The following is a 144,179-nucleotide window of genomic DNA, read 5'->3' as shown; positions in this document are numbered from 1 at the left end:
TCCTTCACCAGCAGGATTTTTATGGTCAAAAAAGCCTTAAAACTGAGAAACAAAAATGGACATTAAGAGAGCTACAAGAATATGAGAACAGAAGTTACCTGTGTACTTTTCCATTTTCCCAGGAAAATCACTACCTAGGAAGTAAAAATATAATTCTTTTCACACCCAAACTGGCCTGTGAATGTGTATTCACAAGTGTTGCATGTGGGAACAGGCATCTGTGTTCTATCTTCATTTGTAATTTTAGAGTCTATTTCCAGGAAAACTGAAAAATGATTTGCAAAATTTGGCCCCTCAAAATAGCAAAAAGAGATCGAGCGCTCACAGTCTGAACTATGCTGGTCAGCAGTTATTTTCAATCATCATGCAAAAAAAGTTTTGCACTATGTCTATAGAATGATAATAAATTATTCAAATTATCCTGAAGAATCTGTTGTCTCTAGTTCAATTTACAGGTCAGTCAATAAAGATGCATTTCATGTGGTTATTGATTTCCTATTAATTTACTGAGCAACGGGTGTTTGCTGAGGAGAGACTCCATTTCAAGAGTTGTAGTCTTCCTTAAAAAAATGTCCTGGGGGGGGGGAAAGATAGTGAGAAACATGTTGTTATCTCTTGGGCAACTTTAAATCTTTCTAGTAAGCACAGTTTTTAAATGGGATCTTAAGTAGTTTTGATTTGTATTATAAGTAATAATGAGAAGACCCACATGCAACAAGAAATCTTACCTTGGTAGTTCTAGAGATCTATGACTGTACTTACAGTGATTATAGCCACAGAGAAACCATACAGAGTAAACTGAATTTCAGAGACAAGGATAATTTCAGACCAAACCTATTGTAAAGGTATATAACAAAATAACAGAGACAAACTTCACTGAAAACCAAACACTCGTGAATACTTGTTTACAGGCACACTGAATAATCCAAAAGGAAACTTGTTCTTTGGACAAGCCTTCACAAGAAAATAATTTGTAGTTGCTTATATACTTATGAACTCACAAAGCCACAGCAGTGGTCCACAGATAAGGAAAATTAGGTTAATCCTACTTGTTTAGACAGGGCCTATTTATTTAATACTCTGGCAGGTGATAAACCAATTCTGCAGAGGATCTCTGAGGGCCTTTATGAAGTAGAAACTAAATACTTATATTTTAATAGCACAGACATGGCAAAAGCCCAAAGAACACTCCAGCTCCAGCATGATAAGAACAAAAGCAAGGATGGCAAGCAATGCACAGGCAGGCACATGCTGAAAAAAATAACACAGCCTCACAATGGCCAGTCATGTTAAGCCAGGTGTGCTATTCACCATGAGGGACACTGCAGTGGCTACAGCTGCAGGAGATACCCTTGTCTGTACACAGGTGCACTGCCTTCAAAAACCTTTCTGTGTGTGTTGGGACTGACTGCTGATGAGGGAATGCTAGGGCTACATATACAAGATATGAAAACAAAAATAACAGTGACAGTTATTTCCTTGCCCATTAATCCCATTCATTTATGTGCATGTATTAAACAAAATTTCACATCAACCTACAGTTGGTGTTATCCAGTAAAACTGATTTACAGCAACTAATACTCCAGTATTCTGCATAGAACAAGAGCCAGATTAACAGTGACTACAAAACCTTGCTCTGCCATTTTACTTGGTAGTAAGGATATCTTCAAATCTCCTTCAATCAAACTTGAAAATATGGGTCTTGCTTTTGAAACTGTTTGTCCAAACCAAAGCAAGTTGTATAAACTTGATACCTCTATCACACTTGTAGCTGTAGATTCTTCTTTTTCACACCTAAGCTGATTATCTTTAAAACAAGGATTCTGTGAGCATTGCCAAGACACCCAAATCCCTTAATCTCTTTTGAAAATATTACATAAACTTGCTTAGACAAGAACAATAACTGCAATCTAATAAGAAAAAAAAAAAACAAAAACAAAAGAACAAACCAAACAATACAATTAAGTGTCTGGTTATGATGCAGAATGTTTAGAGGGATTTGTTTCCCTAAATTATGATCTATGTGAATATAGCAAATGATTCAGATTGAAGTTAAGTGTCGCTTCTAAAAAAAAACAAATCCCAAATCCTCAAATTTTAAACTGAAAGTATGAGTGTGTAGTCATGTACAGCCAATTCTGAGAAACACAATTTTGCAGTCTGGGAACCACTGCTGTAATGCATGACAGCTACTTATAATTATCAAATTAACAACCATGTAAAGCAGGAGGTTATATAGTCCATAAGAAGAAGGAGATACTTGAAAAATGTGTGACCAAAAAAAAAAAAGCAAACTGGCTATTGTTACTCAGCTTTTAATCACCAGAGAAAAAAGCTTATACACTTACATTTCATCATCATATTCTTTTGGAGGTGATGCTGCAATGACTAAGTCAATCCAATCCTGAAAAAGAAAAGCAGAGGCAAACATCTGCTACTAAATACTGCTTTTAGAGGTGGCCAGTGGAGCACCATGGAATGTCAGATAGAGAATCTGGGAGGTAATCTATTCCTGGAAAACCACAGAGAGAAGGAGTAAGGTCTGTATTAAAAATTTTTATAGGAAGACCATTTAAAGATCGAGCTGTTCGGTTTTTATCTTGAAATTAAAGAAAAATCTACTGTTGCAACAACATTTTTTTAAAAAAAAGTTATTCTAAGAATCATGCTGTATTGGTCCTCTGACAAATGAGAACGTTCTTGCTGTGGAAACACTCGCTGTAGCTGAAGGGCAATGTTGCCTATACATCAAGAAATCAAAGATAAGCTATTATCAGAAAATTCCAATCAGCTTGCAAGTAATTTTCAATATCAAAGAGTGGTTTTACATATAAAGGTACTATAAACACTCAGAATGGAATGTGTTTAAATACCAATCTTGACATGTGTCTAAATCCCATGAAATTTCCCAGTAAGTTACACACATGGTTTTCAGAGATACTACATACTAGCATCTTCTGCAAATTTTAGCTTACTTTGACGGCACCTGAAATACCCACTACTCTTGATGTTCGTAACTTTGTGTTGATGTGACAATGCTATGATAGAAAAGTAGCTCTCATATGAGCTCTGCAGGTAGAACGAAGTAGTATTCCAGGTTACTTACCCCACCCATGTTCCAAGCTTTTGCTAGAGTTGCCTGTGCTTCTGCCAGCTTGCTGTCAATTAATATCTTGCCATTTACAGCCAGTATTTCATCCCCTTTCACTATGCCTCCTGGGGAAAAGACAAATGTGTCAAATACACATAAGCAAAACAAAATTCTAGGAGCCTTTTCTGTGTCATATTTGTGCAGTACTGACTATAATGAAAAGTTCTCACTGGATGTGAAGGTTTGCACTAAAAATGGTAGTAAGTTTGCTACTGCAAACACAAAAGGAATTTTTAAGCACAGCAAAGCCAAACTAATCTCTTATTGATCATGACCAGTAAGAAATTAGTTCAATATGATTTTCTACAGCTTGCCTGTTTGGGTAATCCAGCTGTACAGCTGACAAATTGTGACTGACTGCAGAATGTTACTACTATGCCCCAACCCTGGGGAAGTGTTCAAAGCCAGGCTGGATGGGGCTTTTGAGCAACCTGGTTTAGGGTAAGGTGTCCCGGCCCATGGCAGGGGCTTGGAATTACATGATCTCTAAGGTCTCTTCCAACCCAAAAAATTCCATGATTCTATAAAAATGGCAAAAATTAATTAAATTCCTGAAGGAATAAAATAGCATTTGTCAAGGGTTTGCATGATGGTCATTTCTTTGCAAGTGTATGTGTAGTGTTTGTTCCTTAGAACTGATTTTGACTTGCCAATCTGGAATGAAGCACAACCAGTTAACTGGAACTGGATTTGAAGAGGATGATTAGAGGACAGCCTTAGTTATGAGAGATCCTAAAAAGAATGAAGGGCTGCTGTGGCCAAAAAGAGCACTGAGGAGATCAAATGACTGAAATGTTTCCACAGCAATGTTTTCATTTGAACTTAGGTGCAGGCAGGGACAAGGACAGCAGACAGTGTAAAGGAATATTGCCCTCTCTTTGACCTGGTCATCACAGGAGCTCTCAAGAAAAGGATGGCAGATACTTCCCACCAGGCGCAAAGCCCAGATGTATTGAGCATGTTCTTGTGCCTTCGAGAGCTAAGCTTCAGAGGCTCTGGCCATTAGCTGGGTTTTAGGAGATGGGTTTCAGTTGGGTTTTTAACAGCCAGCTGCTTAGCTGGACAAATTACTATTTATAGTAGCATAAAGAACAAAACTAAGCAGTGTAGTGTAGCTATGGTCAGAAAAGTGCTTTGCATGTGGAAGTATTACAACTGTCATTGGAAATTGTGAAATAACAGAGAACACATTCCTTGATTAAAGAATACAACAGAGAATCAGGTATTGGTTTTTACAAATTTTACATAACGATTAATTTTAGCAGCACATGTGGGCTGCCCTTGAACTTGAGACAGAACTTGGGTCCTTGGGCAATCTAAGTGAGCCTTTCAGTACCACGCTGTGAAATCAGCCAACCATTCTCAGCAAGTGTAAGGAAACACTTTGCAGCAGCATTCAAATTCCCCATTGTTGCTCACCATGTTTGTCTGCAGCACCATCCTCATAGATGGCAGACACAACTATCTTTCCAATTGGAGAATCAATTCCTCCCTCGACTGCAAGGTCCAGTGATCCTTCCTATGAGAAAAAACAGTTCTAGTTCATAAAAGTCTGTTGATTTTTGGCATTAACAGGAATTTAATCTTTCCTTCTTCCTAGTACATAAAATGCTTACACGAACCTTTTAAATATCAATCAACCAACATAGTAATTACCTTTTTTATTCGTAATAGCCTTACATCTTTTCCCATAATCTGGTCTGGGGTAAACTGTGAAAAGATATAACTATTAATCATTTCCACTTTGGAAACAAAAAACAATTAGGCTGATCTATGTAATTTCTGGGGGAAAAGGGACCTTTTCCTCCTCTAAAATAGTGTAAGAGGAAGATCAGAACACCACATCACCTTTTCCTGTAAGAACGCTCCTTATCAACATGACTAGAAAAGAAAAATACACAAGACCCAGAAAAGCAACAAGCGTCTTACCTACTCCCAGCCCTCAAAATCAAGGATTTTGCTTTTTTCCAGACTATTTAATATTAAACAGTCAGGCATGTTTAAATTCTCTCCTTACCATTGAATATGGATCAAAATCTTCCACATACTTCTGGAAGCCCTGAGAATAAAATGATATTTAATTGCAAAAGCAGCAACTCACTCACACACTTAATACACAAATGCCATCTTATTTATTAGTGAGAGAACATGTAATTCTGTAAGCTATGAAAGAAGAGAGAAACTGAAGAAAAGCCCAGAGAGACAGCAAAGAGTCCATCCTGACAGTCAGAAGACATTTCAAAACCTCATGACAGATCAATAATTTGAGTTGGTCATACCATGGAGCATTTCTGAGGAAGAGTTTACCACCTGTCAGCTCCACAGTTCCTCTCTACACCTGACAGAACAGAAGCAAATTTTGAAAGCACCATAGACAGGTATGTTCTGCCACACTCTTTGGAGCAATATTTTTTGGGATTATCAACATATTGGATGGTAACAGGTAAAAATGACAGGCTCCAATTCACCACACTCCACTCCACACTGTCTGGGTTTTAGGATTCTTTTTCAGCCCCCATCTCTCCCTCTTGATGTGGAGTTTCAGGGGATGGCTCCATACCACAAGCAAGTGCAGGACAACAGTTTGTTAGACAATTTGCAGGACAACAATATGATTTTTGTTTTCGTATGGTTCTGTGAGGACTTAAAAGTTTGTCAGGGAATGTCTGGAATGCAGAGGATGATACTGCAGTTAGGCACAGCAAGATTTTTAAGCTTTGAGAGGATCCACAAAACGTAGTGCTTAACCCTTGTCAGACCAAGACTGTAGGGAAAGCAAGAGTTACCTTTTCTGCAAGGGTGGGAGTTCTTGCACCAGCAATCAGGATGGTGTTTGAGTACAGTTTCTTGAGAAGTATTAGTAGCTACTGAGTGAGACTGTATGGCCAGTGTTGGGGATTTATGAAAGCTCTGCACTTACCCTGCATGCTAAAGTAAGGACTTCAGACCTTCAGAAAGGCCTCTTTACTGAGGCACCTAGCTCCCACTCCTGTGGCCTGAAGCTGCAATAACCTGGTGACAGGGGAGCACAGAACCACACAATCCTTGGCAGACACACAGCAGGCAAGCCAATACCTTACACAGACCAGTGGTTCAGTGCATGATCAAGCTTGATATGTTCATTATTGCCCTCTTTTCTATTGGATCCATTTGACAACGAAGACTATTCCACTGTCCAACTCACCTAAGCCTTTTTCTACTTGTAAACCAAACACACAGCTTAAGATTCCTGTGCTGTATTTAAGGGCTGGCTGTTAAATGGCAAAGTTGCAGCAGAAAATACTAATGCTTCCTCTGCTATACTCTTTATCACCTCTTTTGGTTGCCTAATTTTGATGTGACTAGAACCCAGAACTTTCTGGGTTCTGATCTCACCCATAACAGTACTGCTTTACATTAAGTTTGTTACAGTGCATTACATTTGTTAACCAGATAAATGGGAATTTCATCACAGATATCAACAAGGGCAGAATTTCATCCTGGGGAAAAAACTTCCATCAATCATTCATTAACTTACAAGTGTATTAAAATTATGAACCATTTAACTAAAACTGTAAGAGAAACATTTTACAATGAAATCCACTTAAACAATTTACACTTTGAGTAACTGAATTAGTATTGCCTTTTGGAATCATGGCTAGAGTAGATATCTATGGGTTTGGAGCAAGTAATTTAGATAAAAGGACTCCAATCTCAGCCAAGTCACTAAGTCATTATGTAGTCTAAAGGAAGCCAGTGAACTCTTTGTCCCAGGTTGTCCTCATGAAAAACACATGTTGCCCTTGAAGGAAGTTTTCCTGGGAAAATCATCTTTAAACAAGAAAAAAACCAAAAAACTCCACAAAAACAAACACACACACACAAAAAAAAATCACTAAAACAATCTGCAAGCAAAAGTCATAGAAACACAGAATTTCCTGAGTTGGAACCCACAAGGATCATCAAGTCCAACTCCTGGTCCTGCACAAAGTAACACCATGCACCTGAGGGCACTGTCCAAACACTTCTTGAGCTGTCAGGCTGGTGCCTCTGGGAACTTCTTCCAGTGCCCAACCACCCTGTGGGTGAAAAACCATTTCCTAATATTCAACCTAAACTGTTTTCCCCTTGGGTTCATATCACTATGTATCAGAGATATGATCTGGATCCAATAATGTACAAATATTGCTAAGACAGAAAGAAGACATGCACTGAACTGTAATAAATCTTCCCTGAAATGGACACCACAAATTCAGAGATCAGAGAGTGCACTGCATATCCAAGCAGGGACTAATGAACCAAGGAGAACCAAGTGAAAAACATAGTCCCAAACCTACCCTCCCAGCACTCAGGACGTTTCAGGTGAAAAGAGTTAAGAGCATTCAAATCCCTTCTTGACTTACAAAAACATTCAGAAGACTGAGCATAAATTGAAGATGGAACACTAAAATATTTGATTGCACTGAAACAACTCTCTGTCTGGACTTCCAGGTGAAAGCTGAAGTTACTGTTTAAAGAAAAAAAACCTCCAAAACACAAGCACATATACTAATGATGCTGGTTTCTAACAACAATAGTCAAGAGCAATTGAGACCAGAAATAACAACAAACCACAAACAAACAAACAAAACCCAAGCAACAAAAACAAATAATTGAAAAAGAAATTCATGACCAGAAAAAACAAGCTTTTCAAAAAACACCTCTTTTGAGAACACAATTATTATATATTCAGAACATACTGGCATTTACTGGCAAATAAATAATCTCAAAGCTGGATCTTCTAAAGTCAATTTTCCCTTCTAGCTATAGATTGAAACTGATTAAAAGAAGAAAAAAATTAACATTAATCTTAATGTTTTACCACTCAAAATCTCACTATGAGGTCACTACTATGTGCCAACTTTTCATATAACGTCAATGCATCTAACTTAGCTTGCACTACCAAAGGGGTTTTGTACAGAAACTGGCACATTTTACAGCAGCAGAGAAGTTTAGCATAAAGTTCACTTCTTCAAGGAGCCATCTATTGAACCACCAGCCAGACAAAGATGAAGAGATGAAAACTTCATCATTATGACAGATGAAAGCAGCAAAAGTAAAACTGCAGCAGGAAAATCCTACACAATACAGGAAGGCTGAATGAACAGGGCTTTCCACCACTAGTTCCTCTGATTTCCTACCAGTAACTATGTTATGATGATAGCTGTATTTGTTAATCTGATAAAGTATTTTATCACTGAAAGCATTGCAGCTGAACACTAAAAGAAACAAGGAAATCTTAGGAATATCAGTATCACATCAGTTATCAGTGTTCAGCTATCTTAAAGGTCACATTTAACCATATAGGTAGTTACAGATGGTTCAGCCTGAAGGAATTTATTCTCATTCTTCTTCTGCCTAGACTATCAGGAGCCACAGGCACACACTTAAATCTTACAAAAACTAGCAGTTCTCATGCACTAAGGCTGTCTTGCATCTTCTGTTTTAGAAACTGAGCAACAGAGTTAGGAAGAAAAGTTTTAAATCTATGATCAGTCAAACAAGAAGTACCACACAAAACACGGAAAATGTTATATTACTTGTTTTTTGTTAGATCTAAATGATGAATTGTAAACCACCATCCTTTTAAACATCTCTTGTGGCTGAAAAAGAAAGAAAATCGCCAAACCAGGTGTTAATTTTTTGCTGTAAATAAGTATCACCTACTCAAATTATCTTACTGCTTATTTTGCTCTCCTAGGGACTGAATCACACTTGGACTTGTTAGTGTTGTTCCCTATATAATTTCAAAATGAAAGAACACACAGAGTGAAATAGTACTGAATGCAAAGTAGAAAGAATTCTAGAGAAACGGCATAAATAATGCACATTTCTATACCACAAGATATCTTAAAAATATTTTCCATGACTGCTTTTACAAATCATTTCTACAAAACAGTGCTTGGGTCTCTCATCCATGATATACGAGAAAAGAAAATTGAAAAAACCCAACCCTAAACATGGACAAAATGAGAGACAATGATTTCCAAAATATTGAGAAGTCATGGTAAAAATATGTTTATGCATTTAAGGTCTGCTTTCCTACTGAGGATTTCCTATACTTGAATTGTGGTGAAAAATTAAGACTTTATAATTTTAATACAGATTTGTAGGGGCGGTATGTTTATTATAGTGCTGGGCACACTTGGGGGTTGTTTTTCTTTAAAGGACATGTATGCCCTTGAGGATTTCTGATCTTTGTTTATTACTTTTTACTAATTTACATATACATAGAATTTTACAATAGGTTTATGTATATTTATTTTGTTGATTTCGTGTTACAATTTGTAGTTGGCTTTGTACAGAGAATTCTCTAATATTTTTGTTTATCTCTTGCAGACTTTGTTTTGTTTTTTGTTTTTGCTTTGGTTTTTTTTTCCTTCATTTCTGAACTTAAGGGACTTCTCTTATCTTTTCACTTTGGAGATAGAATTTTTTTTCTTTGGCTGGGACAGTTTTACAAGTACAGCAGAATTAACAGACTAAACAGCATATTTTACTTATGTTAGTAAGCTACTACGTGGTACATTTTACTTAAATCTAAATGGACTTTTACTCCATTAAATTTTTACTTTGTTTCATCCCCCTCTTGCTTACATATAAGTAAATTTTTTTACTTAGTGCAAATTATTATAAAAATAAGTGTCTCTTAATGCTTTACTATGTACATTTGATAAGGAGGTTAGCACAGTTATTTGTTGTAGTATTCTCTAATTTTAAATTAGTAACTTAAAGGATAATTTAAAATTTATTCTAACTAATATTAATAAAGCTATAATGGGGTGACAAAACTTATTAAAAATTTTATTTGCAGTTGGTGACTATTTAAAGATTATATTTTACTGGTGATGATTTGTATTTTGTTTTATTCTTCGTAGAATTTTGGTTACCATTTTTTGGTATGATGATGGACAGTAACTTTAGAGATTGTATTTTTTTTTTCTGTAGCTGGGACAGTTTTACAAGTACAGCAGAGTTAATAGACTAAACAGCATATCTTACTTATGTTAGTAAGCTACTACATGGTACATTTTACTTAAATATAAATAGATTTTTACTCTGTTAAATTTTTACTTTGTTTCATACTGAAGAGGTGAATTCTATTATTAAATGGATTTTATTTTATTGTGTTTGGCTTCAAGGTCTTAAATTCCATATTCATTCTGTTTTTCTGTCACTTCCACTATTCTAAGAAAATAGTACACAGTAGTTTGGAATCACTTAAAATACAGAATATCTTCTTAGTCGACAAAAATTTTCAAAAATGAAATGGGCTAACCCTTATTATTAAAAACACTACTGACAGTTCCCCAGCCTCCACTCAAAACCTTGCAGCAAATCAGGTAATGTATCTGAGTCTTCTGAAACAAGAAAAACTTTCTATAGACTGAACTCTGGCATTTGCCTTTTCAAACTCAATTTGCTTTAAAACCAATTACTGTGCAACAGCTTCACTAATGTTCCTTTCAGTGTCCTATAGTCCTGCCATTAACTGGAAAATATATTCCAGAGTTGTTAAAATATGATTTGTGTTTAATTAATACAAACTATACGTTTTTGTATTGGAGGACTTAAGGGCAAGTTTGGAAAGACTGTCCACAAATTAAAAACCCCTCTTAAAAAAAAAAAAGAAATTCAACACAGATTGTTTTGGTATGGCTATAAACAATACTAACTGAAATTTCCAATTCTCCCCCATCTTGCCACATGGTATCTAAGCACCTATCTTGACTTCAGTCCTGCAGAACCAGGCTTCAAATCTTGCAAATTGGAGGAAAGCTTAAATATTATTTTTTTTCCCTTCAGAAATTCTCCATCCAGCTACTAATGAATAAGGTAGGAAAAATCTTTCATAGCAACAAGTGTAGCAGAGCCTTGTAACTCACACAACAGGATGTTTTTGATAGATAGGAGAGCAGAGACTTTTGTTCCTGGTGGTTTTGCATCTATGACAATCTCACCACTAAATCATAACAGTCCCCTCCTGTTCTCTGAGCCAAAATTTAATTGGCTTTGCCATGAATGTATTACAGTTCACTCTAGCACAGCTCACCCTGATTTTCACTCAGGGCAGCCCTCAGCGTTCAAGGCCACACTTAAGGTTTAAACATCTCCCATCATTTTCCTATTTATAAGTGAAAACAACTTCATTTTCATCAGCTGTTAAAAGACCTGGTAATTCTGACCTGAATTTAATTAATAAGATTACTTAAGTCACAACAGAGACTATCTGGCCCAACTACCTTCCAGGTAACAGGAGAATTTTATCAATTCTCGCATGCCTATTTTATTCTTAAGTGCATGCTTTTTAATCTTTACTAGTCAATTGCTTGAATATAGGCCAAATGGATTAGCTGCTTTTATCAAATAAATCCATCAACCTCAGTTTCTTGAGCTTGGTACTCAGAAAAGTGAAATTCAGGTAAAAACAAGGTAGAAAAAATGGTGTGCATTATGTCAAATTAAGACACAAAAGCTGGAGTTCCATAAGTTCTGTGAAATCTAAGAAGATGAGAAACCAGACAGCAAAAGGTTGTCTTTGGTGATACTTTCCTCCACTAAAACAAGTGGAACTGGTCCTGTATCTGAACAACAAACTTCAACGCACACTCACAAACCCACACATAGCAACCAACCAAACTTCACTGCCCTTTTACATGAAATCTAATTATAATTCTTATTCAATTCTGGAGACAGGCAGGCACTGTCTTGTTTGGTTTGTCATACACTAGCCTTTTCTTTTTTTTAACTAATAGGAGTGTCTCCCTCTTCAGTATCCATGCAGGTTTTACTTCACATGCCACTTGTGACTTCATTGCAATGAAGATGAATAAATATCCTTTACTGCAGCAAGTCATCAATAGAAGTAAGAGGTATAAGGTCTACTGAACCAATTTATAGAATGATCTTTCTCTCAAAGGCCTACCAGAATGTTGTTCCAATGGAAATGTTGATCTTCCTACTACTATAAGGCAGTTTGGGAAGGAAGATGATTGAATCTGAAAGATTTTAGCAGACTTGTGATTTGGAAAATGTGCATGCATGCATAACAAATCAAAAGACATTTCCCATGGAGGTGGATCTCGTTGCCAGTTTCTTAAACTAATTGTAGGTAGTCAGTAAGAAAAAAAAAAAGCCTTTTAAAATTTGTACCAAGATTGTTTGATCACACATAAAGGTATTATTCATTTTGCAAACTAGTTCACATATATACACTTTTTCAAGAGCTAGATGATGATAACTGCATATTATGACTTTGTTCTTTCTTGTCCTAAGAGATTTCATATTGCTTAGAGATGTTAAATAACTGAACACAATCAGAATGAGAGCTCCAACTGAAGGAAACATCTCCACTGGAGGGATCTGAATTTATTTTTAGCTCATGTGCCTGCCTTCTCTTAAGCAACTTATTAAAACTGCTTCCAATTACCATTCAATTAATTTATAATGTAGAAGTGTCAAGATGACTCTGGCTGTGTGGAAAGTGGTTACTAAGTATCACTTAAATTTGTTCAAAGTGTAACAGGGGAAAATAAAGAAACAAGAGTATCTAAATTATTAAAGCAAAAAATGATAAATCCATCATATTTTATTGAAACACAGCTAGGAATATTGTGCACATTATTTACTGCCAGAAATAGCTTTTAATAAAATAAATACAACACAAATTCGATGGGTTTTCTGTCACTTGCTGTCTTACAAATGCATATATACATGTATCCACACACATGCATGCAACAAACACAGAACTCTGACATAAACAGCTTAAGTCATGATGACCTTCAAGAATAAACACTACCAACTAGTTCACCAGCTATTTTAGGTGAATTTCAAAGACTGTCAGCTGGGAGTTATCACCTGTCTGAGCAATATTTCTCCTTTTTTTGCTCAGTAAGCCTTGGCTCACTTCCCTCATAAACTATGATTCCCAAGGATGCTTCATGGTTGGTCCTAAAATGTTTAGCCTCTGACTTTCCCATTCACTTGCATTTTAAACAGAAATGGAAAAAAAATAAGAAAAATAAGCTGATTGTGAGTGATTTTTGCAGTAACACTGTGAGACTGTTATATTGGAGTCTAATATAACGACATACTTTTTCCCTCTGGAAATTAAAAGATACATTTAAATTACATATATATGATGAATTATATCATAAGGCATATATCTTCAAGTACGTTCATGACTGTTTACAAAGGAAAAAGGAAATTGACTTAATTTTTATTATTTCATTTCTGGTGGATTCAGAATTTATAAAAATAAAACCCAGTATCTGAATAAATGAGAAATAAGATGTACAAATTCTAGGGCTTTACACTACTCTGGAATTATGCACTCCTGTACAAAAATTGTCACTAAAAGTGGCTTTTCCACCTTGGAAAAAAAATGGAAAAATAATGTTTTGCACTTACCATTATTGACTGCTTGAAAATATACAGGAATTTTAGTTAGCAGGAAATGGGACAAAGACTGATTCTTTCAGGACATCTCAAAGAACAATGTCAAAACCAAACCCCCACAGTACTGGAGCACTCAGAAAAAGGATATTAGAAGGCTTACCAGGGCCTCTGATTTGATTGTTGGCCTGACCATGAAGTTTGGGTCAGGATGCAGCATAACTGGTTTAGAGACTATTGGTACCCCTGGATGACGCTGGGTAGGTGGACTTGGAGCAAGTTGCTATGGAGTTAATTTAAGAAAATTACAGTTTACAACCTAATTTGTGCAAATCCATCATTTCACCAAGACTCCTCAATTCAAATAGTTTATTGTAATGAATTTAATGACAGTAACACAAAACAGAGCTGACACAATTATTTTAACTAAAGCTTACAAAGTCAACAAACAAAAATACAATTTCTCTTATATCCAAGTAGTAGCTTTTCACCTAAATTCTGGCTCCACCAGCAAGATTATGGAAAAATCTGAGCCCTGCTTTTGGCATTTTCCCACAAAGGCAACAAACTGAATGAGAAGTTAGAGGAAAAAAACCAAAACTGCTAAAGTTGACTGTAAGAACACAGTGAACCCAAAATAAGATTTTAACTAATCCATGGCTAAATAAATATTTTAAGATGAAATTCAGCAGGGCTGCAGCAAACAGCTTTCCATAAGGAATTTCAAGTTAAATTATCTTGATTTAGCAGCAAGGGTTTGTTAGGTTAATACCCTGCCCTTGACTCCACGAAGTAGAAATACCCAGAGGCATCTGAGACGTCATCATTCAGCATGCCCTAGTCCAATCCTACACCTCTCACTCAGCCAAAACTCCCACTGACATCAAGCACAGTTTTATTCAAGAAAAGAGTTCAAAACTGAGCTCTATGGGTTCAGTTTCTGAAGTAACCTCAGCAACTTTTGGGACACTTTTCCCAATGTTTCTCATAGGAAATATGACGTATTCCAGAGATCGGTCTTATAGTACAAGCTGTAACGTCTGAAATTATTTATCCGCTTCCAGCAAATGGATTAAGCCACTTTTTTGGATTTTTTGTTTGTTTTTTTTTTGTGCATGTGTGTCTTTTTTCCCCTGTGGGCTTCCCCCCCGCATCCCTTCCTTTCTTAAATAAGATTTTAAAAAGTTTGAATCAGATATTTGAAAGTCCCTGTGGATATCACTCAACTAATGTTGTTCCACTCTGCAAAATACATTGTATCACTAAGCATTCTGAATTTAGAAGAATCAGAATCAACAGATTCACAGATACCAACTTGTTAAGCTGCACTGGAACTGGATGATTTCTCCTGGAGTTGCACAATTTAGCAACAGATTTTTCTAGAGTGTAGAATGGATGTCTTATCGTTCTGACTCAAAATCAGTGCAAAGAGATAGCAAACAAATGGTGGTTCTTAGATGAAGCTTGCATCTTTGCACCCATTATATTTAAAAGGTAGTTTGAACCGAGCAATTTTTGCCTTGATAGAAGAACAAAGCACATGTACTGTGACATACAGACATTCACAACATGCAAATATTAACTGCATTTTGCCAGACTGTTGAAATACAAAATCCATGGACCATTAGGAGTCACTTCCACTATTTGTGCTTTCAGCACAGCAACGTATCCACACAAATCATTCCATGTGCTGAATTTAAAATAAATTATCCCTGCAGAGTGAAACCCTTGGCAATTCCTTGTCATTAGCACTACATGGGAAGTTCATTAAACTACAGCCATGCTAAACAGCTCGTGACACAGGGGACGCTTTGCCAGTGTGGGAGGTGTTTCTTACAACCTAATCAGCAACATGCTTAGTACTGGGTTCATATAAAGTGTAAAGCTAATTTTTTTCAGAAACAGACAATTTATACCAGATATTTTAACAACTAGCTCTCAAGAATGTCTCTGACAGGATTTTATTTCTTTTGTCAGGTTTTGTTCAAGCTGAATTGGAAATTAAATTATCTGAGTTAAAACCAAAAAGGGAGCAATGTAGAGATGTATCAGCTTGAGTAATATTAGAAAAATGAACTTATGGGACAACTACAGTTGTCTTATTTTTTGGCTTTAGCAGGCATAAACATGAGATCTTTAATCCACAGCCACACAAATGCACTGCTTTTGGTTGTCTGTGGGGTTAAAAACTGACTTTGTAAAGGGTAGCAAGAATAAATTGTCAAGCTTTGGATTTTTGTTCCATTTCTGAAATGGCATCAGATATACTGAATTACCTATTTTTAAACAAAGCAGCTTTGGCTCAATTAATTTTACTGAGAGCCTAGTTATTTCCTCATATACAGTAATTATATTCAGTGAAAACTGACATTAATTTCAAAGACTAGGTTATTTGTTGTTATCTAAAATATTTTTCTTAATTATTAATTTATTTTCTTTAACATAGCTAGTAGTGACAAACTGCCAGAAACAGATATTAGATTATATTGATTTGGGGTCAGATAAGTGTGGCAGTTCCTGTATTACTCCTATCTGAATAGTCTCTGTTCTCTTTAGAAGAGTGTATTTCTCATCTCAACAAAAGTATTTTGTACACTTGTGTTGTTTCATGTCATTTTAATTTTGCAAATAACTTGGGAAACCTGCTATCCATAAGAACATATGATATTTCCATTTCAGTAGATCTAGCACATTCTTGGCACTTCCAATGTATGAACCACATAGATCAAGCACTATCAGAGGTCCACATAAGTTTACAAGAGATTCATGGGTCACATCGGGGTAATTATTCACAGAAAGAGAATCTACCAGTTTCCACCAAAAGGGACAAATTTGCATGTCCTTCCCCACCCAAGGAGAATCATGCAAATAAAAAGAATATTTGGTAAACATGCAAAACCCCCAAAACCCAACAGTGCAGTCAGTCAACCCATGCAGAAAACTGTGTAGGAAAGAAGTGACCATATGGGATCCTTTTCTGCTGCTTGAAACAAATAAGGAGCTTTTGCCAAAAGAACTAGTACATGATTCTCTCACTACAGTGCTTAGCAAAGGGAATTATGATGAGTCAGCTGCCATTTCTTTCCTAAAGTGAGATTTGGCACAAGATTTATTTTATTTGATCCTCTTTTGGACTCAAATTGCAATAAGGAGAAAGTCAATGTTTTCTCAAAGTGCAAAAAGTCAAACCAGGTTACCAGCTCTTGCTTTTTTGTTTTACACTTTTAAAAGTTTGACCTTCTGACTTTAAGCCAGTTTTCTTTGTCTGCTCTTCTCACCTACCAAAGCAATTTGATGACACATTTAAAGCACTTCTACAAGTCATTTTCACTACAGGGATACTTTTCTCAAATTTAACAATTAATTAAATCTGCTGCCTGCAATAGCTTTTTCAATCACTCAAGTCTAAATCATCTTTTTTTAACTGATACATTCTGCCTAGGACATCTGCAGGTAATAGGGTTACAAGGTATGTAAGCAGGAGAGCAAACTCCTCCTGATTTATATTTTAAAAATATTAAAATGAAACTACCTCTGGACTGCATTCACTACTGAAAAAAAAATGAAGAAACCACCCCATTCCCTCTTTTAACATTGCAAGGGGCAGAAGGGTAGGTCCAGTGGACAAAGAGGGTGTTGGATCAGGGCAGGGAGGCATGCAGGGGAACGGTAAAGCAACATGCATCCAAACAGATTCTGAGGTCACCTGGGAAGCTGGTGTTACCAAAAGGACTGGACCTCGTGGAGCACTTGAGGCAGTAGGTGGATGAGCTGGTGGTGCTGGGGTAACAGTGGGGGGCGGTGGCGGAGGTGGCGGCACACGCTGTTTGGGTTTGTCAACTTCATCTAAGTTTATGTCATCGAGATCTGTGGTGTGCAGCTGCAGGCCCCCCGCAAAGCACCGCATCGAGGTGGTAGAGGGAGAGGCAGAAGGACGTCCACTCGCCAGCTACAGGCGACAGAACAGAAACTTGCCTCAACACTTCTGAGGAATGGGCAGCCCTAGAACACCGCTCAACCTAACTGCTTCTCCACAGAAAGATGTTTGCTTCTCCCACACAGAATATACACAAATGTTTTCTCTGAAAGCCTTTCCAAAAGCACTCTTTGGGATTCCAGTTTAAAAAGAAGAAAAATGGGAGCGGTGTGACAGCAGCCATTGGGGTAAGGGGGTCGACAAAAGAAACCCCACAAAACCCCAATGGCATGAAGTTTTCAGAAGGCAAAATCACAGGACAAACCAAGATAACACAACTTTACCTCTCTGGCTCTTATGAGGAGGAAGCAAGAATTACTCCTCACTAAGGTGATTATTTGAAGGAAAATAATCAAAGACAGGCCTTGAGACTCTACGTCGTTAAAAAAGGGAAAGGGGTTAAAGTTGTGTAAACATAACTACACATTAGTAGAAGGAAGGAAACTAAGCTTAAGCAGCTATCAAAACAAAAATTTAGTGTGCTATAAATTCAGAACCTCAAGGGGCTTGATATCTTATAATTTATGTTAATCCACACCATATCTATTGGGGTACTAAACAACTGCAGAGTTTCAATGCAATGAGAAGCTCATCCAAAAAAATAAGGATATGTGTGAGGAAGGTGTCTACATATGCTGTTAGAGTTGCTAACATTTCTTTTATCAGTGATTCAACTGAAGTATTTCAGAAAATTCAGTCATTTTTCTGTTTTGTAGACTTAGCTGAGGAAACCTTACATAGATAAGCTGTCTGACAGACACATTAATCTTACTCTAATATGGCAACACTTCCCTCAAGTGAGTAGCACTTTTCACATTCTCCTTATCTAACATGCTCACCTCCTTGTGCTGAAAAATTGCTATTTCTTTGGCAGAGGTTGAGATCTTGGATGCTCTTGTTCCCAAGAAACAGTTCCAGCCTGTAGCATCTGAGTATCTTTCAGCTGCATTTACCCCTAAGGAGCACTTAGATTTTGTGGTTTACATATTTTAACTACTTGGGTAGAAAAAAATCGTACTAGAGCAATTATATATAATGTAATGGAATTTATTTGTAGAAAAATTGTAGCATGGCAATTATATATAATGTAATGGAAAAATTGATGGCGCAAACACAACACAGAGTGCTGGTCTCAAATCCAGGTAGAGCTCTGAAAATACAACAGTGTTTGTAATCTGTAATGTTCCTTCTTACTTTACAAAGGCCGACAAACTTCTAGCAGAACACAAGCTGCCAAGTTTGGGAAGTGAGAGAAAACCTCTGCATAATCATTCCACTAAAGACCTGTACTGAAAAATCCCATGGATCTGAGCCTTGGGCCATGAAGCACAAAAGATCAGCTGCTTTTTTCAGACCTGTTCCATGCTGACCTGAAGGAAAATCATTTGAGAGTGTTCCCCAAGGTCCCTTTTGTGGTTGCAGTTTCTTGGGGACCCCATGGGAGCTCAGTAGATTGCGGTGTTCCTCTTGGAAGTGGCTTTCCTTGGAAGAGAGCCAGAGAAACAGGATGGTGGGAAAGCCTCACCCCAAGTCTAGAACCATCAGGCTCTAAGGAACAATCACTTTCTGCAGCTCCCCTGATTAAAGGGGACTGCTTAAAGCACAAAACCAAACACTATTCCTTGTGAGTTTCATATCCTTTTGTAATTTTCTTATCCTGTTCCTTTATTTCACATAGTACAAGGAAGCTTCCAAGAGTTAATCATCAATGATGTTCTTATATTTCCATGATACTAATAAATATAGCTGGATCTAGCTTTTGTTACTGGCAACATATCCCACCTAGCCCAAATATTTCATGAGACAATAAAACTGTTAATTTAGTGGTGAAAATAGAGTTTAAAAGGACAATATACAATCAGTTCATTAAAATAATGTTTAAATTTTCATAAAATATAGGAAAAGCAAATTCCATAGACTGTAAGTCATCAATTATTGACTTTTCCCCCTCTCTAAGACAGGACTGAGAGGGAAAGACAAAGAAAGATTTTTTTCAATGGTAAAACCTGTTGCTTTTAGGAGACAACTTTCAGTTATTTAGAGATCATGCAATACATGGAAAAGCTAGAGCTTTACCTCAGGAGACTCATTCTCCACAGAGGAGATCTGTTCTAACCGTGTTTGACAAAGTCTTTCCACCCAGTGCTGCACCTTTTCTGATTCTTCCAGGTCTTCTCGTTCTGTCTCAGATACCTTGACCATAACATTGGTACATTAGAAAAGGTTATAGGTATGGTCATAATACAAATATGTTTCAAAATGCCACCTAAAATAGTTTAAAAAAAATAATAATACTTTTAAGGATTTCCTATTTTGCTGTTTTTCAGTAAATTCATCACTATACATGGACACAACTGCAGAGATATCCTCATTTGGGCAAAAGCCGAGTAGAAATAAGCAAATGTGGCAACAGATTTTTGCAGTAAAACAGTTTTTACAATTTCATTATCTTTGAATAACTAAACAAGTGTCCTGCTAAAATAATTCCACTAAAAATCCATCTAATTTTCTTTCAATATAGCTTTGCACTTGATAGATCACAACATACCTCTTGCACAAGACGATTTATTTTCAATTGTTTTTCTTTCTCCAGCATTCCTTCTTTCTCTTTGGCAAGTTTTTGCTCAAACTCCATTTCCTTTTTATTTTTCTTCTGTTCACAAAAACTATCACTTTTTGACTTCTTTCGTTCTTTCCCTTTCTGGGAAGGTTTTGTAACAAAATTTTTTACATCAACTAAAACCACCACAAACTTCAATCTTGGTACATGAGTATCTGCCTTGAAAAATTAATTACAATCTGTGCAAATATGGGGATGGTTTTTTAAAAGAAAATCCAAAGTCCATTTACCCAGCCATTTGCAGGAAATTCAAACTTTTTGGAGGGCTTGTGCCCCCTAACTTAAGCTGGATGAGATCAGAGAATTCAACTTTTTTGTTCCTCTGCAAAGTTACAACTTTAGGGCACACAGGCCCACTACAAAACTTTGAATATTCAAACAGTTTTGGTTGGGTCTTGATTTGCCATCTCTCTGTTTTGTCATATATATATATATATATATATATAAAAGACTGATTGCTTTCAGGTGACAGATCCTCATGTATAGGTAGATATGTATAGTCCATGTATACAACAGCTTCATGCATATGCTCTAAAATCATCATTGCATCCCCTAATAAAACTGAAATAAATAATTATAAAGGAAAGGTTTAGATCAGTGCAGAAACTGAGTTCCTGCTTCCAAGAAGGAACACTGCATCACAAAGACCATGTAGCTCCTATAAGCACTGGATAAAATCTACTCAGATGAGTTAAATAATACAGCACAAAGTGACTCTTAAAATTTTAGATGCAGGATACAAACAAAGGGAAAAGCTACATAGTCTTTTAGAAGCCTCTGTTCCTGTTGTCTTCAAAACACCCACTGCTCCTTATTTCTACTTTAGTGATGTCACATTTCTGCTACCCTTTCATGTTTGTACAGGTAGGACAGTTCATTTTGGAAATGCCACATTCTCCTTTTATATATGAAAAGTAAAATAGAGGAGCAGGTGGCCACTTATTGACAATTACTGCCACAGCCAGAAAGGCTGTGCTTCAGGTTTGATTTTGTTCTTCTCATCATCAGCTATTGACTTTTCTTGCTTTGAATTCCCAAAACCACCACAAACTGCTTCACGTTAAGTAGCATTTAATGCTTCACATTAAATAGCATTATAATATCACATAAATAGCATTATTCCTTTCACCTTTTGCACGTTAATATTGATAACAAAGCCTTGGAAAACAGACATTTTCCCTGGCAACTACAGAAACCAATTCCCCCAGTCAAGCAGTTAACAGGAACTTTGTACTGCTGAGTTCAGTGGGATGTGGTCTATTGCTTCATGGTTACATGGTGGTGGTGTTGTAGGGAGGGGAGCAGGGGGAAAAGGAACCCCAAAAACATCAGAGATAAAGCTTAACTAAAAAAAATCTAGCTTTTCACACTAATGTTTTAACATAAACCTAATTCTGTGGTCTATTTTATTCAGGGGTAATTAGTTTTTACCTTAACAACAATTGCCAATATCATCCTCTTAAAAATTCACAGATACATTTAGTACTGTCTGCTAGATGTAACATCAGGCAGGTCAACTTGCTAGGTGTCAACATTTGAAGAATTACTGAATTCAAAGGCACACTAAGTAGTACACAAGCCAAAGTCTTCTAGAACATGAACATACATCTGACTGTCTTAGCTGCACTCACAACATTCAGATACAACAGGATGATTCATCCTTTCCTACAATTTTCCCCATGGATTCAGTTTACTTCCTATTATAGACATTTTTAGTACAGAGTGAAATGTTGTTTTTAAAACAAACAAAAAATAATTAGCAATAGGGAGTAGGATAAAAATCCATCACTGCCAAAAGCGAATTATTATAAATAAAATCTTTTCAAACTTCCAGTGCACACAGTGTGGTAAAGTTCAACAGGAATTGCGTTAAGATCATTAGTATATGAAGATGTATTTGGGCATTCTCTAAATTATAGTTGTCAGCAGCAACACCAAATATTACACTCTTTGTGTGAAGAGTTTCCACAGCATGCATTTATAATTTTCAGATAAAAATCCTAACTGCCCTGCTTTTCACACAGGTTACAGATCCATGATGATTTTGTTCTAGTACTACAAAAGGGTATTGGAATGCACCATCTTCTCCTGATCTCTTTTAAGGGGAACAGGTATATGCTGGGCACACAAAGGTCAAAGTAATAGTTCTAAACAGTGACACAAATACTTTATCTAACAGAAACAATCCTGACCTCCTCTGAAACCTTGAGTTCTTGCCTGATACACACACAAAATCTTCATGGCAATTTTACCACAGTTAACTAACAAAAAACCCACCACTAAAGCACAGAACACAACACAACAGCAATCCCCCTATAATATGGCTAATATACATTGCAATAAATAGAGAAGAAAGCAACAGCAAGTAAAAAATATTATTTGAAACTCTCATAAATTGAAATATCAATACTTCAGCAACATCTCCACAGACACAGAAGTAGTCTATCAGCTTAAAGATTGTTAATTTTTTTTTTTTTTTTTTTTTGCTCATATATGCATGCCTAAAAGCCTTTTGTATTCAGCACTCCTACAGGGAGATTTGCAAAAGTATAACTAGATAATTTTTGTCTCTACTGTTTTTATACACACATGATTCTGAGGACTTCAGGAGAACATGAAGACATGCATTGCCCACCTGTAATAAACACCTGCAATGTATTGTTATACAATTCCCTCTGCACATGGCAGAACTCAGAGCCTGAAGGACTCAAAAAGACAAAGTCCTAGACACACACATCCCAAAGGCATCTTAATTTGTGCACACGTTAAAAGACGGAGTATTTGAGTATAAAGAATGTTTACTAATAGCAGAGAAGAAGAAAAACAAGAAATTCCAAATCAAACATACACACAGCAAACAAATTCACATTTCAAACTTTGTACCTTACGGATTGTGGGAAATTTTCCTTCATACCGATAAAACCATCCAAAAGCTACAAAAGGTAAAGGAAAAGTTGTTTTTTGAAGAAAAGCCAAGGACAGGCTCATACTCAGACCAACCCATGCTGATATGTGTAACTCATTGAAATTTATTTGAAGATGCAACACCAGAGGTTTGATATTACATGACAAGTTCTTAGCTAAATTCTTGATAAATGGTTCTAGAACCTTTAGTCATAGGCTTCCCTTATTTTAATGATACACATTTTATGCCAAACAAAGAAAATTCAACAAGTAATCTTCATACAGAACCACACAGGCATGTGCATTGCTAAGATATCTATAGTCACACTCCTACTTTACAGAAGTTTTAGCAGGCCTTATGAAAATTAAACAGGCATTCAAACTTGTGGCAGAACATGGCTTTTGAGGAGACATGAAAAGCTCCATTTCCCAAGATAAAATATTTGAAGCCAAGTGCATAAATGTTATAAAATATATTGCTAAGTAAAAACATACAAAATAATAGATTACCATAACTTTATATAAGAAAAACTGCTAACGCAGAGCGCTCAATATAGTCCATGTTTCTGTAGGGTTGTTAAATTTCATATCAAGCTATCCTTAGATGCAATGACAGCAGCAGTATCAAAACCTTTCATCATTTACTAAAGGACCACACATATTGCCCTAGGAAAGCCAAATGATCAGTTGAATGTCAAGACTGACTGTCAGGAGTAAGTGAGACACAGGAGGAATCTGAATCAGGATAGGAATTCAGGGCTGTGTGGCAAACCTGATTGTCCTGCTTCATGTTCACTTCATCCTTGTCATCTGTTTCAAGTTGGTCATGTGCAACTCCCTTTAAATCTTCTAGAGAAACAAAGGAGGAAAGGGGTGAGGGGACAGAAGTGGTAGTAACTGGGGGTTCCCATGAAATGAAAAAGAGAGCAGTAATGTGTGACTAGAAGTTTCCGTGAAACAAAAAACGTAGTTAGTGATGGGATGTTTTCCTAAAGAATTGTTAAATAAAAAAAGGCCCTACTTAAAACATTCTCCAGTCTCCTCCTGAAGAGCTATTAGAATCTACACGTGGACAACTGGTCTGCTATGTGGCGAAGGGAAGCCTGAAGAGTTTGGTGGCTTTTTCTCTAACAGAACCATCAGCAGATTTCCCCAAAGTCACACACAAAATAATATAATAAAATAGCATCAGGTTAGGAATCGGCCCAGGTCTCCTATATACAACAAGAACTTTCCACATTTTTCTTTGTACAATACAATTTTAGTACACACTCCACATACAATTTGCAGCTTCTAATTTAGCTTCTTAACTGCCAGCTTAGCTGCCAACTAAGCCCCAACTGTCTTAATTCCCTTTGGACAAGTAAGTCAGAAAGCCAGCAGCATCCTGGGCTGCATCAAGAGCAGCATGGGCAACAGGGCAAGGGAGGGAGTTCTGCTCTTCTACTCTGCTTCCATGGGACCCCTCCTGGAGTGCCGCATCCAGCTCTGGGGCTGCCAATATAAGATGGATGTGGACCTGTTGCAATGGGTCCAGCAGAGGGCCATGAAGATGATCGATCAGAGGGCTGGAGCACCTCTGCTATGGGGAAAGGCTGAGGGAGTTAGGGCTGTTCAGCTTGGCGAAGAGAAGGCTGTTGGGAGATCTTAGGTCAGCATTTTGGTACCTAAAATGGGCTACCAGAAAACTGAAAAGGAACTTTATAAAAGGGCATGTAGTGACAGGACTATGGAGAATGGCTTTAAACTAAAAGAGGAAAGATTTAGATTAGATGCTAGGAAGAAGTCCTTCACTGTGAGGCACTGCAACAGGTTTCCCAGGGTAGGTGGTGGATGCCCTATCCCTGGCAGTCTTCATGGCCAGTCTTGGATGGGGCTCTGAGCAACCTAGTCTAGTGGAAGGTGTCCCCAGCCACGGCAGGGGTTGGAACAAGGTGATCTTGAATATCCCTTCCAAGCCAAACTGTGAAAAGGGTGACAGGTGAACACTGAACAGAAACAACATGCAAAACAATGCAAAACATCCAAGCTATGACTTGATGCTTCAGATTATTTCTTATTAAGCCTTATTCTTTTTCTTTTTTCCTGCTGCTGATTGTTAAAAACCATGACTATTTGAATGGATGTAGATTTTGCAAGATAGGTACCTGTTAAGTAAGAGTTATTTAATTAATTTATCATATGCTTCCAGTCTTCTGAAAATAACCAATTCATAGCTAGCTTAATGTGGAGACAAACTGGTGGTATATTCCATAGAGCTCAGTGATGTGTCTGAGACAAATAGAAGTAGGTAAGCTGACATAAATTACTTACTTTTGTGTTTGGAACGAGGGGCAGAATGCACTTCTGCAGTTACAGTTTTTAGAGACTTGGGTGGTTCTTTAGGACCCCACTCTTCTTCCCACTCCTTTTTAAATTTCTCTTCCTCTGCTGTTATCCTAGAAAAAGCAAATGCAGTTAGACATTCTGAGTACAAAACCAACAACATCAGTATACATTCATTAACATTATAATTTTTCAGAATATTTGTTTCTTCTCTTGAATATAAAGCACAATAAACTGCTCCTTCCTCATAACCGAATTCCTTTCAATCTGTTTCATTTACTAAGCTACTAAAATAATTTGTAAAGTACAGAGTAAGAAGATATCCTTATTTAATATTTAGACTTCTAAGGCCTGTTATATAACACCTGCACAGATACTAAGCCATGAGTGACACACTACAGTACTGTCTGTCACCTTGAACAAAGTAAAAAAACATCTCTCACTTAGCAATTTTTAGGAATTGCTTACTAGAAAAACTGAAACAGAGTGACAGAATATCTATCATGCACCTAAATCAGATGTCACAATGGCAAACTATACCTAAAAAACTTGTGACTCCTCTCTATATCTTTAAATCTATTTTGATGATTCCTTCCTAAACACATAGTTCTAGGTGGCCATAAAAAGTGACTCTTCCCAAAAAGAAATAAATATGAAATGGAAACCATATTAAATACAGATTCTAGGGGGAAAAAAGCAGGGGGTGGGAAATAGAGAAGAGGGAAATAGACAGGTACAGATAGAGGATGGGGGCACTGCAGAGAGTGTCGCAATTCAGGAAAAGAGCATGAAAAACAAGTAAATTACCTAGTATGGCACCATGATCAGAGAAAAAAAGTCGTTTCAAACAAAAATTCAGCAAATACCAAGTATGTCACAGCAGAAGTGCTGAATAACCTGACAACATGTAGCTTCATATATGTTGCCTTAAGATCCAAGATCTAATAGATCCAAAATCTATTCTTGACTATTGCTTGCCTTGAACTGATAATGTGGTGTCAAAATTTACCAGGTCTTAGATATCTATGATACTATTTGTATATGGATTATTTTTTGCATCCCTAAATTAGCTAAAGTAAATTGAAATAATATTCACATGGTGTCAAAACACTCTTAAATCTGTAGCTGAGCTCACTATTTAAATTTAGAGGCATTGTCAGGGCATTGTCAGGGAACAATGGACAGAATGTTTTTTCATTTAATTTTAGTTTTAAAAAGTTGGTGTTACAATGTAACTTGCAGTACATAGAGTCAGGGACATTTGCCATTTAGGCACATTGGAAATTTTCTCAGATGTAAGATACCAAAAAAGGGCACAGTGACTTTATACAAGGAACTCCTGCAGAAAGGATTATTAAAAGAATGCAAGGCATGATACTCACAAACAATTAATACAGAAAAATATTGTATTTTAGCCAACCATAACTGCTCATTAAATCTCAGCTTTGGATTTCATCTAGGTTCCTCTACTACTATTCTCCCTCTTCCTCACCCAGGAGATTGACATCGACGTAACAGTTTGGATTGTGATATGGAAAAGTTTAAAAATGCCTGAACAGCACTTAAAAATTCTACAAGGAAGTATAAAGTTCTGCTAGACCTTACACTGAGCAGCCCTCAGGGCATGAAAGCCCTCTCTGAGTGAGTAAAGATGCTCAGTGCAGAACACAGCAGACATCCATCATCTGTTATATCAGACAGGCAATCTAGATTTGGAGAACAGAATCATCCTTCACCTGTGATGGCCTGCTTTTATAGCAGCTTTTGGCTGTTGCAGGAATTTCTATAACAGGCCACAAATGAAGAACAGGATGTTATCAACTCCCTGGGATCAGAAAAGGGAAATGCATAAGAATTCATCCATTGCTGCTGTATAGCCCACAGCAGGACTGCCAGAAGATTTTTCTCTTGTGACAGCTGGGGAATATATTTCTTTTTCCACTTTACAAATTCAAAAATCCCTGATCTTTTTCTATCAGATTCATGCAAAGGGACTTAAATGAATGAAAATCACTTAATATGTCAAAGGGGCAAAGCCAAAGACTTGAGAGTCAATCTTAGCTCTAAAAGGCCAAATCTAAACAGATATTATTCTGCAATTTGCATTTTCATGCAATTTCCCAGCATCATTTAGAAGGAAAGTTAATTACTGTGATAACAACCAGTTAATTTCAAACTTCCATATGTAAAAGAATGCTTAAGTTAAAAATATAGTACTGATCTGTTTCTTAGCAGAACTGCTTTTTTTCTCTTAGAATTAAATGTAGTTTTCAGTGACAACAAAGTAAACAAGTTCTGAGACACAGAATTTCCTTAATCTTAAGTTTCTCTATATATTAATAATATTTTTAAAATAAGTGCATAACTTTAACTTCACACTGAATTTGTTATTGCCTCATGTTTATTTATAATCCTCACGTTTACAGGTGCTGATTTTCAGATCAGTTTCCTATTCTTTAACTGTGGTGTACTTACTGATACATACTGGATCCCACATTTAGCTAAATGGAAATACTACACATTTTACTTGAAAGCAACATGCAGAATATTTTCAGACAGATTTAATACACAAGGAACCCTTTTTCAGGTGACACGTTGCCTGTGTAAGGTTTTTACTCACTGCTCTATTTCTCTGCGATATCTCTCTTCTTCCTCTGCAGCCTTCTGGGAAATCTCCAGCTTTCTTCTATAATAACAGGAATTAGGACAACATGATAAAAACAGTGTTTTCTGAGTAAGAACCTGAACAAAGTGTGTCAGCACATAGTTAGTAAAGACAGTAAATATATTTGATTGGGGGAAAATGCTCTGTTTTAAAAGTCATCTGTAAGATTCCAAAGGTTCAGTATGGTTTCCTAGGAACCCTGAGGACATTCCTGACCATCTGGATAATAAGGGCATATCATCTACTTCATTCTTTAAGTCACAACCTCCTTCTGAGGCAAGACTATAGCGTGTTTCTGTATGAGTATAAAATTTCTGACTGTCTTGCTAAAAATAAAGCATGAGTGAATAGCATCAGGAAAATAATGAATATCACACTGAATCATTGGGGTACAACAGTCAGGGAGTAGAGTGACCCTTCTACTTAACATGATATCAGCTTTGAAAGCCCAGAATATCAAGGACAAACATTTTATGAACAGAGACTCTTCAAAAGCAAAATGAAGTTAATCTAAGTTGAGAATCTTCTCACTTCTGTGAGAAATATCACAGAAATAATAATGTGCTCCTGTCTTCCATGCCCTCTCCAAATCCAAGCTAAATTTTTCAGACTGCCCTATAGAGAGTTCTCACAATCTCTCTTTCTCTTGCTGCTCTTTGATGATTTTGTTGGTCTCCAGTGCAAGCCGCTTCTGATGCATTAGTTCTTGGCGTTCCTGCTCACGGAGACGTGCTTCTCTTTGCCTTTCTTCTTCAGTCATGAACAGCTCCTTGCCCTGCAATCAAAACCACCACCCCAATCAATTGTGAAAATATCTCATGAATGCAGTTCTTCTAGGAAATCATTCAAACCCAGTTACATAGTAGCACATCTGCCATTTCCACATTGCTCTTCCTGAGGAAAACACCCTGAAAGATCCTCAAAGACCTGACCACTTACTCCAAGGAGCTATTCTAATTTCAGCCTCTAAGTTACTATGTACCAAAAACCTCAGACTAGGTTTGCAACTACTGAAGTCAGCAACAACATTGCAGGGGTCATGCCAAACACATGCTCAGTGTGTCACCCAGAAAAAAAATCACATTATACTTCCTTGAAATCTCACTGAGCAATGAAATGCCAGAGAACAGAACACTGAATGATTCCCAATATGAAGACAACTACACTTACTGTGTTTTAGTGCTCTTATGCCTGGCTGCTGCAGAAGTGTGTTATCATTCAGGAACTCAAATGTACAGAGAATGTACATCCCAAAAACACTGTATAGTTTATATATTTCAGTTGATTTTGTTCCTGTTTCATTTGCTTTACAATAGCACTATTTTTTTGTTCAAGAAAGATATCTCCATACTGCTATAGGTAGAACACTTTGATAACATTAATCTAATTTTCATTTCTGAAATTAAAATCCTATGTTAATTAAGAATGTAGGATTTTTCCTGTCTCTAAAGTGCAAAGTAGAGATCTTGAACAAAACCAGGCATTGAGGAATGCTTGTGAACCATAATAGGGAAAGTGTTTCCTTATGCTATCTGTTCTCCAAAGACGTCTATTGAGAAGATGATGCAAGGTAAAAGAGTGAGGAACAGAATAATTTCATAGCAACAATTTGCCATTTTAAGGATACCACACCAGTGATGCATGCTGAGGTAGATCTCGTATTTTTAAAGTTGTTAACATAACTGGGAGTTAACATCCTTAAGATGTTGAATTCCTGGAGCTTAATCAACTAGCCCAGAGTATTTGTTTAAATAATCTCTACAGTGCCTTTGGACAAATTCATCTTTTGTTACTGTAAGAGTAGATCAAATAAACTATTAATTCCTTAATGTAGCTAAACAGTATACATGAGCCCTTAGGAAGTAGCTGAAGTGACTTGTTAAATCTTTTTTTTCCCTATTTAATTCAGTTGCAGGGCAATTAGAAAACACCATCTTTGATTAGTCCATGGAACTTGATTATCCTCTTGTATACAACCACACACTTTCTATAAGAAGGATTAAAGCAGTAAAAACCTTAAAACATTTATTGAAAGTCACACTGAAGTCAGAGATTTAATTAATTTCAGCTGGCTTTAGATTAGACCCCAAAGGCTTATAGTTCTGTTGCACAGAAATGAACTGTGGAATGAAAAATTGAGCAATTTTCAGTGTGTCAATACGCTAATGAGATCAGATAAACAGTTACAAAAGGAATTCATTTGGAATAAGACTAAGGCATCAGCTATTCAGGATTAAAAATTATTTGTCTCCAACCCAATTCACCTTTCATGTTTCAGAAGCAGATATCTATTAGAACAGAAGCTCTCAAACAGAGAGACAACTACAATAAAGCTAATTTGCATTCCTTGTCAAGGGAATGGTTCTGCATTCGCCCACAATCATGTTTCAATTGAGAATACTTAGTGTGGTACTAAAGAATCACATTGCCAGTCAAAACTGTCCTGGTTTGACAGAGGTATAGAACTTATAAAGAAACATAGCTTTTGTTTTTATGCCATTGATTTACTTACATAGCAATTTTCTGCTTACAAATGTTCTGCTTTTACAAATATACTACTTACAGCACCTGCTACCACAGAGATAGTCAAAGTACGGCTGCTCTTGAGCACTCTGACAGCCTGCAAATTAAAACAAAACAAAAATCAGTGTGAAGGAAGGGATAAAAGGCCAGAATAATGCTAGTTGCCAAGGCTGGAATTACCAGAACTAAACAGAGTGGTAGGTATGCGAATATCCAAAATCCCATGTTCAATACTCAACCACTTAAGTCAGTAGCCCAGTATCAAAACATACTTTTTGTGGACAGGAAAAAAGGATAGATGTTTAATAAGCTGACAACTACAAATCCAGGGAATTAAGAAGACTTGATTTTACCTCTTTATGATCCACATTAGAAAAGTCCACTCCATTCACCTCAACAATCTGATCACCAACCTACATAAATCAATGCAAATTTTAGTACAGATGCTAAGTTAGTACATGTATTCAATGCAAACAGAAAGAGATGTGCTCTCTAACAACCTTCACATATCAATCATGGGTACTGGCAGAGTGCAAGGGGAACAGACTGGAAACTGGTCAGGCTTGCATGTACTCCTGCACTGGGATCTGCTATTGCCACTGCTAGGCATCAAATCCTGAACTTAAAAGAATATTGTTCTGACCCAGGTCACTCATGTTAATAAAATTTTGGAAAACTAGCTTTGTTTGAAATGTAACCACCAGGTATTTCTTTCCCACGGGAAAAAAACCCATGAGTCCTTGGAGTTATCAATACAAAACAAGAATTCCTTGTGGTACCTACCTTGGAAGGTGGCAAACTTACCTCTAAGCCCACCTCTGCTGAAAGAGAACCTGGCTTAACATTGCTGATAAAAATACCCGGTTTTTGTGTTGGACCACTGGAAATACTGGAAATGTAAAAAACCCCAAACATTAATTGGATGATATTTTTATGAATAATTTTTATGAGGAATACATTGTAATACAGTAAGTAGTTTTAGTTGTTTCCTTTTTTTTTTTTTTTTTGTTTGCTTAAAGAATATTTATGGTATTAGCCAATTCTGAAACAAACACCAAAACTTACCAGTACACACATAATGTTTTATCATCCCACTTTTCTATTCTCTACACCACAAAACTGGTTTAAAAGAAAAACCTAAAAGAAAAATATTTAAGCTTCTGTATTTTGCCTTACATGCTGAAACTTACATGTATGCTGACCTACACTCTCTAAAGGATCGGGACACTAATGATATTTGAAAGTGAGCAAGGAACACAATGAACAATTACTAATTATTCACTGAACTGCAAGATACTGTATGTATAAAACATTGTCATTTTGTTAGGATTACTTATTAGGAGCAAGAAGGATATTTCATCCAGAGGATAACATCTAGCTCAGGAACTTTAAGCTGCCATCTAAGGTGGGCCTAGATACAGAAACAAATTTTGTAGATTATATATTCTACAAGTGATGCTGAACCACCCCTCCAGGTTTGTAAGTATTTTTTTAAAAATCTTTACATCCTCCAGAAAAAAGGCCTGATAATTACAACTATATATTTCTAAATATATAAGAAATCCTACAATATCCCTTCTACTCCAAAACCACCATAATTACTGCAACGACAGGAGTCCAAGAATCCCAGAATCATATTTCTAAAAAGCCTTTCAAATTCAACATTAATTTTAGGAGCTGGATGTAGCTTTGTGATGGTGTTTTAGTTCTGAAAAGGGTCAGAGAAGGCAGAGAGCAAACCTGAGAGTGGATAGTGCTGGAATTTGCTATATCACGAAACACACTTTTAAGTATTTAAAAATGCAAAAGCATTTAAAAGATCCAATTCCATGACAAGTTGTACTAAAACACTTTCAGTCTGCTCTTATTTTTAAATTTTAAAGTTTTTTTCTTCATGACAGAACTTTTAACACAGGTACTTACAATTTGCCTAAAAATATGTAATATGTGCCACATATTACATATGTTAGTTTGCCTTCCTGATACAGCATGGATCTTTATTTTCCTGACATCATATCCAAGAAGGATGGAAATAAAGTAACATTAAATAAAAAATGTGTACCCACCTGCATCCCATGCCTTTTGTACCAATCAAGCTAATGAAGACTTTCTTCTCTTTATTGTCTCTCCCTCCAGAAGAAGCAAGTCCAGCAACACTGCCCTTTCCTTCCTGTAGAGGGATTAAACAATGCTGCAGATGTTAATTCTGTCTTGAATTCATATCAAGATTACTATAAAATTTCATGTAGCCAGCATGAATCCCAGCCAGTATCAAGATAAGATTCAAGGTCCTATCCTGCTGGAAATGCATGTGAAGCAGAGTCATTTCAGTGGAGCTGCATGGCTGAGGTGAAAGACTGAACTTATCTGTTTGGAGAAGATTACTTAAGAAGATTATTTTGTCTTCAGAAAAGAGTGGAGGAAAATTAGAGGAAAGTGATATGGAAAAATAATAATTTAGATTTTCCCTGACAAAAGGGTTGGAGAAATACATGATAAGGCTCCCTATTTAATTAAGTCTTTCTTGCTGAAAGCAAAAGAACAGTAATTGTGGTGTTTCTTTTCACATCGGCAACCCTTAGAACTCACTTGCATTCAAAGCTGTAATTCCTCCACTAGTATGCCTAAAATAGGCCAAATAATCAGATAAAGATTTATGCAGAACTGTAGCCTGGGAAGCTAATAAGCTCAAGCAAAATGAAGTAGTTAATGAAGAAGCAATTTCATTTGTGTCCTGCCCTTTCCTTACCTGATAGCTCTAGAATAATTTCATATCACAAAAGATATTCCTCACAGAATTCTTTCAACAAGATATTGCAGTGTAGCAATGTATATAATAGCTTCTCTGATAATGTCAGAGGAGAAAGTGTTTCAGAACCATTACAGATTCTCCAGAAGACATTTAACAAAATATTGATCTCTTACCCCAGACTCTGACACAAACTGATCCACATATTGCCATTTAAGGGGTTCATCTGGTGAACTGAAAGGAAAAAATAATTTTAAATAATGGGACAAAATAAATGTCAATGTATTCCAGAACCTACTTTGGAATGGAACTTTCAGTTTTGCATCCACAACTTTCTTTGAATACCATTCACATTTCATTTATTTTCCAGCAATTTAAATAGAACATTAAACAAGCATACAATTATTTGGGCTAGTAAAGAGTGAATATAAAATTGATAAAGCCCTCTCAGGTGAAACAATTTTAGGAAACTCAGAGAAGATGTAAAATGAACTGTAACCACTCAAACATCTTACATAAATGTCTATGCAGAGCAACACCTCCTGTCATTTCTCAAACATTCCACCTAAAGATTTCGCTTTTCAGCAAAAATTGGAAGACCAAAACAATTTTAAATTTATCTAAACTCTGAAGCCATCATCAAATGCTACATACACAAAGAAGAAGTGGAGCTCTCTGCTAAGCTAGATGCAATGATAATTAAATTTCCAGGAGATATCTGTGACAAATGAGGAAATAGAAATTGTTTCATTTAAGTAGGCAATTGGTATAAAATCAGATTCATCAAGCAAGACATCTGCCTGTTCATTAAAAAGGATGTGACATTTTAATCAGCATTCACACATTTTCATAATTAAATACAGATTCTTTGGATAGAAGAGGCAGTGTGAAAATGAATAATCTGTTTTCAAATAAAAAGCCATTACCTTTTAACAGGTATCATGCCAATATCTGAAAAAGAAAAATACTTTGTTAGGTTTCTGCAGACCACAAGCAATCCATTAATAGCAGTCTTTGGTGATACAGGTGATTTTTTGCATTACTTACGTCTAACTTTTATGGACACGATTTTCTTTGTACGAATGAGGTTTATGACTTCTTCGTGTGTGCATGACGAAATGGAATATCCATTTATGCGCACTATCTCATCCCCAACCTCAAAAACAGAAAGGAGAAGAAAAAGTAAGTGTGAGTTAATAATTCAAAAAGTTTTTAAGATTGAATACAATCTGGCAATCATTTTAATGCAAAAGTAAGATAATGTTGATTCATTAATACTTTCTGAATTTCAGGTAATGTCAGATCAGATTTTCCTATATTTGTTTTGAATTAATACCAAACACCAAAAGAGCAAATTAATGGCCAAATAACAATTTTATAAATAATGTCTACTATACATCAGATTTGTACTCCACAGATTACCTTAAAAGCAAGAGTCTGTTTTAATTCCCATAATTTTGGGGTTATTTTCTTCTTTTATACTTCAGAAGTTAAAGTTTGCTTTTACCACATGTTTTCTGAGATACCTTCCTTATTATATTTGATCAATAGGAAACTAAACTTAGTATTATTATCTTGCCTGATTTTGGATTGAGAAAATGCATTATTTTAAGGGATTTTACCTTTTTGCCTTTGTTTGGGGACCCTGCTAACATTTATTGGCAATCCAAGGGCAGCACCCCAAGGACATTCCCTGGCAGTGTTCAATTTAATAGTGTAGAACAGACAAGATGCTTTCAGCCACTTCTATAAAATTTCAAATCTTATTTATCAAAGTATAATCAAAACGTTTCTCTTCCTCTAATATAAATCCAAATTTGATGTGCTATGATGACGAGTGAGAATTTTCCAAGTTTTTATGAGCTCTGCCCAATGATCCTCTTACCTAGCTAGGCTGAGAAAGAATCGGTGATGAAGACATTGCCTACTTCATTTATTATTGCCTACTTAATATCTGCTGAAGATTAGAGTGAAAAATGCCAGGTCCTGGCATTTTTCACCATAAGCAAAGACTTTTACTTGACATGAAGCACATGATGTGGCTGTATGAAAATTAATGCATGATTTCTTCCATTACCAATGCAGATCAATCCACTGCACAGTAAAATATACAAATTATTACCATGAAATTACATTAACAAACCATCAACAATATCATCTTATACCTCTGATCTCCACATGGACAAAGCCAAATACTTTGGGTCCTTTCTAGTACCATTTCCTCTGAACTATTGTGAATATTTGTTATGTAAAATGTATTTGATGAGACTTTTCTCATTAACATCAACAGCACGGGATTTTATTCTCAGTCAATGAAACTTTAGGTTCCTCCTCACAAATGTGTCTGGCAGCATTATCCCCAGTTAATGATTGCCTAAAATGTTCCATTTAAAGAATCAAGAGTCAAGCTTCCAAATTTCACTTTAGGCTTAAGTTTTCCATGCTGGTTTCTGCATTTGGCTGATTTCAAGTTTCAGCAAAGCTAAAGAAACTATATTTTTAGTCAACAAAATTTGGGTGGACTGCATTATCAAGCTTGTTTAAAAAAAAAACTATAATTACTTTATGAGAGGCTCCGTGCTTTCATTTTATATGAGAGGACTGAGAGGAATTGGAAGTAGAAATTCCTCAATATAGCCTGTGTTCTAGAGACTTTACCATACACATAGACACGACATTGGATAACAGGACATTAGGCACACTATCACCTTCTGCCTTTTTTCATATTGTAATAATGCCTTGAATCTTCCTACTGTGATCTGGTGAATTGAAAAAAAAAAAAAAAAAGCACAAACAAAACAAACAACAAAAAAAAAGCCCATAAATGTATCTTTATTTCTTTCACAAGCTTTTATAATGCTTCTGGGAAGTGTCTCTTGCTCTGCAACGCCACACAAAACATTAACGTGTCCACTATACCAGCATTGCTCATGGTCACACTTTCCACTGCAGCTGAGGATTTTTATCTGACACAACACAGCATCAGAAGGCTACAAAAGCAAAGAAAACTGTCCTGCAGAACAGAACACACTCACAGAGGCAAAACAGGACTCTGGTCCCTAGCTCCTGAACAGTGGGACATCCACTCCCTCTGCTGGGCATCTAAAAAAATCTCATCCAGGGCAATGGCCTGCACTCCTAAGAGCTTGACAGTCAGATTTTTAAAATAATCTTTAGTAACAGCAGAAATAGGTCAGTAATGAAGGCTTTTGAACATACCACCTGTGGTAAAAACACAGAAGCAGATAAGAAGAGCAGATGAGGTCTGCAGTTTATAGCTACACCCCTGACAGCTCTTGTTCTCACTCACTTAACCAACTTGTTCCAAGTATTTAAAACCACGTCCATCCACCCTGTCAATTTTCTGTTGATTTTACATACGTGGTGAAGAGGTAGGGTGGTCTTTTTGTTTGGTTTCCTTTTAGTTCAAGATCCCCCCTTACTCACGTCTTCCACATCGTGCAGACTGTAACAGTGCATGGAGCTTGGGTTTGCACAAACCTGACTCTTTAAAAGGATAACTTATCATGCTGTTATTGACTGCAATGCCTTAACACACAGAAGCCCCCCAGTTTTAGGGCTGCAAATGACAGTGTCATCCTGGGGCTTCTGTACCAGCAGAACTCATATTGTTCTGAAGATGTCAGCATTCACTGAGTCAAATCTGTTCTCATCTCCCCAAGAGGCACTTGCACAATTATAAATGCACACAAGAGCATATTTTATTTTCCCCTCCAGTACAGGAATGAGCTTTTCCCATACAGATATTTTTAACACTCTCCTTTAACAGACTGTCATCTTATTTCTGAAACTCAACACTCTTTACTCAACCTAATGACATTTGTATTGCTGACAGACAATGACTGCTTTACAAATAACCCAATCTAGGCTGAGCTACAGGAGATGTATAGGCATATAGCAAACTGCTTCTCTTTAGGATACTTGAACAGTTTTTCCTGAACAATGGTATCTAATATTGGGGCAATTAATAGCTGTTTTCATGTATTTTGTTACTTTTGTACAGATATCACTGTATACCAAGATAATGAATCAGAGCTCTAGAGATAAGTGTCTGCGGGACTGAGCAGAGTAGAACAGTAACAATTATTTTGGTATTATATCACAGTTTCCCCTTTCGCTATCCAACAGAGAGATGACAGACCTTTTAGAAAAAAGATGCAAAGCTAACTTTTCTCAAGTAAAATGCCTATTATTTCTAACTTTTAACATGAGAAATATAATATTTAGTGCTTCTAGGAAGTTGAAGGGCTTTATATAATAACATCAACTGTTTCAAATTTCCCATTTTGTATACTGCTTCCACTTTCATCATTCACACCAATCTCTTTGTATTCAGCAGAATCCTCACACACAAGTATCAAAATGCAGTGAGGGGTGGGAGGGGGAGAGATTAAGTCCATTTCTTAATGGAAGGACAAAACACTTGTGCCTTTTAGAGAAACTGTAGTAAAACAAGGGTCAAACCTACAAGTGCCACAGAGAACCTTCATTATTATTTGGTCATTTTAATGTAACTTGGAAAGTACTTCAAGGAGAACACATGCAATTTGAACTGGAAATTTTAAAAGCAGCAGGCATAAAACTGATGGTGTAATAGAAAATCATTATACCTTTCTCAGACTGCATTTTTGGGATTGAAAATATGTAGAGATTTTGTTAAATAAATCAGGTGAGTGAAATTTCAGAAGCAGTTGGCTTTACTGTGAGACAGCAATTTAGAACAATGGGCTGCCTGTCAGGTCTTGTTATTCAGTGAGGTTCAGAAAGTGCCTAATGCCACCTATTATTCAGACACTTTAGGCTGAGCTTTAACACCACATATCAAAACCCAGAAGCCAGGCAGTTACAGGAGCTGCAAAGCACCATCTGCCCATATAAATTCATGTAATTGAACCCTAACAAATTTAGAGGCAATCTCAAGCATTTTCCCCCTTATTGTCCCTACTTTGTCTGCTAAATCCTAACAATGTTCTGACTTGCAACAGGGTTTGTACACTCCAGCCCAAAGATCCTTTACAATCCCCCTCACTGACACCAACATGTCCTATGATGACCTCAGTCACAGAAAGCCATGGGGCCTTTTTGTGTACAGAGAAAGCAGGAAAACTGACATCCTAATAAGAGCACAACAGCTGAACATCACTCCTCATCCAGTGATGGTGTCAAAACATTAGTCTGAAACAAGCAGAGAAGCAGAGCTGCAACACAGCATTAACACTAATACATTAGAATGGCAATTTAAGGCAGTGGCTATTAAGTCCTTTATTGATCAGCATCATTAGTGCCTTTCAATATTTTCCAGAAGATGTTTACAAAAGCCATATAAGTGACTGGTCTTGATCTTTTTCTCAAGTTTCTAGCAGTTGAGGAAGGAAGCAGAGGGAATCTCTCCTACTGAGCTCACCACAGCCCAGGAACAACTCCCTTGTCTACACTTCCCATTCTTGCTGTGTAATGCAGAAGATGAGGCACAAGAACTTTTGTAGTGCAAACTGAGAGGGTGCATCAGTGTCCTTTTCTGCCGTTGCCCATCGGCAAATCCCATGCTTAAATTAGGCTGACAACACACAGAGCATAAGGTTTGCGCTGAGCTGTAACACCCTCTCAGTTCTAACTACACATAGAACTTGTGGTTTTGTTCCAAGGAGTTTCTAAGACATCCCCCTGGATGCACCTTTCTTGCATGCCAGTCATGCACCTAGGCAGAGCAGGCTGACAGAAGATGGAACTAATTCAAAGGTGATTTTGGATGGGATATATAGGTATGAGTGCACAAACAGAAGAGGAACAGTTTAAATTTTAGAAAGCTTTCAGCATGAGTGAGACAAACATAACTTCAATTGCCTTGTTGACAGATATTTATTTTTATTTTTTCGTCTAAGAGATTTGTGAGGTAATACTGAAGCATATATACAAAAACATGCTAGCTTAATTAAACACTGTAATGACTTGTGCTAGTCTAATATATTTGGAACTAGTGTTAAACATAATCCTTAGCCATCAGTACCTACAGCAAATATTCAGACTTGACAAATTAAAAATAACCAGGCATATTAGCCTTTCCAGTCAGAAATTCAGATCTTTAGTACACCTTATCAGATTCAAAGTCTGATAGAAAGATACAGACATTTGTCACAGCAATTTCTCACTTCTCTCTTCACTAAGCAATGCCACATTCAAAAAGAAACCAAACATCCAGAACTTTATTTATGCAAATGGCATAAGTATTGCAGTGTTTCTACACATAATTATTTTTGCCAACCTTATTGGCAAGTTCACGTATCCAAAATTCAATCACAGAAAGTGCAATCCTATGCAGTACAGAGGACACTGGGAATAGTGAAAAATATATTCTTTCGTTTATTGCATAAACTGAAACCCCCACAATTTATACATTACGTTCAAGTAAATATTTCATTACACAAATTATATCTATGCAAGATGGAATTAACACTTTTAGTATTTATATGTTCTGTTCTACATTTAATCAGAACTTAGCAACCTAAAGCACTCTTCCATAGTCTAGAAATCTTTCTTTCCATCTGCTTACATATAACTGTTGCTACTCAAGAAGTATAAGCATTCCAGAAAAACTTCTAACCTTCAAAAATTAGCAGATCCCAAACAAGGAAAAATAAAAAGTTTACATATCATTAAAAACAGCAAAAATGAGCATTTTAAATTACTTGATTCACCACTGGTATAATGGTATTTACCATGGTATTGCTTTACATATCTTAGGAATCCCATCAGAAGAGACAAAGAGTGTCTTAGCAAAATCAATTTCTAAATGTTAAAGAACAACCTTTAGCATCTAACATGAATAGAAATTTCTTACCTGAAGTCCAGCATTGTCTGCCTGTCCTCCTTTAACTAACTGGGAGATGAAGAGGCCACAGCTGAATTCCACTCCACCTCTTACACTTAATCCAAGCCCTTCAGCATTCAATCGGTCCAATCTCACCTCTTTTAGCTTTCTACAAAATGGAAAACGCTTGAGTGTTCAGCTGCATAACACCTTGTCTCAATAATGTTTCATATGAAAGTTCAACATTATTTTAGTCATAAAAAAGCAAGTTTACTGAAGTTTGAATGGATGTGTGTTAACTAAAGCCATCAAGTTTATTCATATGAAAAGATATTTGTAATCACTGAAACTGCTTTTAGAAGGTTAGAGCTATGAGATTTTTTTATTATTGAAGAAAAATGAGAAAATACAGGTTTTGACTTCTTTACCCTGCTTTTACTAGATTAAACCACTTGACAAACAATTTAAGTACAGTACAGGTAGCTGTAGTTCTAGCAAATATAGCAAAAGTAAAATAACTATGCCCAACTCTACACAGATAAACATTATTTTACTCTGAATTTACCTCAAAACTCAGTATTTCCTGTTTTTATTTAAGTGAACTGCATTGCATTGTTTTGTTGTTCTGCATTTTCTTACCGCGATCGTTTGGGTGTAAGCTGATCATATTCCACCTGGTGTTTTAATGGGATGAGTGGGCGGATAGCATCGAACAGAGGCAACCTGCTTGGTTCATTAATCACGAGTTTTAGGTCCCCCACAAGCACTGGGAGATTCATAGACCTGCAAGAACACAGTGGCAAAACAAACACAGGTAAACAACACACCAACAAAAAGCTTCATTTTTATAAGTTGTTGTGCACATGGCTTCAATATTTGCATGTCCTTTCAAGCTACCAAAAAAGATATTTATGCAGATACTGGTTTGATGAAAGCAAAATAGCCCCTGAGAAAGCAAACCTTCTGTAAATTAAGAATACTTGCTTCAAAACATGTGAAGTCTTCTATACATTCACTTGATCTCTTAAGGTCATGCACATCATGTTTATAGATGACATCACCAATTTCATTCTCAGAGTACCCACAAAATTTATGGAACCATTTGAAAATAACTTTCCAGATTAGACATACCTGCCTAATGGATTTTTGTTTCCTTATTAGTTAGGAATCCTTGTAAGTAAATATAGGCTAGAAGCTCCTTCTTTTCCTGAACTTAGAGGACTAACAAATTGTTGCAATCCAAGAAAAAAAAATCATAATATTCAGCAGCTAAAGCAAAGAGTTTAAGTTCCAATTTTTGTTCGAAATCAAATTTGAAGGGTGATTAACTAATCCACAAAACCTACAGAAGTTAAACTCTTGTGAACATCTCTTTCGTGAGAGCTAACAAAGTGGTCTCCTTGAAACTGTCAGCACTTGAGATGGTTATAGTCTACAAAATATACGTTGTTGTACAGTTGCAAGAGTGGAGGGAATATCTAAAATTCAGTGGAGTTCAGTGGAGCTATTCCTATAAAATATTCAGTTAAACTTTTTCTGTTTTATTTGCTGTTCCCTTTCTTTAAAGTTACATTTTCTGGGACACAATATTTTTGAGGCATGGGCATTGAAAATACAGATCAGGAATACCTATATGGGATTAGAGGTCAAATACTTCTGGAAGTACTATTCACAGTGAAGCAGAAATTAAGTGCTAACTCCAGCAGCAATTGCACATATTTTTGCCCTGGGATATTTCATAATGTATTCCCAGGAAGTGATTTATCATCATCATATGTTCACAGAGATATTGAAAAATTTGCCCAAGACATTGCAATTGTGGAAATTGAAGAAAAGTTGCCATATGCATTGTTAATTTTGTAACTGCAAGAAGATTCAGATCTACTGAACCAGCTGGCTTTCCAAACAGCAGTCTTTATGAATGGAAAAGCAATTAGACAGACCTGAGTGAAACTGAATCAGATATGCAGCTGAATACCCCCATAACTACAAATATCAGACGGAAACATATACATTTCACTCAGCTGATAAACTTTTAATTACAATAGGAATGGAAACAATGTCTATGAGAGCCACTTGTCTATGATTAGTGGAAAATATATTCTCATCTTCTCTGAAAAACAATGGATCATAGGCTGATGTCATTTGCAATGAAACAAGTCTGAGGCAACTGTGGTTTAAATCAGTTCAGCAAAAGGATTGGTAATAGGCCTATCACCTTTCCAATTTTTTACCATTGTGTTATAGTAAGTCAGAGTCATTAAACATGCCAAACAGATTCCAAGACTAAATTTTTCCAGCTTTGTGAAGGACAGTTGCAAAATTGTAATCTGAAAAGTTAGCAAAAAATCTTTGAAAAGTGATGTCAGCGAAAACTTTGTATCAAACAAATAAGCACTATTTGGAAATAGTAATGAATTTTATTAATGCTCTCTTCCTGTTTTCTAAGAACAGTTTTATCATGTAGGAGCTTCCCCCCATATACCTCCAGATATGAATCCACCAAACTCTTATAAAAAAACTGCCAAGTCATAAAACCAAAGTAACTTTATAAGTGATTACAGACATGCTCATTCTTTGCCTGCAGATTATGCTGTGAAAACCACAAGATTTCACTAAACAGGATAAAACCCTCTTATTTCAATTACTTTTCTAGTAGCATATAGAAAGACTATTTAAAATAGTGAATATTAATTCTTCAAATTTAAAAATATTAGTAAAATTCTACACAAACATATATGAAGCTAGATCTTACTGGTGGTACATCCGCAGCACATCATAAAGGTAATCCTTCTCTGCTTCATTGTCAATTAATAGATTGACCTGAAAACTCAAAGACAATATTGTTAATTTCTGATTTAATAGCCACAAATGCTGAACATGAGAGACTTTCACAGATTCTTAAGCCATAGAGCAAGAGTTTCATCAAGGAAAAATATTTTTTTAAAGATAAACATGTTTTTGCAACAGAGCATTACCTCACAGTGTCACACTTACAAAGAGACTTTCTAAAATTAGTATGACAACAATTAGACAAGGTGGTGAATCCTGATGTATTCTGTGTGCTAGATTTCCCCTCAGCAGTAGTATTATTATTACTGTAATATCATATTTTTCTTACCTGATAATCACTGTACTGTTGAATAAATGTCTTCAGAAACCTTTTTGGCCACTCGTTGATGTAGCACATGCTGTCACAGATAAAACCACCACACTGAGATACAATCTCTGTCCTGTCATCCAAACCACCGATTTCAGGAGCTCACTTATAGCATTATGCAAACTGCTACACCTCTGTTCCTCTTTGCTCCAGCTCTTAACTGATAGAACTTGCTAGTTATTCTTTCCTCCCCCACTAATAGTACCTTTACTTAAACCAGTGTCATATTACTATGCCTGCTCTTGGATAATTACAGTAAATTAAAGCAAAAGAAAACCAAACCCAAATTCTTTCATGAGGAGTTCAATTTATATTCAGTAATATCAATTTCAATGTCTTCTAACTCACATAAAGCTGTCACTGATACCTGCATCCCAGCTGTTTGCAGCAACACTGACAATACATAGCGAGACCCTCACTAATCTTACTTGTAGCAAGAGGTCACATTAGTTTTACATCTGGACAAGCCTGATGTTTAGGAAAACAATTTTCATCTGACCTAAAGGGTAATATTACTGTGACATGAAGACTGAGAAGCAATTTGCATACTTAAAGAAAGGCCCTTTCTTTCCAGGTTTGCAATGGTTTGTATTATGTTCTAAACTAAATACATGCTTCATATTCCTTTTGTCCCACTTGGCTCTCTAAAGCCAGCAAGACTTCACATACCAGTGGTTTTCTATTTTGTGTGCCTTCTGGCTCTCTAAAGCCAGCAAGACTTTGCATTCAGGTGGTTTTCTGTTACTTGTCTCCTCTGGAAAAAGACACTTTCAAAACACCTAAAGGCCAGAAAGCTACATGCAGGTCAAGATTGCTTTACAGTTATACCAGTGAATACCATTTGTTCACAGTGAATTTCAAAACACATAGGATAAAGTCTGCCTTAAAAGGAAATAAAATGTTTGCAATCAAAACTTCAGCAAGACTATGCACAGACTCGAGGCAAGGCTAGTTGTAAAGGTAAAACTCAAGGTCAAACTAATTCCAGCATCCATTTTTCACTTCCCTGACAGATAAAATAGAGAGCTCAATCCCCAGTGCTAGCTAAGGTACTGTACAAGCAGTGTCCTACAAAGAACATTAAATGTTTAAGTGTATTAACCCTACACAGCAAAGGGCAAAACCATCATCAACTCTTTTTCCTGACAGAGAAAGCAAAGATTAACAACATTCCATTTTTCTCCTAATGTGCCTGCTGGTGGATACATCCTCATTTCATCTCAGAAAATGGAGGGCCACATCTAAATTCTGCTATTTCTTCTGACAAAATATTCAGTCTTTCTGTTTGACTCCTGCACTTCTCATCCTAACCAGCAACTTCCTTCTCGTCTGATAAAACCCAACACCTAGGTGATTTCTAATATATTCAGAATGCTACAGCTGAGTTAATCATCCTGGGCCACCCCTACTAATGGGCCATTCTCCTCCTGCTGCCTTCTCTTCCATCAATTGTCACTGTATTATAGCCATCTGCATCTCATGCTATTTTCCTAATACTTTAACTCCTTGGGGTAAAGTCTTACTGTAGACATATGCTTTACTTGGACTTATCAGCTTCTAAAAGCTGACTCTAATTTCATAAATCCTAAAATAACATCTCCCCAGTATCTTAAAAAAAAAATAAATCAGCGGTGATGTGGTATAACTTGGATCACAGAAGTATTTTAGTATCTATTTCTCAAGGAAATTACTGCAGAGTCATGGGATAGGTGATTTCACGTGTTTTAAACCAAGGATATTTAAAGAAAAATCATCTGGACACAGCCCTGGACAATTGGCTCTTGGTAGCCCTGAGCATGGGGCAGAGAACCTCCAGGTGTCCCTTCCACCCTCAACCCTTCTCTGATTATTTAAAGAGTCTTCACAGTAGTTGTATAATAGATAATCCTAGACTAAAAAGAGTTGCTTACGCTCTATTTCTCACTACACACATTGCACTGTTTTTCCTAGAAATTAATAAAAAGTCGTCACACAATCTGCACCTACATACATACAAAAAAAAAATGAAGTCTGTCAAGACGTCTACCTAAGTTTATTCCGTGGAATAGAAGCTGTGGAAAAAGCACTTTTTTGGTGTGGAAAACGTTCAGATGACAGTAATGCACTAGGTTAGCACTATTCCAATCTGCCAGATTTCAAAGAAGAGTATGAAGTCCTGTTTAAGCTACACAGATTTTGGAAAAATATTGAAGGAAAGGGAAAAACTGGTTTGAATATATAACATATTTTACATTGCTGCTTGGTTGATAGGAAAACTGATTAAAATTGCCAAGAAAAAAGAAACTAAGAAAAAAAGAAAAGAAGGGAAACAGCCATTAACTGAGGAAATTTAGAGTTTGTAGTGAGCATCTTCACTGGTATATCACAGAAAAAGTAAGTATCCAAGACTGTGGATACTGCAGAGGTCACTAGAAGCAGGATGATACAAAATAAAAAAAAGAAAAGACCCGTTTCAATGTCTTCTAACTCACATAAAGCTGTCACTGATACCTGCATCCCAGCTGTTTGCAGCAACACTGACAATACATCTTACATTATCAGGGGTGGGGCTTGAATGATTTATGAATTATAGCAGCAATGAAAGGGAAAAAGTTTAAAGTTCAAGACAGTAACCACCCACCTAGAAACCAAAGTCTTTACAGAAATGTTGCACAACCCACTGTTGAGTTATACAGTAATATGGAGCAAGGCAGAAACAATGTGCTAGATGGCTACAGTCATTATGGAATATCCAGGTCCTTAATGCTTTTGAACTCCAATTTTTGACATACAGAAGTTTTTTTTTGCAGTCCCTCTAATTCATCCTAACAATCCTTTGGTTAATGTGCTTATTACCAGGAGGCAGATACTTTTATAAATCATTACATTACTTTGTGGAAATTGAGTGTCCTAGCCGATTAAAAAAAACAAAAACAAAAACCCCCAAAAAACCCCAGAAAAAGCCAAATCAACCACAACTTCCTTCACAAAATAAAACACCCCCCCCCCCCAAACACTACAGAAAACCTTAATCTGAGAGAGTCCTAAACGGCTTGGCAAAAACATCTTTTACACACATAAACTATTTCCCTCCTCCTTTCATTAATTAGAGCTTTTTGAGCGCTCTTCGCTCATGCAATTTTGCGCTCTGCCGAGCACTTATTTAACCGGATAAATGACAAGACGACAAAATGCCAAGCAGCCCGAGCCGCTCCATGTATCAAGTGCGTTTGCACATGAGCGCCCAGATGCGCCGGGAAATGTTAAGGTGGAACCAGAGCGGGCCGAGCCCCGCCGGGTGCGCGCAGGGCTGAGCGGGCACTGCCAGCGCCTGGACTTCAGCACCTTCCCCGAGCAGCACCAGCTCCAACGGGACATTAAACAAAAAATAAACTGTTCCAAGCCCTGAAAACGCTCGTGCACTGGGGAACGTTCCTCTTCTCTCCCTCTCTTTCTAAGGGCTTTAACACCCAACCCGTCCCAGGAGGCTGCCACCCGCGCCGGTGGCAGGGCAGTGCAAAGTCCCCGAGCTTCCCCCTTCCTGCCCCGCGGCTCACCGGGGCAGAGCCGTGCCCGGCCAGGGGGGCTGTGCCGCCCTCAGCCTCCTCTCCAGCCGGGGAGGCGGCCCCGGCCGTCCCCGCCGCCTCACCTTGTGCCGGAACTCGCGGGCGACGCGGCGCTCCATGGTGCGGCTGCGGGAGCGGCGCGGGCGCTGCGCGGGTGTGGGGCGCTGCGCGGGGCGGCTGCGCGGGCGAGGCCGCGCCCCGGGGCGGTGAGAGGCGCGCTCGCCACATCCTCCGGCATCCCCGGCATCGCAGGGGACGGGCAGCCGGGCACCGCTACCCACCCTGCGCTAGCGGCCGAAACGGCCGAGAAAGTAAAAGTAGAAAGAAAATAAACATCCATCCGTACACGGCTCCCAGCCCCACAGTGTGCTACCCGCGCTTTTACCCGGGCTGATTTGCACAACTGGCTCTCCTCAAACGGCACTCAGCTCCCGTACAGATTTCTCTCCTGTATTTGTAGGTATGCATGTCAGTAACACTGATAGTTAAGGAAAGCACGAATATGTGAACTTTAAAGCATACTAGCACCCGGGTTAAAAACAAAACAACCAAACAAAAAAGAATCTAAACCCAAACAAACAAAAAAATTGCTTCAATAAATTGCTATACGGCAAATAATCTCAACTTCCTTGGTTTTAGGTAAGCAGAGTGAAGCTAATGCATCATTGTCTAAATCAGACTTCCCCCCAGCCTTTCCCACAATGTTGTTGCTTACAAATAGAGCCTCTGACGTGGCTGCTGTGAGTAACTGCAGAAGAATCAAGCTCGGATCACCTGAAAAGGAACCTATTTCGGACTATTTCATACTATTTTGTCTTGAGCTTCTCCCACTTTCTCAACTGTGGTTCAAGATCATAGACTTCCTCAATCAGGAGGGTAGTGATTGGAGGGCACCTGCTCCTCCAAGTCTTTTTGTCTCCACGCAGAATCACCTTTAACCATATAGCTCCACAGAAAGCAGGGTTTGCTTAAGGACAGGTAACTCACCTCTCTTCCTTCCAACCGAGTGGAAACTTGTATGAATACATATAAAAGTGTGATTTAAAAAAAATCCATACTGCCATACAATCCCCTCTGTTCTATTTCATAATTTCTGTGTGAGAACTTTTGTAAGCTATACCAGCTCCTTAGAAACTGCTCTTAGCCCTTTCAGATGGTTTTGCTGTGTTGGAGCATTTAAGCTACATGTATACTGCCCATTTCTCATAGCAGGTGTCAGGGATATGAGAGGAGTGCATATTAAGCCTGTATACAAATAAATACAGTCATTTTCAGAAAACAGTCTTCTCTTAAAATTGCAGCTATTAATACATAAATCACTTTCACTTAAACTCCATATATATGGAATATATACAATATCAAAAAGCTAGTCTCTCCACACAGATACAGAATTAAACACAGAGATACAGAATTTCTGCCATGTACATGCAAAACAAAACTATATTGTATTTGAAAAGAGAAAGGAGACACAAAAAATTTAAAGCACGCATTATAACTCATGCATGCTGCACCTTTAAATTTACATACAGTCTAGAACAATCATTGATATCTATCACTAGTTTCTAGAAAGTTTTACAGGAATAGATCTTATCCAAGCTCAAAGTTATGTATATTTGAAAGAAAGTATCTGGTTTTGATAATACAGATAAACTTCCCCAGAGTCAGAAACTTATCCATGTAGTAAACAACTGTGGAATTAATTTCGCTTGGTGTTGTGAAAACTGCTCTGAATCATCATGTAAAGGACACATGCAGGAAGGATGACAAACTTGGTGGGCTGTTAGTCTGCTGTTGCATGAATTCCTGTGCTCTACTGTGAGTAAATACAAAGCAAACAAATCCACAAAGCTAACTCATGCTCCAAAACTGGAAGTTGGATAATCAATAAACTTATGAGATGGTTCTGAGCTTTTCACTGCTTCAAATGCACCATATATTAAAAGATGGTACAATTATGACTGTTTAGTATGTTTAGATAATGAAAACTTTCCTAGGAAGAAATCAAATTGCATCTAAATTGGTTCTAAATTAGCTCCAATTCTTGTTTGCTACTTGTGGCATAAAGGGAAAATGAACAAAGTGAGCAGCTCATTTAGTAGGCAAAGAAATACATTAAAGTGTGTGTTGTGTAACCTGATCCCTGTTGCTTTTATCTACTTTCTCTACTTCCATTAAAGTAACTTGGATCAGTGAAAGTGCACCAAATGCTGCACTCAGAGCAGATATAGGCTGAGGCTAGAACATACTTCTAAAATTTTGTTTGGGGTTATTTGGAAAAGGCTGTGTCAAAGTTAAAGGATATTTTTTATTCCTCATGGTTTTTTTCTCTCAAGCACATTCTCCCTCCAACATTTACAGGAGGGAACAGAAATCTCAGTGAAAACATCACTAGTTTTCCCTCATTTCATTAGAAATGAAACGCAAGAAATACAATCCACAGGGACAAATTACAAAGGCAGAAAAGAGATCTTTTTAATGACTTACTGTTAACAGACTTCGCAAAGCAGTCAGAAAAGGCCCCTTTTTTATCTGAGACAGTTTCTCACCTGGTATGGGCAGCTTCTAAAGCTTCTGTCATAAGATATGCAAACCTGAAGAATGATGGGGAGAGAGACAGCAGCAGATGGGAAAGGGAAAATAACAGGAAAGGTAACAGTGAGAGGAGGAGAGAAAAGGGAAGAAACATAATGGAAGGAAGCAAGTTTAATCATAAAGAGTGAAAAAAAGAAAGAAAAAAAAAAGAAGAGGAATAAACATGGGAAAGGCTCCACAGAGAGCTCCAGAGTGTGAATTTATATTAAAAAAAAAAAAAGTAATCAGAAGCTATTAGCTGCATGCTGCATTCAGTGTATGTCTCACTTATGCCTGTCGTTCTTCAAGTCCTGACAGCTCTTTCAGTGGGATCACTGCCCCGTGCTGAGTACGGACAAGATTTGCAGCTCCCGGCAGGAGCTGAGTGTTCGTTCCGTGCTCAACCGCAGGAGCTGCGGGAGCAGCCCCGGCTCCGCTGGCCCCGGAGTGGGCGCTTAGAGAGGCGGTCCCGGCTGCTGCTGCCGAGACACCGGCACACGAACCTCCCAAAACCCCGGAGGGCGAGCAAATGGAAGTGGATGTGTGGAGGCGGCGAGGGTAGCGCCCAAGGAGGGACAGAGAAGGAGAGGCGATGGCGGGGAGCGGCCGGCGGGGCCGGAGCCCGCTGCCGGGCGAGGGGCGGTGTCTGGGGTGGATGCCGGGGCAGGGCAGGGCAGGGCCGGGTGTGGGGGACGGGCGGCGGATAAACCCCCCGGCCGCCCCGCCCGGGGGGGCGGGATGGGCTCGCGGCGCAGGTAGTGGCGGAGCTCCGCGGGAAGCCGCTGCTGCTCGCATGGAGACCCGTCTCCTCCTCGGGGCGCTGCTGTGCGCCTGGCTGTCTTCAGGTGAGTGTCCCGCCGGCCGGGTGAACGGCACGGCATAGCACGGGAGGGCGGACAGGGCATCCGGGCCATCACTAACCTGCCGCCCTTGCCTTCCAGCCCTGTCTCCGTGGGGCGTCCGGGCGCAGCTCCCGGCTGACCGGGACCTGCCGCTCCCCAGGTAAGAGCCGGCCGGGACACAGCGGGGTCTTTTCGGGCTGGCTGGGTGCCTGTGCTGCCCGGGCCGAGCCAACCCTGCTCTTTTCTCCCCCTCAGCCGAGGCAGCACCACGGGAGCCCGGAGTGGGGGCGGCCTCGCCACAGCGGTACAGGTGAGGGTGCGGGCCGGGCTGAGGAGCGGCGGGCGGGCACCGTGGGGCGGGCACCACGGTACCTCACTGGGGACACCGGGCCACTGGCACATGCGGCTCCCCGCCGGGCAGGCCCCGGAAAGAGAGCATCCACTACATTGCATCCAGGGCTCATGAGGCTGATGAGTTCAGGTGGTGCCAGGCTTGCCAGCGCCACTGCCCGGGGAGACCCCTCTGATGGGGACTGGCGATGCGGGACAGAGGGTTGCGTGTTCTGGTTGTCATCAGGATAATGGGCTTCTCGTGTCTTGCCTCAATAATATATCTGTACATTGCTGTGATACTATATGTATTTTGGGTGGCTGTTCTCCCTTGGTAATTCTTCAGGACTTGCCCTCGGATGTGTATTTTATCCCAACCATGAGAACTGTCAATCCTGAATGCAAGTTTAGTGTTAAAACAGCAAGAAAAGGTGTGATTGTAGCTAGAGCTTTAGCTTGTTCAGGAAGTTGTGTGTTATACAAAGCATCCTTGATTGAGGAAAAGCTGAGGTCTGGTCTGGCTCATCAGCAACAATTGCTTTGTGGGAGCCTTTTTGCTTCTCGGTGCAGGTAAATGAGCTGGCAGTATCGGGTCACTACAGCTCAGCACTCAGGTTTTTGGATTTGCTTTGTCTTGGCAACTCGACTGTGTCACTCATGGCACGTTGCTGAAATGTAATTAGGGTGTGTGGTTCCCTCTCCCTTGTTCCAGGGTGGGAAAAGGAGGGATTGCTTTGTAGTCCTTGTTCATGGCTCCTCAGAGGGTTCACCTTTCTCTCTGCTTTCTCCCTGCTCTTTCCGGGAAAAGCTCAACAAAGAAAAAATGTCACATAACTGCAAACAGGTAACCAAATAAACCACCAATAGTAATGGATCCCCTGGATTTGGGTTCTTCCACCAAGAATTCAAGATATAGTAATAAACTTTTTGTTTATTTCTGGGCTAGCTTGCTGAGCAGGAATCTTTAGTAAGAAGTATGTTTAGGAGGATGGAAGAAGAAAAGCTATTGGAATAGAGTCTTTACAATAGAGTTTTTTGAGAACTTTATAGTAAGACAATACAAAGCAATCATCTTACTAAAAATGGTAAATTTACAGATAGACTGAAGAGACTTTTAGGTGTCTTGTTTATAGCTTCTGATTTCTTTGTTCTTTCTGAAAGGAGTCTGGAATGGCAGTTTATAACACTTCACCTACAACAATGTCCTTGTCTCGAAACAGGAGAATTCACAGTATGAAATGTGGATCACCCAGTAAGTTATTTGTGTTTCTATGTAAAGTGACTTACCTTGTCCCTTATTTTATGCGTTGTTTAATTATTCTTAGGAAGGAAAAAAATCCTAAAACATCTAATACAGGCTTTAAGGATAATGAGACTCTACCTTGCTTGGTCTCAAAGGTACCCTGGAGTATAGAAACTTGTCATGGAGCTTCACCTGGCTTTAAGTTTACACCTGGTTCTGATTCGATAATTCGAAAGACTGTTCTTAACTGCAGGTTTTGTAATAAAGAGTTTTCAGAAAGGAAGTCTTCTCTTATAGTGGTACACCTAAAAATGTGGATTGATGTTTAGACACCATTAATTTGCATGTCATGTACCTTTTTTATGCATGGGAGATTGTTTGTTTGTTTTTGCTGAGGTAACCTGCAGATGCTTTTTGTATGGGTTAATGGGATAAGGTCCTTTTGGCCACCAGCTTGCAGTGGTGGGCTTGAGGAATGTGCATCTTTGGTTTTTTGATTTGTCTTATTTTCAGAAGTGAAGTGGACAGGCTTAAAATGCCTTTGCTGAAGGGTGAAGATTTTCTGTGTTAACTCTGAGAAGGGTCTGTGTTATGCTTGTCTTCTACAAAGGAGAAGAATGAGGCAGAATAACTCAGAGTAATTTTAGTTAGTTTTGCAAACGTTCTCTTCAGTCAGCCTGATTGCATTGGATGTGGGACTTAGCTTATAGTGAATAGTCTCAATTTGCATCCCATAGCTTTACAGCCCAAAAGGCAAGATGATGTGTGGGATGGACTCATAAATTGTGGCGAGGGTTTTGTCATCTCCAAAAGCTTTTAATGCCTTTAGTACACACTGTTTTCAGAAGCTTTTGGGAAGTGTGTAGCTGAACACGGAGGAATGATACAAGAGTTTAGAGAAGCATAATGTTACTCAAATAAAAACTATTACCTATGGATCTCTCTCCGGTATATGAAAAAAATCATAGCTGTTCTATGATAAAATTGCTTTAGAAACCTAGCACTCTATAATGATAAAAATTCCTCTGTTTTTAAGGCTTGCACCATCTCATGGACCAAGAATTTATGGGGTTTTTTTAATACTAAATAAAGCACCTGACAAAGGAAAGATATGCAGATCATGCTGAGAAATTTGTTGTCATAATAATTGTTTTTTTCCCCTGGGTTTAGCCTTTGCCCAGTGAAAATTTTCTTAATTAGGACTAGTAGGTTTCATTTTTAGCTTCAGATCCAGAAAAAGGCTTCAAGCATGTGTTATTGTTCAAGTGTGCAATAAAAACCACACACATAAACTTTTTGCAAGACTTCTGTTAATGAGCTTTTGTCAAGGGTTTATGTGCAAATTTATTGCTTCTTAAATAGGTCTAATATTTAAGAAATTGAAGAAAAAATGTGGAGCTAGGGAGAACAAAATATCTACAAATGTCTCATGCTAACTCATCACATGGCTAAGCTTTTAGAGGACGATGCAGTTATGATGACAAGAATTAGATTTTATTGCTCTCTGTACATATAACAGTACAAAGTTTTTGTTTTCTTTCTAATTTGTCTTTTTGTAAGGTGAAAATATTCCCTATGGGTTTTCCATTTCTGATGCACTTGTTTTGGAAAGGCAATGTTGTTGAAGCCACACTTTAAAAATTATCAATGCTTGCCCATACTTAAGGCAAATAAAATCAGCATTATTGAACTCCTTTAAACAGTGGGAATGCATAGGCTTGGAAGTTTCCTTTTTAAATCATAGTAAAGTCTGTGGCAAATGGAATCTGTTGTCTGTGTGTGAAAGATGTATTAAAAAACAAAACAAAAGAATAACCTGATCTGTTTTGTACAGTGCTCCTAATACCTAGAAAAATAGTTTTCCTTTTTGTCTCTCCAATTTAAAGAGAGATGCAAGCTGTGATAACTCTGCCCATGGCGTGGGACTTGCAAACATCTGGGGATATATGAAATAATAAACCTTGTTTGTTTAAAAACCTGAACAATTGGAAACCCCGATCAGTGACCAAAAAACCCAGACCAAAACAGCAAGGTAGTCTGTTAGCTGCTTTCTCTACTTTAGCACTGTCTCTAAGAAAATTATTCTTTGAAGTACTTGTAGAACTGTGATTATAATGAAACTATATTCAGTCAATTCTTCTTGCAATGCTATTTTTTTTTTGCATTCTGTAACTCTGTAAAGGTAAACCGACATGTTTTATGTAGGATGGGTGCGTGAGTTTTGCAAGAGACCTCTTTACCTTTGTGTTGTATTAGTCAATTGAAAACATTTCAGAAAGTGATGTCGTGTCTTGCCTGTCAACGGAACAAAAAAATTGCTATAGCACAAGCAAATGCCAAGAGAAAAGTTCTATGTTAGTTTCTTGTAGCCAGGGAACACAGGATTTGAGATATGTATCAGAATAATTGAAGTTAACACGTAGTTTATGTAGCTGGTAAACTTCTAGCTTCCTTCCTCACAAATTTTATTCATGCAAAATTAAAACATAACAAACAAGTGTAAAAAACCCCCAAGCAGGAAACTCCTGAACTGAAGCATACTAAGAACATGGGGCAGGCAAACCAAATTATTTCTGGAAGTATTCAGGCTACTGCTGAGAATTTCTAACATTGTAAACACTACAAATTTTCTTGTGTTGAAGTGCTGTAGCAGGCATGAGTCATGGAAGTCAGAGAAGATATTTGTCCCTTACAATATGTACTTGAGATTTGATTTCAGGAGGTGTGCCAGAACAGAAAATAAGCAGCTAACCGAAAGGCTCTTGGAATTGAAGGGTTAAAATGGCATCATTTACCTCAGAATCCCAGAAAGGAAAATTTTACATCCTAGAGCAAGGAGGTACTTGGCCCTGGGCTGTATTGCATCCTGCTGAAGCCTGTGTGCCAGGGAAAACCTGTGCCACTGCAGGCAGGTGCTTTCAAAGACTATGAGTTGAAAGGTAAAAAAGAATGCAGGAAAAACTTGGTTTTTAATTCTCCCATAGCTGAAGGAGCACCTGAAAGCCTGCACCTACAGAAACGTGCAGTGGAAGTTATGCAGAGTTACAAAAAACAGAATTTTAAGGAAGATGACCACAAACAATTCAAATATTGGATTTTAAGCATATATTCTACTCTTTTTATGTGTGGCTCTAGATCTAATATAAGCTTCTTGCAATTTTGTATCCTGATCTGCTTTGCTTTTTCACCTTTCCATTCAAGAATAAAAGTTGATTTTTAAAAAACTGGTTTTTTTAGTACTGTGATTATCTTTAGACTCTTCAGTTGAACTACTCTTCAAGTCTTGCACAGCTACTTTAAAATGTGTAATTTTTAAAGAATTCTGAAAAATATAATTCCTGTCTAATTCTGTAAATGACCTCAAATTGCTAAAGCTGCTTGGGTCAAAGTTGATATCTAGGCAGAATCATAAGATCTGAAGGCATGGGCTAGATCTTGTATCTATCTTGCTGAAGCAACTTTATCACTTCAGATCTTGAAATTAACCTGTCATACTCAATTTTCCATCCAAGTTAATCTAGTGATGAATACCCTGGAAGGAAATCTGTGTCTACTATTTTGCATTAAGCAATTTTTTTCATGCTGTGTCTTAAATAGTAGAAAAAATAGTAGCACTATGAAGTACTTAATGTTTTACAGAAAAATACTCATAGGACGGTACACATCAGGCACAAATCTTCAAGAATTAGTAGTGTATTGGTGATAATGGTGTATTACTGTGAGATCAAACCTGAGCTCAAGCATTCGTATTCATGTGCTAGTTAAAGCAAAGATCAAGTGTTTCAAAATGGATGTTTTCCTGAATTAAAATGAAAAAACCTTATTTTATATATCTCTTTGATTTAGTATATTATATTTTGTGTGGAATACATAGAGAAGGTTTCTTTGCAGTTACCTCCTTGTGCTCCAAGAGGAGAGCATTTCTTTAGTAACTCTATCTCACTTCATGCTGAAGTGCTCCACACTACATAAATTACTTATTTTATTCCTAATGAGCATGTTTGATCAGAAGACCAAATCATGGATGAGCAAATCAGGACATAGAGTTCAACTGGAATGGAAATAAATTCAGGAGACTTTATTTCTTCTCCAATGAATACTTAATGTAAGAAAGCAGATAAATCTTAAGTGTGCACCATATCAAAGATGCAAAGCCACAAAATACATTGCATCAATAATAATACTTCATTTGAAGGTGCCTTTGAACAGCTATCATGATGCTGCTAAGGAATGTCTCTGTGTGAAGTTTGGACACTGCTCTGCAGAACCCCTTGCAGTGATGTGGGCTGGATTACAATCACACTTTTTCAAAGGTTGTGATAAATAATGGGCTCAAGGTTCTGCTACTGCTCATAGCAGAATTTAAAAGTGGGATGAACTGGAAAGGAGGCCCATGTGCTCAAGGGACTAAAATAACCCTACCCATGGGGCTGCAGCCTAGTCAGTAATAACAGGAGGCTAGAGAACAACAGAGAAGAATTCAGACCTGTGTTACAAGATGATCCCAAGTCTTCATCGTATTTGATAAGGAAGGATTTTGAGGCTGGTTGCTTCATCACAGCAATGGTAGAATTATCAGGGTGATCTGCAGGTTCTAGAGGCAGCACTGGTTAGAAATACCATTATTACTTATGTAAGTCAAATCATGCCACTTAAGCCTACTATTTTCTGCTAGAAAATTCTCACCAGTTTTCAGTTTCAAATTCCAACCCAGTGAACTCAACTGGCATAATGTCAAAGGGGAAAGAGGAGCTGAGGAGTTTTTAATAAGTGTTGCTCTTAGGTTAATGGAGGACAAAATATTCTTCTGTAAGTTTTCCTAATTTTAACTTTCACTTAGTCTTGATGTCTTTTCCCTTTCTGCATGTATGAAAATGTTTCTCACATTTCTAGGGGAGAGATAAACTTTTGATATGGTTGTATGGGTTAGCTTATTTGGAGAGCTCATATTCCTTTAATGACAAAGATTAGAATAAACCCCTTGTTACAGGATATTTATTCTGAATACTTTAGGAAGTATTTCTGTGTTAATGGATCAGAATGGGATTATTAAAGGAGGCCACATTTACAGTAGTAGGAGCACTAAATGTGATCTGCTTTCCTCATTACCTGCTTAAGGATAACTAATGTTTGCACACACAGGTGTTCTATGCAGTGTAAGGAAAGACACTTAACAATGATGTAAAAAGGGATGTAAACAAATACAACAGCTGAGATTATAATATTTTCTTAGAATCATAAACACACAGACAAAAGAGATCTTCATAAAGAAGAAAATGCTCATGATTAAGTAATTTGATTTTTTGATTCAGGTTTGACTAACACCCTTTCTCTCTAAAAGAGAACCAGGGAGATCCTTCACAGTGACAGCAAGGGTCCCCAGGTCAGCTGACTGTTTGCACAATCTGAACAAACATGTCTTGAAGCAGGTTACCTAAGCCATGCTTACAGTGGAATCATTCAACCTGAAACATCAAAAGGGGGCTAACTTCCTCTTCAGCTCAGAGGAACATGACTTGCAGCCTAATTGCACATTATTGTAACTGGACAGGCAACAGGGCATATCTTAGAGAAGCAAAGAACAGAGACCCGAGCTCTGGTTACACAGGTCTCACAACACTCAAGATGAAAGAGATCAGTGTCTGCCTCTCTTGACAAGAGGAACAGGCTTTTGCATTATTGACAAGATTGGTCACTGTGAGCATGTAAATGAGATGGCTCAGTCAGGGTAAGTAGGGACGTTTCTGTACGGTGCTTGCATTATTTTTATTGACCTGATGCTGGCCAGGAAGGGAAAGGAGCAGGATAATTGGGCTAGCAGGCAAAGAAGTATTGCCTTTTACTTTATCTACCTATCTTGTTCTTTTGAGCATAGCCTTTTTTTTTTTTTTTTCTCCTTTTTTTCCTTTTTTTTGGTTGGAGGGTAGGAGACTGATTGTTGAAAGCAAGGGTATCAAAATTAATTGTTTGGACATTTTGAAAATCTTCAAATAATTACTCAGTATTTATACTGTGATTGCAAATGGAAATGATAATGGCTCAAAGTTGAAAGGGAGTAAGTTTAGATAAGATATTAATAAGAAATTATTTACTGTAAGGGTAGAATAGGTTGCTTAGAGGTGTGGAGAGTTGTTGCTTAGGGGACTGAAAACATGTCAGCCTAACAGATGTCACAGAATTTTTTATTTAGCTTCTCTAAAGATGCAATAGATTTATTGATATGGCTGTATAACTTGGGTTGAAGCCTTCACACAGTTTCATTTTTGTGGGGCTGGTTAGATTCCCCAGGACACTTTAATACTAAATTAGCAACTCCTGTCATTCTCAGAGTTACATTCAGTGAAAGAACTGGGTCTTAAGAAAGAAAACTATCAGAATTTATTTTTGACATGCCTTTTTTTTTTTTTCCCCATTCAGATTCACTCACATGTTTTAATGGAGGTGAGTGTGTGTACAGAGAGCTGTGCAACTGCAGTCGATTTAATGCGACGGGACCGCGTTGCCAGACAGGTGTGTAAAGAGAGAAATCTGACTGGGTTTCTAGGATTGCACTCGTGTTCCCACAGCTACAATGACTACTCTCTGGCTAAAGGTTCCCTTCATGCTGTAGCATTTTCTCCCTCCTGTCTTTTATGTCATTATATTTCACAGCATATCGCATACACTGCCCCATGTCAACTCCTGTTCGTATCAAAAAAACAGCGCTGTGTCTCAAGTGACTCTCCTTTTGTTAGTGTATAACACAGGTGCTGAAAGAGATCATATATGCAGGACATGGGGCCAATATAATTTTGAAACTTTTGATGGACTCTATTATTACTTTTCTGGGAAATCCACATATGCCCTTGTGAGACACGCTGAATTAGATGAACAGAGCTTTTCCATACAGGTAGGGAACGGCACTTCTATGTTCTTTTTGAGCTGCTGTTGAACATGCTAATAATGTATTAATTTTAAGAGATTAGAAATGTCTTGAGATGATAATAGGGGGTTGTAAAATGTAATCTAGATGTGATTTTAAAATTATGTGGGCTATGTGTTACCATAGCATAGAATGTAAACAGCTGGAATAAGACTGATGTGTCCTTCCAAAGCCTGATTTGTTTGCTCAAAGCTGTGAAAAGACCACAGCTATGAAAACACTGTTTAGTTTTTTCCACAAGAGGGGGACCAAACTTCTTGTTCCCATGCTGAGTGCAGATTTGGGGGTATTAGTTCTGTGTTTATTACAATGAATTTGATTAAAACATTGATTTTGTGATTTTATTTGTCAGGTGAATAATGATCCTGAATGCCATTCTTCTCCTTATTCCTGCAAAAGGTCCATTAGTTTATTCTTTTCTGGAGATGAACAGATAAAGATGAGCAGTGAAGTCACCTATAAAGGATTTGGGTAATTGCAGTCATGTTTCTAATGCTGTAGTTACACTGGAGTTAATATCATGGTACTGTTTTGATAACAGAGATGTAAACTTATTCCTTGGTAGACTGAAAAAGCATCCAGCTGCAATAATTACTCTCCATTTACAGAGCAATGTCTAAGAAAGGTGATACCTAAATTGGTGGTATATAGAATTAAGTATAATCATTGATATTCATGATTTTTGCTGCTATTTGCAAATTCATTTGGTTTAGTGGGGTTATTCAATATTTTCATCAGGGATTTTCAGTTGTATGTGGAAGTCATAATCAAGTAATTTATTTTTAATGGTTCTGTTTTCTAACATAATATTATTTTTGGTTCTGTGTGTCTTTCCAGAGTAAAATTACCGTATATTATTGGAAACTTACACATCCAGAAACTAGCTGGATACTTCCTGGTCAGGCACCAGTATGCCTTTACCCTGGCTTGGGATGGTACATCTGCAGTGTACATCAAAATGGCACCAGAGTACCTGGGCAAAACCCAGGGACTGTGTGGAAACAATAATGCTATTCTTCAGGATGATCTGGAAACTAGTTATGGTGAGTATTTAAGATACTTCCTGTTGTGTAATGTGGCTGCTGCTTTTTTTTTTTTTTTTTGTGAAATAAATGTTACTTTGCTTAGTTTGCTTTTGCTTAGTTGTAATGCTGATTGAATTTAAGATGGGTGGCTTTTGAAATGGAAAATAAGATATGGAAGTATTTCTGCTAAATGATATTTAGTGAAGAGGACCAATTTCAATGTAGGTGGGGATCTTTGGGAGGAAGATCTTAAAGCTTAATTCTTACTCAATTACCTTCAGTGGTATTTATACTTCAGTTTCCTGGGACCTGAAAGGTAAAATCTGTTTTTAAATGTTCACTGCCCTTTTAGAAATTTTGCAGCCTGTGGAGGCCTGAGATTTTGCAATTGGAAATAAATCAATAACTAGTAAATCAAATTAATGAAAACTGTAAAATCATGATTGATCTGGCATTTCATATGTGCTAACACTTTCAGAAATAATCAGTGATCTTTCAATGTCAATTTCAGAAACTTCCAAAAGACTTGGCTTTCAGTAAATAGTGAAGGCATCTATATAATGAGTAAAAAGAAAAAAATAGGGAAAAGATCAGGTCCCTTACAAAGTATTTCAAGTGAGGCCATAAAAACTTCTGGAGATTATTGCTTTGGGCTGTTTAACTGTTGGCTCTTCCCCTTCAATGTGAGGATATTTCTGTAGAGCACTCCTTCAAAGCTCAGAGTGGATGCAGTTTCCTCTGTTGCTCATGAATTCCACTCAGTTTCAGAAAGCACCAGCCCTACCCTGTTAACAGTTGTTACCCCCACTAATGCTTTCTCTAAATCAAGTTGCTTATACTAATACCAAAATTAAGGGGTCATTTCCCCAGAGACTTTTCTCTCTCCTTTCACCTTTCTCGGTGTCTCCATCCCTTAAAGCTGCATTTGTGGCACAAGTGAGTGAATTCACTGTGCATGAGCTTTATCCACTTGGCTTGGGAGCAGTAGTAGTAAAGATGTGGCAAGATAGGCATTTGTGGGTAATCCAAGAAGTGATAAACATCACCACCTGTCCAAGGTGGATAATAATAGTGATGGTTTAGTTGGTTTAACCCTAGTATGGAAATTTCTACTTAACACACCCATATTTGCCCAATTCAGACAATGATTTTGTACCATTTTAATGACCCAGGAATGCCTCATCTTTCTTGGGTTTTGGACTCCCTGTTGGGCATAAAGTAGCAGCATCGACCTATGTATTATTTATTAATTTATTTAAGCTTTTAGTTAAACCTTTTCTTTCCTTTATTCCATTGATGGACTAAGGCAAGCGTGGTCCTCCCTTAAATCCCTTCCTTGCCAAGTTGCTTAAGCTGCTTTCTGCCATCTGAAAGCCTACTTCTCTATTTCCTTTTAAAAGTATTTTTTGCTTCTTGAAAGGACCAGATTGATTTCAGCTGATTCACTTAGTAGTAGGAAGGGTTAGGTGTTCTGTTCTTGGTATGCTTTGATTATTGAAACGTTTCCCTGGGAAATTCTGTTAGAAAAACTGTTGTTCTTTGAAGTCACTGTGTGACACTGTGTGTGTGTGTCTTGTCTAGGAAAATTGACAGATGATGTAACAGAATTTGTAGAGAGCTGGCAGGAAAATCCTCCACAAGGAACACCTGACTGGGATAAATCTCTTCTCAGTGAACCACCGTGCCTGACACAAAGCCATAAATCTCTGCAGGTTTGGATCAACACAAAAGGATTATTGACATAGCTGGTGATTCTAATTGGAGCAAGAATTTTACTTAATTTGAATTTTCAATGAATAATTTGACAACTTTTAAAGCTTTGAAGGAGACTGGAAATATTTGCATCTTTTTTGGGAGAGATTAATTAAAATGCCTGCTGCAGCAGGTCTTCCCTTGTCCTCTCATCACCCCACTGCCTCCCTTTCTTCTGTATTTAATTATTGATCTGTTCAAATATTATACTGTCAGCATAGCAGCCGATAGAACTGTTTGACTATGAAGCTGAATGAGTCACAAGTTGTAAAATATGACATTCTTCTAGAACTTATCCATAGGAAGGACAGAAGGAAGCAGGGAAGCAAAACCAGAGTCAGAGCATTATTTGCTCTGTTATTATTTTCCAATGTTTAAAAAGAGAATTATTGTTGCATTTTTTCCATGACTTTGAAGTAGTTTTTCCTTTTAATTAGTATTTTCAGGATATAACTTTTAAATTAAAGTGCTTTGAAACTAAAGCTGGTGGCACCTATGGTTTATTTCTCTTGCCTTTTACTGTGTAATTCAATTAAAATAAAGGCTTTTTTTCAGGTTGTCTTGGCTTAGTTGCAAAATTAGCTGTGCCCTTTTTGGGCACTGCTATGACCTTGGATGAAAGATTCAATGTCATGGAAATTCTGACATGGAGAGCAATGTATTGCTAAGCTCTGCTTCTATTTGGTGAGAGGAAAATGATTCCTAAACACAGACATATGTTTATTCTGGTTTTGCACAGCATTCTATTTTATTCTGCTTATGTTTATTTTTGAAAATCTCATTACAACAGCTGTCTCTTGCATTTCAGAGGGCATATGCTCTTTGTAATATCCTGTTACATCATCCATTTAAACAATGTCATGAGTATGTGAGTCCTCTTTCTTTTATGGCAAGCTGCACAAATGATCTCTGCATGTAAGTGAAAGTTTTTGGATAATTCCAAAGCTATTATAAAAAAACCCATGGTGTTTTTATCATAAGAATGAATTATAAATGTTAAATGAACTGATCTGTGACTTTCTCTGAAAATAAGTTTTTATCTAACATTGTTCTGTTATCTTGCTTTTCTCACTTGTTCTGGTTTTACCACTGTGGAATTGTTCCTGCTTTCTTTGGTATAAGAATGATCAAAGGCCCAGATATTTTCCAGTTGTGTTAGTCTACCTCCCTTGAATATGTCATCTGTTTTGATTCTGAGCGTGCAACATCCTTGGGTGCTTTCTGCCATTCTAAAGCCTTCTTACTATAATGAAAAGCCATAGTCAATGAGTCAGTTTGGCTTCTGCAAGCTGTATGGTAATCCATTGAAAAGAGGAATTTGATAACCATTTGAACTTACGCTCACATTTCATAACCTGCTATACTCCTGGTCTGAGCAGTTTTGACTAGTTAAATGAAAAAAAAATAAAGCCAGTCAGAAGATAATTTCTATTTCTTGTACCCTGGTGGCTCACAAGTAGAAATCTTGTGCTTCCTTCTTGTGAGTTTTCTGCAGGATATTACTCCTGTAAAAATTAAGATCTTTATTGAAGCCTCCTCATACTGCTGTATTTCTGACTTTTGTGGATTTATTCAGGAAAATAGGGTCAGGCCTCAAAAGTATTGATACTTATATTGATGACCTTTCTTGAAGGGTGGCAGAAAGCTTTTATCCTTTTAAGACTTTTAACCTAGTCCAACAGCACAGTACCTTAGAACACTGTTAAAGTAGATTCAAACAACATGGGTGAGTGCAGTGCAGGAGCATTCATGAGGTTATGAGTGTATGTTTGAATTGAGGTACAAAATATTATGTCACCTTTTATTTGTGTAAGGTCAGCAGCTGATGATGCAACCTGGTGTCGAGCACTCACTGAGTATGCCAGAGCGTGTGCCCAAGCAGGAAAGCCACTTCATGGATGGCGTGTGCACTTCCAGCAGTGTGGTAATGCCCGTGCTCCTGTACTTGGAAATCCTGCTTGGTCCTTTTATTTTGAAAAGGGTGCCCTTCATAGTTTCAGTTCTTTGCATTTCTCCAATTTTGGACTCATATAATTTGTAATGAAGCGATTGAGTCAAACTCACTTCAAGGCTACATAAATGCAATGGATTTTCTCTTTAATATGTGCAATTTGTACTGAATTTTTTTACAGCACAAGCTATTACAATGTGGTTCTTTAAGGTGATTAACCATTTTTATTTTCACTGAGCTACTCTTTTAAATATTGCCAAAGTCTTCATGGCTTTGTGATACATAAGATGTGTGTCAGGAATGTTAAAAATAAGTTTAAATTGCACTTGCGCAAGACTTCATGTTACAGGTCGCATAATGTAAGTTTGAAAGAGGTTTTCTCATTTGGTTGGTTGCCTGCTTGGAACACAGGACCAAAACTATTTTGTCATTTATGACAGAAGATATCCACTGTGGTTCCAAAAAAATCTCTGTTAATGGGTGTCCTGACTGCTTCTGATGATGGTCTGAGAATCTAAATAGCTCTGCTGTGAGATGGCATGATTTAAAATTATTCCTTCTTAATGCACCTTTAATGTAGAGAATGTGAATATGTGAATGTGTACCAATTCTGTGTGTTAGGAAAGCCATTGTTTTAGACAGTGTTTATCTAGAGAACAGATACCCAACTGACATGCCAGAAAATAGATACCTGAAAGGAGCATGTGCAATCCATTGATGCCCTTGACAGTAGCTCTACACCTTTTCCTTTCTCTGCTTGTTTCTGTATTTCAGTCATTACCTGTGCTGAACCCTTGACCTACAGTGAATGCATCAACTGCTGCCCTGTTTCATGTCACCAGCAATCCCAGTGCATTGGCAGTGAGCTTCACTGCATTGATGGCTGCTACTGCCCAGATGGTGAGTTCTGCTTCTCAGATACACACCTGATTCCATACAACGTTCAGATTGTTCCTCCCCAAGTTTACATCCCTCTCTGATCTGACTTGATTAAAAGCAGGAACTCTTTATAAACTGAGTACCAACAGTGTAGGTAATTGATCTTGTTTTCCTTACTGACAGGAGCCTCTTCCTCTCTATAAAAAGTAGGAATAAGATTCTGCTCAGATCCACATTCTAGCTGTAGAGCTACACAATTTCAGTGAAAAACAGGGTTTGCTCTGTTACAGGGCAGTCATCCTCCTGATTGTGGTGGTTGCTGATTGTTTCTTGTTGGTGGGGGAGGATTATTTTGGTGGCTTGGGTTTTTTGTTTTATTTTTTTTTCCTGGTTAGGGTGCTCAGAAAAGCTCAAAACCATGACACAGATAAAACTCATTCCTGTGGCCAGGAACAGGTTTTGATACTGAGGTTTTTTAGATTGTTGTATGATTCTGGCAAGTGAGGTATTTAGCAGTGTGGTCTGTAGCAAAACTTTGCCCTCATCACCAAAATAGATGTTGATACCCAGTTTTCCTCTAGTTATTGGCTTCTGTTGAGTACAGGATTCTATCTAAAAGAGGACAGATATACCATGGATCTTCAAGTCCTGCCTCTTATATGTACCCTGCTTATTCATAAGTTTATTCATATTTGTCATAGATTATGTCTTTTATGGTTTGGTAAAGCCTTTTTTTTCCTGGTCCTCTAGTAAGAAAATAATAATAATTATAGTAATAAGGAAAAAAGGGGAAAAAGACAGTAAAATGAATACCATAGAGGCAAAGATTTGTAAATGTGTTTAAAAAAGCCGAAGGTACTCACAGCAGCATGGCCTGTATGTTTGGGTTTGTTATTTTGTGTGTGTGTGGTTTCCTTTCCCTCTCACCCAGTAATTAAATGCTATTTTCACTGTGTTTACTGTATCTCAAGAAATTTAGTTACTTGATTCCTGTAACATAATTTATTTAATATAATTCAAATGCACTTCTTTTGGTAAAATGACTAACAAATAGTCTAGAGATTTATTATCTTACAGAAATGACCATTGGTGTTGTTTCTGAATATAATTGTTAGTACTCTGTCAGCCATTGTCATGGATATTTCACTTCTTTCTTGTTATTTTATTTCTTCTAGGCTTAATTTATGAAAATGAATTGTGTGTCAAGCCTATGGACTGTCCTTGTGACTACCATGGAAGTTTCTTTGAAATGGGTTCAGTGGTTTATGAAGAATGTAATAACTGGTAACTTTTTTTACTACATTGTGAACCAAATCCTTTATTGATCATAAGAAACAGCTTCTTCAAGGCCTATTTCAGTTAGAAATTGGATAAACTTGATAAGTACTCACTGTTTCTACATAGAAAATTGTTATTCTGTGTAAGTTTTGCAATTAAGGAAAAGATCAACTATTAAGCTATTAATGTGGAAGAAGAAAAAATGACAAATATTGCAGAGAATACTGTAATATTTAGTGCTGTTTTTCACTTTGGACTCTCCCTTAAAAATAAAAAGAATCTAGAATTCAAAATCTTAACAGGAGAACTATGCTGACTTTATCTGCTGTTTGTATTGTCTCAGACATAAAGAGTCTAATGTAATTGTGACATTAAGCCGCTGTTTTGGAATTTAAGTGAATTTTATGAATTGGAAAGTAAAATTTGTAGGAAGAGAAAGTGCCTTTTATTGGCTCACCTTAACTGAAGAAAATGGATGAGCTTGCAGATGTGCAACTTCCCCCCCCCCCGCAATAATTCTTATAAAAGTCGTAAGATTCAAATTGCTTGTGTTTATTCTTCTCAATGTTATTAATCCTTAACTTTTCCAATGGTTATTAAGGAGCTGAAAAGACATGATAGTGACACTGGGTGGGTGGATGAAATTCCTCATGACAAGCTTCCACCCACAGAGATAGTGCTAACTCTGTTGTACCCTTTTGTAAGACTCTGGTGCTCATTCCACAGAGAGGGGATGCAGGAAGAACAACTGAGGGACAGCTTTATATAATTCACAGAATAAAAATATGAAAACTTTTTGTTTTGATTTCAGCACCTGCAGTGGAGGAAAGTGGATCTGTACAAATTTTACATGTCCAGGTATGTTCAAGTCTTGAATACTATTTGATAAGTTAATTCATACTTCAGTAAATATTACTTTAATTAGTTAATATGATGTTTCATTATATAATCTGCATTTTTATTTAAATCTACACTCTCAGTAAATTAAATATTAAAATGGCTTGGCTTATCAGTTAAATGTGTTAATGTTTCTGAAAATCAGTTTTAAGAGCCACAAATCAAATACCCATAATATACAGATAACAGATATTATTGCCTTCTTCTGGGGGAGGAGCTGTTCAGGTATCCTGCCTGGGCTTCAAGTAGGAACTCCATAACAAAAGCAAGGAAAAGTTTTGGTTCCTAATACCTGTTTGTAATATAAATACAGTTTTATAAATTCTAGAATGTATCAGAGTGCATGAACTCTACAGCAGTAATAACTGTGGAGAATATGCCGGTTTTGCTACAGATTTAGGTGCATTATTTATGATGTTTTTCAGCTGAATGCTCAGTTTCAGGAGACACTCACTTCATGACCTTTGATGGGCGCAAATACACGTTCCAAGCCACCTGCCAGTACATCCTGGCAAAGAGCCGCACATCTGGAATGTTCACCATATCCTTGCAGAATGCTCCTTGTGGACAGGTAGGACTTGCAGCCTTCTTGTAACCTTTATATTCTGAAGGGTCTTTTAATTTAGGGGCAAAAAAGCATTTAAGAAGGAAAGCAAGCTACAAGCCTGTGCATGTGTATAGCTGATAGTAAGTGTGCTATTAAAGATAATTCTAAGGGTGGTCTTATTTTATATTTCAAAGTTTCTGAAGCTGTACACAGGCATCACCAAATATTTTGTCTGCTTTATGTCCAAGACCCTTTCTTTCCTTTATTTTGTATGTGCACTTCTGAGCATGTATTATAAAGCTATGTGTGAACTGTGGAACACTGGTGAGGTTTTTGACTACAGAGTTTCATTTTTTTCAGTATTGATAGGGTTTATAATTTTCAGGGAGTTGTGACAAGGTAGAACAGGTCTTTAAAATACATACATGGTATGGGAAGTGCAGGTGACTGAACTTAGATGTTTTCTGGAATCAGGATTTTCTCACTCTCTTAGTTCTACATGTGCATGTAACAGCAGGATTTGGCCCATATTTGTACTAAAGTCATGATTACCAAGCTGCTGGACTTGCAGTAGGTGAGAGTTTGTATCTTGGCCTGATTTATGTTCTGTCTCCAATGGCCTTCTGTAATAATTGTTATTTAGAAGCAACTGTACAGGTATTTGAAGTGTATATAGCCTTAAATTTGACTTTGCTGTAATTCTAGAATATCTATATATGTTAGGCCCACATGAATTATTATATAATTCACATAAAATCAGATTTAGTTCCATTGCTTTGTACTTCTGTGGAGGTAACTACATTAGTTTTCTTTTGTGTTCTAAGTAAATGTATGATTCTGTAAGTCCTTTTGTATTAACGATTGCAGTCACTCTTCTCTGCAGTTTCCATTGTTCATGCACTTGAGATTTCCTTGGGGAAATGAAATGGTTATAGAAGTTGTCATGCTACACTTTCTAAAGGCATATTTCAGTAGTCGTTTTCTATTTCTGCTTCTATTAACCTGTCTTCCTCTGGAGGACAGAAAAGACTTAAGTAGAAAGTTGGAATAAAGTTGCAGTGACAAGTTTATTATAATAGAAATTATTTATTTGCAATCCAGGTAAGAGATGGGAGACTGAGTGCAGGGAGTCCCCTCATCTCAGTGGTAGAAGTTGGGAGGTAAGAAATATAGCTTAACTGGATAGGGAGCAAATATATTTTGAAATTTGATGATCCACAAATAAATCTCTTTTGTGGTTCCTAGGGGAACCATATCAGGATAACAGGTGAGGTATGTGACAGGGCCTAGAAGTTGCCACTATTGAAAAAGTGGATTCTTGGGTAGCAAATAAAATTGCTGTATAACACTAAACTTTAGAGCCTTTAGCTCTGTGAGATAGCAGCGTTACAATGAGGGCTGTGAAATGAAATGTTGGCAAGGACATGCACATTTTAAAAACTTCTAGGTTTTAACTTCTGTGCGCATTATTCTTGTGATCCTGCTAGTATTTCCAGTTTCTAGGAAGATTGAAGCTGTTTCAAGATGTATTTTGTTGTTGTTACAATTCCCCACTTCAAGTGCATATTTTAGTTATCTTGGTTTTATTTTAGCAAGTTGGGCTGGCTTCATTCTGTGCTAACCTAGGAGCTGATTAACCTGAGGAGCTGATTAAGTTAGTATCATCTCAATGAAAAAAAAAAAAAAAATAGCTGTGAAACAAAACATAAGCATAGGCATGCATCCATTCAGTCAGTGTCATAGTCTTAGAATTTTGCAGAGTCCAAGAAGCTTGAGAAAGGTGACTGTGTATTATAGCTGTACTATATCATGGAAGAAAAGCAAAGCAAATCCCCAGAGAAATTGTCTAGGCAGCTTTTTTTATCAAAGGAGAGTTGAGGCTAAAGTGACTTCTTGCAGAAGCTCACAGCAAGGAACCTTACAGCCTGACAAGTTTTTTATGGGAAAACCCATCAATAGAGCAAATATCTGCTGTGGTAATGGGCAGAGTATGTATGTGTGTCTCATTCCCTTGTGTCAGGAACACTTCTGTCTGTGGACAAAACAGACAGAATTGTGCTTTTTGGTTTAGTTGTTGTGGTTAATTTTTTGGGGGAAAGTGATAACCAAACTAGTTGGCTTTCTGCCTCACTGCTGAGACTGTGCAGTGCCTTGCAGTAACTCTTGCCTTCTTCAGCCTGACTTAGTGACTTTGCTTAAGGTGTCTCTGTGTCCAGGTGGCTTGTAGGTGAGAAAATCAGATTCTCTTGGCTTTTACTGCATGTTCAGCTTCATACTTCACCCAGCCTTTAACAAAGGTAACCTGAGCAGTCCTAACAGGTATAGATTTTACAGAGGTCTGAGTAAAGTGTTCTGGATGTTAACAATCAGGTGGGTAATCAGAGGATTATGGGATATGTCCCAGGGATACATGCTGCTGATTTAATTATCAGTGTACAGGTGGTAAGAGGGTAGTGAGAACAGTTTTTGTAGTATAATGCAAGAATGTGGGGCTTCAGTGCAGCTATTCAAGTGTCTAATTATCAACCAGCTGGTACCACTTGGCAGAGGAGCTGCTTTTCAGTTCCCCAGGGACCCTCCATTATCTTTTTTTACCCATTTATTAAAATTAATGAATTGAAATGGGAAGCTAAAAGATCTGTAATGTGGAATCTCATATTTCTTGATGGTTTGAGATTTTATGTGCTTCTTTAAAAAAACCTTATCACTCCCATCTCATTCAAGCAGACTAGAAAATGTGGAAAGAAAATACCTGGGAGATTTTAGCTCTCTGAATCACAAAGAATCCAGTCATCCTGAGCCTTAGAGTTGGTGACATAAACAGTCATCAGGCAACAAGTTATTTCAAAACGATGTGAAATTTTGTTTAAGCACTTTCTGGAAGGAGAATCAGTCAAGTAATCAGCACAGCTTAACCTTATCTGAGTTTCAGGTGACAGCCTCACTGGCTTTGTAGTTTGTATGATGAAAAGGTCTTCTCAACATAGATTTTTTTTTTTTTTTTTTAAGCACCTAGTGAGAGAAATGGCCATTCCTGTGAAAACACCTGCCAAAAGCTGGCAGGGGCAGTGCTGGCAGGGAAGAAAGAAACAGTCTATTGGAACAGAGAACAATTGTCAGGCAGAATTTCTCCTTCAGTTTAAGCCTGAAGGAATAATAAAGCTTTTGTCAATACTGTGTAGTAACATATATAACTGTGTAGTAACGTATATACTATGGAGGGTTGTTTTCTTGGTTTTCCTCTGCTCTTTGTGCCACTTGCCATTCTTTAATTTTTAGCTTCACAATACTGTCAATTTGTAGCCATTGTTGCTGAATGAAATGCACAGAAACCTAATTTCTTAGTAAAGAGGCAAGACAGCAAGATAAGCTATAAGCTTATCACATCACGAGGCAGATGTCTGTCTTCACTGTCACTCCAGGAGAGCTGGTTGAGCTGATGAGGAATCTCCAGTTATTTTTATAATTTCAAGTCTCTTGATCCACCTCTGTGCCTGATTCTCTTTGATAGAACATTTATTTAAAAAAAAAAATCGTGATCAAATGAATCCTTTTAAGAAAAATCCTTTTAAGAAAAATCTACTGGAATTAATGTACATGCTTTAACAAGCATTCTTTCCATATTGACATTGGAAGCCAAGGTACCTGTAGTTACTCTGGAAAGTGGAAGTCCTGTCCTGAAAATTTTGATTGTAACTGAATTCTGTTAATCACCTCTCTGACTTGTTTCCATTTTACTTAATGGAGGTGTATTTGTTGTAGAATCTCAGTTAATTAGCTGCTTTTGGTACTGTTGAAAATTAAGTTTCACTGAAGAATGTGGGTGTAAAAAAAGTAAACAGGATTGGTCTAGGATTTTTTAAAAGAATGCTTCATCCAGACTGCAATGTAGTATTCATGCTCATGTGTTTTCCTATGTAACATTTTGACTTGGAGAAGTGAAATGCAAAGAATAAGCAATGGTAGCAGCAATAAGCAAGCTGAGTCAGTTGGATGTTGTGATATTACATGCTGCCTTTCTTATATTAATATTCATCCACAGAGCTTATGAACATGCTCTACTCTACAACTCCCCTCAGAAATGATGTGTTGTTAAGTGTTGTTTTAAATAATGATTCACAAGATGTTTCTGTTTTTCCTTAATGTTTGCCTTTAAAAGAATTTTATATCTTAAAATATGCTTTAGAAGAACCTGGAAGTATTAGAACACATTAAAGTACAAATCTGGAGTTTGCTGCACTGCTCTGTAGATAGTACAGCATTGTTAGTGAGCATCAACCCAGCCTCAGTGGGTCTTTAATCAGGGTGTCTCATGAATTGTGTGTCTTGGTACTGAGCTATCTGAGAATTTTTTAAATTTCTCTTTCCAAATCCCACTTCCGTGCTGTATTTTCATAGCATGTTATTGTCATTATTAAACACATATGGGAAATCATTCAGGATACTGATTTTTCTTAGCTGTAAGGCTGCACGTTTTATAAGTTCACTCTGCTAAGAAGCAGAGTATAATCTTAATATTTTCAATCCCCATGAAGTATAACTTTTCTTGTTTGCTTTGCAGAAACAGGATGGATCATGTATCCAATCTGTCAGCCTTATTCTTAAGCAGGACCCCAAGATGCAAGTGACCCTGACTCATTCAGGAGATGTTTTAATCTATGACCAATACAAAATTAACCTGCCTTATGCAGATGGTAAGGAGTAATACATAACCATATAACTCTTATCAAATAGTAGAGCAATATTTCAATTACATTTGTGCATGATATTGTCAGTATTGCTAACATACTGAAATTAAAAGGCATGTTTTAGTGTCAATATTGCTATTTCTTAAGAAATGCTTCACAAATTAACTTTTGGTGAACTTTTTATACTAATGGTAGGAATTGTGCAGCACCTGCATTAGGCTAGTTGTTTCTTACATGAAAATGTTGTTTATTATAACAAGTCCAAATGCCATCCCTCACGTTTGCAAGGTTTTTTAGTTCTTTCCTGAGGGGAAATTATTTCCTCTTATTCTTGAATTGTGTAATTTTTTCTCCCATTTTTGTAAGCAACTCACATAAATTTAAGCAGAAAGAGCCTTACTGCCCCTTAGAGATGAGCTACAGATTTTCAGACAAAAAAATTATTTTATTTCTTTTTGCTTTGAGTTTTTAAATCTCTTGTCCTGAATATGTCTGGTGTTCTGCATAGGTATATATGACTGTGAGATTTAGTGTTATCTTTAATGAGAGTTTTATATGCAAATCATTAGTACGTTTGATGTTTGCAAGGCCTTGGCTCTTTGGGAATTTCACAAAAAGGATTTTAACATAGGAATCATGTTCCTGGTTTTAGGATTAGCTTGTCTACAAAAAGTTTTGCAGTGTTTATATTTTTGCATTGACCTCATTAAGTTTACCTTTTTGGATATTTCAGTGAATTCTCAATAGATTTTTAAAATGTGTGGTGAGTCTCACAAGTTCCTTGTTTTGTTCCTAATGTTTGAATCAATACAACCTTTCATGAGAAATCAATGTTTAGAGGAAAATAGGGCCTTAATAGGAAAAAAACTTACATAAAAGTGATATAAATCAACACCAGTACCATGACAAGAAACAAAATGTAAATTTCAAGCAGTTAACCTTTGTCTTTGAACAATCTCTCTTTTTACTCCCCAGAGTTATTTGAAATACGGAAACTGTCCTCTGTATTTCTGCAAGTAAAGACACAGATTGGATTACAGATCCTCTATGACAGAGAAGGACTGAGACTTTACCTTCAAGTGGATGAACGGTGGAAGGACGACACCGTGGGCCTTTGTGGAACCTTCAATGGAAACACAGAGGACGATTTTTTGTATGCAGAGCTGCAAGATTTCTATCTGCCAGTATATGAATATCTGTAGTTAGAGTGGTGGATCAAGTGTGTACTGAAGCTGAAAGGATAGATACCAAGAATAATTTATTTTGAAGTTTTTCATTAGTGAGATAGACAGTAGGGTTCAGTTTGCTAGCAGAAAATCTGTAGCTTCAGCTACAGGATATCATGCCTGGTTTTGCTAGAAATATTTTAATATAAAAAGGGAAATATATGTGACGTACAAGGGCTATTTTACCAGAAAACATGTTGTCCAAAATACAGATTGGCTTATATACAGAACTTTCTGCCTCTCTGCAAGACTTTATCTCTTTCCAGCTCTTATTTTCTCTTGCAAGCCCTGATCTGCTGTCTCTGACAGAGCCTCCACTGTTCAGTGCCTGCAGACCAGCAACAGGAACTGGATGCTGCCTGGGCTTCCCTTTGCTGTGATGCAGGGAGAAGTGCCCAGAGCTGCCCAAGCACCATAGCCAAAGCTGCTGTTTGCCCAGTTTCCTTGCAACATACGTCTCACAGACACTAAAGAACAAATTGGCTTCCAGTGGATTAGAGTAGCCTAGTGGAGCTGGGAGAAGGACACAACAGGATAAAAAAAGGAAATAATAGAAGAATTTTATGCTTTCAGAACAGCTGGAATTGTTCTAACTCAAAACTAATTGAAAAATGGAAAAACTTTCCATTATAGTTCCCATTTAAAAAGACAGATACACAAATATACCAGTGGAATTTTGAAAAGGTTCTATGTTACAGATTAAAAAGCATTATCAGACTATATTTATAATGAGACTAGGAAATGCATAGGCAGCATCTCAATGAAGAGATATTATTTATGTTAAGCTACTTAAAATATTTCTCTGTTTGACATGTAGTTTTGTAGTTTATTTTTGAAGACAGTCTTTGGATTGCTCTCACACAAATGAGAAGCTGCACAATAGTTAATATTTGTAAAATCACCCCTTAAACACGGGGACTTACAAATTGTGCTCAGACATGACACAAACTGTGATATCAAGGCATCTTGATAAAAACACAAACAACCTGATCCACAGCAGATTTGGGAGACTTGCCCTAGACAGTGGTATCTTTTGCAGCACCTTCACTCCCCACTGCTTTAGCAGTGACAATGCTACTGATTGTGTGTCTGATGCCATCTTTTTGCTCAAGTATAATGCTCCATATTTAAATGCACAGTTTTGATCATTCTCTCTGCACAACAGTACTGTGCCTTGGTTATCTTGATCAAAGTCTTTATCGTTCAGATTCTATTACCTAGGCCTCATAGGTATCTGTTCAATTGCTCTTGCAGTTATATTTCTGGAGGCTTGGGTTTCTTTTCTTTTCTCTTTCCTACAAGGAATAAAGAGCCTGGCAAGTCAGCAACAGACAGGAAACTATAAGTAGAGGAGAGATTAAAAATGGATTGGATATCACTAAGGAACCAAAAGGACAAATAAAGGAGTTCAAACTATCAAGACAGTGATGCTTTCTGCTCTCTTATAAGGATGGAATTTGGTCGGTTTTGATCTTTTCTTCCTTAAAAAGTCTCTAGCGGATATGCTTTTTTTTTTTTTTTTTTTTTTTTTTGGGCCTCTCTCTGCTAAAAAAGGAGTCCTGAAACTTATGATTACAGTTTTATAGGCATGATACAGTTTTATAGGTGAATGATTATATGGAATAGTGAAAGAGGAGCTTGAATCAGAGGGTATAAGAACTGAGATCATTCTGCAAATTCACTATACCTTTTCTGACTGACTTCTGTTTTGCAAAAGATCTCCAGTTGGAGTAACAGAAAGCACTCCAGAGCTGTTTGGAAACACATGGAAAACTTCATCAGCGTGCATTCTTGTGCATGATAGTTCACAGGTGGATCCGTGTGATGTTCATCTGCAGGCAGGTGGGCAGTGAGGGCAAATTCTTACTCACAAATGCATTTCTACTTAGTACACCTGTGCCCATTTTCCTAGTTGGATCAGGTACAGCAATAACCAGTTCTGCCCATTCAAGAAATTAGTTCCTAGGGGTAGTATAGAGGCAGCTGAATTCAATCCCTTAAAAAAATCATATTGTGTATTGTTTGAGGATTATGTAATACTTGCAGAGACATTTGAAATACGTCATTTTTATTTCTGGTTTGCAGTTACACTGTGTTAAGTTAGATATGCACTAAAGTTTGGTAGAATGTCTTGGATTGGTGATGCTGCTAGTTAAGATGGGGACTCAAACCTATTGCAGTATTCATTTTTGAAAATGTTGAAAAAACCGAAATGCTTGATTTAGTTGTTTACTGTGGAAAAGAATGAGGAGAAAGATGCTTACACACTGCCAGCCTATAGAGTTAGCTGAAAGGGAATATCCAGTTGGGATAATATGCAGGTAGCTGATGCTATGAGGACCACAGATGGTCACTAAGTCATCAGTTAGGTCCATTTCACAATTCCTACCACTTCTTCTCTTAGACACTAAACACTTGTAAAGACACAGAGGTAAAATATATTAAGGTTTTACCTGTGATTTCAGCAGTGCTAGGGAATCATCATGTCTTCTGCTACAACATCACTTGTCTTTTGGGTATTTACACAATATGAAGTGCTAAAAAGCTGCATTCACAGTAACAGATTGGGACATGAATTTTAGTCCTTCTGTACAGCTGTATAGATATCAAAGAGATTTATGTGGCAGTAGTATATAACCATGATTGGTTGCATTGTATAGAAGACACTTTTTGTTCCAAGTCTTTTTAAACTCCCTCACTGAAACAGTTTTTAATCTGTTATTTGTGTAGCCTCTTATGCAGCGGAAGCTTGTAGCATCCTTACGAAAGATCTTTTTGCTCCATGCTACCCCTATTTGAGTCCTGTTCCCTATTTTGAGCAGTGCAGAAGAGACACTTGCAAATGTGGACAGACTTGTTTTTGCTCTGCTCTGGCCCATTATGCTCATCACTGCCGAAGGTTTGGAATTGTAATAGATTTCAGAGGAGCTGTCCCAGATTGTGGTGAGTTTCCTGTCACTTCTAATAAATAATTACTGCCTGAGGACTTTGTAGACAATCAGCAAATAAAATTAAATCAATACAATCTTTTAAATGAGAGAAGGATTAATTCTAGTGTGGCCTTTTGCACACAGAGCAAGGGTTTTTTTTAATAATTTTCTGTCTAGACAGAATTTGTACCAGTGTTTTTACAGGATTCTTCCTTTATAATTTCCTTTCTGTAGTTCTTTGACTTAGGAAACATTATAAATACTTTTTTAAGTAGTCAGAGGGCTTAAAATGTCTACAGAATTGAAAATATGTCAGTCTTCATTATATGGCATTGCATATCTCATGCCATATAAATATTATTAATGAACTGCATGAATAGATTTCTTTTCCTTGTAGATGCTAGGTTTATCTAATTCTTTAAATGAACAAGATAAAGAATAATGGTATTTAGCAGTTTTAGTTGGATTATTGTCAACTTCTGCTGTCTGACAATCTTATTCTTTACTGTCAGTGATGCTGAAATACACAAAATGCTGAAGCAAGTGTTGAAACTTTGTATTGTTATTTAGTTTAAAATTAATAGAAGATTATAGAATATAAGTATCTTTAAAGATAAAGGTGATGTCTGTTAACTACTCTGTAAATACTCACAAGCAAAGTATAATATTAAATTCTTTAGTTTATCTTAAAATGTAGTGATGCAAACAATATTGATAGGGCACGTTAGGCCCTCACATATATTTTTAAAAATGTATAGAATTGGAAACCCTATCAAACAACCTGAAACTGACACCCCTGATGTAGGTCTGGCTCTATTAATGAGTCTAAGAATCTTTTCTAAGGAGCATTCAAGAACTTAACATTTATCAGTTGTCATCACATCATGTAATAATCTGTGTTTTCAGGCATGATAAAGCATCTCTAGCTGGAATATCTGTTTGTATATCTGACAAGGCTGCCTTGTTTGCATTTATTAGGGCATGAATGGCTATGTCCACTTGTGATTGAATAAGTCATTCAAGACATTTTATTTTTATTTTACTTTTTTGGAAACAAATATAGTTTTCTTACAGTATATTTAAAAAGTCCAGCTTGTATAATTTAAAATGTGTGAGTCTCAGTATTTCAAGAGCTTCAGTGGTTTTTTTAGTAGAGCTTTATAAGAGACAGATATATATATAAAAGAAAATTTATTATGATATTGTGCAACATCTGCAAAGTTACATGTGTTTTATTTAAAGCTTTTAAGATTATCTTTTAAGGTGCTGTGCATTTCCAAAAGCCCATGCACAAATGTCAAGTGTTTTCAGAGTTAGAGACAAAAAGGCTTCAGCTGTTTGGTTTCCATGTGTAAATCTGGATTTACTGCAGAGACTCATTGCACTTGTTATTACTGTGGATTTACAGATATGTAGTTTACACAGCATAGTGCCAAGATAGCAATTTTAGTGGAATTTAATGTGATTGGGAACAAAAGAATGGAGATGTTTATCAGAAGACTGTTGGGAGGTCCTTGAGTCTCTTGTACCGTAATTTGAGAGATTTGTTTCGTTTGGACAGCTCTTTCATGTGAGGACACAAAGGAGTACAGTACTTGTGTATCTACCTGTGGCAGAACCTGCCAAGCACTGTCTGTGCCAGAGACATGCAGCAGTGACTGCGTTGAAGGCTGTGCTTGTCCCTCTGGAATGTATTTGGATTCCAGGACTGAGCGATGCGTGCAGAGGTGAGTAAAGTTGCAGTTCTGATAGCCACACTCACTCTGTGGTTTCAGACCACCACATTTGCAAGTCAGAGTGGGAAACTAATTAACTTGTAACCTTGTAGGTGGTATGGATCTGTAAACTTGACATGGTCTAAGAATTATACAGAACTGATGTCTGTGTTGATAAAAAATAGCTTTTCTATAACATGGTCACTCATCCAACATCAACAGTGCTTCTTAATTGCTACTTTCTGTCTGGTTTTTGGCATGCAAGAGATACAAAACATAAGCTTCTGTTGTCCTACTGATTTAGTTTGAAATGTCCTTGAGTTACATGGCAGTATTGAGATCAATTTCTTGCATTAAAAAAAAAAACCCTTGAACAACTACAAAAGCAGCAGCTAACCAGAAACCCCTCCCCAAAACCAACAAAGCAACTGAAATTTGAACAGCAATTAAATCAATGGGAATTTTATTTTATTTTTTCAGTTTGGGTTAATCAGTTACATGTTTTTCCTCTATTCCAGAAATGAATGCCCATGTTATTTTCAAGGAATTGACTATCCCCCTGGAGAAAATGTCATGACCTCTTTAGGCAAATGGTAAGATACAAAATTGTGTTTCACATGACTAAATTGTGTCATATTTTTAAGAGCTGTATCAAATAATTTTGGCTAGTTTGTTGGGTTTTCTTGTTGTTGTTTTAGTTATTTTTAAATGAAATCTACAGAATAAGCCTGCATCAGTTTTCTCTGTGTTTGACAAAAGTCCTTTAGGACTTAGGCTTTCCAGGCTGCTGTGCTTTGTAATACAATATATTGAAGTGCAAAACAGAAAGAAAAGCCACAATAATTTCATGTATCCATACTAATGTGGAGAGCTCCAGAAAAGCACAGACACTTCCTGACTGTCCATAGATCTTCATTGCTATTCTCCTTCCCTTTACCAGATTTTAAATCCATTTATGAAGAATTATTAAGTATCTGTCTTCCACTAGTATAGAATCATTGTAAAAGAGCAATGTGGCTTTTATCAACTAAGAAACAACACAAAAAACTGCAGCCAATAGTAAATAAGCATCTCTGTTATTGTTCCTTCATTTGGCATTTGTTCTTGTCCTCTTGCTCTTCCATTTGCATCATTGCAGTCATGACATCGAAGAAGAAGTTGTTTGTTAGGTGATCCTGGCTCCTGCCTGCTGCATCCTTTTCAACAGTTATTTCTGTCTGGAGAAGGTTAAGTAATGTGGATGACAAGCTCTGTAAATAGCAAGCTTTCAGAAATAATATCTGAGCTCTGACTGCCCGTATCAGTTTTTACAGCACTTAATTAAAAGCAGAGCAAACCAAATCATGTCTGTAACAGATCAGTGTAGTACTTTAGTTTGTTACAAAGGCCACATTAGAAACTGGTTTGTCAGACTCCCATTGCAGTGGGGGCACTTAGTAAGCTCCTTCTCACTCTTGTCAGCAATCCATAAATACTGGCTGTTATAAATTGATATCTTACACATCAAGTTGGCTTATTTTTTTACCTTGGGGCAGATTCCCTGGAGTGTGCCAGGCAGCCCACTATGCATATGAGGCCCTGCAAAGGCTGGGTGCACTGTTGCCTGCCCTCCCAAGGTGTTCTTGTTTACAAAATGTGCCAAACAGCCCTGGCAGCCAAGAGAAGGGGCTTCTCCTGGTAAATCTTTAATCCTCCTCCTCAAAGATCTAGTTCAGCTAATTTTGCTGGCCCATGTGATGGATATATGGTTGAATGCAGATCATGTGATGGTCCACAAATGTAGTTTAAAAAAAAAATGCTGCGGACAAAAATCCTCTTTATGTTGATATCAGTGGAATTGCTTGGGATCTGGCAGCTTGTTTGTTAATAAAATTAAAATCTACTAGTTTATAGCTACTAGGATTTTAGCTGGAATTAGAGATCTGTGTCTCCCATCTAGTCGCAATCTTTACTTGGGGTGTTTTTAATAAGGCTTTATACAGATTTGCTGAGAGGAGAGGCTTTCAAATGTAGAGACACAGACTGTCAGCTCCTGTGAATTGCCTTGTGCTAAGTAATACATTAGGACTCATGTAGGAATACATGTGTGGATGAACTGGGGAAAAAATGCTATATGATGAAGTCTTTCTTTATCTGTCACTTTCTATTAGAAACAATGATGATCTTTATTATATTCTCCCCATCCTTTATTCCTTTTAATTGTTTCATCTTTGGAACTTCCCACTTGAAAACTACTTCATGGAATTTCTTCACTTGAATTTCTTCTTTATGGAATAGCTTTTCTGCTCTGTTGCTTTCAACAAGTTCTTTAAAATATTTTCATTGATATTATATCAGCCTTTGAGTTGCCTCCCTTCCTCTTGCCTGAGTGATTCTGTGCAGTCCTTGAGTGCTTTTCCTGCAGGGCTTTGGGGTCTATACACAACTCCAAATGTGCTCACAGGGAGGCTGTAGCACATACAGAATTTGATTCTGAATCTGCTGGCCACCCATAGGAGTCCTGGGGATGTTTTAGCCATTGCAAAAGAATGGGAAAATAGTTCTGGATTTCATAGCCTCAGGTTCTTTAGTGATGACCAGGACCTGAAACACAGCCAGCACTGCTACAGTTTTCTCTGACAATGAGCTGCAATAGGAGCTGCTACCATTTTAGAAAAGTACAGGACTGTATTGGCTTGAACTAGAAAGGAGCAGACAGTGTAAGTTTTCTCAGTGCTTCCCTGCATACAGTATCCTGTTAGGTTGAGTTTTATGCAGTTTTGAACTGTTTTATGCAGGGGAAATATGTTTTGGGAAGCAGTATGGGGGCATGTTCATGTATGTATTTTTTTTGTCAGCCCATGCATCTTAACTCCTAATAACACAATGCAGAAAATAAAAATTTGAAGTTTAACTAATATTCTTCATGAGTTAAGGCAATGCACTCTTTATCCACAGATATAATGTTTAGTGTAAACATTTATAAAATTATTTTCTATTGATTTATTCTGCATTACTAAATAGAATATATTAATGTTTTAGATCTTCGTGGCTCTCAGTACATCTTTGTGTATTTCTATTGCAGCCATTGCAGGGATGGCATAATGAACTGTAATAACAACGTAATAGGTGAGTGAAGAGAGAGGGAAAAGATACTTCAAGCCCAATGAATAGATTTCCTCCAGTCTTGGTGGAACCCCTTTTCTGAACTAGAAGATAGTGCAATGTGTGCAAATTAACTTCTGGGAGGGGATCCATAATTATCTATTTGTGTGTCTGACAGTAATACTCCTGCTTTTTACCAGCCTACTGTTCAAAATACTGTTAGATCTGAACAACTTTTCCCCCCCAGTACTTTAAAATACTATTTTTTTTTTCACTTGCTAATGCAGATAAGGTTAGCTGCATGATAAACAGCAGACCTTCAGTAGGGCAAACAAAGGTTAGCTTTGTCCCCAATAATATGAGGAGAAGCAACTGAATGTTACTAGTATTGTTGGATGTTATAATTTCCTTCCATATTTCACATCCATAATTTTTATGTTACAAAACCTTATTGCACACATTTACAGAATACAAAATTTCAGGTGTGAAGACTAAAGCATTTGTTAATTTTCCCCCCAGCACACAGCTGCCCAGTTGGACAGATTTATATTAACTGCAGCAATCCACAAGTGGATCCTGAGCTCAGCAGAGAGAGGACTTGTGAGAATCAGCTGCTAAACCTCACTTTCTCAGCACACCTTCCTTGTGTGTCAGGTTGTGTCTGCCCACCAGGGTGAGTACAGACAGATTTGCATCTTCTGGTGCACAAACATGATCGAGTAATTAATTCTACTTGTACAATTTGAGATCTCAAAGGCTGAGCATCAAACTTGTGAAGGCTTACCCCACAATACTGGTTATAAAGTTATTATACTGGTATAATTACTGGTTAAAGTAATAATAAATGCTGAAGAGACAAGTGGAGTTAAATGCTTCATAATAAAATGATCAAAAAACCAAGAATATAGAAATGGCAATGAAATATTTTTATTCAATCTGTGTTGTTACAGTGGAATAATTTTTATCTAGATTTTTTCTAAATATTTAACTTCTTATTTCAATATTTGGCTGCAGGAGATAAGTTTATTTATTCATAGGCATAATTTTCAGTACTTTTTCCCTCAAAAGGATCTAAGTCTTGGGGATTTATGGTGATAATGGACAGATGAGTTGTTGTAGAATCAAGCAGTGTATTGTTGAGAGAATTTGGATTATAAAAATAACTATGTTTTTAAATTATGTCAGTCTTAATGGAATTTAATTTCTTAAGCACATAGCCTGAAGTTTTTTGGTGTTATAACTCTGAAATCATTTGAACTGTTGAAATAGCTCAGCTCAAGTCTGTGCGCTCACTGAGTGATGTGTAGATATTTCTATCTCATGATAAAATATTGCTACTCGGGATTTTGGGATTTTACTTTAATACTCAGAAATGTCAAATGTGAAATGGTTGGTATCAAATGGAACCTGTAATTAATGGAACTCACGGTATGGTACTATTGAAAAGTGCTAAGGCAGACTTGGAAATGAACTGGAGTCAGATATTTTCAGAATTGCAAAAATTCACCCTCTTGGACCAGGCTGGCGCACTTCAAGGCTACCTTCAGCAACTCTATATGGCTGTCAGCTCAGATCATAAACTATTTATTCTCTGCTATTTTGTTGTGCATAACCTCTGAGCTTGTGATTTCTACTGCTTCCTGGTGGAATTTAGGTCTAGAATGTAAGCAATTAGTTTGGGTTTTTTTTAGCTTTGGAAGACTCAGTGTAAAGCATTGGTGATCCTAAAACTCAGATAATATGGTTTTATGGTTGTAAGATGCAAAGTGTCATGGTTTCCTAGGGACAGAAATACAAAATTAAGATGATTTGTCTTTATTGCAACTTTAGCAAACTGTATTCTTTTCTGCAGTATATTGCCTGTGGAGATACTAGCACAAAATTATTTGGTTTTGTTTTGTTGGGGGTTTTTTTGTTTGTTTGGGTTGGGGTTTTTTTGAGGACTTTGTGTTTTGGGATTTTACCCTCATTGCTGCTTAAGGCAGAACTAGGAAACAGTGTTATAAGCCTAAGGTTTGAATTAGGAACGTCAGTCTGTACCGATGAAATAGAAATCTAAATCACTTACAAACTTGTCAAAACTGATACCTTTTTTCAGCTCTAGTGGTCCTATATTGCTTATATGTTTGTTTTTATTTGAGGTTGCCTTAGGAAAAATTAAGATGATCCTAAACATGTGTGGTTTTCTGGTGTGCTTTTGGAAAAGCAAGAGACTTACGCTGTGTATTAACTACGCAGGTTTTTTATTGAGATAATGAATCTTGATTGTTTAGGAGTTTTAGTAAGAGATGCATTTGATAGAAGCTGGATAGAAGTTGGATATGAAGAGCCCTAATGTTTTAAGTCAGTCACTGAATTCACACTACAATGATTCATGCTGCAGATTGATCAACTTAACGTCAGAGCCAGTACAGCACAATAATGAGAAAATTTTAATTAAATTTTTGGAAGAGAAAATTGGGTAAAATACCATCACCTTTATACAGTACCTCATCCTGTGTTCATGTCCTTTCAAGCAGTGCAGGATTTAAATGCATTGTGAATTTAGGCAACTTGGAAATGCCTTTTCTAGTCTATCAGGTCTTACTGGTGAAATAGAAAACTGAGGTGACATTGTCCGCTTTAAAGGGTAAAACAGCCATGGAATTTCTTTGATCTTAACATTAGTCCTTTACCTGAAATAAGTTTCATTCCTTTATTCATGCTTTTGTTCCTGCTTGAGATCTTGCATCAGTTTTTCTTGATTCATTATATGTAAGCTAAGCTGATTTAAGTAGCAATGAAATCAGTTTAATGTGTTTGATTAGTTGACTTAGGTAAAATAGTTTCAAAAGTGAGTGAAGTAAAGTGAATATGTCACAATTAAGAAACCTGTTTAGGAAGGTACATTTTTTGAGGAGGAAGGACCTTTCTGATCTGTTTAGTGGGGTGATTATTCCTCAGTGATACCCTGAAAGATGCTTAAGGAAAAGAGCCTCTTTCCACAAAAGGAGAGAACATCTTTTCACAGAATGATGTTAAGATTTCAAGGGAGCAATATTTTTGTTTTGCAGTGCTTTTTTCTAAAAGCTAAAATATTCTTTCAAATACTTCACTACTTCTAGCATTCCTTCTTTTTTTTGTGCTTACTGTGCAGCTGTGCTTCATTCTTTTTCCTCTGCAGTGAGTAAATCAGATGTGAGTAACCATGCTTAAGTAAATATCTAAATTTACAGGAGATCGTTCTATGGGTTACAGTTTTTTATGGTACAAAAATTGATTATATACTCTGCCTATTTTAGAAACTGTTGAAATCAAACATTAATTCTCCTGGAACTCACTTCCTAATATTGATTCACCCTACTTTGCTGACATATTAAGTAATTTTTAAGACTTTATTTATATTTTTTCTTACTGGTTTTCATCTGTCACCATTTAAAGGGAAATGTTCTATATTTCTATGTTGCATTTCAAAAAAATAAATAATACACTCTCAGTGCATATTTTTTCAAGTATAATATTTGAATTACATTTTCTGCTTCTGGGTTTCTAGGAATCAAATTATTTTTCCTCCTTAACGATAACAAATGTGCATGATTTGACATGGAGACAGAATCCTTAGACTGCAGAAGAAACGAGGAGAAGAGATAGAGTGAAGGAGAAGGAGGGGAATAAACAGTAGTATCTTCCTACATTTTTGGATGCTGTGTGACATGTTTGCTCCAAATGGACATATGCTGGTTTGTGCCTGTCCTCTTCTATTGGTTCTCCATGGTTTCCAGTCAGACCAGTAATGATCTTCAAAACAGCTTCTGTTCCTCGTTGCTTACAGCCTGCTTTTAGTGCTGCTGTCAAGAAAAGCAGTCACTTTCCTGAAGGAATTACTTGTGTTTTCCCACTTCGCTCATTGACAGGATTTTATGCTTTGACTACAGCATGAGTTAGATTTAACTGATCTGTACTTTATAGAGTGTGCAGCATAAAATTTGTGCTGTATTTGCAATATATATAGTTTTGTGGGGGTTGGAGTTAATTAGCTTAGAGGTATCTTCCAACCTAAATGGTTTTATGATTCTAACAAGAGCCCTGCCAGATTTTTGAATACAGGTGCTTTCATGTGGACTGATTCAGATTGTTTAATGACATACATCAGTATTTATTTTAGATCATGTTATCCATTCATATTTCCATTAGCTGAAATATTCAGCAATTTCCATGTCTATTTCATAATAATTCCATCTTGCTGGAAAAACCAAGGCCCACCAGCTTCTAAGTAATAATGAATAATAAATACAAATTCTGAGAGTTATGTCAATAGCTTGAAATACATATTGTCCCAAATGCAATTAGTAATGTGTTTTATTGCTTCTGTTACACCTACCTATTATATCTTCATAATTTTTTCCCTTCTATGTTTTGTTCCCTCTGTAAAACTATGTTAAACCAACCACTATACAATTAATCTAGATGAAGCAGTGTCTGCTAACTTTGCAGTATTTTGAAACTTCAGTTTCACAATTTTCATGACTAACTTTTTTTTGAACTCTAAATCATAGCCAGACTTCTCTTCCTAATCATGCTTATAAAACTGGCTGTAATTTTCTCCTTGTTTCACTGACTTTTTTTATTTCCCTCTCAATGTTAGTACTGCAAGGGAATAAAAAGTTAATTCTCAGCTGGCTGTTAGCAGTGGTTATCTGTACATCCAGGTCACTTAATTTCTCACTGTTCAGCAATATTCAATACCCAACTTGATGTTTTCTTGAGTGTCAACAGACTGATTTTAAAAAGAAAGGAACATCACTTTAGAATAACTAAGAATATAGTGTGCTCCATAATTCCAAGTAGGTGTATTTATTTTCGTGGCCTGTGAGTGTTTGAATCTCAAGAACACAAGGCAACTGTATTGTAGTTTTCTTTTTTCCTTGCACTATATGTTTACTTGTTTACAACTATGTGGGCCACCTTTTTAAGCAAAATGCCTGACAATTTTTTTCTTATGTACATTTAGGAAAACAAAACCAGTCCTTTCTTCCACCCCCCACACTCTGGATGCAACTTATTATTTACGACGCAGAAGAATATATTTTGTGCTAAAAACTTGACTTTACTGAATTTGAGGAAATTTAACATAATTAGAATTCTTATGGCTTTCTCTTTTTTTCATCACTTATTGCTCCCATCAAATAAATGAGTGAAGAGTTAGTAAACCGAAAGCTGTAATATCCTGTAATTGTAATGAAGTTTTGTAACTAAGGAATATCATACCAGATTTTCCTTCTAAAACTTTCTCAATTATCATTGTATTTCTGTAGTATGTATCAAGTGACACATAACAAGCTGAAACACAATCTTGGAAGGTTTTATTAAAAAAAAACCAAACTCATAACTTCCTAATTTTCACAAAGAAATCAATGTTGTTTTATAAATGTGCCTATGGAAAACTCTATTAATGAAGAATTAAGATGGGAAGAATACAGATGAGTTTCAAACATTTTTTAGAAAACTACTCTTTACTAATATAATTACATTGACCACGTTATGTCTTAAAATAAGTCTCCTTAGATTAAATAAAAATCCTGTGCTTTTCGTGTGTGTTTAGTATAATTTTTCAGAAGACCTACTGCTCCTCAGTTTAAACTCAGAATTTACTATTTTTATCAGTGTGAAAACAAAACCTGTTTTCTGTCCAAACTTCAGACTTCTGGATGGCCCTGCTGCTATCAGGCTAAGTATTTTTAATCTTTTGGTTTAGGCAGAGCTTTGGAGAGGTCTGTTGAGATCTAATGTTTTCCAGGCAAATAAGGATTAACCCCATGGGGACACCATCATGGCTATGCACTTGACTATTTCCTCAGGAAAATACAATTCTCTTACAAAGACTGCATCAATGTTCCTATGTTTGGGTGTTTCAGGAACCAATATTTATCCACACCACATTTTATGCTGTTTTCTACTTCTGATGGCAATAGACATAGCATGCTGAAGGTGCAGGAACTGATTTCCAAAGAAAACATTTATTGCAGTGCCCTTGCAAGACAATCCAGTTCTTTTCCATTCTTGTCTGTGTTTCAGACTTGCAAATTTCCTTAAAATATTTTTGAGCTCCTTATTTTCTCTTGCAATTCTTACAAACCTTCTTGGTTTCCCATGTTCTAGTTTATACCAGCTACAAATAAATATCTAATTTTTTCCCCTGTATTTGAATTAATTGACAGTAAAACTTCACTGACAGTATCATTCAGGTTCTGGAGCACCTTTTCATATGACCTTCTGCTTTCTGACTTGTTTTAAGAGAAATATTGAATTCTGTCACTTAGTTCAAAGGAAGACTTCCATTATGTTCAGAGTTACTTTCTGAAATTCTGGTACTGGTGGTAGAGCTGATTGCAGGAAGGTTTCCTATCCAGGGTGAAGCTGCAAAAGAAACTGACTGTCTCAGTTAAAGCATCAAAATAATTTGTTAACACAGAAAGATGGAAGGGTACAGTGAGAATAATGAAAACCTTCCAAGCATTCTACAAAATTACTTAATATTTTGGTATAATAAACTGGGGAAAGAGGAAGAGGAGATTTTAAGAAGCTCCCCAAATGAAACAGAAAACAGTCAGCCAGAATATATTAACTCTTCCTGTTGAGACTGTGAGTGAACTGTAATGAAGGCATTAGATGCTATAGTAATGTTACTAGTGTTGGATTTTCTCTGAAAATTTATCTTGTTTTCTGGTTAGACAAGTCAAATGCTCCCTGCTGTTTATTTTGTTCATTTTTTGCTTCTCTTAAACTCTATTACAGACCTTTGTAGGACGATCTGTGAAATCTTTAGAGAGTAAATTTAATGTTGCAGCAAAAGTACTTGTGGGTGCATAAATCAGTTGATGTTGGGCTGTTGCAGGAGAGCAAGGAAGGAGCTTGTGCAAGATATAGACTATTGAAAACTGCTCTGCTGGAAGCTGGGAGAGAGATTTTATTGTTTTGGTACAGATTTGGGATATTTGCAGGAGCAAAGAAGTGTTTGAGTCACAGACGACATTACTTCTAGTGGTGCCTTTACCAAGATTATTTACGCATTTCTGTGTGTGTGAATGCAGAAAGCTCTAGATAATAATGAGATAATAAAGAAAGTTCAACAGGGTGAAGTGGGATAGTCATCCTTTGAGAAGTGGGATAGTGTCTTTGCAGTTCATTGTAGGCTGGACAGTAAGTATAAGCATCAAGAAAAATGTCTGATACTTCAAAGAGGAGCTGTGCAAGGCCTCTCTGTAGGGTATTTGTGGTGAATTCTTAGATCATTGAAACCTATCTGTTTGCTTGGCTTTACAAGAGAGAAAGCTGTTATCACTTTTTTTTTTTTTAATCCAGTGTAATAACATGAGGAAAAACCTGCATTTAGTGCTACCTTGTCAGTGGGATCTCTTTGTGGCTGAATGTGCCCCGTTCAGTTCTGAGCAGCTTTAAACCAGTGAGAATTTCAGTCTCACAGTTGATTGTCTCCAAGTGACACAATGCTTGAAATAAGTATGGATTACAAAGAACACTTTACCTACCCTGGAGGAAAATTACAGTTTTTCAGTTTAATGGGGGAGGAGGGTTTATGGTGTTCTGCACATTCCCATTCATAAGCCTTACAGAGATGTAAATCTCTGTCTGATACATAACATACTGAAGTCTAAGTCAAATACAAATTACAAATCTGTACAATTTAATTCGCAAAATACAAATTACCAGCTCATTAATATGAGCAAATATAATGTCCTGTGATAAATTCAGTGATGAAATGTTTCCTTTTGGCTAGCAGGGAAACAGGACGTTATTGTTACCCTGTTTGTCATGGATGTGCCTCACACCTATCACATCTTGTCCATGGTGTCATATCTTGCATAAATAACAGTGCTAAACATCAGGAGCAATGAATCTCTTAGGAATACAGAAAAACCTGTACAAAATTTGTATTGCTACAGTGAGGTACTGCGATTCCAAATAAACTTACCTTGATGAAAAGAAAAAATTATCTGCCCAAAAGTACCATTTGAAGAGACTGTTTATTTGTCAATACAAGTACATTTCAAACATTAGAAACAAGGATAATCCTAGACTGTATGGTGCCTGTAAGGATTCCTTTTACTATGGAACTGGCATATTAGCTGCTCTGGATTCTTGTGTTGTATGGAATGGGGCAGGATCAAAACAACTTGGATCTGCAGCATTTGGAGTGAAAGACACTGCTGCAGCTTGTCAAGAGTTCAAGTTTCACAGCTTTCATTTGAGAGATGGATTTGTCATCACAGCTGTTCTGTTATTAGATCCTCAGGTCCCATACTGGTATGGCTTTGCTAACCCAACAGCATGACAATATTTATAATAAAATGAATTGGTTTTTAGAAGAAAAGCAACTTTCCTGGGCTCAGTAAAATGATAGCTTATTTAATAAAATAGATCAATGCTTCTGGTGTATTTCATGACCTTTATTTGTAGAATCTGCTTGAGATCTCTTTGTCTCTTTATCTAATTTCAGATTTTCTGAATATTATCAAATAGTCACGAACATTTTACTTCAAATTTAGGACTGGTTGCGCTATTTAGTCTTTCTGGACAAGAATTCCTCTGTTCTTTCTCTATAAAAGCAATCTTTTTCACTTTCTTTTTTCTTTAATAGTTTTCCATTTTTATCTGCTTGTCTAGGAGTTCTGTATAAACACAAATTCATAGCATTAATCTTGAACTGTAAACAGCTATGCATATGGTTAGCTATGGTATAATGAAAATCTCCTTTGAAGACTGTGAGGATACTTCTGTTGCTAAAATTGAGTATATTTGTAATTGCCTGCATGAAGGTGCAGAAATAAATATTAATTAACTAATACAATAATTTCATGCAGCCAGGATAGCTCTTTTGGTATTGATTAAATTATTCACGGAGCAAGAGGTGTAACTACAGCTATAGAAAAACTGTAGTTAAATAAAAGTCTTTCAATCAGTGAAAAGAACGAATAGGACAAGAAGAAATCCTCATTTAAAAATCCTTAGACTAAATATGCCACAAATTTTGGAGAGTAAGAGTACATACCTCTAGAACCAAGGGCTGCGATGGCTCCCACAACTCATGGATTATCTCTTGGCTTGAGTCAAATGCAGTTTAATTGGCTGAGTTACAAAAAAATTTGGTGAAATTTAGAGGATTTCTAGAAATTTGTAGTTTCCCTGACCTTAAAATCTGTATATTCATGAGTTAATCTTAGAGGGTTAGTGATTAAAAGGTTAGTACCCAAAGTGCTGGCAGTTAATAAAGATAAAATATTCAGGTGCCTGTGAAAGGAAGATACCAAATTGCTCATACAAAATTATTAACAAAATGGTGCCTTTTCAGTTTCAGAAGACTTTAAATATTATTTACATCTCAATAACAAAACTGGTAGCAACTTTAAAGTTTAGGAAAATATTTTTGTATCTAGATACCAGCTGTACTGCTGCTGGATGAATATTTTTTGTTCTTTTTATTTGATAGTCTTGTGAAACATGGGGATATGTGCTTGGATGCAGATGAATGTCCATGCTCATGGAAAGGCAAGGAATATTTTCCAGGTGACAAAGTAATTTCTTCTTGTCATACATGGTAAGTGGAGATCTATTTAAACAATGAGTTCATTTTAGTTCTGTATTTGTAGGTTAATTATTTTTCCTTCATGTGTTTTAATCATAAATTTCACAGCAGATTATCTAAACCATCTACTTTGACTTTGTATTTACATTTCTTCAAAGAGCTGTTAAAACTGGTTCAGATTTTGTGGTTTCAAAGTACTTTACATAACAAAACAGTAGCAATTTGGGATCTTTTCAGTTTTTAAAAATCTTGATTTAGAAAATGACTTTTTTTTTAATTTTCAAGGTTATGGCTAGTATTCCTAAAGTACAGGTAAAATCCCTTGAATATTACATCTGAGTGACATTTTGGAAAGCTTTTTACTTATACATTTTCACATCTAGCATTGAATCTGAGCTGTCTAGAGACCAGAACATAACCCTGTGTTCTTAAATCTGCATCCACTACTATGTTGAATTAAGGGGAGTACTGAACAAAATCATGTACTGAGCAAAGAAACTGACAATTTGGTCACTGATTTTGTGTGTGTGGATAACTGATGAATCAATCAGCATTCAAAGGGAGAATTCCAATAGGAAAGGGTTTATCGGATCGTTTGAACACATGCAGACACCTATTCCTTTTTTCCCTTTACTATCCAGTGTTGTAAATGCAGCACATACCCTGCCAGGTTTCCTTGAGCACTCTCAGTAGGATATGTTTTATTTAATAAGCTTCGCAGGAGTGTGAAAATACACCCCACCTACCTGATCCTGGAACAAGCTCATTTCATGACAATCTCTGCCTGTTTTCCTCTCTGGCCAAGGCTGAATGTTGTAGGCTGGCACTAAGCAGTGCTACTTGTCTACTTGTCTTACCCGAACCTCAGAAAAACCAGCTCTACTGCCAAGCACCATGATGCTTTGGTAGAGGTGTAGCCTCCAGGTGCCCAGCAGAGCAGCTCCCTCTTTTTGTGCCCTCCTTGTAGCTTACCAGGAGCATTTAACTGGTGTCCCCTGGTGAGCTGCTATTCCTGGCCAACACAGCTCAGGGTAGCCCAGCCCAGGGAAGGCTTGTCCCATCAGCACCAGGCTCTGCCTTGTCTGGATGTCGTGCTCGTGCCCCCTCCAGCCTTGTGCTGATTGCCTTCCTCTGCCTCTCGTCAGGTCCTCAGTAGCTGCTCTAGAAGAGATTTGTAGCCCTTTGGTCGACTGTTGAAACGACTTACAAGGCATCTCCACTGGGCAGGCAGGTAAAGCGACCCGGGTTATTCACCCCCTTGTTTCCAAAGGCCTCTCCATTTGGACGTGGTGTGGGATTGCTTGCATCAGAGAGAATTAATTTATCCCATCTAATCTGTATGAGACTTCACCAAAGGCAGCAGCAGTGCAGACAGAAAGACACTGGATATTTAACTTTCTCTTTATTTTTTTTTTTATCTGAGGCTAGGCTAATTAATTCATGCACAAACCCATAACGTTGTCATGGCTGTTGTAGTCTTCCACATCCAGAAGCAGAGGCAGATTAAATGGTAATGGCTTTTTGGCAATCAGTTCATGAATAGAGGGGAGTCTGCAACAAGCTCTGCTTGATACAGAGCGTATAAAATCTGAGTCTGCTGAGTGGGTATGCAGGGGTGTATCTGATATGTTAAGGGAAATGTACAAAGTATGAGTGCTTCTGTGCAAGCAAGCACACTTAGGCACTCATAGAAGTCGTCATACAGTGGGGTTGGTGCATTGAATTAGCGTGTGTTGATAATAAATATCATCTTACTCATACTTGATGTAGTGTTAGCAACATAAATATTGATCTGATTTATCTGTTGAACAGTGATGTGACAAACAAAATAACTTCATAAGTTGGCAAAACTACCTGTGAACTGACAGGAACTTTCAGCCCAAGCTCTGGGGTCTGTCTGACCTGTGGCTCTAAGTTTCCCAATTTTTGTTTTCAGGGCAAGTACCTGAAATATTTAGCAGGTAGTGGCAACATTAAACAAAAACTGTTCTAATGCTCAGGCTATCAGATAAACATTTTGATGGTGTACTGTGCCAAGATGCGTTTGTGCAAGTAGATGTGCTGGTCTGCTGTTGTCATGCTGAAACCACTGAGCAACTGCTGGTCACTCTCTGTGGGCTGCTGAATTTGGCCTCCTGTATTTTTTAACAAATACTTCTTGGAAATATGCTTTGTGAAAAGCTATTTGAAGTTTAGAAGATTCTGATAGCTCAGCTTTTCCAACTAGGGCTCTCTAGATCCTCACAAGTAAATGTTAGTTCGCTTAGTATAAAACATGACTGCTGTAGAGGACTTTAAAGACATTGTGTCTCTTAATCTCTTCCTTGACTATAAATATGTTCCTGAAAAAAAATAAATGGAACTCCCTAGGATTTACATGCTAAGAAATGTTTCTGCACAGGCTCTTAAGATATCAGCATACGGAGAAGGATTTGAATAGGTCAAGAGTGAAGCTAAAACCTAATGTCTCAGGAGAACATGAGAAGCAGCATTTAATTTTCCAGTCCTAACATAATTTCTTCTGTTTCCCTCTCTCTCCATCAGCTTGATGAGTTTCCTTTCTTTGGTACTGTTCTGAGGTGGCTGCAGATAGCAAGTCCTGCTGCTATTTCCTTGTGCTTTTCTATAGCAAACACTTCTCACGTGTATTTTAAACTTATTTTAGCCATTAGTGTATTGGTACATGTAGTGAAGCAAAATGCGAGGAGTGGAGCAAATCAGTGATGGGATAAGCAGAGTCTTGGAAAACCTGTACAGTGGCTCCATGTAGGTGCAAGCTTATTGCTAAGCGAACTGGAGGAAACCCGATGCTACCAGTAGCTGAAGCTGCCTAGATTTTCTATTATTTGCTGCCCTTCTGAAAAAAAGTGATGTACTGGCACTGTAATAGAAATATGAAGGAAAAGTTACACTGACAAAAATTTATACTCAGATAAAACTTCATACTTCCTGCTGCTTCAGTATATGAGATGTCAAATGTTAGAGATTTATCCAGTATTTCTGTAAATCACATTAAGACTTTAGTTGTAAAGCATTCAGCATTCATTTAACAAGGAAATTAAAAATAGTTTTTTAAAAAGTAAACTTAGGCATGTACCAAACTGTACAATATCACATGCTGTATTTAGTTTAACCTACATTTATAAGGATACCTATACTAAAGCTATGCCAGGGCACCATCTTTGCTGTCTTTATCAAGGAGAATTTAAGTGTCTGGGTAATTTGGGAACCTAGTAATGAGATTTTAATGATTGCTTGTGGATGCAGGAAATGAAATTCTATCCATAACTTGAAATTCCATGAAATTCCATGAAATATCCATGAAATTCTATCCATAACTTATGTCATTTCTGAAAATGATTGCAAGAGGGTGGTTCAGAAAGAGGCATCCAATGTTGCAAAACCTCCTATTATGCAAAGAGAATCCACTTCCCTTATGCGCCAAAGGGAATTCAGCAAGGTCTGAACAGTCATTTTGTAGATGTGTGGTGAAAGCCCTTTGATGTTTAAGGTGGCCATGGACATAACTTGAACTGTTCTAGAAATTCCTAAACTCTTAGGCTGGTGTTTGGGTGTGATGACATCTGGAAAAAGAGTAAGTCCAACAACATGGTTCTTTTAAGGACCTTAAGCACCAAAATAATGCTACTGCAACATTTTCTTGATAATTTTGTAAAATTCTTATTCAAGGAGAGAATGCATGGAGACTGTAGTAACAGGACATGCTACTTTTTAACTTTAAGATTCAACTTGTCCAGAAAAAAATGTTTAGTGAGAAGCTAAAAAAGAAAGCTTTCTCCTTGTGGCATGTTATTGGTGTGCACTAGAGAATAAATGGTATTGCGTTGCACCGGGTTTTTTGTTTTGTTGGTTTTCTTGGTTGTATTTTTTTTGGTTTTTGAGACTTGTTGTGGTGCCTATATATTCTGAAGCCTTTAAATTCTCATGGAAGAAGAAATGTAGATGGTATGAGTTCAATATGTATGGTGTTTTCACCAGAGAATTAATTGATGTGTCTTGCTTCTAGCCAACATTTCAAAATGTTTTTGTCCCCACTCCTCACACTTGCACAGCTTTTGTTTCTTTGCTTCTCAGTGCAATAGCTGTAATCATTTGTCTGCGCTTGCAGCTGATATTCCCATTATTGGTCATACATTTTTCAGCATTTGCCAGCACGGATCGTTCCAGTGCACCTTCCAGCCCTGCCCATCGATGTGCACGGCGTATGGGGACCGGCACTACAGGACCTTCGATGGGCTCACCTTTGACTTTGTTGGAACTTGTAAGGTTTACCTGGTTAAGGTGAGACTTTTGTGTAAAACCTCCCTAAAACTGGATTTACAACTACCTGGTAAAATCTACCATTGTACTTACTTACTTACTTCCCTAAAACTGGATTGACAACTACCTGGTAAAATCTACCATTGTACTTACTTACTTCCTGCCTGTGCATTTTGCTGAGTCCTACATCCTGGTTTTTTTTTCATTTTTGGGACTGTTTAGACTTTGAATCATACATAACATAAACACACTCTGAGGTTTCTGCTAATTGAACTATGTAACAATATGTATATTTATATTAGTATGTTTAAAAATTGACTTTTTTTTTTTCCTCAGGGTACTTCTTCAACCAGTCTTTCTGTCATTATAGAGAATATTGACTGCTTTAGTACTGGAATCATTTGCAGAAAAAGCATTTTTATTAATGTTGGAAAATCTCTTTTAGTATTTGACGATGAGACTGGGAATCCAGTAAGTTTCAGTTTTTACTGCTGGTCAAAAAGCAGCATATGTACTTCTGCGGGTGTTTCTTCCTTTCATAACCAAAAACCTACTGTGCCACTTCAGTAGCAGAGGTGTAAATATCTTTACAGTGAATGCTGATGGCATCTGGATTGTTCAATCAAAACATTAAACAAAATCTTGTCTGCATTAGACAAAAATGTTAGAGGAGATAATTGTAGCTCTTTTGTTTAGACTTACTTTCTGTTTAAGATCTTAGGAAAAATACAAGTGTTTTGAAGTCAGTGGGAGTTTTGCTGTTAATTCCACTAGAACTAAGAGCTTAGTCAGGTGTGGCATATATACGAGGAATATTTCTATACAGTTAAAAAATCCCAACAAATTACAGCCCCTGTGGAGTATATCCTCCACAGCCTGAATTTCATTTTTGTTTTGGCCAAACTACAAACTCTATTCTGTAAGCATGTATTATTTTAGTATATTAGTAATTATAGTATAAATAGTACTATTTACAGTTTATAGACTGACTATAGAAAGGAAGTTTGAGATATTGTGTAATAAAACCAGGCATCTTAGTCCATGCTACAAATAAGTTGCAGTCTGACTGTTAGTGGATTGAGAGAAAAATGCTTTATGTAAATAAGATTGTGACCTAGGGACATATTTGGACAATTCCTTATTTCCAGAGGCTGCTTCATGCATCTTTTTTACTTATCCATATTCAAAAAAGCATATGACTTTGACAGAATTACTTATAACTAAGTGAAAATCATAATCAGGAGCCCTAAGACTACTCATTTACCTCACAGATGAATCATTAGCATTCTAATATTCGGTCCATTACCATTTAAATCCTTTAAATTTGATATAAAATCAACTTCTAAAAGTGGAAAATCATAAAAATACAATACAGTTCACATTTAAAATCCAGGCCCATTTTGCATAAGCTTTTTTCCCTCTGTGGCCTTCTGTCTGTTTTTGGATGTGTCTGAGAACCATGTTGTTAATTTTATTTAGGTGTTTCATTTCCTGTCAAGTGAACATTTTATGAAGATATTATTCGCATTATAAGCTCCCTTGTTTTATTTTCAACAGAGCTTATCTAGTTACATAGATGGCCTACAAAAAATGCAATTATGGAAAGCTGGATTTTTCACTGTTGTTCATTTTCCTGAGGAACATATCACCATTCTTTGGGATCAGAGAACAACAGTTCACGTGCAGATGGGTCATCAGTGGCAGGTAGGTGGAAGTCAACAATCTTATTGCCATTTTCTTTGAGGTGTTTATATCTTGTTAAATAAGACATATTTATTCTGAGAATAAACTGAATGTCTGTCACAAATAAATTAAAGAAGCATTCAGCTACCTTGTCAATGAAAATATTCATTCTCATTTATATTTTTTTTAGTTACTCTTTTCTGTGTAACTTCTGTAACAACAGAGATAAATATCTTTGGGGTGAAGTTTTCCTTCAGTACTGTTCCTTACATGACTGAAGCAGATGTTATTTTGCTGAGGCTTAAAAAACCACATAACTGGCTAACAGCGCACTTTTCTGAAGTAAAAGATCATCTCCTTTTTTAAAGCCTTGGGGATACGTAACTGAAAGGGCATAATAGTGACATTGCCAAAATAAAATATCCTCCATGGCTCTGTTACTGAATTCTTTTGACTGAAATTTAGCTGAAAAAGGATCAAAATGTGACAAATCTATAATTAAACAGCTGAAGCTGCAAGTTTTGGAAATGATCATGACTGATAGTATTTAATCTTGTGAAAATATATGTTTATATATGTGTGTGTAAATATAATTTTTTTTCTCAGGGAGAATTGACTGGACTGTGTGGAAATTTTGATTTGAAGACAGTAAATGAACTGAGGACTCCAGATAATTTTGAATTAACAAACTCACAAGATTTTGGAAACAGCTGGACAGCTATAGAGGTACATGGCAAAAAGAGAATGTGCTTACTTGTATATTTTGCTAGTAGTTTTTCTTGCTGTTATATCATAAAATTCATCTTGAATAAAATCAGAAGTTCATTCCCGAATGAACCAGTCAGGCAGCAATAAAAATGACAATATCAGCAGTTCTAAAAGATGACATAATCTGTTAAAGAAAAAAAAATAATCACCTTTTTTGCTGCAGAGTGTTTAGAGCGTAAAGAAAAATGCTGTAACAATATTTTGAATGTTTTTGATTACATTTGAACAGTAAAGTAGTGTGATTTTTGTATAATGGAAGAATTTTGAGTTCACTTTAGACTGTGTTGACAGTTTAGCTGATTTTTCATAGCTGGGAAACATTTAACTGTGCAGCCAAAGCAGTGGAAAGGAAAAAAATTCTATGTGCTCTAAAGTTAGAGACAGAACTTTTTCTAAGGTAATGTTTCTAGTGGTGTTCATAGAAATGTACCTTCCTAGTAGTTAGGATTTCTGACACTCCTAATGCACACTGAGTGATCTTCTTATGTGAGATTGTTCAGGTGTAAGTACTGCAGGTTGAGCCTCTCTGGCATGTCTGATTAGACCCATAAGTACGTGTGTGGTTTTCTGCCACTTTCAGACCAGTGGAACATTTCTTCAGAAAGTAATTTTCCATTTCTTCTTCATTAGCATTAGTTTTTAATTCTATATCTTAGTCCTACTTTAGTTTCACGTTTTGCATCTCCCTAGAAAAAATAAAAAGCGAAAAAATATGCTTTGCAAGTTCAAAACACAAAGTGGCTATGAAAAAATTTCTCACCTTCATTTTTCTTCCCGGTTTAGTGTGTTGACAGCTCTGACATTCGAAATCCATGCAGTTTGAACCCCCTTAGAGAGCCATTTGCCAAGAAGGAATGTGGGATACTGCTAAGTGAAGCATTTGAAGCTTGCCACCCAGTGGTGAGTTGTAGTCCTGTATATAAACAAGTGACAGTGGACATAGCACCAGAAAAAAATGTTACTCTTCAACATGAAGCTCTTTGTTATTAAAGAAGACAAAAATACACATGTGTAGGCATAACCACTTGCTTTTCATGAAATGTGTTACACGGCATGCATATATAAATAAATGTATTAAATGGGCAGTGTCGGATGGGAAAAACTCATTCCTAGAAAATCTACTCAAATGTAAATCCGTGTAGAATGTGTAACATTTCAATAATAAAATTAGCATTGACAGTTTTCTTTTAAATTTTGTCACTTAAGACAAGACTTGAAGATACTGTAAGGAAAAATTACAAATTCTTGTGTGAAATTGTCTGATAATATGAAGAGAATATGAACTACTCACATGTAAAGAAGAGCTTTCCATCTACTTTGATTTCTTACATTTTATGTGTATCTGACTTCCTTAAAATTTCTGAGTTTTACTGATTTGTGGTCAGTTTAGTCTTTTATTTCACAGGTTTTCACAGTTTTTTAGGGCTTAGTACAAAACACAAGCCCACATCAGTATCTTAACGTGCCTGTTCTTAATGGGTCATTGATTTAATTGTGTTGTGTTTAATTGCTAAGTGCTGGACAAGATTTTATGGTGTGTCCCAATGGCCATTTTTTCTCATGTTTCAGGAAGCATTGAGAGTGGAATCTTTAATACCTCCAAGTTGGATGTCTTGCCTTTTGGAAGAGCCATAGCTTTGTGTCGAGGTGTTGGTTGGCAGTTCCGATAGGAGTGTTTTTGATAAGCAATATTTTCATTTCCAGATTGACGTCACCTGGTTTTACTCCAACTGCTTGACAGACACTTGTGGTTGTAACCAAGGTGGTGACTGTGAGTGTTTCTGTACAAGTGTCTCAGCTTATGCACATCAGTGCTGTCAGCACGGAGTTGCTGTGGACTGGAGGTCTCCCAGAGTGTGTCGTAAGTTTGTTTAACCAGCCCTGCCAAGGGCTGCCACTGCCCTGAATTCATGGTAGCCAGACCTGAAAAATCAGTCACACCTCCTGACCTGGGGTGATAAATTAAATCTAAGCCTCACTGGTGCCTCTCACTCCAATTTCATTCTGGTTTAGCTGGATTATGTGCTTTTTCTGTGTTTGTGAGTGATACTTTTAATCCCTTTGTCCTACGATGTGAAAGAAGTAGTCATGGGAGATCTATATTAGGATACAGCATGCATCCCTCAAACCTAAGATGCACAGTTAGCAGCTCAAGTGATTTCCATGTTCAGGAGAAGTTAACTTCTTAATAAGATCTAGTAAACATACATGCCTTATTAGAGCCCCCAGAGCAAATATGAAATACAAAGGTCTTCTGAAGAAAAACAAATAAGTTTTTAAGCTGGGCGTAGTAATTACCTTAGGATTCCTCTCCAACAATTCTTAGAACTTACAAAAAAAATGTGAGGTCTTTTTCTCTAGCACCTAGTGGAAATGCCTAACAGGAGGCTGTCATTTCCCCAGAGATGGGATAAAAGAAGGGGAGATGCAAAGAATGGAATGAAACAAGAATTTTTCAGACTTTGCAGTTGTACAGAGCGAATGTGCAGCTTGCTCAGGGTCGCACAGCAAACTGGCCTCAGAGTGAGTCGATTACTCTTAACTTTTGAGGGAAAAGGTAAGTTAATATGAGACTCAGTCATAGCCACTAGAGGTCACAAAAAGACAGCTGTAGGTATGTAAGCTTAGTATTTCCTGCTGAGAAGCAATGCTTTCTTTAAGCATGCATAGTTTAAATTAGGATTTTATCTAAAGTACAGTAAATATTTGGCAATAACTTTTTAATAAATGTTTGTGTATGAACGAATTCGGCCAAGCATTTGGTTCACATCTTAATCGTAAAAGGGAATAGAAAACCTATTTATCTATAGAATGCCTGTAACTGCATTTTTTTTTCTCTTTTAGCTTATGATTGTGAATATTTCAACAAAGGTAAGTCCTAAAGGAAGTGACAAAATATCAGTAGAATCTTGGGGTTTTTTAATGTAAGTCTTAGAATCTTTTTATAAAAAGAATTGTGTTAATGAAAACATTTGTAAGTGTTATATTGTTTAACTAGCCAAGATTGTTTTGCTGCTTTATTTTGCTTTTTCAAAGGCTTTTAATTTCATAATTCCTGGACCTCTCCCAAGAACATGTGTCTAACTAATTTTCTTTGCAGTGATGGACGATGATTAAACAATTAAATCATTAAATAATTAATAGAATATCAACTGAAAAGTGCTAGTGGCACTGCTTGCTTAAGGTGCAGTGCAGATCAAAGCTGAGCAAACCCCAGTGGGTTGTTAAATCACTCACAGGCACTTGTGCAGCCTCCAGAGGGAGGCAGCTGTTAAGCTATGACAACTTTTTTTTCCCCAGAGGGGAATAACACTCCTTTTAGGTCTGTCTGACCTAGCCTCCAGTTCCTGAGCAGCCAGCATTGCTGCTGCATTAGAGTGGCTGTCAGCGAGGGGTGCAAACCTTGGGGAAGGTGCTGGACTGTACCTTGAACTTGGCACGGGTGCTGTAGTGCTGTGTTAGCCCTGGAATCCATATTCAGACTATTTCCAAATCATTCTGCCTGTGTCTGCACAGCCGGATGTGTCACACAAGGCAGCCTGGTGTGAGGAAGGGTCAGAGCTCCTGCTATTGATGCTGTAACTCTTTCTCAAGCTCATGTAGAAGCCTGTCTATCCACATGGCATGGAATATTTTGGTCTTCTGATCGATATTGCAGCAGCTCACTCCAGGAAAGGTCTCAGAAAGGGGCCAAGTTAAATTAGGACAGACTTATGCATTGTGCCAGGCCCCAAAAATATGGCCAAGAAATGTGCCTTTTCTCATACACTGACTCCTGAAAAGATTTTTAGTGGAGTCAAATCACTAATGCATGGGAATTTTATCTAAATCGCCATTTAAGAGTTTCAATTAATTTAAATAAAGGGTAGTTGAATGTAAGAGGTGATTGAAGGTTTTAAGTTTTCTTTTTGGTTGGTTTGTTTTGTAAAAGAAATACAGTCTGATAATAGACAATCTTAGTGCAGGTGGACTGAAAGTGCAGTGCCTCTAACATCTGTGGTGATAGTGGAGCTAGATGATAACACATACTTTTAAGGTGTGCAATTACCTTTATTTGTTACTGAAATTTCACTGACAGAAATTAGTGGAAATAGTGGAGATTTGTGCATGTGACCAGCCTTGAAATAAATGTGGTTATTGTATACTTCTTTCTTTGAATTTTTGTACTCTTTGCTAATCCAGCTCATTGGTATTCAACATATGATGTTTCACAGCTGTCAGTGGGCAAAAAAACCAAAATCATCTCCATGCTGAATATTTTCTTGTCTACATAACTTATAGTAGGATAACCCAGAATTACTTAGTTTTGGAGACAGGAAGGTTAAAAAGTTGTCTTAGATCAGAAAGAGGTATTCACTTTGTGATTAATCCAGAGTGAAATAGTTCCAGTCCTACTAGAAGCAGAAGCCTTTTGTCTTTGGTCAAGGGAAATCCTCAGCTGGTGTCTGTGGTCTCTCAACTTTTGGATGGGCCTGAGATGGGGTACTTAAACATATAAGGATATTTCCAGAGCAGTGGATGTTTTAAGTAGTAATTTAAAACATGTTTTTTCAACTCCCTGCACTGAAGGTTAAGAGATATTTTTGTACATGTTTAGGTGGGCATGGACCTGTATCCCAGCTGGCTACCTTTTCATGCCATTAGAATTTAAAGCTCTACTTGTAATGCATCATCCTTAGGATTTCAAAACTCTTAATGAATTTTAGGGTTTTGGAGAAGCAGAATATGAAGGCAAGCTGCAAATTGCAATCCAAACTTTTAACCTGTTGGAAGAGGTTTTAAGAGTCAATGCTATTAGCTTCCCAGCTGATAGCTGCAGTTATATCATATGTATGCTTGCCATGTCCTGGCATGTGGGTAAAATGGTAATGAGGTGAACAGCTCAGGTGAGGCATAAAATGCCTAATTTTAACAGGGAACGTAACAAAAATAGTTTCAAATATTTAAAAATGAACTCAAAACTATTTTTCTGCAGTAAAGTTTGATCTAAATGAGAAGGTGTGGCATTTTAAGGTTTACAAAATAAATTTGCTTATTTTTGGCTTTTTTTACTTATATGACCATTCTTTGCTTATGATGCTGATTTCTTCCTGTCTTACTTCACAGTGGTTATGTTTGTATTTTCACTGTTCATGGAATTTTTTGATGCTTGTAGACAACAAACTTTTATTCTCTATGCCTCATGCTTTGGACGTAATAAAATAGGTTTTAAAAAGTAGTAAGACATATATAGTCAGTTCAACCATACAAATAAATAGTTTAGAAGGATCCTAAATTAAATAACCAAGGTGTCAGCTAACTTCAATGAAGTGATTATGAAACCAAAGCATATGAGAGGGACAAAAAGGAGAAGCTGATCATGAATCTTGAAAATTGAAAGTAGGTATTCTTGATAGTTTTTAGAACACATATTTTCTAAAAAAGGTTTGTTTTGGTTTTCTTTCAAATCTAGTGCATGACACCTACATCTATTTCCAGAGTGGTGAGATGTGGTTTTCTTCACGTGCTATGCCCTAATGCTCAGAGCTCAAGCATTTGTGACACTTGACATGAAAAATAATTGCTTTTTTTCTCCACAGCTCTGGGAAAAGGCCCATACAAACTGGTCAGCTATTTGGATGGAAAATTTGTAATAGCAGCAAAATTGGTGGATGGCATTGTTTTCTCCATGAAAGAAGATGATATTGCTCCTGGGCATGTAGTGAGCTTTATGCTGACTTCAGGACTTTATAAACCCAAAGCACATGGTAAAGTCATAAAAACCTAGCATCTTAAGTAAGAGCAAATTCTGCCCTTGTCTTTAAGAATAGACCTGAGTGCAAAATAAAAAAAAAAAAATTCCTTGCTTTATCAGTCAGTTGAATATGCACTTCAATGTCTGCCAAAATTTTCTTTGGTGGGTTTAAATTGTAGCTTTGTAAGCAGTTGAAAAGCAGCTTGCCTCCCCACACCCCAGCCTTCAGAAACAACAAACTGGTATTGCAGCCCAGTAATCTGTGTGTTGCTGCCTTTACCTCTCCACTGGTGGAAGTGGAAAAGAATGGGAGGCAAATGTTGCAAGTGCTCCCCACTTCCCTTGCTCTGCCACCACTGCTCATTGTCTTCCCCCCCACACACAGATGCCCTTTGGCACTGACTGAGCTTTGTAAGGGTGAGTGCTACAAATCTGTCTCCTTTGGGTCCCAACTTAAGTTTCCCCTCAAGGAAACTTCCTTCTTCATCAGAAGAAAGATGTGTTGCACACCTTCAGACAAGTGCAGAAATCCTACAAGAGTATATCCAGCATTTGTGACATTAATTAAATGCTGAAGTTGTCTGCATACACAGCTTTAATGCCCACAGAGCACTTGGGTATCAATGGTTTTACTCACCAGAGTCCCCTGATGAGCTCTTTGGACAGCCTGAAGGTGGTTTTGTGTCACTTAAAAAATTTTAAGTCTTTGATTACTAATACTCCTGTCTGGAGAACTGACACATGAGCTCATGTAACAGAATAGCTGGGAATGGATTTCTTTTATTAGTCATAGTTTTGAGGTACTTGTACATTGTGTTCAATTTATGTTTGGAAAGGGAAGGTCAGTTCTATTGTTCTGTTCCCCTATAAAAATCTCTTGCTCAGAATTTAACCTGGCAAATAGAATTTGTTGCCTTATGGTCCAGTTTGAGCAAATGGCATTTCATCATTTGGTCATGAGGAATTTGTACAATCGATATGTATTATTATAGGCCATTCATGACTCTTTGGTACCTCAGCAAAGTGCATGTCTTACCAGTTTCAGGCATTCCTGGATAATGGAGAGTTTGGGGCATTAATGCACTGATTGGCTATACAGCAGGTGTTAAAAATCACAATGACTGTCCTTTGTTACTTATCAAAGAGCTACTTGCTGCAGACAATTCATAAAAAGGCATTCATTAGTACTGCTAGGTTTTCCAGATTATCTGAAGCTTTTATGCACAGAAAACAAGGTGGTCTTCCAGAAGTGTTATGCCAGAATGTGATAATATATCCTTTTAATAGAGATCATTTGTTTTCTAAGTTTTTTTTAAAGAAATGCTACCCAATCCTGGAGGGTTAGTTGATTTTACAGTAGATTAATGGCTGTTTTCAAAAGACTAGCAGAGTTTACAGCAAAACAGAATGAAGTAATTCTGTGAACAACAGATGACTCTAACAGGCTGAAGATCTGATGCCCTGCAATTGGCTGCTTGAAATCAGAAGTACTGCAGGGTAAGGTATCATGAGGGAACATTTTCCAGAAAAAAAGACTTTGCTGTAACGTTCTTAGAGGGTGAGCTACAGAGCTGAATGCAAAATACAGTTTTTAAATTTATTTTTAATGAAAGGCTGAGCTTTTAAGCTATCAATTCCTGATGGTAAATGTTACTTTTAAACCTAGTTAGATGGAGTTACAGTTTTTATTAAACAAATGGCTTAGTAAAGACTGTAAATTAAGTTCTGCTTGACTGCAGGCTGTATTCCTTTACCCTGGTGTGGGCAAATGTCTCAATCTCTTTGTCTTCCTGTTGCAATCTGTAGAGTATTTAGAAAACTTAATAATCATCACAATCTAGCACTCTGCAATCCATACATAGTGTATTTTCTTACAAGATTCAGGCTGTTTCCACTGATAAGGCCAAAGCAAATTTTCATTCCTCATGCTACTAGAGTCAGTAGTGGTACATCAGAATGAACTTGTTTTATTACGCATGTATCAGCAAATAAATATGTTCTGTGTGCTCTCCTCTGTTTTGTTTTTTCAGATTCCAGCCTGATTTCATTTGAAACAGCTGAGAGACCAAATTATTTTCTCCAGCTGGTCACCAATAATACTCTTGTCATTTCTAAATGGAAAAAATCGGAAGATTTTCACAACAGATCTACGTTTGTCATTCACAAGAATACGTGGCTGTCGGGATACAGTTCCTTTGAGTCATTTGCAAAACCAGGATTCTTCATCCACATTTCAGCCTCTTCAGTTGAGCTTTTGAAGTACCATCATTCAGAGGAGTTCAGACTGTCAACCCTTTTTAAACTTGTAGGTAGGTAATTATGTTATGAATGTTATGAACAGCAGTTTTCTCCCTGTGCAAATCCAGGTTAAATGGTTGTTATTTTCAGAGGTGATGAGATTGCTTACCTCTCCCCTATATTACTGGGAGCTGTGGGAATTCTGGGACATCCGGGCTCAAAATATTTTTTTCCCTGAGCAATATAGTGAAGATGAGATTCTGTTTTCTTGTGAAAAGCCATTAAATAGCTAAACACACTTTTTTTTTTTTTTTTTTAACTTGCCAAACGGATTTGGAAATACATATCCTAGTGTACAGTTTCTGGGCAATACTTGCTGTGGAGGTAGTAAGAAAATTCTTTAGGAGTAGAACATCCATACTCATAAAAAATGGATTCACAAAGGGAATATAAAAGAACAGTCTGTAAAATTTAAGGTGTGGACAATGTTTTCTCTTTGCCTGCTGCCAAGAGCGAGATTTCTGTACAGTGAATTCTCATTGCTAACACTGTAGCCTCCTCAGGAACAATGCCATCCAGTGCTAAGGACATGGCCTGTAGGTTACATGTTTCAAACCTCATTTTCTCCTGAAAAACACCTTGACTTTTATCCACTACCCACTCAGAGATGCTGTGTCTGTTGGGATGTTAACCACTAGTGTTTCAGCCATTATGTAGTTGCAGGTATTCACCCCTTCTTGGGGATCCATATGTTCATTTCCCTAATGTTTCTTGAACAGATACAGCTTTTGAATACAAGACAGACTGCTGTGAGGGTATTTCTACCTACCTGTGAGATTCCCATTCCAATAACAGTTCCATTCCACTGAGACCAGAAATTAAGATATTCACTCTGAGGATCCTTTCATAGGAACTGGCTGGTTTTTTTTTTGTTTGTTTGTTTTTTTGGTTTTTTTTGGTTTTTTTTTTTTTGTTTTGTTTTTTTTTGGTTTTTTTTGGTTTTTTTTTGGTTTTTTTTTTTTTTTTTTTTTTTTTTTTTTTTTTTTTTTAATCAGTAAGGGAAAAAAAAAAGAAGAATTAGAGTTTTTACATATTCTTGAACAGGTGGAACCATGCACTGAAATGAAGGTGGCCTTGGAGGTCAGGAAAAACATACAATAACTTATATTGGCGTATAAAATAAAGCAAAGCAGATTGTTAATGTAACTATTCTTTGCTTTAGCTTTTACTTGCCTTAACACATTAGATACATCAAAAATATTCATTTATGAAATTCAGTGACAACAATTATTTGCTGAAACCAAGTGCAGTGTATATAATTCCAAAATCACTGCAAGTGATTATGTTCTAAAACTTTTTTATTGTACAGTAGTTTTAAATGCATTATTTATTTATTTAGCAGAAGTATTTTAATAAGCGTTCCTAGAAATACCATGTTTTAAAATCAGTTGTTCATTCTCTGAAATGGAAATGTATTTTACAAGCAAAGAAAGAAAATGAAATATTGTATCAAATAAAGCATGGCCTGGCCATGTTTTACAGTGACCATGTTGAATTGTGGCACAGACAAACCTGAAGCAACCTCTGATTTCTGTGACAGAAGAGGCCAACTGTGTGTCTTGTGGAGCTTCTTGTTATCAAAACACTGAATTAAAACGTTAATGGTGTCATTGTGAATCTGCCGATGTTTTGCAGTACATTACGCTGACAGCCTAATGCAGCTGTTGACTGGCACAATTCAACTTGAGAAAAATGGCAGATTTTGTCATTGCCAAATGCCTGTTGCCTCTTGACAAATGCTTGTAATCACAGAGCTGTTGAGGTTTTTGAGCAGCATAATTAGAGGGCTAATGCTATTATCAGGATGTTCGTACAGCATTTCAAGCAAGGAACTTTTTTGGGACATAACAAAAATATCTCCTTAGTCTTTTATCTTTGAGGGAGGAATGAAAAAAGTTAAAGCATGTTCCAATTCTCTGTGGTCATCCATTAACACAGAATGGTATGTCTTTTCAAGTGTGAAGTCTTTACCCTTCAGTCATTATACTGAAAAATCCTATTTATGCCAATGGAAAACTAAAACAATTTACCTCAGCATGTGGGATCAGATCAAATGATTAAGAAGTATTTCATTAATCACTACATCCGAGGGCTTGGGTTTCAGAGTTTTATGAGCAGAGGAGCATAGGGCTCCAATCTTTCTCCAGTGTACTTTCACAAGGGCCAGCCTGCTGATGTAGGGTAATTGCATGGTCTAAAAATACAGCAGCACTTGTTTAAGTTAATGGAAAAGTTACACCAGCTCCAGAGAGCGCAGGCAAAAGCATATTGGGTTTCCTGCTGACTGTTGTAAATGCTTTGCATATTAGATCAGAAACTCTTGAACTGGGAGCAGCTATTCCTGCAGAATCAGAGGATAAATATCAGGAGCAGAATAATAGGCCCAGTAAATCCCCTTGGCCAGAAAGCTCCTCATGAGACTTCTTCGTGCTCTGTGACGCACATTCAAAAGGAAGAATTTTAAGTGACCTGATCACCACAGCAGTAGACTCATATCTGTTTAAAGTCAGCTGACGAGTCACTTTTTCCAGTTTCATGGCAATAAATATTGTCAGATTGGGATACACCAAGGCTGGGAAGTTTGCCATAAGAATTCACTTCAGCTTTAAAATTGGTTTATTTTCATTATGCTTTGCTTTTTCTGCTGTCCTGTTCCCACAAACATTTGAGGAAATTGAGTAGAAAACTGAATTTTGATATGTGGTGTGTACTTATTTGCAAGAAAATACATTTTTGCATTCTGTTCAGGAATTTTTTTGCTGGCAAGTGAATTGGTATGCATTCAGTCAAAAGAAAGAATACCCTTGCTCCTACCAGAGGGACAAGCACAAAGGTGTCATGTAAGAGCCATCAATTCCCATTTGAGATTGCTGGGAAATCAGTGTTTGTAGGAAATTTACGACCTTTTTATGGGTATAGCTGTTGCTTTCTTACCCTTTTAAAAAATATGTTCAAACTAGTTACCTTTTATCATTCATAGAATTGTCACCCATGTCTGTTATGAAAATGTGATTTGCCCTATATAAATTCTGCAACAAAGTATTTAATAATGCTAGTTATGTACTGTAATAGCTAACTTGCTGTAAATAAAAGGCCTGTTTTAGAGAGAATTTTCAGCTAAAATTAAAATATCAAGATGCACTAAGTATAGGCATACTGCACAGAGACATTTTTCAATGTTTAAGTTTGATACAGAGCCCTTTTAATCTTGGCATTTTAATTAACTCAATCACATTTAGAAACATGGTGCAAAACTGAAAATTAAATTCACTTTAATGAAAAAGTTTTTTACAAAATCATCTTTTTACCTTAAGTCAGTTTTACACATGATACTACCAACTACTTTAGCATCAATTTACTATTTTCCATTTCCATCAGTAGAATTAATTTTCTGGAGTGTCCTTATTGACTCATAACGAGTTGCTGTTGAGTTTAATTTGAGCTTGTGTGCTTTATTGGCCCAAAAGTTCATGATGTGGGCCCTGGGGCTGGAAAATGCTGAGCAACTGCTGCTGTACCTGCAAATCCCATGTGTGCCACTGAACATATCTGCCTGGTAGCTCCTGCAGTCAGACTGAGGTTACTGTACAGTAACATCTTCCCTTTTTCTACTGCAAACAGAAACATTTGACCTACCATTTTTGGCTGAGTAAATAGGAGGAGATTAAAAAATTGCATTAACATTGTAATAGTAAACTGAACCATACATAGATGAGAGGTAGGTAATTGCACTTTGCTTCCAGTGATGTTTTGGCTGGGCACAAAGTTTAATTTTTCCAGTGATGTTTGCTTACATTTCTCATTGCAGAAACTTAGAAGTCATGAGCAGGGTTTGTTACTCGTTTGTGTGTGTTAAGTGGGTAGGATTTCATGTTTCTAAACTTGTAACTGAGGAGACAGGCAATCTAAGTTACCAAGCAGAGTTTTGCCTCCATTATAAATAGAACTAATTCTGAAGCAATTTTTATGCCTACTAGATTTTTTAAAATTTTGCATTAAATAGCAAAAAAGAAAAAAAGCATCAGGTAAGAAGGAAAATCCAAATACTTGATTTTTAAAATAATTTTTAGACCTTTTTTTTAAATACCTCTTATTAACGCTGGAACATTTCAAATTTTAGGGTTTATTTTTAAGTAAATAGCCTTTTTTTGAGCATAACTTGGAATTATTCATATTACAGAGATTCTAACATTGGCAAATTTTGTCCCTGTGATGTAAAAGTCAGCATAGAAAATTAAGGTCAGGTGGACTTATGAACAGTAAGAATTGTCAACTCAGGAAAAGAAATGGCCAAGTTACTAAGAAAGGTGGCTGTGGCTCAGCAGAACCTCATGGTCTGTCAGTGATAAAATAGTAAAAATATTCATTAAATGGTAGCAACTGCTGTTGTTGTCCCAGTTTTATTTTTGAAAGCCATGAAGAAGAAAACAATAAATTACAGGGAAGAAAATGCTTCTCTGATGTTCAAGAAGGTGTGAAAGCAATGGAGTTGGGAAATATCTTTTAATCTATTGCCTTTGGCCATGTTCATACCTGTACTCCCACAAGGGGTTTCTGCATATTGATGTGCTCAGCTCCTCAGTTGGGTAAGAGAACTGTGGGTTCACTTGGCACATCACCCAGCTGGAGCCACTGTCACCCAGGGCATCAGTCACCATTTTGGGAAGGATTTGCTGTGTCACCAAACAGGAGACAAATGCTGGTAGACTTGACAAGGAGACATATGGCTATCTCCAAATGCCATGACAAATCCTTTTGAGGAGCATGTGCCTGCTACGAGAAGCTTGATTCATTGTCTGTAAACTGCAAATCATTGTTCTGTGGTGAGGGAGCTCTGATGTTTCTCAGGCTGCAGTAAGCTCGTGTTACTGGTTACTGGAGAGGGAATTTAAGTATTAAAAACATGGGAAGCATGTGGTGGAGGTGGCTGAACAGAACAAGTGACCTCAGCCACTCCTCATGTGGCTTCCCCTCAAGGCCCTTCCACCATCTTCATTGCTCCTTTGGGCACTCTCTAACAGCTGAATGTCCTTTTTTTATATTGTGGTGACCAAAACTGCACACAGGGCTTGAGGTGAGGCTGCACCAGTGCAGAGCAAGTGTTTTTGTGTTGTTTTTTTGTTTTGTCTTGTTTTACAGTGGCTTGATCCTTGGGATGCTCAGACATTCCAGAAGTTAGGTTGACAATAGTGAAAACTCTAAATATGATGAATTATTGAACTGATATTTTGTCACTAGATGACACAAGGAAAAACTATGCATCACAGCTTTGGTCACAATGAAGAGACTAATTTATTTTCTCTGACTCCAATCTTTTATAGTTCTCAAAAGGTGCCAGTGGATTGGAGGGTGAATGTGCCACCTCTCCAACGACACTGGACAAACTACCTGTACATCAAATTTCTCCACCTCTATGAAAGAATGCAAAACAATAGGTTGTTTACAGAAAGTTGTGTGGGAAAGTTCTCTACAAGAATGTAAACTCAGAAGGCTTTAGAAAACTCTTGATAATCAGGGCGACAATATTTTCTTAATACTCTAAAGAATTTTCCCACAATTCATAAAAAAGCACAGATATATGGGTTTGCAGAGACATCCTGAAAACTTCCTGAGAAAAAGGAAAATTCATACAAATACTCAACTCCTGCTGTGGTGATTTTTAATGTAGTTTGCACACTAAAAACACTGGTGCAGCAATCCCTTGACTGGAAAATTATGTCCATTGGTTCTACAGCTTTTTTAAAGCAATTTTTAATGACCAGGTTCACAAATTCTTCTATTGTCCATAGTTGTTTTTGTAGAAGTAGAGACAAAATTTGTGAACAAGCATGACTTCATTCTTGACTGAAAGCAGCATTTATGAAACGCTCAACAAATGCTATGCATTTATGTGGAGATTCACCCTAAATCCTACCAAGGCATGCAACACCACCAAACTCTGTGAGCTTAGTCTCTAGGAAATCTTGAGGAAAATGGGCCTATCATTTCATAAAAGTCAAGGTTCATTTGGGGAATGGGAGATGGTATGCTAATCCCAGCACTTGGAAGTGTAAATTCATGGCCACCATTCTGCTAAATTGAGAAACTGTCATTCTTCATCAGGTTGCAGTCTGTCTTCTGCAAGCTTGGAATTTTATTGTGTTTGAACCGTACTCTGTGGTTAATGGTGAGTTCTGTGGCCAGAGTTAAAAATTATGGATTTGTCTCCATACCAAATCTGGGGTAGACTAATGAATAAGATTTCCTACATTCACCTTGGATTTATTTACTGTTATCACTACTTTTGGTGATTGCCCATGCCAACGGGTCTCTCATATGTTTTGTCTTTCTGCCATATATCTTCTTTTTGTCATTAAACCTTTTATTTCTGCTATGTATTTTCTCTTGTCCTTAAACCTTACCATTCAACAAGTTCATGCATACAAGACCTCATGCATCAGTCACCAAAATGTATGGTAAAAATTCCCTTCCTCCATTAGATTTATATAACTTATATTGGTGTCACTGGAAGGGGTCACAGAAGAATTCAGTCACATGTACTTAACTTCTTATGAGAAACCTACTAAATGCATATTTTACTGTCATAAGAATTGTGTTATTAAAAGCAGTGACAAATTACATTCCTGGATAAAAGGAGATGTAGAAGGGGTAACACTAGATGGCAACATAAACACCCTTTTGTCTGAGTTTGATTTCTATTTTTAAGATAATTATTTGTGTTTTAAGAGAAGACATTAATAGTTAATAATGACAGAAATAATTAAAGTGCAGATTCCCTAAATTGCAGGAATAAAAATTTCTCAGTATCTTCATAGAAAACTTGTCTTCAAGAATATATAAAAGAGCTACTCTTTGTATCTCAGTCTAGCAGAGATCAGAAAAACTTAAAAAATGCTTCGAAAAAAAAAAAAAACCCAAAAATGGAAATTCTTTCTAAGTAATTAGCATTTTCTTCCTGGTGTTTAATGTAAGCATTGCTTAAGAGCAGTTACTCTTTGTAGGCTCTGAACAACATTGCTCTGAGCTCAGGTTTACCAGTTTAGAGGGGATTCATATATGATGATGGTTGTCTTCTGCAGGCATGATTGTACTGGAAATGTCACTGCCCTGCCCTGACTGCTGCTAGAAGGGCTGGGGTGGGCTGTCATAGTGCAGGGACTGAAATCCAGATATATCATGTAAATCTTGCAGGTGTTGGAAGATCCACTGGGCTAATCCAACATTGTGCAGGAAACTGTTCTGCGTGGAGGTGAGGGATGGCTGGGGTGCATTTGAATTTGTGTTTCTATTATGTGACTTGAAAGTCCTTCAATAAACACTGTGTGTGTAGATGCTACAGCAGATGGTAAGGCATACCTCTTAGTGATATGTATCTGTGAGTGCTTAAAGAAATATAAGAATAACAGATCTTTGCTGTTTTTCAGATATTAAATTTAAGCTTCTGTCCCGTTCTACATGTGAATGGCGTTATGATGCCTGCACAAGCCCTTGCTTCAAGACATGCAGGGACCCTTTGGGAAAAAACTGTCAGACAGTACCAAAGTAAGTGTCTGTATTTATATGGAAAAGTGTGTAATTTAGGCAAGACACTTAAGCAGGATAATAGGAATAGGAGGGCCCAATGTACACTTAACATATCAGGACTGTGTTCTTGGGTAAGGAAGTAAGTGAAAGAGGAAAGAAATGGAATAAAACCTGCTGCTATAGCCACATAAACATGACATTTCAGCCTTTAGTGCGCTGTCAGGTTCTGGAATGACTGCTATATTTGTAACTTTCATTTTGGGAGTATTACAAAGTATCAATGAAGAGATGTTATCACAACTTTGTTTCAAACAGTTGTGCCCTTGCTTTTCCATTATGTCATTGCATCAGCTATATCTGGCCTTGCTTTTTCCTGCAAAGTGGAATTTGTGCTAAATCTGGTAAAACTGACACTCAGATTTTGACACGTAAAAATATTGGGTATTTTTTATAGCAATAGTATTCACTCTTGAACCTGTGACTGTTCATTTCAAAAGCTGAGTGTTACCGAGTTCATGCTTTCCCTTAGATCTGAGTGGGAGTGGAAGTCATGGTAATGACATTTTGAAGGAGTACACTGAGGTGAACCAGACTGTCTGCTTAAACATACTTTATATATAGACTCTTTTCCTGAAATTGAATGCTTGGTCCAGAAGATACTATTTGACTAGTTAATACTAATTATTTTTCTTTTAGAGTGGAAGGATGCATCCCTGCCTGTCCTCTCAACATGTTGCTGGATGAAATAACTCAAAGATGCGTGTATTTTGAAGACTGTATGTTTGAAAACTTATATATATCCTATATTAGACTTAGCTTAATAATTAATTATCTCTTTAGTCATAATTTCAAATATCAGTGCCTACATTTGTGTAACTATGACCTTAGTTATGTGAACCTTGAGCTTACTAAACATGCATTTTAGTTAAAATAATTTAATCCCTAAAAAATATGAGTCAAATTTTAAACTGAGAAAGATGTTCTTTCTTCATAAAACATTTCAGTAACACTAGATGTCAAGCAAATGATTTAATTAATTTTTAATTAATTTAATTGTTTTTTTAATTTGTCTATGAGTTTTAGAATTTTAAAGGCTATTGAAAAGATCAGTTATACAAGTTAACCTAGAACTCTGCTGGCTCCATCACTATAATTATTCATGAACTTCAGGCTGTTTTCTTGTGTCTGACTTTAGGCATTGAACCTGCAGATGACAGCCCACCTTTTCTTCTCAGCATTCAAACCCCAGCAGTTCCACATTTAACACCACGCACAAGTTTGGCAGTGATCAGTGAAAAGGTAACTTCATTTCCTGTACCTGAAGCAAAGGACACGGAAACAACACTTGCTACAAAATTGCAACTCACAGCAACTACAGAGAAACTGGAAATTTTGACTACTACATCCAATGAAACGCTTCCAGCTGTAACTTTATTGCCAAATATTTCTTTACAGTCAACAGAAATGACATCTGGGAGAAGCACTACAGCAATGACTGGGACAGCAATATCTAATGTAAGCTTATCTGCTCCTGTTGACATTTCTCCTTTGTTTCCATCTGCTGTCAGTTCAGAAACTTCCACGATGATACAGCTGATGAGTAGTAGCTCCACTAAACTCCTCAGGGCTACAGAACCTCAGACAGCAACTGCAACACATGCAGTGACCACAAGAAGAGAATCAGAGAGCAAACCAGTTGCTACTTCTGTTTTTACTGGGACACCACTTATACTCAGAACAACAGAAATGTCAGTCAAAACTAAAATAATGGAGTTATCAGAAATGGCCACAAGAATACTTCCCACGAAAGAAGGACAAGTAAAACCAGAAGGGCTTACAACATTTACACCCAGTTCATTTGAATCAATGACAGAAAAAACTGCTGCATATGTGCCACAGCTTTCTGCATCACCTCTGGAAATGCCTTCATATATACCACCAGTAAACTTAACAGGAACTTCAGAAGAGACAAAAATAAGTGTAGAACAGTCTTTTACCACAGTAGCTAATGTTACAGTGACAGCATTTTCTCCTATACTCTCTACTTCATCTTTGTTAAAGCCAGTGTCTTCAGCAACAACAGAAACAGCAGCTGTTTTAACCAAACAGAGTGTGAAGACTACATTTTCACCAACATCTACACCACCTATTTCAGTAGGAAAGACAACTACAGAACCTCCTCTTGGAATGGTTCAACACCACCTGACTGCTACTCCAGAGGTTATCTTCACTACAACTCTAGGTCCAAAGATGACAACTCTACAAACCCAAGAGACATCATCAGAAACAATTTTGTTATCATTTACAACTCATAAAAAGGAAATCCCCAAAATAACATCTCATGTGGAACATACATCAAGTTCCTATTTCCTTCCCTATTTGCCACATCCTAGTTCTAGCACTGAAAAATCCTTCATTCTTTCTACAAAGAGACCTGCAGTGTCTCCTCCTACTCCTGCTTCTCCAGCTTCAGGTGAATTAAAAAAAACATTTAAAACTGTTTCAACTACAGGATATCCCTTACACACAGTTCTAAACACAACAGAGCTCCTGACAACATTACGCACTAAATATCCTGTCTTGGCTGAGACTAGCAGTGTGACACCTTTGTCTGTTAAGGTAACATCCCCTCTTGAAATACCAACAAAGTCAACTTTTTCTGGAAAAATATCTACTGGATACAAGTCAACTCTGGTTTCAAGTACAGTGAAGACAAGCAGTCCATCATATTCAGATAGTGCTATGACATCAGCAATGAAAACCAAAGAAACCACCCCAGCACCTTTTGTAGCTACAGAAAGAGAATCACCATCATCTATCACTGGATCTCCACTTGCTCTCCTTACTGGGACTGAAACCACTCTGTTGACAACACTGCCTGATAAATCACAAGCTGAAAGTATTACTACCATCTCTACTGGAAAGCCATCTGCTTTGTCTTTTTCACCATCAGCTTCTCTAATTTCTTTAAACATTTCTCTTCCTTCACTACCCTCAGATAGAAAAAAAGCATTGCTGACAACTCTCAGCCCCATGTGTACATCCCCTGAAATAATCTCTTTATATCCTATAACAACTATACAAAAACCTATGTTAACAACAGAAAAGACCTCTCCAGTCCCAGCTTTCTCTATTTTATCTTCTATATTAGAACAATCAAGTTCAATAACAACAGTACCAGATGAAAAATCACTAGTGAATATCACTGATGCCACATTCTCCCCAGCCTCTGAATTCAGCAGTCAGCTCATAACAACCAAAAAAATAATGGCAGGCAAAGAAAAATCCTCTCTGTCCCCTTCTGTTGCACTTCCAGTAACAAAGCCTTCTTACACTTTCTCCACCTCTCAGTATCTAGGAGATAAATTAGTTTCTTCACCTTTAACACAACTGCTACCAGAAGTAACAACCACACCAAAATATTCAGTAGAAACCAAAATAGTTTCTGCAGCATTAAAACCTGCAGTCCAAAGTATAACAGAAGCAGTGAAAATTCCAGCAGCTACAGCTCAGCCATCCCTGCCTCCATCTTCAGCAGGCCCCTTCTCCTTGCAGACATCTTCAGGAGCTAAACCTTCAGTACAGACCACTGTTATACCACCTTCTTCTACTCAGAAGACTACAGAACTTGGTCGTCAAACCTCTGAAGCTTCATTGACGAGCCAAGTTCACCAGTATCCTGCAGAATCTCTAACAAAATTCCCTGGTCAGCCACAATCTGTCTTTAGCACAGCTGAAGCTACAGTAGAACTGACTTCCTTAAAGACCTCACTACCTGAAAGCACTCATTCAAGTATGTTACCTACCTCAGTAGGTCCTACCAAGGTTATTCTACCAACTCAAAAATATTTGCATTTAACTGATGCAGTCACGCAGCCACTTGTATCAAGAACTTCTGTTTTGCAGCCTACAGTCCCAGCTAGAACAACAGCTGACTTGATTTTTGGCACCAAATTTCCCCCTTTCTCACCAGAAGTGCTTGCCACTTCCTCTTCTTTAGCAACAATTAAAAAAGAACAGTTTCCTTCATTTTCCACGCAAAAGACAGCTACAGATCTAAAATTCACACATCGGGCCTCATTTACTAAATCCCTTGATTCAAGACAAACACTTAAAGCATCACCTTCATCGCGTTCTGAGTCAACCTCTTCTATGGTTTTGCTACCAGGAACAACAGAAGTTCCTGTTGCATTGGGCTCCACATCAAGGGAACATGGTACAGAGGAAGCTGTGGTGTTGCCTAAGCAGGTCACGCCTTCAGGCACCACCTACAGCTCCATGATCCTACCAAGGACAGCCTTGTCAACTGAGGCCCATTCATCAGTTGCAGCTTCAGCCTCTTCAACAATAAGCAGTGCTGGGCAAAACCTCAGTACTGCATTAGCAGCTTCAGACAAAGCAGCAGCAGTCACAGAGCTCATCTCCAGCTCTCCTTTTGTTACTTCAGAAGCAAAAGGAGCCATGCCCCTTGACATAGTGAAGTTTGAAGAGTCAGCGTTAACGACAGGATTCCAATCTGTCCTTACTCAGGGTGTTACCGTTACACCTCAGACATTTTATTCTCCTTATTTCACAAACACAGCTTCAGTTCTGTCCACTGCACGTTCACCTACCAAATCAAAAGTGTTTTCTTCTATAGCTCCATCATCAGTCAGTACTACTCAGACTTCAAAATTTGAAGTAACATCTGAGATGCAAACACCTTCTGTGAGTTCACTGCTAATGGTACCCGATCATCCAAATGACACAGCAGTTCCATCAGTTTCCTCATTTACCTCATCTACCGAACCACTTCATGGCTTGAATACAACATTTTCTGATGGACTGGCAATAGCTGAAGCCATGGCAGGAGCTGCAGCATCACCTTTTCTGTTGCCTCAAGAAACCACAACTCTTCAATCTTGTACAGTGAGTAGTTACAAATAATTACCTGCCTGCTTTGGAACATGCCTTAGTTACTTCTACACACTGGTTAAAAAATAAAATTTTGAGCCATGCCTTGATCTTTAGGATTTAATTTGTATCAAACAAAGGAGCCTGATTATGTTATCCATTACATCTGAAACCTTGGGTAACTTCATTATGCATAACATTTTTTCGAAATGTTATACTACACTGGGTTTCAGGCCTCAGTTTTCTGAGTGTGACTGTTAAAAGAATGGGGTTTTTGACAAACAGAGGTGTTTCATACTGTCCAGTGTCAGTGTTTTGTCTTGTTGCCCTCTTTAAAGCACATCTTTCCAGACACCGCTGTTACCCTTCCTGCTTGTTTCCTTCCATATTTTGTGTTCTCAACTTTTTTCATTGTAAAGTTAAAAATTCAGTAGTGCTGTTCTCATCTTTACTATAGGACAACAGTGTTAATCTATTCTCTAAATGGTCAGGTTTCCAAAGGTGCTTGTAGCTTCCATCAACATCATGGGAATCAACTATTCTGTGCCTGAAGAATGTGAATCCCTTTTTCAACAAAAATTATACAGTATTGTGATAGTAACTATTCATGTTTTGGTATGAATGGTAACCTCTGTCTTTTATTGATTCACCTTAGCCAATCACCGAGAGTGAGTGCATAAAACACATTTGCTTGGATGGACAGCTAATCCAGGTTAATAAGTCACAGAACTGCCCATACAATGCTACTCAACCCAGCTGTGGAGTTTTAGGATTTGCTACTCAAACAAATGGTGACAAATGCTGCCCAAAGTGGGAATGTGCATGTAAGTTTTAATTCTGCTGTACTTTTGAAGTGCATTCAGGTAACAGGTTAATGCATGTGTGAGAAGGGTAAGAACTGACACTTCTATACCATAGCATAGAAGATGCATATTTTTTGTGTTACTCCTTGTCAAAGGAAATTTATAACTGTAGTTTTATATCCAGGGAAGCAAAATATAAATGCCCTTTTAACATACTCATCATTAGGTATCTGCAATGGATATGTTTATGTCTGATTTAGGCACATCTTGTCATCTCTCTAATTAGGGGACACCTAATCAATACAGATTTTTTTGGTTCATTTTTTAACTATTTCAGGATGAAAATATTTCCTAAACTATTAACTACTTCTGTTAGCAGTGTGGGGACTCTGTTAGCAATTGGAACTTCTGCTTAGGCTTTAGAGTTTGAAATAACTCAGAGTCGAACTCCAAGGCCACTGAAACGCTAAATCTTTAGCAACAAGACTGAGCAAAAATAAAACTTTTCACCTTAGGAATAAGACTACAGATGAACTATGGATCTGGCATGATCTGCTGTCACTCATGACTTTTTTCTTAGTTTGGGATTTCTGAAAACTGCAAACCTTTGTTGGCAAAACCTGTAAGGAAATAGCTGATTGCAGAGGTGCAGGATGTCCCTCTGAAAATATGCAGAATTTGATTATGCTGTCTATTTACAGAGATGAACCAGTTTCAAATATGTGAAAATATGTAATGCATGTATGAACCTCTTAGTAAGCTAGTTCAACTTATAAAATGTATTGGTATTGTATTATATGTATAGTATATGTATTGTATTATAAAATGTATTGGTTTATCTTCACATTTTGTAAGATTTACTGCAACTCTAAAGTAAGCTACAAAATACATTTACCTGTTTTTCTCTTAGGTCGTTGCACCATTTTCTCTGATCTGAGCATTGTAACCTATGATGGAAAGCATTTGGCTTTATTCAAAGAAGCATCCTACATTGTTAGTCAAACTGCAGATGAAACTATAACCATCCATGTCCTTGACTGTAGAATGGTAACTAACATTTATCAGCTAACAAAAGGTGTTTGGTACTCCTAATAAGATGTATCTGAAAGGCAAGAGCATAATAATATTTTATATTGTGGTTATTCTTCACTTCTGTGCAATACCTATGAATTGTAGAACACTCTAACACCTGACTGTAAATGCATAGTTCCTTGTGAAAGAGCTGGAAAATGAGAGGAAGGTCCATGTTATCCTGTGGTATGTGTGATATGGACAAGGTGATGAGAGATTAAGTGGATTTACATCATTAGTCACTTCTGTGAGTGCTGTCTTACTACAAATACCACCACAGTTGTACCAGTATACCACCAGTCTCTTTCAATGCAGGATTTTTATCTATGTTCGTATGGACAAATGTAGACTGGAAACACCCATCTTCAGAGCCATAAAAAACTGTAGGAATGCCAGACTGAATGGGACCACCCTGTGCATCCAAGTTTCTGACACAGAAGGGAGAGAAAGCCTAATGGGGATCCTGTCTAATGGGTAGTGTGGGTTGGCTTTTGTCATGAAAAGTTCATTTCTTGTGAGCCTTTTCAAAACTGCCCTTAACTCCGGTCTCTCCTGTGAAGGCTAGGTCGTTTGATGTCTATATAAATGTCCATTGCAAAGTTTGCTTCCAAGTTTCACCTAATGGAAGTTAATTTCAGAAGCTCAACATGACTGATATGAAGACAACGTGTTTGTGATGTTCAGATTTCCTCTTGTATTCAATATTTTCTGTTTTATTCACCCTTATGTAGCTCAGGAAGCATGCATTTATTCCTGAACCATTACTTCTGTGCTGTATACAGATTCATCATTCCCAATCTCATTCTTGTCAACCTTCAAATATGTAGTCTTTATCTTTTTGTCCGAACAGCTAGTCCACCATATTTTTTTCCCTGCATTTCTGTTTTAATTCCAAGATTGCATGATATAGCATAGTTGCTGAAAACAATGAGGTCGTAGTATTTTGTCTGTTTATCCAGAGAAACTCTGCAGTCTTGACTTGAGACTGCAACCACCAATGTTTTTCCTCTCTTAATAGTATAATCTCCCAAAATCCTTAATGTCCTAGTACCTAAAACCAGTAAGCAACCAATGTATTTAGATTTTGCACATCATGGCTATGGGTGATGTATTTTTGTTTTCTCAACAGAGTAATTCAAATTCAACTTCTTTGTGCCTGGCAATGTTGAACCTAACTTATGTCTCAAATCAAATTATTATCAATCGTTTAAGCAGAAAAGTAAGTATTTTGAGGGGTTTTATTTTCCTTTAGGTAACACCTTATTTCTGCAGTCAGTTGCCTCCTCATGTGGATACCAAGGAATAGAGTAGAACACCATAGGTTATATGATTCATTGTTCCAATTTTGTAATTAAGTAAATTTCTCCTGGTAAATTCAAAGAGCCAAACTGTGATCCAAGGGCAGTTAGCAAGGTAAGACTCAGAGCAAGGCACATAAATTATTTGTACCTTTGGTAGTTGTATTATTTTTATGGAGGAAAGCCTGACTGCTTCTGAACTTTGGACTTAGGTTCCTAAACTGTCAAAAACCTGGCCTTAATTCTTCTTCCAGACCATTAACCTCTCTTCTGTGTGTCGTTTAGATAACAGTAAATTCAAGATCTGCTTGGCCTACTGTTAGAAAATATGGATTCAAAGTTGAAGATTCAGGCTTCAAGTATGCAGTTGAGACCCCAACAAAAATCAGAATTCAGTGGTTTCACAACACAGGTGTGATGATTATTGAGTTGAATAGTACCAGAGAGCCAAAACCTTTGGGACTATGTGGTAAGTATAGAGTAGTGTAAGAAATAAAGGCTTTCAGATGCTTTGCTAGGGAGACACATTTTCCTAATTATATAAATTATTTATTGCAGGGTCTGTGCCAAAAATGTATTGCAGATCACTACAAATTTTAAGATACTGTTAGAATTAATCTATTACTAATTTTGTTTAATGTTGAAATTATATTTTTGTTTATTCCTCTCATCGCTCTTTGCCCACAGTGTTGCTTCTGTCTGTAAGCTTTTTGAACCAAAGGTATGATTGCAGTTACCAAACCCAAATAAGTAAGACAGGTCTAAGTCCATGATTTCATGGTCATTTACAGATTTAGGGTTTGATAGCTATCTGATAGGAGGTGGTAAGTGCTATTTTCAGTTTCTAAAGGTCAGAATTCCCAGGAAATGTAAATTTCAGAGAACTAATCTTGGTTTAACTGTTGGAAAAAATACTTTAGAGGGAATTTCTTAATAATGTTGCACTGTGTTAGGCCTGTTATGTGCACTGCACTGTTAGGTCTGTGTTCCCCTGCTTAATTTTTTTTCTAAAAACTACAGCTTTGAATAAGGTGGTGGTGTTACAGCTTTTGCAAGTATATATTTGGTGATGTAAATCCCCACTTCGGTAGCTGCATCTGTAAATTTGTGCTGTAAATTGAAGCTGGAAATCAGGATTAAGGAGATCATATAATTACAGTGGATATCTTTCCAGTTTCAGAAAGGGCAAATGCCTGTAGCTCAGTATCAAATGCCAGGAATAGCTCAGTCCAGTTTCCAGTCCTGCTGACAGAAATGTGCTTCTCACAAAGAGAGTTTGAATTCACGCCATTTTAAGTAAGAGATAACGATTGCCCTAACTTCTGTTTTCAGTATTGTTCTCACTCTGCTTGGCTAATTGGTATTGTAATAGATAAAGCAGAAAAAAGACAATAAAGACAGTGGATATTTATAAAAAGCCTGATTCAAGTTATCCAGAGAATCTCTTTTGCATTTACCTGTTTGTTCACGGTGGTAGGGAGGATTGGGAACATTACAATCCCAAGGTTTACAAGGTATTTAGACTAGATGACAACACACTTGTGTGGATGGTGTTGCAAGTACAATTTCTTCAGGGAATGTGATCTGTGTTTCTGGTGTTCACCTCTGCCTGGGAGGCTCTCTGCATAAGTCTGCCTGCACAGTGCTGCCTGGTGCCACTTCCAGAGCCTGCCTCAAATGAGCTCGTTTTCTGCATCTTTCCAGGGTGAATTAGTCCAGCCTAAACTCCTTTCTGTGTTAGTGCAAATACAAGCAACATACTTTCTCAGATATCTTTTAGCTGAACTGCAGTATTGGTAGGTCTTGATTTTCCAGCTTCATGGAAATGCTGAAACTGAGCAGACCATTACAGCTTTGTAGCACAAGCATCCTTTGGAAGGATCCAGAAACAACGGTGTCTTTTACAGTGCAAGGGTTGGGCAAATGTGGCAGATGTTGAAGAGCTGGGGTGGGAGATGAGGGATGTAGGAGGGGAATGTGGACATTCCTATAGCAAAACTGGTGAAAAAGATTTAAAGCATGTCAATTGTAGTTGCAACTGGATCCTGCCAAGAAAAATGTGGAGTTTTAGTTTTGCTGGTTTAAATCTCCCTGTCAATGTGTAAGAGAATTGAGAAAAGCTGTTCCTGACAGGATAGCAATTCTTTGAAGTCTTTCAGAGCCATCATGTACTTCCTGTCTGTGTTGCAAATACAGACTCAAAAGGCTCAATCAGACACAGTTTGGAAAGCTGTTTTATTCTCTGAATGCCTGTATCACTGATTGTCATCAAAATTTGCTAAAAATGGTAAAAAAGACCAGTACTTTAGAAAGGGGCGGAATCCACAAATACTGTTTTGAACAGATAAAGAATTAGCATTGTTCTTGTGGAGATAACAGAAGAAAACAGTCTAGAAGCCTGATACAAAAGTCTCAGAAACTGATTAGGAAGACAGAATAGGGGACTGATCCATCATTCTGCTTTTTTCTATCTGCTGGTTTTTAAAGGATATTCTGAGGAGACTACTGCAATACTTGAATATTCTTATGACTCTGACCACAGTCACTATCCATGTTAGGTTGCTCTTTTTGCTCCAAAGTGTTTCAAAATTTCTTACTATTTTAGTTAAAACAGAAAGGACATTGTGATGCTGCCTTCTGGTATTACATAAGCATCCTGACATTTTATGGTTGTTCCCTTCTCTGATAACATTTACAGTTTTAACTTGTTGCTATACACAGAGGTGCTTTGCAGTCTTTTTTAAAATGCATTTTTGTTTAGTATTTATGCAGCTTAGGAGCAAACTTCCAGTTTCTTAGCTGAGCTCTCTGAGCAGCTCTTTGATATGCAGTAGATTTCCATTCAAAGATGTGTCTTTACTTTTGCTTTCCTTCATTTTTCTGAATTTCGTGTATTTTGATCCTAACGAAGACTTTTTACATCTGTTGTAGGTTGTGATACTGTCATGTTGTATGAGATTTTGAAAAGATGTTTACTTTGTTGAATATACCACTTCAAACATATTTCACATGTGTTAACCTGCTTTTTTTGTTTGTTTGTTTGTGGTTTTTTGTTTGTTTGTTTGGTTTTTTTTTTTTGGTTTTGTTTTGTTTTGTTTTGTTTTGTTTTGCTTGTTTTTTTTTTTTTTTTTTTTTTTTTTTTGTTGTTGTTGTTTTTTGTTTTTTTTGTTTTTTTGTTTTTTTTTTTCCCTTCTGGTAATTCATAGGGTTTTGTGATAGAAGCTTGGAAAATGACTTGATGCTTCCCAACAGGACAGTTTTAAGCCAAAGCAGTTCACCCTCGACTTTTATAGACAGCTGGCAAGTGCCAGACACGTTAAAGTATGTAGGAGAAGACAGGCATCAGGAAACTAATTGCTCAGTCATGGACTGCTCAGAGTGCTTAAGAATGGTGTTGAACCAGACCTTCAGCAGCTGTCACCCTTATGTACGTTAACTATTTCAAAGCTTACATTTTGAGAGATCTGCAGTTCAGATATAATTTTGTATACTTGGTAATTTCACTAATGTGAGGCTACATGTAACCATATCTGTTGAATGAGATGTATATTTTTTGTGTGTGCTTACAGTTGCAAGGTAAAAGTAATTGAAGTGTATGACAGCTTGGTGGGAGAGTTGCAATAAACAACTTTCAGAATTTCACCTCTGTTAGTTTTGAAATGCTGCATAATTCATAAACCAGTCACAGATAATTCAACTGTATCAATAAGATGTAGAAAAATGTAAAAGAAAATAGTTTTAGGATTTAATTAATCCTTATGCCTTCAGTAATTTAACAAGTCCAAAATTGCAATAGGTAATCTGAGAACCTGCATTCTCAAAGGCTCTAGAGAGAATTCCAGCTTGGAGATATGAGAGGGCAAAACAGACCCTTGAAAGCAAGCCTAAAGCAAATAACAAACTCCTGGTGTGCAAATAAATTATTTGTTGTCATATGAGTACATTTGCCATTTGACCTTTTGTATATAGCTGATTTTGATGAAGATGAGACCAAAAATAAGTTAAAATGTAGAGGTAAAAAGGAACAAAGCAATTGTGGCTTCTACTAGAATAACTGTATTACCTTGGCACTTATAAAAGATTAAACTAAGGAATATAATCATGCCAATGTTCAGAAAGTCTTACTTTAAAATCCTATTAGATTATCTTTGTACACTAATGAAGGCTTACCATGAACCAAGAACTCTTGCCTTCTCTGTAGTGGATATTTCTAAAGGTCAGTCTTTCCTACCTAGCATAGCCTCTATGAAGGTGCCATCTCTTTTTTTTTTTTTTTTCCTTTTGTTAGATTCCACCTGAGCAATTCTGTGATATATGGGCTCGAGACACTGAGTATATTCAAAATCCATGCATTTCACTAGCTGCCTATGTGGCAATGTGCAACAAATTCAATATTTGCATAGAGTGGAGGAGCTCTGATTACTGTCGTAAGTATTCTGCATGTATGCCCACCTCTGGTGTTCACAGAGACAAATTTTGCCTAATTTAAGAGTTATTATAAGTTGAGAATACCAGTGCTTCTTGGGTCTTCATGTACTTTGATGCTGCTGCAGAAAGCTGTGGCTTTGGAGGTGGGATTAGAGAAATGAAACACCTTTTGAAACATAAACTTTAAGGGATTTAGAGATTTCAGAGGAGCTAAGATTTTAGTTAGAGATAAGCTAACTAAGTTAACTAGTAATTGATTGCTTGTCAACACAATGTTTAGTTAGCTGGGTTTGTAATGAAGAATATAGAACCTAACAAACAGCTTTTAGGAACATAAGACAATTGTGGGCCTCCTCTGTTCTGAAACCAATTGAAGACAGGGAATGGGAGTTCTACCAAGAGTTCATTTGTCATATTTGCATTGAAAAGGTAGAAAGGTCAGAATGAGGAAGACTTCATTTTCTTCCTCATTTTGGGACCCCTCCCCATGAAAGGGACCCCCGGCCCATTTCAAGGAAGAAACTACGCATGCTTAATAGTTTTTGAAATGATTAGCATACGAAGCGAGGAATGGGATGTACCACAATTTTGAATTTGTATTTGTATTTTGGGTATTCAATACTTGTATGGATAAAAGGACTGTAATCATTTGAAAGGTTCTGTGTGTATTTGGGAGCTATCCCACACGCTGCCCGGCAGCATAATAAACATACACTTTCTAACTTTAAACTGTTAGAGAGTTTTTGTCTGTCACAGTTGGATATTGGTACTAGATCAATATCCATATTTCTTTAATAAATCACTTTGACATTCGATGGAGTGTAAGGGGTAAAACCTGAGATCTTAGTGTATCCTGGCAGCAGAATTCTCCCACAGCAACACTAAAATGTAAGGCCAAATGGGATCTGTAGCTGGATCACAGTATCTCCTTATGCTGTCCATGATCACCTAGGAAAAGCCCCCTTCAGTGATAACATAAGAAGGTCTGTGGTTTTGAGACATTTTTTTTTTAATTCTTCAGTTTTTATGGATTTTATTAGCAATAACTGTTAAAAGGAGCTCTTAGAAAATATAGCTGTAAATATGTATTCTATCCATCTTGAAGGGACACATCACACTTATTTTTATACCATTTTCTTTGGCCACTGCAAGTTATTCAGAACACTCATTCAGAGCACTCTATGATTGATCTGTGTAGTATTTGAAAGTGTTTTTGAAGCTTAAATTATTTTGTGTCAGCACTGTTGCATGGTTTGTAACTCTGCTGCCAAAATGCAAACTGAAGCTTGATGAAAACGTTATTGCAAGAAGAAAAGTACAAGTGCTTGCAGATTCCATATGTTTTAATTTGTTATGTAGGTAACTGGTCTGTGTTGGTGTTTCAGGCTGGTAGATCCAACCCAGTGAGCACAGGAAGTTGCCTCATGGGATTACAGCTTGAACAATGTCTGATTTATTTATTTCCTTCCTAGCCTTCCGCTGCTCTGAAAACTTCTCGTACCAGCCTTGCATAGCTGTCTGTGAGGTTCCAGAGAGTTGTGAGAACAAAGAGGTGGCTCCTCTGAACTCAGACTCCTGCTCAGTGCTGACAGAAGGCTGTGTCTGTGCTGGAGGGACCCTCCTTCACCGAACTCATACTGCTGTCTGTATTCCTGAAGAAAAATGTGGTATATTTGGATGTGATTTTCTTCTTTATTATCTGCAAGTTAATAAAGACAGTCAGACACTCCATTATTCATAAGTTGAGTTCTGGTTTGGTGTTGTGTGAGTTCTGAATATGTCATTCATTTGAGAATTCTAGATAGCCAGTAAACATTAACTGTGCAGGTGAGAAAGCAGGGGATGTCCTTGTGATGCACAATTTTTCTCACTTTCTCTCAGCTGGTGGATGCTCTTCAAAGTCTTTGCTTAAGTTTATGTATTTAATTATTGTAAGCATGTTAGTCTTGGCTACCTTTTCACTCAAGCCCGTTGCCAAGGGTCCAACCTTTTGATACCCATTCAAATCACATGCAGCAGCAGTTAATTACACCTTTTGAATAATATATGTGTGTGTCCTACCAGCATTTATGTTTATTTTCATTGCAAATCTGCCTCACCACACCAAATAATGGACCAATTTTTCTCCCTAACAACATGAACCTTAAAAATTCAGTTTATGATATATCAGATTACTAAGGCACTGTAAATTAATAATAGTTTTGATATTTGTAAAATACAAAGGTAACTTCTTTATAAATTGTTACTTTAAAAATGAAGGATTGGATTGGGATTTTAAGTAGCTGGCCTTGCAGTGGAGACATGAAACAAATTGGAAGTCTGGGCCTTCTGGAAGGTGTTGAGTGTCTTGATTTCCTGTATAAACTCAGTCACAGACTGTTTCCTCATTCATTTTTTGTGGGGTGATGGACACAATCAAGCCTTTAAAACTCTGGGATTTTTATGCTTTGTAGATCCACATCCACTATGGAAAAAATGGTGATCAAAATTGAAATTTAAATGGAATTGCCTCTGTTTTCTGTTGTCCTGACCTAGCTTGTACAGATAGCTCAGGAGCACCTCATGCTGTGGGTGAGATCTGGAGAACTTCTTTGAGCGGATGCTGTATGCAAAAATGTGTTGACAGTGAGACCATAATTCCAGTGGAGCACAACTGTTCAGAGATCCACAGCTCAGAGTGTCAGCGATTTGCAGAAGTGGCCTTGCTTGTTCCTGATGACCAGACATGCTGTCCTCAGAAGATCTGTAGTAAGTATTCCTTCATGGTTGTGAATACTGCCCAGTGGAATAGGCAGATGTCCTTTCTCTGAGGTTTGCTTTCCTGTTACATGTGCTACTTTTGAAGAAAATGGAAATTACCTTGGTTTGAATTTACAGATAATGTAGAAAACTGTAGAAGCTGTTTGGCTCAACATCCAGTAGGTTTTGGAGTAGAGGTAGAGGATAGGAGGAGGACTGAAATAGCTCTGTGATTATTTAAATATGAATTGTGTTTCCCTCAAGTTTAGAGATTACTGTTTTATTTTTAATATCCAAATACAACCAAATTATCTGGATAATTCTGAGGAAAAAGAAATCAGATGATTGTTTATCTAATTCTTAAAGTAAGCAGTAAAAAAATGATAGAAAAGTGCTTTTTTTTCCACATAATTCTTGCTTTTCTTAGAAAGTGTCAAAAATAAGGAATTTTCATGTTTTGACCACCTAGTATGGTGTTGCAGTGAGTTTTCCAGAGGAAGTTTATTTTTTTAATTCTCACAATGACTCAGTTCTAGTTTAATATTGCCTCCATGGAGAGTGTTGCAAATGATGAGCACTTCTGAATCCTGTCTCAATGGAGTTTTTTGCTGCTTCATTGTGTTTTTCATATGCCTATAATTTGGAGTTTTGGGGTATCTAACTGCAATTACTGCTTGCCACTGCTCTACTCAACCTATAAATGCATAGTTTAGAAGTTGCTTATTCTCTCTTTTTTTTTTTTCCTTTATGTGACAGTTTGTAACCAGAGTCTCTGTGAACTCCTAATCCCTGAGTGTAGCAGCTTGGAGAAGTTGGTCACCTATTACAGTGAAGAATCCTGTTGTCCCAGCTACGTTTGTGGTACGTTTCTTTTGAAAGGTAAAGAATTGCACTCTGCAAAAGACATTCAGTAAACGAAATAGATCAACTCAGAAGGATAAGGGTAGTGTAGATACCATTGTTAGTATGGCCATTTACAAAATTCACTTTTGTCTATAGCTCAGGGGTTGGTCTGTGTTAAATGATCAGGCAAGATTTTGGGATACAGGTAAAAGCTTTTCTAAAGCTTGTAGAACCTCTCTACTCCATGCTGCCTTTCCTTGGGATATAGCATAACAGAGGAGGAATGCTGAGCTTCATCTGAAGGAATACATTTTTGTCCCTTTTTCAGAATGTGATCCAGAAAAATGTGAACCATTGGAACAGATACCAAGCTGTCAAGATGATCGAACACTAATTGCTGCTCGGGTGGAGAATACCTGCTGCATTTCCTATATATGTGGTACAGTAGTCTGATTAGTTGAGATTATGAGTGTGGTTTTGCATATACAATTATGTCTATTATTATCTTGCCAGTTAAGGTTCCTTGTATTTCCTTTAGGTCTCTCAACATAGTAAGGCTTGAAACTGGTTAAAAAATTGGCATTAGTTTTCTAAAATATGGCAACAACCTAAAATTAATTAAATTAAATTTAATTAATTAAATTTAATTAATTTTCTAAAAGTGCCAACTACCATCAAGATTCACAGAAGAGCTTTGTGCAACTGAGTAGTATTCCTTGTTGGTCAAGTAAAGGAGGATGAAGGAATTCAGGGCTTTTGAGATTGTCCATATGCAGTGTGAACTAGATACACAAATATTTTATCTGAAAGAGAATGAAGTGGTATAGGCTTTTATTCCCTGTATCCTGCTGTCTCAGCTCTGGCCCATCTTAACTGATGACAAATATCCCATATCAGAGTATTATGCATATTTATTATTATTTATTCATTATTTATTTTTATTTATTCTTTTGGATTTTAGCCTTTAATGACTTAATTCAATAATAAAATTGCACTTTTGCCATTAGTATATGAGCTTCAATCTTACCATGCAGTTGTTTTCTGTTTGATAACAATCTGATAATGAGGTGCTGTTGAGTTTATTTTATTTTTGAACAGATATCTGTGAAGGGAAGCACCTTCCACATGCAAAAATTTGAGTGTTAATTGGAAACGTGAATTACAATTCTGTTATTTATAGTAATCAGATTACTTTGATCATATATTAGCAATGGGCAGCATTTGGCTCTTCTCACTGTCTGCAGGGTCCACTTTTGACTCTTTTTTGATAAAATGAGTCTTTACACTGTACATATTGAAAAGTTCCTGTTGTGGTTTTCATGTGTTCAAGTGGGAAGATAACACGGGGATCCATGGGGGATGCATTTTACTGAGGATCAAAGATTCCTGAAAAAAAAACAGCAGCATGACTTTGTAGGAGAGAAGACCTAGCAAAATGTCTCATAACAGGAGAAAGAGGAAAAATTATGTTTGCTCACAAAAAATGTATTAATTCTTTATAGCAGGGAGCCAAGGGAAGAGGGGCAAGCTGCACTGAAAATTAGCCTTTTGTATAGGGTCTACAAGCAGTGAATACAGAGCACCTCTGCTCTCTTTTATATGAGTCTTACAAACTTACAGCAAATTTTCTAGGCAGTAGTAAAATCTCTTCCAGTGTTTTAGATTTAAATAATTGTTTTCTCCAGCATGTGGGTCTTGCTCGGATCAAATTCCCAAATGCCAAGAAGGAGAAGTTCTCATTGTGGATGGCAACACTACTGACAGGTGTTGCCCTGCATACCAGTGCAGTAAGTTTGACTTGATTTTAATATTTTAAATAACAGAGAACATGGGAAATTATGTGGTGTGGATGTTCAGTGTCAAACTGTATAAGCAAGCTATCATCTGTAGTCCTGAACAAACAATTTTTACTTTTAAAACTTCATGTATGTAAAGCATTTTCTGATATCTGTATCATGAAATATCCAGATGTTAATAATTTTAAATTTCCAGAATTTGAGGACTGAAACTATAAGTGAGTAGTTTCAGACTTCAAATTTTGGATATTTAAAATTATTTAAATACTTGTCTAGAGTATTTTGTACTCACACTGTTATCAATCGATATCTAACAGTCAAATTTTTACTATTAGTCTTGTAAACAAAAATGTTATCCAAATGTATTTATTGTAAATAATTTACTGTATCTTAATTAATATTTCCACTCATCTAAAAAAGACAGCATTGCATTTATTGTTCTTTCTTTCCTTTGATTTTAGTCTGTGAAATACATCGTTGTCCTGAATTCAGATGCATGCTGGGCATGTCTCTGGTGGAGGTGTGGAGCACGGAGAAGTGCTGCCCCTTCCGGACATGTGGTAAAATCACTGATTTTCACTAAAGCTGCCATAATGAGAGGTGACAACAGCTTTGGCCCCTTGGTTTCAGCCAACTACACCATTGTGACCTGCTCATGACAAATGATCCAGAAAAGTCATTTCATGCTGCAGAACTTCCTAATCTGCCTCTTTGGCTTTTCTTGCATCCCACAGAATTTGTCTGACCAAAGTGGGTTATCGACTATCTTGAAAGTGTTGTAAGAATTACTTACGTATTGGGTTTGCTGACTTTTATATCTGCAATTTTTATTCACTCTGTTGCTCTGCTGTAAGTAAATGGCATATAAATTGCTAACCTACTGTTTCTGATGTTGTATTTTTTTTCAGAATGCGCCTGTGAAACAATCCCCAAACCTCAGTGCAAACTGGTATGAAATTTATCTTGTCGCTATTCTTTTAATAATTCCTGAATGAATCTATTTATCAGCATCTGAATAATAGTTTTATCAGTGAAATATGAAATGGTACAGCATCACCTCTTTTTAAAAAAAATACTTTAGAGTAATTTTTTAACAGTAACAGTTTTAAGAAGCCACCAAAGTCTAAATACCTTGCAGAATAAAATTACTCTACAGCCCTGGTATTTCCAGAGCTTTATTCATTTGATCTGTTACCTTATGAATAAAGCTGTGAAATGACTATCAGCTCTGATATTTCCAGAGCTTTTTATTACCATATTCTGCCCCAATATATTGGTAGAGTAGGACTGCTTTCATGCACATAGGATAAGTCAGGATAAAAGTTTGGGTTTCAAGTGTTGAACTAAATGCTTTCAAGCATCACAGTTAATATTATTTGTTATGGTGAATATGTTAACATACATTATGCACACAGGCTGCTAAGCAGAACCTTCAAGAGATACTGCTACTCAAATTCTGCAGGAAAGTTGTTTAAAAGATCATATAAATAAGAAAACCTGCTGTTGTTTCATGTATTTTTTTTTCCCTGTTTTTATACCCGTAGGGGGAGAAACTTCAGATAGATGAACTGTTTCAGAACAGTACAGAAAATTTCTGTAACTGTGTGAAGTACAAATGTGGTAAGTCAGAAAATAATTTAATTCAAAGAAATCACCTTTCAAGTGCTAAGGGAAATGAGGAATTAAAAATCAGACATCCACTTTGAACATGGCACTGCAGAGGATAGGATTAATTTACTTAATTCACAAATAGTGCTATTTCTCCTCTGTGTCCTCTGTAATTAGTGGGGAGAAATAGACATTTCTTAGGTACACTTCTTATCCTGAAGTAGTTTTTACAAAATAAAACAGTTGAAGAAGCCTGTCACTTGGGTGCAGCTAATAGAATGCTATATATTTAGTTTTCATGCATGGCTGTATTTGAAAAGATTTAGTGACTGCAGTGAAACGTTAGATTACTATTAATTATTTGTTTGAAAATGTGGCCCATAATTCTAAAACAGGTAGGGTAATTTTTTCCATTCCTGTTTTACTGTTTGAAATGTTTTTAGTGGAGTTTTGATGCCAAGCTGATTGTCCTAAGAATGCTGTTTGTTTTTTCTTGCAGTGAGAGACAAAGTTTGCCTGAGTAATGAGAGAGGTGTGCTGCTTCCTGGGCAGAGGATCGTGGAGCACAGTGCAGATGGCATTTGCCATATTTCCTATTGTACAAATGTGGTTGATCCCTCCAGTAAATACTACAAAATAAACATGTCTTCCATAGACTGTGCTGTCAAGTGCAAAGCTGTAAGGAATTCAGAAATGTAAACCTGTATACTGTGTCTGGTGGCCTGAATTACTTTGTGATGGGTTTTGTTGGGCAGATTAGTCATAGAGCAAGTTGGAAAGAGTAATTAGGATATCTCCCTCTAATGATGTGCTACCACAGTTCTGATGGAAGTTTGAAAAGTCTCCCTCCCTACACTCTTTTCTCTGTGGCATAAATCTTACACAAATTAAAGTACATAGTGAATGCATCCTTGGATTAATGGCATGCTGCCTCCTTGCATCCCTGCAGCGTTTCAACTGCATTATGTGCAAACTGGTAAAAATTCCTGGCAGACATTAGCAGAATAAGAAGCAGAAAGAGAATAATTATGAATAGAAGAATTCTAAATGCAGTGAAAACAGCTTTATAAAATAAGCAAATGTTACATTGTCTTTTTACAAGATATGATTACCATGGGAATATACATTACCATGGGAATATTATACAGATTTTTTTTTAAATTTTATAATTACTTGATGTCTAATGTGTAAAAAGTTAGTTTCAGTAGTTCTTGAAGTAAGTGGTCACATTTGAAAATGCTAGAAAGACCAGTTAATTCTCTCAGGTATGGAACTCCTCCCCTTTTACTTCAATTAAGATCAAATGTATTTTATAAAAGCCTCATGGGTGTGCAGTGCCAATATAAGCTATGTGGTTTTGAAAGTTATTTTAAAAATATCCCTAAAATCAAATACCTGAAAAAAATCTGTTACAGTAGTAAAACATTCATCTGCAAGATTATTTCATACAAGGAGTAATCTATTAAATTTTGGCAGAACCAAGTCTATCAGCCTCCAAAAGATTTAACAACTTGCTGTGGTAGCTGCAAGAACTTGTCTTGTCTCCACACTTTCAGCAATGGCACAGTTACCAGTTTTAAGGTGAGTTAGAATATTTTATTTCCTTAAAATATTTAGGAGCAAGCAAAAAGTCACAAAATATTGTATACATCTTGCCATAAAAAATGTGCAGAAAAGACCTTTAATACTCAGAATAGTTTTGCATGTATACAATATTAATTTCTTGGGGAGACAACCATATAACTGTCAACAAAAATTAAAGGATTCTGATATATATGAGAGAATTACCATCAACTCGACTATTTTAGAACCTGCTTAACATTATATATTTTTATTGGACTTTCAAATGCAGTACTTAAACGGAATATGCATCCAAATTATATTTTGCTGTATTACTGTTGATTCAAGTGAGATCTCATTCAATGAAATTTTAAAATTAATGCTTCAAATACTGTTTTTGCTGAGTAAAGTTTCTGTTTTAAAATTTTTGACAGCCCGGTGCTGTTTGGATTTCAAACTGCATCAGATATGAATGCACCAACACAGCAATAGGACCAGTTCTGGTGTCCTCTACAGTTGGATGCCCACCCTTTAATGAAACTGAATGTGTGAAGGTCGGTGTACAAGACACTGTTTGCATTCTAGCTGTGATTTATGTTTGCATGATAAGATTTATTTGCGTGACAAAAGATGTGTTTTCCTCAAGAAGGGATAAATTATTAATTTTTGTAGTGCCTGTATTTTTTCCCCAGACATTTAGAGGTAAAAGGTATAACCACACACCAGACTACTGTGCCACCAGGCTGCTGAGTTACACAGCTGGACACACCTCTTCTGATTCTTAGAAATTTTTTTTTTTTAATTGGGGTTTGTAATATCAAGCTAGTCTTCATACAGCTGTCTGAATTTGGATGCTTTTCTGGGGTGGACCTCCCCTTACTAACATTTTCTGTGTATAGCAATGTGATTCAGCATAATGATCAAAACCATTGAAAAAAAGGCAAGATTGTCTGAAAATCAGGAGCATCTTTTCTACAGTGACATATAAAGTTTTATGAACTAGTTTTGGAGCAAGAACAAAAAAATCTGTATGAATTTTCAAAATGAGATTATATTAAGTGCCAGGGAATGGAGGCAAGGAGAATTCTCTTACTGCTTTCTGTAGTTCTACATTTACATGTAGATCTCTCTACATGTAAATGATAGATACTCTCCTTGGTGGATGATGTTACACAAGCAGGGAGCAGTCCTGCAAGTACTGAGTGGCTGTAGCTCTTCCTCAGAACTCTCAGTTGTGTAGCCAAACCTTCATCCATTCACCAGAGTGTTGCATTTGTCTGAACAATGATGCAGAGCTTTATCTGAAAGATATTTTTAATAGTGCAGATACATGGAAATGAATGCTTGAAAAATAATCAAGTCTTTCCTCTTTATTTTATCTCTTGGTCAGGTTGGAGGCTATATTGTGCCATTCTTAGAAGGATGCTGCAAAACATGTAAGTGATTATTGACAATTTCTGCCTCACAAATCTCTGATCTGTTGCCTTATGAATAAAGTGGATTATTTTCCATATGAAAGCTTGATTCACATCTCAAGGATGGTGCTTTTCCCAGGTTTACTCATGTAAATAACACTGAAAATAGTGGAGTTAAATCAAAAGAAAACACTTTAACATGGAAACATTTACTCCACTGGCAGTGATTGTAGCTTGTCAGCTCACTGAAATTCCTACCTTGAGTATTTTGTAGTTCTTGTGTTAAACTCCTCAAAATTTTAGGTACTGCATTTAGTAAAGTAAAAGGTACTGTATTTGAGAAGGTGCCTTAAAACAGTGCTTCATCTACATTAATATCTTCATATTTTGTAGAAATGAAGATTGATCTATGTTGTTTGTAAGTTAATTTTGTAACTAATGAATATAGGAATTAATAAACAGTTACAAAGCCTTCAGGCAGTATCTTTTAAAAGATTCTACAATTTAAAAATTCCCCTTTCTTGATTATCTGTGAGAGCTAATAAAGATTCTCTGGGGGAAAAAAAACAGAATAAAAATTCTCTACAGAATAGGTTTGAAAGATATTTTGTCTTAATAGACATCAAGAAAATAGAAATATTTTTTTTCTTAACACATTGGTACATAGCTGAAACATTTTGGTTGATCTCATGAAGGCCTTAGGCTGAAGTTTCATACTATTAGAAACAACTGAAATTTTTGCACTGGGCAGTATAATAATATTTTAAAATGTAAAAATATCTGATTTAATTTACATAAGTGGCTGGAATAGTGACCTGAAAGTGTGGGTGAGAACTGGAAAAAAGTGCAGGTATTTCTTGCTGGGTGGGTTGGAACTTGAACAGCTCTGACTGCCTGACAAGGTACCATGTGCACAGTTACTGCAGTGGGTTATGTGCTGCCAGCTGGGAGATTCCTTTTGGTATACTGGCTTGTATTACATTTTGTGGTAAAAACTTTATGGAAACTGTGCAAGATTTATCTGGGGTATTTTTTTTTCCTCTGCTCCCACCATAGGGGCATGATAATATCCAATTTTCTTCCCTCTGATGGACCTGTGTTTCAAGCACTTGTCCTACCTCGTTCTGTGGAAAATTCTCCATAGGCACTCTGAGATCAGTTTTTGATTATCAGACATTGCCCTTCAATGCCCCAGCAGCCAAATAAACCAGCTTCTGAGCAAATTAGTATGACAGGTAAACATGCATTAAGCTGCTTTTCAACAGGGCACAAGATCTTGCTGCTATGCTTAGAGAAAGATTATAACCATGCTCCTTAATTGTTAAAGACAAAAGTAAATTAACCTGGAGCATGCCTCACAAAGTAAAATTAAACCCTTGAAGTGACGTCTGAGTTGCATTCACAAATACATTCCTAGAGTTTTGATTTCACACCTGTTTGTGCACAACACAAAACCTCTGTGAATCATGTAGTTCATTCTGACTCCAAGCAAACTGCCATGAGAGCTGTCAGTCAGTTGTAATTGTGGGAGACATTTTATGACAAGGATTATCAGTGTTTTGTTTTCTTTTGAAGTACTTTGCCATTAGACACAATTGTGATTTTCAATTTCAGTTTTAATTGGTCTTGAAAATTAAGAGCCAGGAGCTCCATCAAAACCTAGAGAGGAAATTACACTATTTCTCTGTGGTAGCCCCAAAGGACATATTGGACTCAGGATACCAGATTGGCTTGGTTATACCAAGGTAGACCAGATCCTCCCTGGTTTGCATGTGAAGTTAACAAAGCAAGTGATGCTAGAATGTGGTACTCAGCTGCTGATACTTCCCTGCCTGAGCAGAGAAGCAGGACCAGATGACCTCCAGAGGTCTCTTCCAGCCTCAGACATTCTGTGATCCTGTAATATACAGACATTTTAAAGTTTAATTCTGTTTGCCAAAATCTAGTAACTCCCAAATGTTTTCATACTACCAGAAATCCTCTGTAACATGTGCTCTGTTCAATGTGTAATATTCTTACCAGGTTCTTCAGTGTCAGTGCTCCTCCCATTCCTTGTTAGCCCAGTCACTCCCACAGCCTATGTTGGCTGTCACACAGGTACCTTTTCCTGAAATAAGTAGGACCAACCCAAACAGCATCATTGTTGATTTCCAACAATGTACTCCCTGATAGGAGCGCCAGACCTCTTGTTACCCAATTATTGCCAAAGCTGCAGTGTAGCACAAACTGCTCCTGGTTGTTCAGAGTGGCTCCCATTTTGGTTTGTTTTTCACTTTGCACTGTGTGGGCGGTGCATTGTTGTCAGCCAACAATGTACTGTTGGTAGTAAGCACTTGCATAGTCTTAGCTTGCTGCATGTGTAAAATTGCTGTGTTTAAAAGGGTAAACTAATTCCATCATGTTTACAGTGCACTAAAACATAGAGACTAATTGCTTTGCTTGTTAAAGCTTGTTATGTCAGCCACATTTTTGCAGATGATGTGCCATACAGTTTTGCTTCCATTTCCATGTACAGTAGAAGCAAGTAATTGTTTTCCCATCCATAGTTAGGGCAATGTACTCAATGTACTTGCTTACACAGCAAGCCTGTGCTAAGTCCATGAAAATTGGAGATTATCTTTGTTCTTCTTCATAAAGCATGTTAATTCTTTGAATTGTAACATGCTTGTTTTGGCATTTATTTTGTGAAAACAGCCCTCCAAGTTTATGTAAGAGAAATTATGTTGACTGTAATTTTGTACACCACTGAGTGATACATCCTACATTAAACTACACCTATGACTCCAGGACTACTAAATCAAAATCTGTATTTCTCTTTCATATTGCTGTCACTTTATGTGACCACAGTGTTGTGAGTCAACCCAAAAACCAAGCAAGGATTTTCAACCATACAGATGGTGTAAAAGAATCTAATTATATTATGACATATATAAAATGCTCCCATGTTTTGCTTCCATGTTCATGTAAATGTATATTTGTTGTAAAGCTCATTTAAAAAGCATTGGATATTAAAATACATGCGTGGAAATACATTCTATATTTAGTTTGTATGAGATACAATGTACTTTCACCATAGCCTGGATGAAGTCATAGTCACAGCTGCACTGAATTCTCCACCCTACACACCATGTATAATGTAAAAGAAGAAAGAACCATGAAAAGAACTGTGAAAAACACAAAATAATGGTGAGTTGGGGTTTTTAAAAAACAATTTATTTTTTCTTATTTTCTCAATTTACTTTTTCCCTAAGCAAACATAATTCAGTGACAGTCAAGCAGTAGCCAGACATTTGTCTGTAGATTTTTATTTGTTTCCAAGAAGATTTATTGCTCTCTTTTCTGTCATGTTGTAGAAAATTCTGCTATGATCGGAAAGAGTACCAGGCTTATATAATTTTTTTTAAAAAGGCAAGAAAACCCCCAAACAAAAAAATCTCAATAAAAACTCCCAAAGAAACAACATTTAAAATCTGTTTCTCTAAGAAGTATTACTAGTTTGACAATGATTAGAGCAGGGAACTGGACATTGTGCATCAAGATGTAAGTTGTGTCACAGTTCAATATTGGGTATTGTTCAAAGCCATAAGTCCTTTATCACCCTTGCTTTTCTGGAGCTAACAGTATTTCCCTTTTGTCAGCATCTTTGGATTTCTTGGCTCAAAGAAAATGCAGCTCTGTAAGGGGAGAGTCATTGGGGGCTGCATCATGGCATGTAAAATCTGGTGTGAAACAGTGGAAACTCTTCTAATGGAATGGGCTGTTCATTCTCTTACAGATCTGCAACTGATGAGGTTTATCAGCACAGAGAGGGTCAACCTCAGAAGATACTGTTCTTCCTGTTCTCTTACAACTGAACTTTACACTGAACATCTTTGTTTTGCTTCCAGTGTTAGGCATTCCCTTGTTAAATTAAATTTAACTTCTCATTTAATTTCATGATTTCTTGTGATCTCTTTTATTTGATCCATGTGCCTTGTATGAGAAAAATTGTGGAAATAATGTTAATGAAAATGAAAATAAAAGTTTCATTTTTTTACTGGTGTTCTTTGATTTAATAAAAACATATAGAAATGTAAAGCTCCCACAAAGCCCTGTTCTTCATCAGGTTCTGTTATGTATTTATTTTAAATTTTGTTTATATCACTGGAACACAAGTGCTGCTATTGAAGTTTGTATTTATTTCATAGAAAATACACTTTAATTTATTAATAAATTTACCTTTTGATAATGATACCATTTGGTATCATTAACAAGTTAGAATAATTGACAAGTCTTCTCACAGAGAACTTGATCAATTTTACAAAAATTTTTGAAAACAGTAGACTTACTCATAAAAGGCTTCTGAGTGAAGAATAAACCTTTTATACTTGTTATTAAAGATAAAAAGAGATACTTTAATGAATGAAATAATCTTTAAAGTGATTCAATGTGCATCTAATGTTACTTAACCAAAGTTGTGTATGTGCAGTGCTGTACTGGGTATTTTCTTCTTTGTGTCTCTTGAACCCATTAAATGGTCAGGCATGTTCTTGTAGCTGTGATGTTAGAAATTTTTAAATCTATGCCCAATTGCAGGTAAAGAAGATGGTAAATTCTGTAAGAAGGTGACTGTTAGGATGACCATCCGCAAGAATGACTGCAGGAGTAACACACCAGTAAGTAGATAGCCATTGTGACTTCTCTCAGTAGGGGAGAAAAATTTTGAGATATTAAAAAGAAGGAAGAAAGGGAACTCGGATTCCACAAGGCCATTGTCTCCATCTCTGTCACAGAGGCAGAGGTTCCTATGTTTCACAGAGCTGTTTTAATGCTACATTCTTAGGAGTCATCTTCTCAATAATAAAAAAGGAGCTGTTACTTTTTTTAGTGTGCATTTAGGTGCATGCCGATTTAGTCTTATTTCACCCTATACTCCAATTATTCTATGCAAATTAACTATTATAACTGAACCTTGCCCTGATATTCTACAGCTAAAACGGCTGCAGATGTGTGTAATTTCTCATCTGCCCAGGGACGGTGTTTAAATGCCAACTTCATGAAGAAAGGAATCCTAGGTCCTGAAAGCTGTTTTTAGGCAGCAGCATGAGCACACTGTGAAATGTGAAGGAAGAATGAGGCACTATCTGTGTGTCTATCAAAGGATTTATTGTTGGAGGACACCAAACGTTCTGCCAAGCAGTGAGGCTGAGAGCAGCAGCAAGGGTGCAGACAAATGTCTCATATGAGATGTGTAAGAGCGCCTGAAAAAGCTGTAATAAAAGAGAGTAGAGAAACAGCTGTAGACTCTAAAATGACTCCAAGAGTACATTTAGTAGAGTAAGCTGTTGAGCAGCCAGGAAATTTATTCTGAGTGTTTCATTGAACAGAAAGACAAATCCTGACTATTACATTTGAAAAAAATTATCAGGTTCTTAAGCCTATTTGTCTTACAGTCTATATTACACATTTGATATCATTAGTAGTAATTCCCCTCAGCTTTCCAAAGGATTGGCTCTTTTATTCCTCCTTGCTGGTACCCAGTATAGCAGCATTGCATCAGTGTATCACTGGAATGAATACTGTAGGGAGTTGTGGAAAGAACATTTGGTGCTGTGTTCAAGTCAAGGTTGTTATGAATACTTTAAAATTCAAAACTGAAATTGCTTCTTTGTGTCTGTTAAAATAGTGAAAATCTGTTACTGAAATTGACAGAAAAGTCATAATTAACATCAGTAATACTGACATTGAGACCGGTCTGGGCAGTGCACTTCAGAGGTTATTTCCAGACATAGTGGGATTTCATAAAGGGGGTAGAGGAAATACATCCACATTTCTCACTGCTTTGCTATTGGATTTGGGTGCCTGATGCCCTCAGAATTCCTTGAGAATCCCTAACTCTTCTACCTGCTCCCATTTGTTGATTACTGCCTGTGTGTGTTGCCAGGTGAACATCATTTCGTGTGACGGGAAGTGCCCCTCTGCCAGCATTTACAACTACAACATCAACACCTACGCCAGGTTCTGCAAGTGCTGCAGGGAGCTGGGGCTGCAGAGGAGGACTGTGCAGCTGTACTGCACCAGCAACTCAACCTGGGTCAGCTACTTCATCCAAGAGCCCACAGATTGCTCTTGCCAATGGTCTTAAAAAAAATGAAAGAAAACAGCAAGCCCAGCTGTTCACAGCATAATTTTATAGTAGTTTATCTATTAAAAATATAATAGCCAATCCTCTGAATTTCACCAGTTTACTACAAAAGACCACAAATACATTTGGACTCTCCTAAATTTCTGCAAAGTGGCTTTGCATTATTTATATTGTGATTTGTCTTCATTTTCATTCACAGGAATTGTTTTAAGGGTTCTTGTGAGACGTGCCAACATAAAAGGTGATTTACATTAGTGACATCTAAAGAGAAAGTGCACCATCTGTTTTGTTCTGGAAGGCTGATCCACTCTTTGTCAAGCCCCCATTCCAGTTTTACATCATTGCCCAACTTACCTGGCAGCAGGTCACTGTTTTGAAAGCATTGTAATTGTGCAAGTATATTTACTGTCTATTAAGAAAAATTCTTTGGACAACATGAGAACAATTTTCAGTTTAAATCATATTCCTGTTCCTGTAGAGCATGTATAAGAAATTTAACATAGGATTTATTTTTTTTTTTTAGTCAGGGAAACATTATTCATACTGATAACTATATGTAACGATCCCTGTGAACCATTTCAGTTTTTCTACTGTATTTTATATTGTAGTGAAAAGCATTATGGCAAGCATGTGCTTATGGAACAAATCTGCTGTCTTTAGGCTATCTAGATTAGCCATTAGTCACTTTATCTTTCTGCTGAAAAATATGACATAAACTGAAAATACACAGATTTTTAAAATGAAAAGTATTTTATATTCCTTTGTATAGATATAACTTAAATGAAAACTTTCATCTTATGAAATGAACCATGCTTAAATTGTCTCTTTAGGAGATTGAACATTGTTTAACACTAATTTTAAAGATGTGAAAGTTCATTAGGAAAAAGAAAATGAGGGTTATATGTATCTGCCTCAAAGAAAAACAAAATTTAAAATATTTGTCACCTGTATAGTAGATGCAACTTCTTATGGTAAGTGCTTGAAGTTCAAAATGTACAATTGTAAGGTTTGAAATTTTGAAAGCAATTTTTTATGAACTTGAAAAATTAAATTTTTTTGTAATGAACTGATTTTTTTTCTTCTCTAAGCCTGATGTTACTATTCTGTTCTTCTTTAACAAATGCCACTGATATCAAGCAAAAATTCAGTAGCTTTTGTTTTGTAGATTATAATCATAGATAGCATGCAGTGATACACTTGAGATCTCAGTAAATAGATCTCAGCACCCCTCTTTGGAAGCTGCTTGTCTGCAGTAAATCCAAAGAAAAATGCATTGTTAAAATAAATCACATGAATATTTTTAATATTAATTTTGTATACTGTAAATTTCATTCTTACAATATCTAATAAATAACAGGAAGTCTTATTTTGTTACAATTAATTTTGCTATCATTGCTAGAGCAGCTTACTGCTATGTGATGAAACATACTATACTTACTAATATTTTTCTTCAGTGGTGCAGATGGGTAACCTCAGGGTTTACTGATATCACAAGTAGTACATCAAGGAGGAAGACTTGCTCATGGATATTTAAAAATCTACATATTTTTCTGATTTCATCACAGTTCACCTTTAGCCTCAAAAATGCAAAATTCATCTATGTAATTTTGTTCAAAACAAAACTTGGAAAACACTTGTTCATCAAACTGTAACAACACAACTCTGACACTGTCAGACTGTTTGTCCTGGAAAAACAGGGGAAAAAGAATGTGAATTTCTGCAGATTCCCTTTCCATATTTTTTCTAAATTAACCTTCAGATTGACAGCAATGTGTGTGGACTGTGTTTTGAGTAATTGTTGTGTAGTGATGATCATCCTTCAGTACCTAGGGCCAAACGTGTCTTTAAGCACAACCTGTTGTTTGTGCAGTCCTTGCTCACTTTGCAGATGATGTTCCTTTTTCAAAGCTGTCTTCTAAGTAGCAAGAGGGGATGGAATTTGGGAGAAGTCCATCCTTTGGCAATCCAGAAAAAAAAAAAAATGCTGTTTATAAGGCATTGAGCAGAGTAAAATCCTTGACACCACATGCTTAAAATTTATGCTTTGGCATTTTCAAAGAAGTTCAACCTTTCTTAGTTTACCAGCTGGCAGATGCCATCCTAGAGGGCTGGAATTAATAAAAGATGTTTCTTTTGCTCTCAACTGAGATGATAGTTGTGTGAAGTTCCAAACACCACCATGAGGGACAGAACTAGAGCAGGAATTAGGCTAACCAACATTTTTCCCTTTGCTGCAATGTGGTCCCTCCTCTTGCCACTTGAGCAGAGAGCTCGTTGTTTCTAGCAGCTCAATGCAGTAATTCTGAGAAACATTTGAGATCCAAACTTTCAGCTCTTGGTTGAAGAGAAAAGTTAGTGCAGGCAGAGAGCAGAAAGCTGACAGTAGTGTCTGGTAACCATAATCAAACCCTGCTGCTACTTCAGCAGTAAAATCATAAACATGGTGCTAAGTGCCTGCTTCTGCTTTTGCAGACTTTAGGCTTATGCTGGGAGAAACAGGGGAAAGATCCAAACTGCCTCTGATGGGGCAGGGGAAGCTACTTTAATCCTGCCTCCGTGTTAAATTCCTTCACATGTCCTCAGCCTGTGTTTGTTCAAAGCCACCCAGGCCCTTACCTTGTATTTACCTTACACTGCATTTGCACAAAGCAGCTCAGCTGGAAAAAGATGTGCCCTCTTTGTACTTCCACATCTTTGGAAGCTAAAGAGACCTCCATGTGGGTTTCATCTGGCCCTTCCATGCTGGAAGTACTTGGGCTGTAACTATGACTGAGTCCTAAAACAATTTTATTTTCTTTTTATTAAGTCCTTTGCTTCAAACTGACCTGCTTGTAACTGAGGCTTCTTAACATTTCTTTGAAAGTCTCAGAACTTTATTCCATCCCAATAACCCTGGTCTCCTTACATGTGTTTGCATGCATGGAGTTTCTTCACATAACTGATTCCTAATGGAAGGGAAGCATTACAGGCTTGTGTTCCATTCAATCTAGCAA

General features: G+C 37.0%; 2 protein-coding genes across 2 annotated transcripts; one reads left to right on the top strand and one right to left on the bottom strand.

The window, feature by feature from the left end:
• Positions 1 to 1,331: 1,331 nt before the first annotated feature.
• USH1C (USH1 protein network component harmonin) lies at positions 1,332 to 46,979 on the bottom strand. The gene is made up of 26 exons (XM_053980699.1): positions 46,944 to 46,979; positions 42,911 to 42,978; positions 40,795 to 40,938; positions 40,186 to 40,324; positions 34,374 to 34,482; positions 34,253 to 34,277; positions 33,503 to 33,560; positions 32,644 to 32,738; positions 31,382 to 31,466; positions 30,931 to 30,990; positions 30,618 to 30,674; positions 28,687 to 28,829; positions 28,010 to 28,075; positions 25,378 to 25,502; positions 23,044 to 23,093; positions 20,089 to 20,241; positions 19,617 to 19,733; positions 17,289 to 17,513; positions 13,728 to 13,847; positions 8,710 to 8,772; positions 5,169 to 5,210; positions 4,808 to 4,861; positions 4,571 to 4,670; positions 3,107 to 3,216; positions 2,349 to 2,404; positions 1,332 to 1,431 (listed from the first exon to the last, which is right to left on the bottom strand). The coding sequence occupies exons 1-26, from the start codon at positions 46,977 to 46,979 to the stop codon at positions 1,332 to 1,334; spliced, it is 2,400 nt and encodes a 799-aa protein (XP_053836674.1).
• A 3,245-nt stretch (positions 46,980 to 50,224) lies between these two features.
• Positions 50,225 to 141,186, top strand: OTOG (otogelin). The gene is made up of 56 exons (XM_053980212.1): positions 50,225 to 50,276; positions 50,373 to 50,433; positions 50,529 to 50,583; positions 51,765 to 51,855; positions 58,264 to 58,356; positions 58,581 to 58,735; positions 59,121 to 59,239; positions 59,606 to 59,811; positions 61,375 to 61,505; positions 62,354 to 62,460; positions 63,360 to 63,469; positions 64,271 to 64,396; positions 65,551 to 65,659; positions 66,465 to 66,511; positions 66,976 to 67,121; positions 71,659 to 71,791; positions 72,761 to 72,938; positions 74,729 to 74,853; positions 75,742 to 75,954; positions 77,503 to 77,668; positions 78,175 to 78,249; positions 80,721 to 80,764; positions 81,260 to 81,413; positions 90,225 to 90,332; positions 94,484 to 94,622; positions 94,938 to 95,072; positions 96,159 to 96,305; positions 96,891 to 97,010; positions 97,836 to 97,952; positions 98,757 to 98,913; positions 99,897 to 99,923; positions 102,632 to 102,799; positions 104,817 to 105,095; positions 112,509 to 112,626; positions 113,305 to 113,384; positions 113,804 to 117,516; positions 118,157 to 118,325; positions 119,215 to 119,351; positions 120,505 to 120,594; positions 120,959 to 121,142; positions 123,880 to 124,100; positions 124,962 to 125,100; positions 126,574 to 126,768; positions 127,637 to 127,849; positions 128,597 to 128,701; positions 129,012 to 129,122; positions 130,369 to 130,470; positions 130,941 to 131,039; positions 131,388 to 131,428; positions 132,024 to 132,099; positions 132,587 to 132,765; positions 133,564 to 133,668; positions 134,082 to 134,201; positions 135,038 to 135,083; positions 139,638 to 139,717; positions 140,986 to 141,186. The coding sequence occupies exons 1-56, from the start codon at positions 50,225 to 50,227 to the stop codon at positions 141,184 to 141,186; spliced, it is 10,617 nt and encodes a 3,538-aa protein (XP_053836187.1).
• The last annotated feature ends 2,993 nt before the right edge of the window (positions 141,187 to 144,179 follow it).

The sequence above is a fragment of the Vidua macroura genome, chromosome 6 (genome assembly GCF_024509145.1).
Source record: "Vidua macroura isolate BioBank_ID:100142 chromosome 6, ASM2450914v1, whole genome shotgun sequence".
Classification (NCBI taxonomy): domain Eukaryota; kingdom Metazoa; phylum Chordata; class Aves; order Passeriformes; family Viduidae; genus Vidua; species Vidua macroura.
Note: the sequence above shows the minus strand (reverse complement) of the source record. Positions and strands in the feature narration are given on the sequence as shown.

What these genes read in the sequence shown, in the direction of transcription:
- USH1C (XM_053980699.1), bottom strand. Translation starts at nt 46,979, where the DNA reads ATGGAGCGCCGCGTCGCCCGCGAGTTCCGGCACAAG. An exon ending in CTAATGTGGATCATAAAGAG is followed by an intron (nt 30,675 to 30,930) that starts GTAAAATCAAGT and finishes TTTAATTTGCAG; the next exon opens with GCTGTCAGAGTGCTCAAGAG. An exon ending in CCCTCGTTCCAAACACAAAA is followed by an intron (nt 23,094 to 25,377) that starts GTAAGTAATTTA and finishes TACCTTTTGTAG; the next exon opens with CTTTTGGATGGTTTTATCGG.
- OTOG (XM_053980212.1), top strand. Translation starts at nt 50,225, where the DNA reads ATGGAGACCCGTCTCCTCCTCGGGGCGCTGCTGTGCGCCTGGCTGTCT. An exon ending in AACAGAGCTTTTCCATACAG is followed by an intron (nt 58,736 to 59,120) that starts GTAGGGAACGGC and finishes TTTATTTGTCAG; the next exon opens with GTGAATAATGATCCTGAATG. An exon ending in GCACAGTTACCAGTTTTAAG is followed by an intron (nt 133,669 to 134,081) that starts GTGAGTTAGAAT and finishes AATTTTTGACAG; the next exon opens with CCCGGTGCTGTTTGGATTTC.